This window comes from Sceloporus occidentalis, unplaced genomic scaffold (genome assembly GCF_023333645.1).
Source record: "Sceloporus occidentalis isolate IW3139 unplaced genomic scaffold, rSceOcc1.0.p SCAF_410, whole genome shotgun sequence".
Lineage (NCBI taxonomy): Eukaryota > Metazoa > Chordata > Lepidosauria > Squamata > Phrynosomatidae > Sceloporus > Sceloporus occidentalis.
In genome coordinates, this window is record NW_028317390.1 from 120,711 (window position 1) to 263,985 (window position 143,275).

Genomic DNA, 143,275 nt, shown 5'->3' on the forward strand with positions numbered 1-143,275 from the left:
GTCTAGGTGGACTGTGGTTGGTTCCTTGGGAACCGTATGAAATACTTGAACTTCAAACCCTAAGTGCAATTTATTTTTTAACCTGTGTATGTTAAAGCCAGAAACCTATATTTAAATGCTACTGTTTATGTTTGTGCGTCTTCAAAGCAAAAGTTATTTTTTTACATGATATATTATATAAGGGCATTTTATCGCATATTTTATTGAAATGTGATATCTGTAAATGATTTTTTTTATTTTACATTCCGTTCTTATGAGAGAATTATGTATCATTTCATAATATTATTCGGATGGGTAACATTGTGATATAATAATAAAAAAACCCACAATTCTTATTCACACAAAGAGTGTTCTGTGATCTCCCTTTACGTTTTGGCGTTTATATGTTTCTGGATGAGCGTGTGTGTGTGTGTGCGCGCATGTGGTGTATATGCGCGGAAGCTTCGGGTTTTGTAACAAACATGAAACAATCTCAGAACCTGATTCCATTTATTTGTACAGAGCTCTGGGGGCAAGTTATTAATTCCCCCGGACAGCTGCATTTATGTGTAACACACGTGACAGTGAACAGTGTAAAAAGAAACAAAACATTTTTACGATACGCTCTGGAATTTAAAGGCAGCCAGAGGCCGGCTTTGGAAAATGTACCGTTGTGGTTCTTATCCAAAAATAGTTTGGAAAATTCCAGCAGAAATTTGGTGAAAAGAAAGAAGAAAAGGCCAAGGGTTCCACCTACAGTCTTTATTCTCAAAATGGTATCAAAAAAGGTTCCCCAAATATTGTGCAAGCAGCCGGTGTATTTATTACTGATTCTACGGTCCGGCTCCTTATTATTATTATTATTATTATTATTAATGGGCCAAGTCAGACCCTGTGCAGAAAATACCCCAGAAGCCTCACATGTTCCCTGCGCTGGATACAGTAACGGTTACACTGGGATGCTATTGCCATCTAGTGGTGACTAATAATATTGTCCGTGGGGTAAACAAATAGCCAAATTCACCCATGAGAAATATTAACCGTGAAATCATTAATCCCACCGCAGCTCATCAACAAGTCACTGTTTGGTAAACTAAGTTTGGGGTTCAGGTTGGCGGGAGGATTAAAGAAGTAAATATCCCATAAAGTACATGTAGCTCTGCTTTGGGGGAAAACTGAATCAAACCCTGTTACCCCGTTTCTCCTGCTGTAAAGAGTCAAACCTTAATCAGTCGTTGGTCTCATCTTAGATTCAGGAGCCGTATGTCTATCCCATGCATGTTTAATACCCTACTGTATTACCCTCTAACACCTCTGCTGGGAGGCAGTTCCCCTTATCTATCACCCTCTATATATTCAGGATCCATATGTCTATCCTATGTATGTTTAAATTCCCTTACTGGATTAGCCCCTACCACTTTCAGTAGGAAGCCACGGGAGCTTACAATGAACAAAGTGTCTTAAAGCCTGCAGGACAAGAACCTAGAGCAGCTGATCGGGGGTTTCTCTATGTTGGATGGGAAGGCATTTGGAACCAATAAAGAACTTGCCCAGCTTAACAATAATTGCCCCCAGTTTAAAATGAGTGGCTTTTACTCAGCTTGGTGCTCAACCTTCTCACGGCCCAGTCAGTCTGTCACTATTGCCACCGAATGCCACGGCCAGCAGCCACAACTTAACAGAAGTTACTTTGATCTGAAGCACACATTACACGTTTAGGAGTTACACGTTAGGAGAGTCCGGGCCAGAGATCCCGGTGGAGAGCCGGACGCGACCGTCTGCCTACCCGATGAGTCCAATGCAGGGCAGTAACTTCCCCCATTAGGGCAGCTTGTGGCCCCGGCGTGAGGTCAGGGCATATTGTTCATGTCTTTGGACACGCGTGGCTTCCATTCCTATGACCTGCAGTCATCCACACGCTGAAAAATATCCGCAGCTTCATGACTTCACCCAGCGAGCTGCGGCGTCCTGCCAAATGCAAGCGAGTGGACAAAGCAGCGAATAACAGGGGATATTTCCGACCCACGCAGGACTCAGGAGGCTCTCAGTCATAATCAAGACCGCTTTTGGCAACTCAGAGACACTATCCAAATATTTTCCCTCAATGTAACGAATACATCAGCTTTATGTTTAGCAACATCCCAATTAGAGGCTATTTCGTCAACGCTGGGCCATTTATATCAATCTCGGTGCATTGTGCTGATAGCTGAAACGTGGCCCCGGGACCGCGGCTCAAATAAACATCTCAAAAATGCTTTAATCTGTTTTAAAAATCGGCCTGCTGCTTCAGTGCGGTTCCAAGCGGTCTGTGCCGGTTCCATCAGATACTTTAACAATGCAAGACCTATAGGGTACGGGGTAACAACCCCTACGGGACAAGTACTCAACAAGTTAAACGATAAATAGCTATATCAAGTATCACGCACAAGGCGTCAGCCAATGAGATCCCATTATCACGCACCGCAGCCAATGAGAACGCAGAATCCGATGGCGCAATGTGTGCGAAGGCCAATACCAGCCCGGGATCGAGTTGGACCAAGTAACACTTTTTAGTAGAGCTGCCATTATTATTATTATTACTATTATTAATTATTATTATTAATTATTTCGAGAAGTTAACCCCTTGCTGGAGCACCCATTTGGAGCATTCATCAAACTATGACCTGGGTCTGTGGGGTAATCTGGGGGGATGAGGGGTCACAATCCCCCCGATTATTCCGGAGAGACTGCAGTCTGTATAACAGGACGAGCGGAAACCTCTGTAGATGCAGTTTGACTTTAATCGCATGGAATTTCCCATTTGCCCCGCACCAAACTCCTGGGCATTTTTTCCGGGTATATTCGGTATCTATGTTTATTACCCAGAAGATTCTGTGGGTTTGTTTTATATGTTTATGAATTCTAGTTCTGTTGGACCCTTTGAATGTAGGGACTCTAAGAAGCGCTGCAGGAATGATTGGTTTTATATAAATAAAAGATAATAATAATAATAATAATAATAATGATCATCATGTTATCTATTCCACCCAGGCTTTACCCCTTGCATGGGACTGATAATTCCTCCCCAGAAATATTTTCTGCGGATGCTCTTGTATGTTCTCCCATAGCCTATAGTGCAGGGCTCTGTATGTATTGCGCATGCTTTCCTAAAGGAATCTTTTCATTTGACTTATTTCTGCATTTGCTGCGCTTCACTGCCCCCTAGTGTCTCCGAGCCGTACTGCTGTGGATATTTTATTATTATTATTTGTTATTTTATATAGCACCATCATATTCCTTAGCGCTGTACATTATGTCATAAACATTAACTATTCTCATCGTAAAGGTTCAAGTATTCCAGTGTCTTTCTTATGATGTGAGTGCCTCCAAAACAACAAAGAAAAAAATGGGATTAATAATCTTGTGAATTATGATTTGATCCAGTGGTAGCAGTGCGAGCAAACACAGGAAGGGAATTCGGGACTTCTTGCCTTATTTAGATAAACCCAATATGGCAAAAGTTAATAAACAACCTGTGTGTGATGTCACCGGTTTAAAAGCACTCTTGTTTGAGGAGGTCGCTCAGTGGTAGAGCGTGCGCTTCATGTGTGTGAGGCCCCGGGTTCAGTCCCCAGCGAAGTTTTAGTCCTAAAATGATCTACAAAAAACAATAAGAGTTACAGTTTAAATGCAGAAAAAAGCCAAGTGTCACTGAAGCCTCGGTGCCATGGGCTCCGGGAGTGAGTATTGAGTGCCAGCCTCCTTCCTCCGCTGTGGTCCCTGGTACGGAGTGCCACGTTTCCCCAAGTACAAGAGACTCTAAAGACTGTGGAGTTTGGACAGATTAGGTGTTTCTGCATTTTGGGAGGGGGTTTATGAGTGTTTTACTCTCCATCGGGTCAGGATTTACAGGACAGAGACCTCTATGGCCAGTATGGGTACCTGGATCTGATCTCCAGCAGGTTTCAGCCAGAAGTCAGGGAACAGCCGTGTTTCCCATCCTCCCCACAGACTACTATAGCGATCCGCTACTGGGCTGAGTGCAAATACTGAGCTGTGTGCAAAGGAGGACCTGATGGAGAACTTTGTGTGGTTTGTTGTGTCTATTGTATGTAAATTACCCCTTGTACTGTTTTCATCTCAAGATGAGTGCTGTCCGATGCTTGGGGTGGGCTGTCCGATGCTTGGGGTGGGCTGTCCGATGCTTGGGGTGGGCTGTCTGATGCTTGGGGTGGGCTGTTTGATGCTTGGGGTGGGCTGCTGTGATCCTTTATTGTCCTTTTCAGGACAATAGCCACACTATGTACCTCGGAAATATAAAGTGATTTCCGAGCCTCTACAAGACCCTATGGTAGGGGATGTAGCTCAGTGGTAGAGCGCATGCTTTGCATGTATGAGGCCCCGGGTTCAATCCCCGGCATCTCCACTTAATTGTTTTTTGTTTTCTGGTGTTTTGTACAAAAATACAAAAACAATGTTTCATAAAAATGTGTAAGAAAATGGGGGCAAATACTCAATACAGAATAATGTCAAATCAAATATTTGGTGATCAAAATCAATGTATGTCAAGCGTATCATTTGTATTAAACATTAATGTCATACAGCAACTAAACATTATTTTACTTTTTCTTTTAAATTCATCTAACTGAATTTCAAAGCAAGTGTGAAAAGGCTGTTTATGGGAACTATATGGAGTGATTTCAGAGCCTTTTACAAAGTCTATAGGAGGGGATGTAGCTCAGTGGTAGAGCGCATGCTTTGCATGTATGAGGGCCCCGGGTTCAATCCCCGATCCCCGGCATCTCCAGTTTTTTTGTTTTCAGGTGTTTTGTACAAAAATGAAAAAAAAACCCACCTGAACTGAACAATTACTGAACTGGAAATAAAATACACAACAAAGAAGTAATCAAACAACAAAAGCCAAACCCATTTGCAGAATATTTGGTGGAAACAGGAAGAAAAAGATGGAGCTGACCCCTCATCTATGTCCTTGTAATAAATTTCTCCTCCACCTTTAATATAAGTGAAGGAAAAAAATAACCAAGCGTCCTACAGAAATATATTGAGTGAATTAAAGCATTTATTTGGCATGTAAAATACAAAAATATAATCACAGAAAAAATGCTAAACCCAACATAACGAGCCCATTCAGCCCTATCCCACAAGTGGCAAGAATAAAAAACTTGTTATTTAACTAGATATTTTTTATTCAGTTTAAACTGTAATGCCTATAGTTTATATATAATTGATTTTTTTTTTGGAAAGATGAAACAAAATTATGGGAGGTGAAATTTTTTTTACATTTTTCATAAAAAACCGATCTTACGTGGGCCGCACCTCGAGCCCTGCTACTTACCTGTGGGAGGGTCTTCTGTACTGCATAGAGGAAGCGGAACCTAGCAGAGTTCACGTGACATCACATGACTCTGCTCCAGTCCTGCTTCCTCTGTGCTGAAGTCTGTGAGCGGCATCGAGGAGCTGCAGTGCAGGTAGGGGGTGGGGAGGGTGTTGGAATGAGTATGCGTGATTGAGGGAATTAATCTGTGAATAAATGAGTATATGAATGAATGAGTGTGTGTGTGATAGCATGGATGTGTAAGTGCTGGAACCTAGGCATGATGGGACTGTGATTGCTGTTAGCAATCACACTCCTATCATGCCAAGTCAGCCAGTACATGCTGAAGCCTAGCTAGCTGCCCCCCTTGTGTATTGATGCTGCCAGCAGTATGGGGTCTGCACATCACTTACAGCCACCCTGTACCAGCATGTACTGGCTGACTTGGCATGATAGGAGTGTGATTTCTAACAGCAATCACAGTCCCATCATGCCTAGGTTCCAGCATTTACTGGTTGGATGTGTAAGTGCTGGAACCTAGGCATGATGGGACTTTGATTGCTGTTAGCAATCACACTCCTATCATGCCAAGTCAGCCAGTACATGCTGAAACCTGGCTAGCTGCCCCCCTTGTGCATTGATGCTGCCAGCAGTATGGGGTCTGCACATCACTTACAGCCACCCTGTACCAGCATGTACTGGCTGACCTGGCATGGTAGGAGTGTGATTGCTAACAGCAATCACAGCAAGCACAGTCCCATCATGCCTAGGTACCAGCATTTACTGGTTGCCTGGGTATGATAGGAGTGTGATTGCTGTGTGGGTAGTGTGGACGCCAGGGCTGGCTCTGGGGTGTGCAACCTGTGATCTATGCCTGTAATTTAGGGGGTTTTAAATATACCTTTAAATGACGTGTTTTTATGTGAATTCCAATTGATCTTTACCTGCAAAGCTGGGTTTTTGCGTTATTCTGTAGATCCATAGCTATATATTTCCATACATTATTTATGTATACCTGCAAATACAGGGTTTGTATGTCTTATTCAGTTGATTAATACCTGCAATGCTGTTTCCATGTATTTTTTTGATCTATACCTGCAGTGCTACATTTCATATACTATTGTATACCTGCAAATACAGGATTTGTATGTCTGATTCTGTTTATTTGATAAATACCTTCAGTGCTGAGATCACAAGTGAATTTCAGTTGATCTATACATGCAAAGCTTGGTTTGTGTGTTAATATGTTGATCTATACCTGCTATCGGCAACTGGGGCTAATATTAATATATATGGGCAGCAGGGGCATCAATACACAAGGGGCAAAAACACTAAGGGGGGTATGAACGACAATGCAGTGTGAAAAATCCATCCTGATGTAGACGTCTGTGACGTAGATTGTGTCCTGCTGTTTGTGTGTTTTTGGTTATCAGTGTAGCAGAGCCTGTACTCGGGTGTGTGTGTATAGGTGTGGCAGAGCCTGTCCTGGTGTGTGTGTTCGGTTGTCAGTGTGGCAGAGCCTGTCCTAGGGTGTGTGTTTGGGTGTCAGTGTGTCAGAGCCTGTCCTGGTGTGTGTGTTTGGTTGTCGGTGTGGCAGAGCCTGTCCTGGGGTCTGTGTTTGGGTGTCGGTGTGACAGAGCCTGTGTTGGTGTGTGTGTCTGGGTGTTGGTGTGACAGAGCCTGTGTTGGTGTGTGTGTGTTTGGCCATCTGTTTCCTGGCACTTAACTTACAGTAGGAATTATTTAATTTATATTTATCCAGAGATAAAATGCCGTCCTGAAGTTGTAGTGACTTCAGGGGACAAAACATTCAAGGCCCAGAAATCATTTAGTGGAAAAGTTATTTATTGTGTTATAATATTTATTTCAAGGATTAGTCGCACTCAATTGTGGCTTCAGGCTTCCCATGTTGAATGATCAAGTATTATTTTAGCCCAATAACAAAAGTATAATTCCATAGCACATTACTTTTGGAAATTATGAATGCCCCCCAGTTTGACTGTGGTATCTTGTGTGCCCCCCCATATATTGTTTCTAGAGTCGCCACTGCCTCTACCTCCGTCCCGGTGCCGCCATTTCATGCTGAGCGCTCTAATATGACGTTATATCTCAGCAGTGAAGCAGTGGGCACCAGCGAGCGGCTTTTAAACACCGGCTTGGCGCCCCCTGTTCTCCCCCGCATAAAAAAAAAAAAAAAGACAGCGTTTAAAAGCCGCTCGCTGGTGCCCGCTGCTTCACTGCTGAGCGCCGAAATATGACGTCATATTACGGCGCTCAGCAGTGAAGCAGCAGGCACCGCAGCAGTGCAGGAAGACAGAAGACTCCCGTCGCTGGACCTCAAGGTGAGAGAACTACAAAAGGGGAGAGGAAGAGGGTAGTAGGGAAAGGGGAGGGAAAGGGGTTAGAAAGTGACAAGGGAGGGAGAGGGGGTAGTAAAGAGTGTGAATTAATGTGTGGAAGTTTGGACAGGGGCGCAATTTCAGTGCTTGCCATAGGCACTATTTTCAATAGATACGCTTATGATAAAGGGGCCCCCTGGACCAATAGGGAAGGGGGTCATGACTGCTGGTATGTTTGCCCATAATGGGCTTGGGGAGGCGCATCCCGTGGGCGGCTTAAGGCACCTACGGGGCTAGGACTCTTGGTTCATGGGGTAATTGTCTGCCTGTTGGGTTTAGTGCTTAACAGCTGGCAGGTCGTTTTAAGGTTTGGTTGTGTGTTTTTTCCGCTGGCCTGGGGAATGTATACAAATGTTAATAAAGCTGTGGCCAAAAGCCCTTTCCCCACTAATGGTGTCTGTGTCTTTATTTGGGGGGATATGTTGGGGTTAAGCTTGGTGTTGGGTTCTTGACCTCGGGCTATGGGCTTAAGCAGTCATGACTTTTAAAGCAAAAGTGTGTTGTTTCTAGAGAAATATATATATAAGGCAAGAATTGATAAACAACCTGGATGTGATGTCATCCGTACATAGTTTCATATCGTGGGGATGTAGCTCAGTGGTAGAGCGCACGCTTCGCATGTGTGAGGCCCTGGTTTCAATCCCCGGCTTCTCCAATATGTTTTTGGTCCTGAAAAAAAAAATCATTGGAATTACAGTTTAAATGCAGAAAAAAAGGCAAGATATTGCCTGAAATGAGATATTAGCAGTGAATGTAAATTGAGATATTAGCAGTGAATGTAAATTTAAAACCTTAAGCCTTTATAAGGGATGATTTATTTAATTTTCTTGCAACATTTTAAACATTTTAAACTTTTTCTTTTAAATTCATCTAACTGAATTTTAAAGCGTGTGAAAAGGCTGTTTATGGGAACTATATGGAGTGATTTCAGAGCCTTTGACAAAGTCTATAGGAGGGGATGTAGCTCAGTTGTAGAGCGCATGCTTTGCATGTATGAGGCCCCGGGTTCAATCCCCGGCATCTCCAGTTTTTTTGTTTTCAGGTGTTTTGTACAAAAATGAAAAAACCCCCCACCTGAACTGAACAATTACTGAACTGGAAATAAAATACACAACAAAGAAGTAATCAAACAACAAAAGCCAAACCCATTTGCAGAATATTTGGTGGAAACAGGAAGAAAAAGATGGAGCTGACCCCTCATCTATGTCCTTGTAATAAATTTCTCCTCCACCTTTAATATAAGTGAAGGAAAAAAATAACCAAGCGTCCTACAGAAATATATTGAGTGAATGAAAGCATTTATTTGGCATGTAAAATACAAAAATATAATCACAGAAAAAATGCTAAACCCAACATAACGAGCCCATTCAGCCCTATCCCACAAGTGGCAAGAATAAAAAACTTGTTATTTAACTAGATAATATTTTTTATTCAGTTTAAACTGTAATGCCTATAGTTTATATATAATTGATTTTTTTTTTGGAAAGATGAAACAAAACGTGTAAGAAAATGGGGGCAAATATTCAATACAGAATAATGTAAAATCAAATATTTGAGGATCAAAATCAATGTATGTTAAGCGTATCATTTATATTGATTAAATAATGAATGAATTTACGAGCTCATCGCATGGAGATTCCCGTATGTAAAATTCCTTAAAAAGCCTCATTATTAAAAGTGAACAAATCTAGGAAAATGTCCCATAAATTCTATTTCAACAAAATTTCCAGCTTTAAATTAAATTCAATTTAAGACCGTTACGACTATTTACTACTTTTTAAGTTAATATAATCTTCTTAAGATAACGGGGTTTGGATAGTGTAAAGTAAACATTTTTTTCATAAAAATATATTGTGTGATTTATGATAATATGAGATAATGAGATATCAGCAGTGAATGTAACTTTATACGTAATATAAATACATTTATATAAATTATATATATATATATAATATGTAATAATCTAAAAAATATATATAGCATATATCTAATATAATAATATCTGTAGTATGTATAATAATATCTAATAATCTAATATATATAATATAATCTAAATAATAATATCTAATAATCTAATATATATATTTTATATAATAATATCTAATAATCTAATATATATCTAATATAATAATATATGTAGTATATATATAATAATATCTAATGATCTAATATATATCTAATATAATAATATCTAATAACCTAATATATATCTAATATAATAATATCTATAATAATATCTAATAACCTAATATATATCTAATATAATAATATCTATAATAATATCTAATAACTTAATATATATAATATAATAATTTCTATAATAATATCTAATAATCTAATATATCTAATATAATATCTATAATAATATCTAATAATCTAATATATATATATATCTAATATAATAATATCTATAATAATATCTAATAATCTAATATATATCTAATATAATAATATCTAATAATCTAATATATATATCTAATATAATAATATGTATAATAATATCTAATAACCCAACATATATAATGAGTACAACAAGAAAAGGGGAAACCTGCTCATTGCCCCCCCTCGAGCTAAAAACCCACCGGCTCTTAAACTATTTCCATACAGAATTTTGATTGGCGGTTGGTCTTTGAGCCATAAATGGTAACAGTTTCAGTTGGGATAATAAACAGTCGGTGACCGGATGCAGATCGGAGCTCCGAGTTATTCTTTGGTAAAACACTAATTTGAGTGACTACACAAGATTAACACAGGGGGTATTAGCGTTTAACCCGTGTTTGATCTGTCACCACAGCCGCTGTTCATCCACGTCTCGCAAACAAGACACCTCTGGCGAGCGGCGGCGACGACCGTATGTGTAAGTTGAGTAACGCGTTTAGTGCTCGGGTTACACAATACTAACCGGGGTACAAATATACGCCGTGCGAGCGGCCGCAGGGGGTGCCGCAATCATATCTACCCCCGTGTCAGGGACGCGGCCTTCCTTCCTGTGGACGGATACAAAGTTATAAATTCCCAATAAGAAACATTATTTCCTCCAGAATCTCCGCAGACACGCCCCCCCACGATACCCCCCCATATTCAACGACTTATGGATCATTCCAATAAATTAACATTTAAATCAAATGAAAGAGGAGCAGCTCCGGAGGCAGCGGGAATTCGGGAATATCTGATATAAAGGAGCCCCGACGCATTTTACATGAGTAAAGAAGTTCGGCGGAATGGACCAAACTATTTAGTACCCGGGGGGGGGGCATGTACTAAAAACTGCGAAAACACAAACTGACCGTCCCCGGCGTCCCCCGTGTTCTTTACGGCTTTTTCTTGTGTAATCCGTCTCATTCCTTTAAAGGTATTTAGCTTTATGGATCGTTAAAGCGTTCGGTGGCAGCCTGTGGCAGAGCCAGCATCACATGATCACTTCTGGCAGATCTGTCCCTTCTCGTTTCCCCCACACAGACTGCCTGAACCAATCCGCTACAACCAGCAACTTAACAAAGGGGGAGTGATAACGTGCTGGGGAGGAATAATCATGCAGGTCCTGGATTAACCCGACGGCTCCCACAAGATACACATCATGTTTCCGATTCCGAACCAGAGAGAGAAGAACTTTAATACAATCTGTTGTTTTGCTCCCTGGGGTAAAAATATCCAGTTTAAGCATTTCTACCCCTCTTAGCACTTTGGAATATTCCTTCCTGTCTGGGGCCCCAAGGGGCCCCTCCTGGGGTTTCGAGAATTAACCTCTTACTCCCTGCACTGGGGGCAAATGTTTATCACATGAAAATATTGTCTACGCCCCGATGAATTATTTTGCAGACAATGCGCGGAATGAATAACAAAGTAACATCGCAAACACCTGTCATGATGTAAGACTGATGACGTCATCGCATTGTATGTTTTATGACATGAAGCCGCAATGTTGTGTAAACAAAGTGAAATCCGCACTCCGGTGACTCAGACGCCGCGAGACGCGTCGGGATGTTTGCGACTTTTATGTAACACACTGCGTTGGTCAGAGAACATGCGCCCGTCAGCACGCAGGTCTCCGTCTACTCCTGACTGAGTCTACGGCTTGGGGGGGGGGGGGGGAGAGACAGAGGGCACGGGGGGGAGGAGAGAGAGAGAGAGACGGCGGGAGAAGAGACAGAGGGGACAGGGGCAGAAGAGAGAGAGACGAGGGGAGAAGAGATAGAGAGACGGGGGGAGAAGAGAGAGAGAGAGACGGGGGGAGAAGAGAGAGAGAGATGGCGGGAGAAGAGACAGAGGGGACAGGGGCAGAAGAGAGAGAGAGAGATGAGGGGAGAAGAGAGAGAGGGGTCTGGATAGACATTTAAATACATAAAGGGGTTTAATAAAGAGAGAAATGTTTCAGATAAATCCAGTGACGGGGACTCGCCGGAGTGAGCCGGTGGGATGTGGTGGTCTCACCCGGAACGCTTTGGTCAGGGTTGGTGGCTATTATTGTTAATAAAACTCTTTAATTTCACCTTTTGATCTTTACATTAACCCATTAAACCCCAGCTTTCCATACATCCTCTCCGAGCAGACGGAACGTTCCGGAAGCCTGTTGCTCATATCTGTGGATTCCTAAGCCCCGGGAGCGGCGCGTAACGCATGAATATATTACAGGCAGGAGGCGCCCTGTAATTACTGAGCAATAACGTGATTTCCATAGACGCGTCACAAGTTACATGAGAGTCCCGTGTAAAGGGAATTAACCCTTCCATATATTGAGAGCTGTTGAAACCCGGCGGCAGGTTGGCCCACATTCGGCCCCCGCCTAGTCACCCGTTTCTCCTGCTGTAAAGACTCAAACCTTAATCAGTCGTTGGTCTCGTCTTAGATTCAGGAGCCGTATGTCTATCCCATGCATGTTTAATACCCTCACTGTATTACCCTCTACCACTTCTGCTGGAAGACTGTTCCACTTATCTACCACACTCTCAGTAAAATAAAACTTTCTCCCATTCCATCTCGGCCTCTGCATTCAGCATGTGTTTTCATGTAAAGAGACCGCTGTGCGGATACATGTGCTGGGCTGTGGTCACCGAAGGGTAAAGCAACAGTTGAAAGTTTAAAAAAGGAAGAAAGTGACAGAAAAGAGGAACCGGAGGTTCGAGGAAAGGATGGAAGACGTTTATTATCTTCCACGGAATCTGATGACGCTCTATAAATATTACTGCCCCTTTTTACAAAACGCTAGTAGATTATTGGGGCTCTCTGGGGATTCTGACAGTGACCCCCCCAAAAAACCCCCCCAACTATCCCTCTAAAGGGCCAGTCCCAAGTCAGGAGGCAGCTCCCGGGTGGCTAGGCCGATGGCTATGAGTATGGCTGACTGACGAAGCGGCAGAGCCAGGAGAAGGTTTATTACCCCGGCCCCTGGGTCTAGATCACCCTCACAGGGGCATCTCCTGGGGCAGAAGAGCCCATGGCTTGGAGTGGAGTCCACCTTACTGGCCACGGACAGCAGGCTTCCCTCTGGAGCCGGGGAGACAATCAGCCCAGATTCGCTGAAACTTCCCAAACACAACAAAAGCATCGATTCCCTAAAAAGACATCTTTAATAAAGAGATTTCTTTGAATGAAAGCGTGAGAGTCCGGCCCCCGGGCCGCGAGCGGGGATCTTACGGGGTGCAGGGGCTATAAATGCCCTCGTTGTTTGTGTGGAAGGGGCTGTTATCGAGGTCTCCTCTGCTATCTCTCGCTCACAGACGCTCCGCCAAACGACCGAATGACTGCAGCGCAGGAAACCCTCCCAGCCGCCAGACTCCTCCACCCTGCCGCATTACGGCCCATTAGGCCCTTAAAAGCTTTCTGTCTCTCCGGCATCCATTAGTTCATCGCGAAGCTCCAACAAAGTGCAATCGATGAGCAATAAACACCCACGTGGACTCGGTGCAGCCCGGCACAAACTCGCTCAACTGCGCACGCTTATGGTTTCATGGCATGGGGGGCAGCTCCTGGGGGCACAACTGCCTCCCGTAGGGGCCACTGGCAAGCAGTACGGATGCATTGGGGGCACTTTGGTGGTCAGGGTACTAAAGCGCTTGTGGGGTTTGTGTCTAACGTGGAAATGCATGGATTAAATGCTCATCGATATGATGTCATAGGCTTGTTTGATAGACATGTTGGCCCGTATCCATTAACGTGACACGTATGACCTCCGTGGCTCGCGTCCTGAATGCGTGTTTTGCTGGCGGAAACGAGGAACTGTTTGTCTTCAGAAACCTTTCGTGTCGCGCAAGATTCTCGCTTCCTGCCCCGGTTTCAACAACAAATGAGAAGAAGCGTTAACCTTGGAGAGCGTCGGGCGTCCTGCTGGGGAAGCGCTGCTTTCTGGGCTGCCTCTTGACACTGAGCCAAAGGCGGCGTGCGGTGCTCAGCGAGGCTGGCAGGTACTCCATACCATTGCGTGTTTGTGTTTCTGCAGAGAGCTTGAAATCCGAGCCTCGCAAGAAGTTTCCTGCACAACTCGGAGATCGCGGACTGCAGCCGCTCACCGAATCCGCAAGCCGGGGCAAGTCCACGAGCCACCCCTGCGAGGTGCAAAGAGGGATCGTCTGCGAGGTGACCCCAGGCTGCTCCAGCAAGGACCCCAGGAACAAGGTAACAAATAAAGAGTCTCCTGACCGCGTCGTGGGTTAATGCTGCAAACATAAAGCTGCGTATTGTTACAAAGTATCCGCGTTATAAAATTCTTAACCCATGAAGTGCCGGGGATGTAAGTCGCAGTAAAGTTCATATGTTTAGGAACATACAGCTAAGTGCAGGTATGTTTCTTTAGGTTCTTCCCTTAGGGTTATTTCACATCCAGATTCCGGGCGTTTTGATTCTATACCCCTGACCCCCTTTAGTCCAGATTACGTCGACACTCTTTTGACCCCCATCAAGGTCACCCACAGGACAGCGCATTAAGAGATCCAGAAGCTCTTATATCCCGAAAATCAGACAGAGATTGTAAACAGTCCTCACCTTATATATGATGTGGGGCTGGTTATTGCCCCCTCTTGGGGCAGTAGAGAGAGAGTGCGCTGAGGCTGCAGGTAGGCAGAGCTCTGATTCACATTGTAACAATCCTGACAATGTGCAGAGCTGCCGTGACATGTGAGCTGAAGGTGACACGTATGTTAAACACGCTTCCTCGCTGACATGAGAGGTAACTTATTAAACACCGATCCAGGAGAGTGACTTCTGTAATAAGAGCTAAAAATACTCCCCTTCCTGGGATGCAAGAGATGGCAATCGCTCATCCGCCTCAGACCTCCCCTTCGTGTGTCTTGGCTGCCGGTATTCAAGTTTCACAGCATGACTCTTCCCCTGAACGCATCGAGCGGAGAGCACAGACTCCACTGAGAGCAGATACAGGAGGGAGGTCGCAGCATCTCCTCCAGCCTCGTACCTTCATCAAACCCTCTCCAGCCTCCATCGAACCCTCTCCAGCCTCCATCGAACCCTCTCCAGCCTCCATCGAACCCTCTCCAGCCTCCATCGAACCCTCTCCAGCCTCCATCGAACCCTCTCCAGCCTCCAGCAAACCATCTCCAGCCTCCATCAAACCCTCTCCAGCCTCCATCAAACCCTCTCCAGCCTCCAGCAAACCCTCTCCAGCCTCCATCAAACCATCTAAAGCCTCCATCAAACCCTCTCCAGCCTCCATCAAACCCTCTCCAGCCTCCATCAAACCATCTCCAGCCTCCATCAAACCCTCTCCAGCCTCCATCAAACCATCTCCAGCCTCCATCAAACCATCTCCAGCCTCCATCAAACCCTCTCCAGCCTCCATCAAACCCTCTCCAGCCTCCATCAAACCATCTCCAGCCTCCATCAAACCATCTCCAGCCTCATCCAGAACACTAAGCTCTCCTCGGAAGTCATGGCTCTCCCTGGCTCAGCCGGTAAGACCGTGGCAGAAAATCCCAAGAAATGTGAAACTTCTCACAGTCCAATAACACTCACCTTACGTAACAATAAAATGTGATTTCACCCAACGGCCCCCAACGCCACCATCAGCTCAATGAGTCCCTTGCTGAGGTGTTTTAGATCCAATCATACTAATCACGTTTTACGGATATTGTTTTGACGACGAGGGGTTAATAAGTGCTGTAACATTTGGTTGGATATTTAATGTTTATTTTTCCGTTATTTTGTTTCATTAATAATAACTTTTACATTTTGTTCTTTGTTTGGCTTCGGTAGTTTTATTAATGAATAATATTGCTACATCTTGATTTTCTGGTAACTTTGTATCATGTGACCGATGATGTATCTATACGTTAATGCAATTATTATTATTATTATTATTATTATTATTATTATTCGGTGTTAATTAGGCTGAGTTGTTCCTCATTTGTTTCCGGTATCCGGTGTTTCGAAGGCCCCGATGCTTCTTGCGAAGTTGTGACTGCGGTATTTATACGCAACGGCCAGGTTAACCCTTTTGGTGCCTGACTAATGTGCGCCTTGTCGGAATGTTGCTGCGCCCCCCTCCCCCCGGGTTATATATATTTCTGTTTGTTAACATTGTCTACAGACATGGCTCTCGGCATGTCACGTGTCGGTGACGTGTCGTTGGGCGAGTGCCAGGCGTGTCATCACCGGCAGATTTGTTTTGAGCGCAAGATATAAAAGTTATTTCTGCTGCGTCATTTCCAGCTTGGGGAAGAAGGGATCTCGGGGCGTCTCAGACCTTATGGATTCGGACAAATTGTCCGGTTTGGGGCGATATCTTGGGAATTCATCATCCGGCCTCTCAGTTACATCCAGGAAGGCTTTCTCAGCATAAGTGAAGAGTTTTAACCCTGCGATGACGCCATGTTTATGGAAGTAACGAGTATTACAAATGGCTCATTAGAGAATTCACTTCTGTATGCACGGAGCGAGTGAGATTTTTGTTACAATTGAAATATTTTTAGTGGCACGTGACAGGTTTAGTGGCCCCCGGGGTTCTGTATACTGGGAGGGCCGTGCTAGACAGCTATGATGTATCATGTATCTTGTCTGTTTATTTTCCTGATCATTATTAGAACCGTTTGGCTCAGTTTAGAATTCTAATCCCACAGACTCATACCAGTAAAGTCATTGCCACTAATTAGCGCTTGTAAAGGTTCTGTAATTTGTCTCTAATTACCGGAGATGCACATAATGGAGATTAACTAAGATTAGATAACACGCAGTTCTAGGCTCACATTTTAGTAAAAAACCTTCACCGGGTTCTAGGCTCACAGATTGGTACATAACCTTCAAACAATTCTAGGCTCACAGATTGGTATGTCAGCTTCATGCAGTTCTAGGCTCACACCTCAGTACATAAGCTTCATACAGTTCTAGGCTCACAGATTGGTATGTCAGCTTCATGCAGTTCTAGGCTCACACCTCAGTACATAAGCTTCATACAGTTCTAGGCTCATAGATTGGTAAGTAAGCTTCACGCAGTTCTAGGCTCACACAGTTCTAGGCTCACACCTTCACCGGGTTCTAGGCTCACGCATTGGTAACATAACCTTCACCGGGTTCTAGGCTCACGCATTGGTACATAACCTTCACCGGGTTCTAGGCTCACACATTAGTACATAGGTGTCGCAAGATTCTACGCTCACCAAGGTGAGGTTCCTCTCATAGACAGGACTCTTCACATGGAGTAAAATCACGGAGAAAACAAACACGTTGGGTGAGTTCTAAGTGAAGAAAGGAATAGTTAGAACCAACACAGCAGTCAGAAAAGTTTTTTATCAGGCGGGAAAGCGTGAGACTCAGGGCCTCCGATGCGATAAGATGTCTCATTAGATAATACTCTATGTGATAAATACTCTGTATGATAAATATTCTATGTGATAAATATTCCGTATGATAAATATGAGCCGTTACCTCGCACTGCATGTATCTGGGTGTTATTTTTCCTGCAATGTGTGTGTTTTGCCCAAACTGACCCCCTGTTTCTGCCCCTGTCCAGGAGAGATGCCGCGCCACTTCCCCCGTCTCAACATCTCTGAGGTGGATGAGCAGGTCCGACTCCTGGCAGAGAAGGTTTTTGCTAAAGTTCTCCGGGAAGAAGACAGTAAAGATGCCTTCTCACTCTTCACCGTCCCGAAGATTGTCCTATTGGGCAGAAGGAAGCCAAAGAACGGGAGCTCGAGAAGGACCTGGGGCTGGGGGAGCAGAAATCGGCAGAGACCGTGAAAAGGTTTGTGTGGGAAGCGGATGCCGTATGACGGGGATTTGTGTGATGGGAGTTGAGTTACTTTAATAATCTTTATTTGTTGTTTCTAAGGCCCGGAAATTAAATCATCAGAATCTAAACGAAAATGCATTTTCCTGGCAGAGAAAAATTAGTAGCTCTGCACAGACGCCAATTCTCAACATAAAACATAAATATTTATCATTTTAGAGGATGGGTCTGCTGTATTCCAGAACTCTAGCACAACACCACCTCTACTGAAAGGTTATTCACACACTCCACAGCAAAGTTTAGACAGGGGGCCAGATTTATAGGGTCTCTGAAGGAATATTGTTGGGGCCAAACTATAAAGGTCCTGAGTTATGTAGATTCTCTAAGCTTTAGACGTGCAGGGGCCACATCTGATCCCGTGTATCTATAAACTACTGGGGTCAGTATGGTGGAGCTGGGGTCAGTACGGTAGAGACTGGGTCAGTACGGTGGAGCTGGGGTCAGTATGGTGGAGCTGGTGTCAGTATGGTGGAGCTGGTGTCAGTATGGTGGAGCTGGTGTCAGTATGGTGGAGCTGGTGTCATTATGGTGGAGCTGGTGTCAGTATGGTGGAGCTGGTGTCAGTATGGTGGAGCTGGTGTCAGTATGGTGGAGCTGGTGTCAGTATGTTGGAGCTGGGGTCAGTATGGTGGAGCTGGGGTCAGTATGTTGGAGCTGGGGCCAGTATGGTGGAGCTGGGGTCAGTATGTTGGAGCTGGGGTCAGTATGGTGGAGCTGGGGTCAGTATGGTGGAGCTGGGGTCAGTATGGTGGAGCTGGTGTCATTATGATGGAGCTGGGGTCAGTATGTTGGAGCTGGTGTCAGTATGGTGGAGCTGGGGTCAGTATGTTGGAGCTGGGGTCAGTATGGTGGAGCTGGGGTCAGTATGTTGGAGCTGGGGCCAGTATGGTGGAGCTGGGGTCAGTATGGTGGAGCTGGGGTCAGTATGGTGGAGCTGGGGTCAGTATGGTGGAGCTGGGGTCAGTATGGTGGAGCTGGTGTCAGTATGGTGGAGCTGGGGCCAGTATGGTGGAGCTGGGGTCAGTATGTTGGAGCTGGGGTCAGTATGTTGGAGCTGGGGCCAGTATGGTGGAGCTGGGGTCAGTATGTTGGAGCTGGTGTCAGTATGGTGGAGCTGGGGTCAGTATGTTGGAGCTGGGGCCAGTATGGTGGAGCTGGGGTCAGTATGGTGGAGCTGGGGTCGGTATGGTGGAGCTGGGGTCGGTATGGTGGAGCTGGTGTCGGTATGGTGGAGCTGGTATCGGTATGGTGGAGCTGGGGTCGGTATGGTGGAGCTGGGGCCAGTATGTTGGAGCTGGGGCCAGTATGGTGGAGCTGGGGTCAGTATGTTGGAGCTGGTGTCAGTATGGTGGAGCTGGGGTCAGTATGGTGGAGCTGGGGTCGGTATGGTGGAGCTGGGGTCGGTATGGTGGAGCTGGTGTCAGTATGGTGGAGCTGGTGTCAGTATGGTGGAGCTGGGGTCAGTATGGTGGAGCTGGGGCCAGTATGGTGGAGCTGGAGTCAGTATGGTGGAGCTGGGGTCAGTATGGTGGAGCTGGGGCCAGTATGGTGGAGCTGGAGTCAGTATGGTGGAGCTGGGGTCAGTATGGTGGAGCTGGGGTCAGTACGGTGGAGCTGGGGCCAGTATGATGGAGACAGTGGCCCTATTCTCTGAGCTTTATCGGGACAGTCCAGGTACTAAAGATTGTCTGCGTAGTCGGATTATCTGCTCCCAGGATTCTTGGCCATATCCTCACAAGTGGGTTGGGTCTCCGCATTTAGGGGCCACATTTTTTGGGTACCTCCCAGAGTCATATTAGTGCTAGGAGCAGACATGAGATAAAGATAGCATCGTTAATCTCATTTAATAAGATTATTTCAGCCTTTGCAGCATGATTTCTCTCTGCCCTCGGCAGAAGATACGTTAGAGGCAGGCGGACATGTTAGGCCTGTACTCTCTGTGCAATGTGTCCTGCAGCAGACAGAAACGCGTCGGGGAGAGGTACCTGATTTTACCTTTACATTTTCTGGGGCTCGTCCCCGAAATCTCTCATAGTTTTATTGCCCCGAATACCCCGCGATCTGTTACCAGTCGCTTGCATTCCTTGTATCCGGTATCGTTACCCTTAATATTAATGCCATAATGCACATAATTCTAAATCATAGAATAATAAAATAATTATAACAACGTTAAAACATGTTATAAAACATAATAAAACCGCAATATTCACTGCGCGGGATTTTAACACAATATCCAATAACGTCAAAAGAGAAAAACTCCAAAGAAAATTTGAAATGAATATTTTTCTGGGAAAACAATCGAAATTCATTAAGTTTCTCGCTCGTCGGGTTAAAGTAATAATTACGTTGTTTTCGTTGCAGTAAGTGAAGTAAGATTTTGATTGGCAATGTGTCAATGAACGGGTTAATCCTTACCTCCTGTTATTTCTTTGTTTTTGAAGCTCGGAAAGGTATTTATTGGCCTTTTACGGTAGAGAAATAAATCAATAAAATAATAAATGTAATAATTCATTGACTAAGAACAGAGAAGCCCCGAAGCCGCGGAGTCCTGAAAAATCCGGTTTGCGGGCAGGAATCGCTATTTTTGGCTCCGCGCGCTTTATTCCTCAAAAAATGCTGGGGATTCCTAAGAAACATTATTAAGAAAAGACTCTTTTTAGAATGTAGAACGTCCGTTTCCGTCTGTAATTTAAAGGGGGTTTGCGATATTTAGAAACATAGAATCTGACGGCGGATGAGAACCCTTCGGCCCGTCTAGTCGGCCATTTTTCCTGATGTAAGGAGTTTAAACCCCTATCAGTCTTTGGTCAGATAGTGAGGAAAGCTTTATGTCTATTCCATTCCCTCACTGTATTACCCTCCACCACTGCTGCTGGGAGACTGTTCCATTTATCTACTACCCTCTGAGTAAAGTAGATCTAGATCCCGCTGTATACCCAGCACCCTGCTTGTTTGTTGAGATGCTTTACTGCATTGTCTGCTTACCTCATGAGAAATAATTACCCCCGAGCCCCTCTCTTCCATTGTCACGGACAGAACAGCCCCCGACGCCATCTTCTGCATCGGGATCTTTACACCCAAATGCATTATCTGACATTTATTAACATGAAACTGCAGCTGCTGCGCTCTCCCCATTCCTCTAATTTAGATGTTCCGGAACATCTTCCCTGTTCCAGGCGTTTGTATCATCCTCACCCCTGACCATTAATACCTTCTGCGGGTCCCAATAGTGATCCCTGAGGGGCCCCACTAGTCGTTCCTCTGAATATACCCCATTTACCCCAACCTTCTGCCCCCTGTCACTCAACCATCGCCTCATCCATTCAACTCATTATCACCCAAACCCAAATGTATTTCTGAGTCTTCTATGGGGGACAGCGTCGAATGCCGCACTGAAATCTAGATAATATCTACTGCCCCCTCCCGCTGGGGCAATTATCTTCATAAATTAAGTCAGATTATATGCCACGACTTCAGATGTTGGGGTGCCGGACATCACCCTTTGAAACCGAGTGTCCTCTCAACGAACATTTTATATAAACTGAATGAATTCTCCTAATATGTAATTCTTTCTGTATTTTGGATCGTTAGAAAGAAAAGTTTCAAGATGATCCGATCCCAGTCGCTGTCGTTACAACTCCCACCCCAGGACTGGAAGCCGGCGTCTGCCACCCCGGTTCAGTCACCTTTATCTCCTGTCCAGCCAGCCGTCCCCATACTTCGGGGCCCAGGGGCAGCCGTGCAGGTGCCATACGATGTTCCCGAGTTCCAGAGAGTGTCGATTAGCGGAGATTACTGCGCTGGGGTAAGCGTGTCTTCCGCGTCTCCGTACGGAAGGTTCTCAATGCCAGGTCAGGGTTTCAGGCTCCGTCTTTTAATGGTGAGTTGGGCCAACATGTGATCATTTTTGGTTATCACATCAGCCAAACGTGGCCCAACACGCCAGCTGGACTTCTTGGGCATGCGGTGAGTTCACCGATAGATCGATGGCTTCCCAAGAGACGGAATGATTGGGAACCTCCCCTGTGGCGCGGTACCCAATGTTCTGCTGCAGAGACAACTCTAGAACCCAAGATGGACTCATCTAGAGGCAGCTTAGAGCCCTGAGGAGCTTATCGCGTAAACCTCCAGTTTATCGTCCCTCTTCTTGCAGGTTACAGTTGATGATTACGAACAAGCTGCCAACGGCCTGGCCAAAGCTCTACTGATCCGAGAGAAGTATTCGCGCTTGGCCTATCACCGCTTCCCCAGAACGACGGCCCAGTACCTGTGCTCCATGAACGACGAGAGCTGGAGGATGGAGGACGAAGTCTATCCAGGTAGAGCGTCTTGTACACGCGTGTGATGGCGCGTGATGGTGATTGCGTGTCATGGAGCACTCTGTCCCAAACGGGCCGCCGGGAGATGCTAAACGAGTTGGTAATGTCCTGGAAGTCGCTGCCGTTCTCTACTGAGTAAATAAGATGGATGAGAGCCGCGCGGCCAGATATGGGGCAGTCGTCCATCTTACCTCTCTCTGTCTTACAGAATTCAATCCTCCTCCCGGAGACAAAGATCCCTACAACCTTGAAGGAGTCCCTCCAAACCTTCACTACGTCGTCAGGATGCAGGGGGGGATCCCGTACATTTATGACAATAAAGAGATGGCCGAGAGCAACGAGCCGCGCAGTTTACCGTACCCCGACCTAGAGACCTACACCCTGGACCTCAGCCACATCCTGGCGCTCATCGCTGACGGCCCGACGTAGGTTGAAAGGAGGTTTTGATTGGGTGGCCGGTGACCGGCGATATTATAATATAGAAAAAGGTGTGCGTTGGGCCTGCTGATTTGTACCGTTAGCTGGCGGACAGGTCGTCGGAGGGGGGGGGCAGGTCTTTTCCACACAATAAAGGAGCGCCCTCAGCCACATTAATCTTATTCACTTTTAATAAAATTCCCAGCGGTGAAGGCCATGTGATTAACGCTGTGACGGGAGCGTTACTTTAAACCCTAACATTCTTTGCAGGCTTCTCCGCGCGGCCGGGTTGCTTCTAAAGTCCTATTAAAATCAGGTTAGTCCGGTTTCGTTCACATAATATTTGATCAGCTGGGCTGGTAAGCTGTATTTATTATACAACACGCAAAAGTACAGAGCCAAACCTTTGTGACTGCTGCTGACTCACGGCGCTCCTTACAATAGAAAAAAGAAACGCGTCGGCTTCCGAAAGGAATCAGGAGCTGCGCCCCCTGCAGGGGTGAGAGGAGCTGCAGCTCTACTCCTGACGTTACCCGCAAAACCTTTATATACCCCGAGAACCGAGTGCCTTATTGTAAAATATCGAACAGGAACACGTCACAGCTACGTTGAAATGGACAGAAAGACAGGATAGCTTTAAATATGAAATGCGGTGTAATCTCTGATTGGACGTTTTTTGCACGCTTTGTAGCTTTGCTGCCGTGATTGGCTGTAGCATCGGTATTAAGATGTCGGTATTCACATTCAGCCAATAAAAGTGCAGAGGCGGCTTCACGGCTGCAAGCATTTTGTGAGTCGGTCTAACCTCCTTCATGCCCAATGTCCTCTGGATTCGTCCCGATACATTTTTAGACACAATTGTATTATTTGATTGTTTAGTAAATGATACATTGTATCCGCAGGAAGACCTACTGCCACCGACGGCTTAACTTCCTGGAATCCAAGTTTAATCTCCACGAGATGCTGAACGAAATGTCTGAGCTGAAGGAACTGAAGAGCGTCCCGCACCGGGACTTCTACAACGTGCGCAAGGTGCGTCCGGGACGGGGTCATTACAGCACAAAGAGGCACATTTTGGGAGCTCGTTTCCCGTCACGGTCTCCCGACTCGTGCCTCGGACGCAGTAAGGCAAGCCACAGCTGCGCCTGGCGCGGGGTAACGTGCGCTCTCTCCGTAGGTGGACACTCACATTCACGCGGCGGCCTGCATGAACCAGAAGCACTTGCTGCGATTCATTAAGCACACGTACCGCACGGAGCACGACAGGGTGGTGCTGGAGAAGGACGGACAGAAGATGACCCTGAAGGAGCTGTTTGAGAGTCTTCGCATGGACCCGCACGACCTGACCGTGGACTCTCTGGATGTTCACGCCGTGAGTGCCGCAGTCTCTTCTTACACCCCGTAAACACAGTGCATTTTGTTGGTTTCCATGGTGATTACTCCACTTTTGGAATTTTGGGACAGAAAATGTATTTTTGATTTACTTGTAACATTTTTTTTTATTGCAGGGAAGGCAAACTTTTCATCGATTTGATAAATTTAATGCCAAATACAACCCAGTAGGAGCCAGCGAGCTCCGGGATCTGTACTTGAAGACAGAAAACTACCTGGAAGGGGAATATTTCGCTCGTATAATCAAGGTACAGAAAACACGAGGACTCTATATGTGTCTATAAACATCTATAGGTCCCGCGGTGTCCCCCGTAGGCGCGGACTCTATAAAGAAGCTGGGTTCTCCCCCCATAAATGTTGTTTTCGGCTCCTCTTGGTAAATGGTTCTGTTTTCTCTCGCGTTATAGGAGGTGGCGAGGGAACTGGAAGACAGTAAATACCAGTACACCGAGCCGCGGCTCTCCATCTACGGCCGGTCCGCCAGCGAGTGGAACGTGTTGGCCAAATGGTTCATCAAACACAAGGTGTATTCGCCCAACATGCGCTGGATGATCCAGGTCCCGCGGATCTTGTAAGTTTGTCCGGATCCTGAGGAAACTCACGATTATTATAGCCCCCCCCCCCAATAATGGCCAGTAGGTTATTACATAGCTATGGGCTATGATACTTAGCCCATAGCCCCCTTTGGCAGCCCTGAGCCCCTGATCCGTCAGACACCGGGAGGCAGGAGGCAAAACTAAAAAAGCTTCCAAAAAGTTTGTATCGCACTAAAAATCCCCAAGCAGGGGGTAAAACGACGTAACTGCCACGACTTCCGCTGGCTGGGGTTTCTTGGATCAGAAAGCAAGATTTTTTTGTTCTTGCAGAAATATTATTGTTATATTTTGTTCTTGCAGACTTTTTCATTTTAATTACAGATGAGGTTTAATTGAACAGTAAATAGCGATTGGTGGTGAATTTCAGCTCTTCCATCCATAAAAGTGAATGCTTTATTCACAGGGGGTCCGACAGTTTGGCCCCCGACGCGTTTTCTCTTTATTAGTGAAATTTTTAATCTTATCATTTTCGTGAAATACTTTAAGATTCCTCTGTAATTACATGAAAAATGTACCTTGATTTTATTTTTTCAGCGACATCTTCAGATCGAAGAAGATCCTTCCGGATTTTGGCAAAATGTTAGAAAATATTTTCCTCCCGTTATTTGAGGCGACCATTAACCCTTCAGATCACAAGGAACTTTACCTTTTCCTGAACTATGTAAGTGGTCCCGCTGATCTACACCGCCAGCGCTCTGCGGACCGCCCCATGCGCTGCCCGCCAATCTGACCATAAACATTCACGTTCTCTTATTCTAGGTGACCGGTTTCGACAGCGTCGACGATGAGTCCAAACACAACGACCACATGTTTTCCACCAAGAGCCCCACGCCCGACGAGTGGACGCAGGAGCAGAACCCGCCGTACAGCTACTATCTGTATTACATGTACGCCAACATCATGCTTCTCAACAATTTACGCAGGTGAGTGAGACTATTGGGGTCCGGGGGGCCAAACGTTCGTCTCTTACACCCCTTCCCCCAAGTAATGTAATGCGGACCGGTACTTGGCACTGAAGCCACACATGGATGGCCATTGATGCGGCTACGGCAGGGGTGGCTGACAGGCGGTCCTCCAGACGCTTCTGGACTACAATGCCCATAATGCTCCACGTGTTGGCCCGTCCTGCCTGCCCGCTGCCGGCACGCCGCTCACGTGTCCGTGTTGTTTCAGGGAGAGGGGTATGAGCACCTTCCTGTTCAGACCTCACTGCGGAGAAGCCGGATCCATCACCCACCTCGTATCCGCCTTCATCACCGCCGACAACATTTCCCACGGATTAAACCTGAAAAAGGTACGGATTTTATTATTAAACATTCCGAACCAACAAAAGCTCGGCCGTCTGATCCGTTTCACCAGCTGGGAACGCTCCAAACCGGAGCCCGAGATAAAAGCACTTGGCTCCTTCTGCTAGGGGAATAAAACGCGAATGCCCAGGGGACCTTATTTCACGGTTACACCGAAAGATGGCGAGCGAACAGAGCAGCCGGCAGCGGAAGACGCAGCCTTTTATAAACTGGTGCAATATGCCTGAAACGGTTCATTTAGTAATATTTTAAATAATCGATAAATAATAATAGTCCCTGGAAAGGGAAAAGTATTTCTGTGCATTTCCCCAAATGGCCAGCAGGTGTCAGGCTGGAGCGGCGTGCGAAGCAGCGGTCCGACCCACCGGGTAGTTATTACCGTGCCTGTTTTCCCTTCAGAGTCCGGTTCTCCAGTACCTGTACTACCTCGCCCAGATTCCCATCGCCATGTCTCCGCTCAGCAACAACAGTCTGTTCCTGGAATACTCCAAGAACCCCCTGCGGGAATTTCTGCACAAGGGGCTTGTAGTCTCCCTCTCGACGGACGACCCCATGCAGTTCCACTACACCAAGGTAACCCACGCGGCCTCCCTGATCGGGGTCCGGCGTCTGCGTGTCCCACCAACAGAGCAGCCCATTCTCAATAGAAGAGTGACCCTTATAAAATTAGTTAAAAAAAATGTCCCCCAAACCGGCGATTGTTACGTAATAACCCCCCCCCCCCCCGTGTCCGGTACGTATTGCAGGAGGCGCTGATGGAGGAATACGCCATCGCAGCCCAGGTGTGGAAGCTCAGTACCTGCGACCTGTGTGAACTTGCGCGAAACAGCGTCCTGCAGAGTGGGCTGTCGGCCAAGGTCAGTGAACCGCGGGGCCCAAAATGCCTCCGTAAAGCCACAAGCGCCATTTTATAAAACGCAGGGTTTTGCTCTTTTTTTTGCGTCTCTGATTTGATTTTTCTTGCAGGAAAAGAAACATTTCCTGGGTGAGAATTATATCAAGGAAGGACCCGAGGGGAACGACATCAGCCGGACGAACGTAGCCCAGATCCGAATGGCTTACAGATACGAAACCTTATGTAACGAGCTGAGCTTCCTGGCCGACGCCATGAATTCGGAGCACATCGACGACGCGCATGCACAATGACGAGCCGTATCAGCCACATCTAACCCCCTGCCGGTTACGCTCCGCCGTCTCTCACGATGTGTCTGACGCACTCTCGGTCACCGCACCTGTATATCCGCATAATATTTATTCTGTTTCAGTGCTACATGCGCAGCCGCCAGCCCAGACTGTGAATCGGATTCTGATTTCGTGATCGGGGTTCCCGCTTCTCCAAACGAGACAGAGAAGGCGGAAGAGAATCGCGAACGCTGCGGCTTTTATTAGAACAATCGATTGTATGCTTTGTGCTATTATGTGGCCCCAACCGCAGCTTAAACACAACGGTGACGGATAATGAATACGCACCCGGGGGCCACGAGAAGAGACGCCCATTTAGGAAACATTCTCTCCCGATCCATACATTTATCTGCACATCGACTCGTATAATAAACACGTCACATTCTTACTGCCGGCCGGCATCAAATGACGATTATTTAAAACGCAGGTCACCCGGGGGTTCATTTAACTGTAAAATATCATGGGCCATGCAGCCTGTATATCATATATCCAGCGACCGGGGCGAGACCCCCGACCGCGAGCAACCGGGGCGAGACCCCCGACCGCGAGCAACCGGGGCGAGACCCCCGACCGCGAGCAACCGGGGCGAGACCCCCGACCGCGAGCAACCGGGGCGAGACACCCGACCGCGAGCAACCGGGGCGAGACACCCGACCGCGAGCAACCGGGGCGAGACCCCTGACCGCGAGCAACCGGGGCGAGACCCCTGACCGCGAGCAACCGGGGCGAGACACCCGACTGCGAGCAACCGGGGCGAGACACCCGACTGCGAGCAACCGGGGCGAGACCCCCGACCGCGAGCAACCCCCAGGCCTCTGCGACCGGGAACGCGATTTCGTGGGGCCGAGATCCGGTAACGAAGCGGCCAGCGGCGCATAAAACGCGGATAAAACGGATTTAAGGCTCAGCCTGAGACCAAAAATAACTTTAAAGGGAACAAAATCAAACATCGCGGTTCCACCAACCCCGCGCTCAGCACCCCAACCCACGGCTGCCACAACAGAGTCCCGCAGGAGTCCGATTTATTCTAAAAATATTACCGTCCTGGAGTTTTGTTTTTTTTTAAATAAAATTCTCTCAGGCGCTGTGTTTTTTAGGCGTGTTTTATGTTTATTTCACTTTATGTCATTGAAAAAGAAAAAAAAGGTTGAAAGGGAACATTGGGACTCGTTTGCCGTCGGCGCCCGCACTTCTCTGTACTCGTTAATCAGACTTAATAAACCAAATGCGACACACGAGGCTAATTTTTTTTTTCTAGGGAACCGCTGCGGTATTGCGCATGTATAATGGAAACGTGCAAATTAACGGGACAGAGATAAAAACTGCAAAGTTTGTTTCAAAGTGTTTTTTTTTTTTTATTGTCAGACGAATAAAAACGAAATGTTTTTGCAAACCTATTATATTGAGAATAAACGTCTGAAACTGCCACACAAGGTCAGCGAACATCCCGAAAAATAAAGTCGGCGTCATTAACCCGTTCCTGCCCGTCCGCAGAGCGCTTTATCTATAGAAAATAATTCTATTTCAATTTAAGTGCATTTTTAGAATATAAAATGTATCGTTTTAAATCCGCAGATTTATAAATACGATTATTATTATAATTAGGACATAACCAGCAAAGCGATGACCTGTTTTAGCTGGTTGGATGCGCATGTTTTATACGCTTAAGTGGAAGAACAGACTTCGCCTTTCTGGGTGGGGCATACATTAAACCACACCCACAATGGGGATCCTAACCTTACGGAAAAATCAGCCCCTGGGGCATTAAAGTCTTCGACGGAAACGCTTTCTACCCACCTTGTCGCCTGCCAATCATTTTCAATCTAGAGCTCTAGCCTGCTTAGCAACATGCATGTGACACGCGTGTGCCACCAGTGGTGTATCTGGAATGTAAAATATGATATGTAAATTAAATATGCCTCCCCCTCCGCTTCCACATTCTGCCTCTCGGGCGAAGCGGATTACAGCGAAGACTGAAAGCCTAGAGTTAGTAACCGGTGCAGGACTCCAGGTCAGTTCCAAATAAAAGTCGAGATGCAGGAGATTCGCGTGAACAGCGAGTGGTTTATACCGCAGGACCCTTTATCTGCTGGAAGCTTTTAGCACAACACTACATATTGCTTCTAGCGAGGTGGGAATGTTAGCAGGAGACCCGCGTGCGCAGGGGCCGCCGCTCTTCGCACATTACGGGGAAGCCATAAAAAAATAACAGACCCGAGCTATATGTGATGGGAGTTGTTGTAGCCCATCGTAAAGAGCCAAAAAAAGAAATTGGGACTGTAGATCTGCTTTAAAGGGATAAGGTCTGTTTTTTTAATGCTAATTACATTATATCAGATAAAACCTCCTTCAGTGGTAATTTTTCTTATTGCTCTCACGTGGTGCACATGCTGGCTCAAGACATGCGCTGTACGTCCCCCTCTAGCTCTCCGGCTAGTAAGGAAGTGAAAGGGTGCAATCCGGCTAACTAAGCGGACAAGCAAAGCCGATTAGAGCTTCCACCGCCGAACGTCCTAACGATACTGCACTTAGACAACCATTTACTGAAAGGCTCAAGGAGAACCCAAAAAGTGCAAAAGAACCAAATCAAAACAGAAGCAAAAAAAAAAAATAATAACTATTAACCCAAACGCGCGGGGAAGGCTTCCGGCTACAGAGCCTCCGGAGGATTAAATAATGCACCATTTCTCAAGGATCTGCAGAAAAATAATGTAAATCATTATTAACCACGCGTTACCAGTGTCTAGAACTATCGTCTAAAGCTATCATAACTACTCGTTTTTACACTAAAAGTCAAACGACGTTTTAGAAATAAATACAGAGAGAGGAAAGAAACGAACGATTATTAGAACACGACCCGTGTTACTGGGGGGGGGGGTTACTTCGGGGGGGGGGGGGGGGGGGAGTCCGTGGAAACCCCGGCGGTCAGAACGTGTCGAGCGGCTGCCCTGCCTCGTCAGCCAGGTTCAGGATGTAGCTGGCCACGTCCGCGTCCGTCGGGGCCTCCGAAACGACCCACGAATCGTTCATTCCTGTGACTTGCAGGCGGCAGATAGGGCAGCTACGGTGCCGGTCGCTCCTGGGGGGTAAAAATGCAACATCAATGCGATGTTAAGTTATTGCCGCGGACCGCGTTGGGGCCAAGCCGTTACCGTGTGGGCTGCAAGGCATGTAATGAGCTGCCCTTCTGCTTAAAGACAGACAGACAGACCGGCAGCCAGTCCTTACACGTGAATAGGGTGCGGTCTCCTAAACGGCAATGCATGCGAGAATAACGAGCGGAGAAAATGTGCCGCGGGGCCAGTAAGTGTACGATGTTGAGCCAAGTCCCACCTCGAGCATCTATGCTACACTCTGTCTGAAGTCAAGTGCGACGTAACCACCCCTGATCCAGGATATTTAATAGCCAGCTGATCACGAAGGGTTAAACTATTACGGTTTGTATTTCTCTGCATGAAATACGAATATCCGCACAAACCTAAAAATACGATTTGTTTTTAGAGGCGAACGTTACATTATTTTCCCGGTAGCGGCTCGTGACAAACCTCTTCCTATCCCCGCAGCCGCTGCGTTTCGCTGATAACGGTCTGCCAGCGTGATAAATTCCTCCGCTCCCTTACTGACCCTGCTGGTAAAGGCAGCCTCTGGGGGCCGTGACGGTATCTCTGCAGCAGACCTGATGGGATTGTGTCGGAAAAGAGACGGCCCGATCGGGTTCAAAGGTCAGCAAAGGCTTTCCTTTTGTTTTGTGCGGTTGCTACTTTCCCAAAAGGGGACTTTTTTTAAATTATTAATCCGTGCCTTTGATATGAAGGTGGAACAGAAACCGCGCATTATAAAAACAGGGTGCGGAGGCAGCGAGTGGCAACGCGTCGGCAACGCAGCAGACAGGGTCCCGCGACGCATCAAAACGCAACAGAACCATCACTTACAGCGAAAATATCGGGGTGGAAGAAGTGAATCCCCCGCCGATCCATGCGTTTGCTAGGAATTCATACAGATTTTGTCTTTTTAATGCATTTACAGAGAATGTAGATACGAGTAACCAGTCACCAGATGGTTAATCCCGGCCGCTCACCATTTGTCGATACACTTCTGGCAGAAGCTGTGGGCGCAGGGAAGTATGAGATCGGCTCGTCCGTCCATGCAGATACAGCATTCCTCCTCGTCCGTCAGCTGCTTCACCCTGAAACACAGAACGCGACGCGTTTAACCATCCCGACCGAGGAGCATTTACTGCGACGGACCCTGCGCGGAAACTCAGCCCTAAAGACAACATTGTTACAAATTCTTAAAATTAGAACTCGTGGAATTTCTGGACTTTAGTGAAATAACGGAGGCTCTTCATGGACAAATTAAATAAAAAAACAAAAAATTGCGCCGTCATACGACGCGCCGCAGCGGAGCGGTAACCATCGCGACGCCACGGAGCGGTAACTAACGTGCTGCCTGATCACACACTCTGCGCCTTCCCAGTGAAAAGTTTCCACAACCACTCGAGAATCGAAGCCTTCTGCTGGGTTATCTGTCAGCTCTTTCCGTTACGGCCGCCTTAGGACATAAACATCTTGGCTGTGCCGGTGGACGGTATGTTCGGTGGCTGCAGGTGCGGGAGAGCACATGCCAGAGGAAGACAGCGTTTATAAAGAACAATACATAATAATACGTCAAACGGTGTTCCAAATAAACGGATTTCACTTCCCGTTTGGCGATCTGTCCCTGAATGGCGAGTTCTGCCAGATTCTCTATCATCACAGAAGCCTCCTTCCTGACTCTCCTGTCAGCCACAGAAAGTCCAACATAAACAGCGAACAAAACGTACCGCATTTAACAGAGAAAAGGGCAGAAAACAGAGACGAGTCAGCCCCCGGCCCCCATCCAGAGGACCGCCGACACTCAATCCCACCGACAGTGTTTACAGATAACGAGCCGACGTACTTCCCCATCAGGATGCTGGCCTGGCAGGAGGACACCGACGACGCGCTCTCCGCGTTCTCCCCGGAGACGCTGCCCTCCTGGGCAAATACCCCGGCCGCGTGGCTCGTGATGTCTTTATAGAGCTGCACAAACTGGTACAAATTCATGATTCTGGACACTTCCACGACGCCCCTCGTTTTATTAATCTACGGGGGGACAATAATAAAAAAAACACAATAAAAAACACAAACTCAACAAATGTGGTTCATCGTCTTCCCGAGATGGTGCCAACAAACCCAACGGATACGCAAACCGCGTGCAAACACTGGGCCGGTGCTCGGCCCCGGCGGCCGCGTCCAATCTGAGTGATCCCTCACCTTCCCAATTTATTTTAACCCCTCCATCCTACCCCCTCTACCCTTCCTATATGGTTCATAAATAAAATTTACTTCTTCAAGAATCTACACAGAGCAATCCTGGAGCAACTAGCAGCGTTATTCTAATGGTTGCTATGGTAACCGCTCCACTTTTCATCATAACACTCTTTCTCTCATAATTTTACACACACACACACATATATATATATATATATATATATATAGTAGAATAAATCAGTTCAACAAATCACTCGTATATTTATAACATAGTATATTATATTATATATAGTATATTTATATATAATATTTAAAGGGCCAGCCCATAGCTTTCCTTATCACCGATTGATCTGCTCTCCTATAGATCACCCCCCCCCGCTCGCTCTGCCTGCCCCGCGTGAAGGTAAAGGTGGTGTTTACTCAGCGATCGCGCTGCGAGACGGGGCGGCTCTCCTCCGCATCACCCACCTTTGTACACAAAACACGTACGGCGACTTTCCACAGAGCCGAGGCGTCGGATCCGGGCTGCACTTCAAACAGGAGATGTTTGTCCTGTCCCGACGCCAGCTTGGCCGTCCTGAAAGAAAAAACGGGCTTTAAACCGCGCCAAAAACAGGAAGATCTGCGCACAGAACGTCACACGGAGACAGGCACACGGCGAGTTACCACACATCTCACGGAGAACGTCAGCTCCCGGGGCGAGAAGTAACCGCACCAAAAACAGAAGATCTGCGCACAGAGACAGGCACACGGCGAGTTACCACGCGTCTCACGGAGAACGTCAGCTCCCGGGGCGAGAAGTAACCGCACCAAAAACAGAAGATCTGCGCACAGAGACAGGCACACGGCGAGTTACCACGCGTCTCACGGAGAATGTCAGCTCCCGGGGCGAGAAGTAACCGCTTTGTAGTATTTTTAACGAGGTTGGGAGCTGCAATCACCTCCGCCGGGGCGCATTTCCCCAGATAATATATTTAGGGGCGAGATCTAAAAACACGAACCTACAGGGTCCAGTAAAAAGATGGCCACCAAGTTGCCAGGAAACGCTATGGCAGAGGTCGGATCAGCTCGTAAACCCATTTTATGACATCACATATATGATGCGTATAGAATAAAACACACGCAGTAACATCACGCATATTAAACGTCCCCCGGTGGCAGCTTCCATCTGGACAACTTGTCAAAGGCAGGGGTATTAGTCAGATCTGCCCCTGACTTAATCTCTGCTGGGGTTAAAAAAGCTTTGCGGGGTTCTAGAGCCCCGAGCGCGTTCTCTGCGATGCCGAGCGATATCCCCGTCTCCCCTCCTTACACATCGTTGAGCTCGGCGACTCTCCCCAGGAATTCCTCGTACGTCAGGAAGCCGCTGTCGCGCACCAGAGCCGCGTGCTTCGCCACCTTCTCCGGCAGCTTGTTTATAACACTCTGGGTCTGGCTGGAGAGTTGCTGTCCCATAGTTCAACCGCGGATGGGGGGGGTAGTCGGACGAATTAAGTCTCGTTTAGGTGCAGAAGCCCTAAAAGAGCGACAAGAAGAGTTCAAAGGTTAAGAGACGCAACACGGCCACAAGAATGATGTCATAACTACAACTCCCATGACCTCCTGAATATAAAGACTATGAAGAGAGCGGCCTTTGGAGTTATTCTGACACCTCGGGTCCACGGTGTGAGCAGCCCCCACCCTTACAGCATTCAGTACGTCTACTGAGGACCAAAGTCCGGCCCGCGTTCCGGACTGATAAGACCCCACAGATAAATTGCCCAAGTAAATTTGCATTTAATTTTAATGGTTCAAAGAACGTCAGGCAAAATGGTCACTTCATCAAATCTGGCACTCTTCGAAAAAAGTTTGGACATGCCTGATCTAGAGTGTCAGCTCTTAGGGTCAGAGCTCTCGTCATACCTCTCCGGTGTTTAAACACATAACGTCATGGATTATTTGTGTTATGCTGGCGGAGGGGGGGCAGCGCGATTTGAGTTTGGCGGGGGGGTTGGCGCAGATTATTTGCGTTTGGCGGGGGGGTTGGCGCAGATTATTTGCGTTTGGCGGGGGGTTGGCGCAGATTATTTGCGTTTGGCGGGGGGTTGGCGCAGATTATTTGTGTTTGGCGGGGGGGTTGGCGCAGATTATTTGCGTTTGGCGGGGGGGTTGGCGCAGGTTATTTGCTCTTGCCGGGGGGTTGGCGCAGATTATTTGCGTTTGGCGGGGGGGGGGGTTGGCGCAGATTGTTTGTGTTTTGCGGGGGGTTGGCACAGATTTTTTGCATTTGGCGGGGGGTTTGGAGCAGATTGGCGTAGGGGTTGGCGCAGATTTTTTGTGTTTGGTGGGGGGCTGTGTGGATTATTTGTGTTTGGTGGGGGGCTGTGTGGATTATTTGTGTTTGGCGGGGGTGTCACAGATCATGTTAGTTCTTTATAAATAAATGTTAGGAATAAATATAAAATTAACATATTCTTGTAATCCTGTGACATAACGCCAATGACAGGTACACATACAATACCATTAACATGTTCTGTGACATGCTCTGCATACATGTATATTCGCCGACACCCAGGCCATGCTCCCAACTGTTCTGCACCCCTGGGCCTCAGGCCTCGGACTCTCCGTACCCAGCAGCCCAGCCCCTTACCGTCAGTGTCCGGCATGGTGCGCGGAACGAACCCCACAGACACCAACGACTGGCACATCCTCCGTGACATCATCACAAGCCGCGGCGCAAGCCTTCGACTCAGTCATCCGGGCACACAGAGCGCTATGTTCTAGAGACATAAACCTTGCGCTTTACAGGAGACATATTGTTGAAGACAATCGCCTTGACCTCAGCGAGGTATGGATTTCGGAAAACTGGCCGACGACCTGTGGTTGTAGCCTCCGCAATGGAGATACCAGCAAGAGCAGGACACTGCGTGCTCTGTGGTGCCAGGAATGAGGGTGCCGGCGCCATCTTTGTTTCGGGAAGTTGCATTTTTACCTGCCCAGGTGAGGCAGTGGATGGTTTTACAATCAGTGATTCATGGCGGCAGCTAAACACTTGGGGCTATAAGGTGCATCGTTCATAATTCATGTCATCGCCTATCATGATTTTTTAATATCTCCCAAGCGTCCGTGTTTAGTTTGGCCAGTGTTTCCATACCTGCTAAGTGTCCCTATGTAGTTTTGCCAGTCCCTTTTGGGCTGTGCATATATTTCCTACACGATGCTCCTCTTCCCTCCCCCGATGCGCCTCTTTTCTAGGAGGTCAGAGTGTTTGCTGGGTATGAGGGTCTCGCAGGGTTCTACAGCCCTAAAAGCCCCGATAATGTGTATAGAAACAGCAGAAAACGTCTTTATAAAATCTGCCCCACCCACACCTCTAACCACACCCCTAAAACAAAAGTGCCACTTGGGGCATTATTTCGTTTGTCAGTCATGTGCAAAGCTGGCACCCAAGGGTGTCTTCGATGGTAAAGACTGACACAGGCCCAATAATAACCCCCAAAAATAAATGCTGGCAACCCATGCATCTTAATTGGCGTAGCCGGCGCTCCCCTTGGCAGGAAGTACGCTACTATCAGTGGGCAGTCCTGCTAATATCAGTGGGCGGTCCTGCTAATATCAGTGGGCGGTCCTGCTAATATCAGTGGGCGGTCCTGCTAATATCAGTGGGCGGTCCTGCTAATATCACGCCGCTGTTTAAGTCGATTATCGGGGAACGTCAGATTACTGAACGAGGCATATAGGGTTAAACCATGAAAATCAGACTACACGCGTGTGCATGTATCCATGTACTTCGACCTCCCAACACGTCCAGTGACCAAAGAGGGGCAAACAGTGATTAATGTCTGGCTGCTCCGTCTTCCTGCGCGAGGATTTCCTGCACTCCGTGCTCCGTACCCACGAAAAGGTCACCGAACATCTGTATTCCCGGGCACTTACACAAATCACCGCGTGTTATATGGGGGTCCTCAGACAGCCGGGGGGTCCGGGGGCAACTTCTCAAATACCTCCCAAATACCTCCTCTGCTTCAAGGTCTGGCCGGGAGAGATTTAAACAAACTATTTTCTGATTTTTAATATTAAATGAATATTTTACTTTGTAAACCGCTAATAGCCCATTACACCGGAACTGGATCCGTCAGATGGCCGCGTAGCGCTGAGCCCCCCTTGCGGTTCGTGCTGGGGGTCATAAAATGGTATTAAATAACATCGCTCGCCCTTCGGTTATTGTTCTGTTTGAGAGGTGACCCCACAGGGACTAAAAGCGCAGGCCGGGTCGGTTTAGGGGAAGTTTGCACATTTTGGGGCAGAATTCCCACCGGCGAGCAGGACCCCAATCCGGACCCCGAGCAGGATGTGTAATAATCTCCCCCCATGGAAAATGGTCTCAGGGAGCCGACTCAATGCGGCGTCTGGGACGCCTTTAATGTAAAGAAGAACCGTCTTCCACGCCCCGCGTTACGAGTGTCTGGGGCAACATGAACAGATACGCAGTCTGTCCGAAACTGTACATAGAAACACAGAGCCTGCTGGCAAATCGGCCCTCGATGGCCCGTCTAGATGCCCTTTTCTCCTGCTGTAAAGACTCAGACCTTAATCAGTCGTTGGTCTCGTCTTAGATTCAGGAGCCGTATGTCTACCCCATGCGTGTTTAATACCCTCACTGTATTACCCTCTACCACTTCTGCTGGGAGGCTGTTCCATTTATCTAGATTCAGGAGCCGTATGTCTATACCATGCATGTTTAATACCCTCACTGTATTACCCTCTACCACTTCTGCTGGGAGGCTGTTCCACTTATCTACTACCCTCTCAGTAAAGCAAAACTTCCTTTCATTCCAGCCTCTGACTCTCTAGTGTTAGATTCCAGTCTCTTGTTGTAACTTTTCTCCTCCTTTGAAATAAATGTTTATTTAAATGTCTCTCTCCTACTTTTGTATCAAAAACATGTTTGGAAAAATGTCATAAAAAGCAAAAGGTAAAATCGCTGAATCTGAGGTTATTTCATCAGCGTTATTATTACATTTATAGGAGATCTCATAGATTGTAAGCTCCTGTGAGCCGGGCCCTACTTGTTTCTATAAAGCAAATTGTTTATTATATATATAATATATATATAGAGTATACTACCCATTGTACAGCGCTGTGGAATATGATGGCGCTATATAAAACAATAAATCCCATTTACGTTCCCCATTCCTGATTTGTGTTTTTAGAGCCCGTAAACTATCTTAATATTGTTTCGTTTTTGTTAAAAAAATGTTTTTATTATGAATGAATACATTTTTATATTAGTTAGAATTTTTGAAATAATGATAGCTTTGCGTTAAATTACTGAGTAGCCGATCAGTGTGGAGGGGACCCCAACTTTTTCACCCCCATTCGAGGCGTCAGTGGGGTATGTTCACAGGATAGGGTCCCTTTAACAGATAGTTCTGGGGTCTCCTGCAGCGTGCCCCCATATCAAAATGCTGGTAATTGGGGGGGCGACTGCTGCAAGCTCTCCCTCTTCCCGAAATAGTCCTGATGACAGGGGCAGGAGACGGGGTGGGAACACACAGCCCCCCATGCGCTGCGAGCTTCCCTCCGTTCCCTGATGTTTATTTACTATTTCCTCCCCTGATGGGGTCTGATTGAGTCCGGCTTCCGGCTCCTGATTTTAATATTGGGGTCGGATCCCGTAAATCCTCATCTTAATGCAGACTTTAAATTTAAAATCCTGAACCCCCGATGCAGGCAGATTATTATTATTATTATTATTATTATTATTTGTATGATTATTATTGTTATTAATATTTATTATTATTATAATTATGTTATTATTGTCATTATTATTAGTTAGGATTATTATTTATGATTGTTATTTATTATTATGTTCTTATTTGTTATTATTAGTTAGTATTATTATTGTTATTATTATTAGTTAATAGTTATATACAAATTTTATATATGAACCCATTCATTTTATTAGTGCGATTTTACCATTTCTATAAATTCCACAATCTCCCCGTCGTTGCCTTTTAGTTACATGTTGCAAACCGCCCCGTATTCATCAATATCTTAAGTTAAAATGAAATTACTGTCATTTAATTAATAATAAGGGGGATTTACTTAGTAAATCAGCTGAGGTTTTAAGGAAAATTCCGTATAAAAGGACAGGAAACAGTCGATCTAAAGTAAATCACATAGAAACCCAGAACCTGCCGGCAGATCGGCCCCCAACGCCCCCATTTCTCCTGCTGTAACGACTCAAACCTTAATCAGTCGTTGGTCTCGTCTTAGATTCAGGAGCCGTATGTCTATCCCATGTATGTTTAATACCATCTACCACTTCTGCTGGGAGGCTGTTCCACTCATCTACCACCCTCTCAGTCTTAGATTCAGGAGCCATATGTCTGTCCCATGCATGTTTAAATTCCCCCTCACTATGTTACCCTCTACCACCTCTGCTGGGAGGCTGCTCCACTCGTCTACCACCCTCTCAGTCTTAGATTCAGGAGCCATAGTCACGCTAACACTGGCCGCATTAAATAAGTAACAATAAACCTCCGGCTTTATCCGTAAGACACAAAGCGCGATGTGATACATGATAACATCAGATACAGTCATCGGCACGTAGCAGTATTTTTTATTATACAACCGTTTCTCTTTTTTTTTTTTGTTCTTTTATTGAGTTTTTTTTTAACATTTTCTGCCTGGTTACATCATACAGAAATCTCATTTATATATTATATGTGACGGACGATCCCGAGAGCGCCGGCTCCGCGGGGTTCGTCTGCTCTTATGGACGTCCTTTGATAAAAGTCTGGGAACGATGTCTCTCGAAGTCTTCATTACTGGTGGGATAGTTTGCCTTTCGCAGGACAGCGCCCCCCTGGATGGGAGAGGTATTACACCTACAAAGATTCATGCAATATGGGTTTTTTCACAGAAATTCCTACACTATTTCACCAGTGGTTAGCATTTCCCCCCCCGTTTTTTTTTTGTGTAACCGGAAGAATTATCCTCCCAACTTCAGTTTAACCAAAGTTTATTTTTATTATAAAAAATTGGGGGAAAATATAACTATTGCAATATAGAATAATACCTTTTTATTGGACCGACAAATCAAAAGCTCATTGCTCATTAATAAAAATACTTATTATTATTATTACTACATTTTTAACCGATTTCGATTTGGATCACGTGGATTTTTTGAGTTCTCGCGTGATTTAAGGATCCACCCCCGTCTGGAGTGAGTTTGTTACATTAAAGCCGTAGCCGTGGCGATATTGTAATAGGCGTTAAGACAATAATATACATTTTTATTGACAGTCTCTGTGGAGCTCGTTGTGTCTCTCGGGTGCCAGAAATTCCACAGGATTTTTCCTGGAATTCCTAGGATTTAAGGACGAACCTCATTGATAGGGTTTTTTAGCCCAGTTTTTATAGAATTGTAAAAGTTCCTGACATTCTTCTTGTGTTGTAACCAAATATGTTTTGTCATAAGCAATAAAAAGCCGGAGCCTCCAATACGATGGAGGACGAGGCAGGTTTCTGGAGGATGGAGCAGTTTGGTCGCTGACCAGCGCTTCAGTTCCACTGTTTGCCGGCACGGCCGCTTCCATCGCTCTCGTGGATGAGGGTCCTCGCCAAGTCCGTTTTATGGCTCCGTCTCCCGCCGGAGGGAAGCGCTCACTACACCTCAGCCTCCATACAGGTTCTCGTGGTCGTGGTGGCCGCTTGGACCTCCTCTGCTCCTTTCCCGTTCGGGGTTTGCCCGTCTGCTTTTGGGTTCTCGCTGTTTCCGTTCTCTTTGAACACTTTGGTTTCTACGGCTTCTTTCTCTTCCTCTTTCTTTTTGTCGAACAGCAAATGGGTTTTGTACCTGGAGTGCGAAACGTGGACATGTTATGGGAAAGAGATCGGTCTGATATATATATCTAGAAAATTAAAGCTAGAGGATCAGAGGCTGGAATGAAAGGAAGTTTTGCTTAACTGAGAGGGTAGTAGATAAGTGGAACAGCCTCCCAGCAGAAGTGGTAGAGGGTAATACAGTGAGGGTATTAAACATGCATGGGATAGACATACAGCTAGTATATAAAGGGAAGAAAGTACTCACTTCTTGAAGTAGCAGACGCCAAGTACAACCGACAAGAAGAAGAACAGCAATGCCAGTGTCAGGAGGGCGGCGGGTAAGCCTGCGTCGGGGATAAAATAATTGTTACTTTAAACAGTTACTTCATACGCGGCCGTTATCGCCCCGGACCCAGAAGGTTCTCCCCACGCGTGGTTCCCGGGATCGGAGGAGTTTGGGTGATTTAATCGCTTGCTTCACCGGCACCACGGACAGTGAGGCAGGGAAGCAGGCAGGCGTTAGAGTGCGTGTGATGACCGGAGTGCCCCCTTTAATCTTCCCATAAGACACGCGTGTCAGACCACCGGCCTCGATGGCTGTAGGCTGTTCTGTATTTTCTGAATATTTTATGATTTTTTTAATTTTATTTTATGAATATTACCCTTTTTGTTTCTGGGGTCTGTTCTCATCTTACACCCCTCCAGGTTGGAGAAGTTAAAAAGAGTGAAGAAATCATTCTTTTTTTTCTTTTACCTCCAAAGGCATTGTTTCCATTTTTGCCCAATCCTTGGCTTTCCGGTGTGGGGGGCGTTGGCGTTGGACGGGTGGTCACGATCTCTAATGATTTGGTAAATGCCGTCACGGCGTCACTCTTTCTCGTTGTGGTTCGCAGAGGGGGTAACAATGTCGGATTGGTTTGGGATTCTGTCCTCGCCGTCTCGTTAGATGAGCCCCGTCTGGCCGTGGCGGACTGCGGCTCTGTTGTGGGGACTGCCGTGGTGGGAAACTCTGGTTTACAAGAATTAATCCATTTATCTGGAATAGATTGAGTGGCAAGAAAAATCCGTCATGTGACTGACACAGAGCTCCCCGGCGATATTGGTGAAAACATCACAATTGAATGATTTGTGTGCGTTTTGCCTCCTGACTCTTTTGACTCACCTGATGCATTGAAGCAGTAGGCATGGAAACTGATTGACAGCTCCGCACTCCACGTAACGACGCCGGTTTTGTTCTTGCCGCATTTCTCGTTATGCTGAATCCGTGAGATGACACCGGTTTGGTCCTTTACCCATCCATAACTGCAGGCAACATGTCACGGTCAGGGCTACTTGTGCACCCAAAAGCTCAGGTTATTGGGGCGATATACAAACATGTCAACAGTCTATATGGTGCTATACCAATGGGTCAATAGTATATGGGGTGCTATACCAACGGGTCAACAGTCTATATGGTGCTATACCAATGGGTCAACAGTCTATGGGGTGCTATACCAACGGGTCAACAGTCTATGGGGTGCTATACCAATGGGTCAACAGTCTATGGGGTGCTATACCAATGGGTCGGCAGTCTATGGGGTGCTATACCAATGGGTCAACAGTCTATGGGGTGCTATACCAATGGGTCGGCAGTCTATGGGGTGCTATACCAATGGGTCAACAGTCTATGGGGTGCTATACCAATGGGTCGGCAGTCTAAGGGGTGCTACATCAACGGGTCACTGGTCGTTGGGGAGCTATTATCATTGGGTAGACCAATAGATGTTCATACCCTCAGATGGGGCAAGAAGCCAATGGTTTAGGAGGAGATGGAGAGTAATATGTATATACAGCGTACAATATACAGATATTATTGACTGTCTCTCTGTATTCTCGTGGTGTAGACGGAGAAATAACCGATGCGGTTACCTGCACGTCTCGAATCCGTAGCTGTGAGCCTTCTCCACCTCAGCCTTGCTGGCCAGTTGTAAGCCGAGCTGCTGACACACGATCTCCGCCGTCGTGTAATTAAATCTGTATTTATGATCCTTCGCCTCGGCCACAACCACCCCGGCGATCCGGCACTTTAACGGCGCCAGGTCTGTAACAGAGAAAGTGTCAACGCCATGCGACATCCAGAGCCCGTTTACCGCTGGTTGCATTGGAAGGTCCAGCTGGCAGACATGTTTGTGGCTGTCCAGCTATGGCCCTCAACCACTGCTTGATTTTAAAAAAAAATTCTAAAGTGCCAAAAAAGCATGCAGATTTATTAACAATAAAAGCGAATGTTCAGGTTAAATGTTTAACCATAAAGAGGGCCACTAAATCTGCACAGGTCGGCACGTTCAAAATAATTTTATTAAATTACCTAAATTAGAGTTTTATGAGAAGCTCTTCTATTCTACACCTGGCTCCTGGACCCCATTTTCCTTACTTGATCACCTCTCCCTCTGGGCATTTGCCCTACCTGGTTACCTCTGGAACTCGGACATTTGCCCTACCTGGTTACCTCTGGAACTTGGGCATTTGCCCTGCTTGTTCACCAGGATCTCTGAATAATTTACAAAGAAACTGGAATACAAACCGTTTATATCAAAAGCTGATCTTTGTGCCAAAGAAATCCCGAGGAAAGTGGATAAAAGCAAAGAGATAAATCCAGCCCGAGAAGTCATCTTGGTGGGATGTGGACTCCAAGGTCCTGACCGCCGGACGCCTATGAAGACCCAGGGACCTGCGGGCTCCGCATTCATACCCCGGCTCTGCTGAGTTCAGCAATGAAATCCTGAAATCAGAGTCTCGATTGATAAACTGCCCTCGGCTCCTGGCTATTGGGAAACAATGGGTGGAAACCTGTGACGTCCTACAGCCCCTGATCCAGAAGAGGTCCTTTGGTGGAGGGCAGTCTGGAAAATTGAACTAATGCTGATCCAAGCAACGAGCCGTCAAACTGAGGAAGTAAGATAACGGAGTTTAGGAGTCCGAGTTACAAACAGCTGGCAAACAGTCAAGATCTTCTTCACAGAGCTGACACAGAGTAACCATCAGGTCCCGGGTTTCTACCCCACGGGGCGTCACCAGACGCTGGACACCAGCGAGTACTTCTGTGTGCAGTTATCGGAACAATAACTATTTCTTGGTTCACATCAGGGGAGGGCAGAAAAAAATTGCCCTGGGGAGGGGGTCAACCATGTGGTCCACTAATAAACCAGCAGAACACATGTGGCAGACAATGTACAAAAAGGACCCAACAGTGGTGTAAATGTAGCTTAAAGTCTCCTTTACTCTAGAGACGCTTGTGGCTGTAGGTGGAGGTGCAGATTAGAGCAGCTAAGGGGGTAATTGTCCCCTCTGTCAGCCCTGACCTGGTTTACATGTTAATAATGATTTGTGAGAAGGATATACATGCGCAAAGTCTAATTGCCCCAGGGGCTAAGAGTAGACACTCCGCTGTACAGGTAATCACGTGTCTTTGTTCCCTATTTGATGGCTGCTTGTGTAACTGAGGGGGGCATTTACAAGAATACTGGTTTTTTTTTTACCCCGTTTAATTTATAATTAAAAATAGTGATGGGAGGGGGATTTCAGTTTATGGGGAGCAGCAGAGAAAGGTCCCGCCCACGAGGAGCTCAGATGTGACAGGCGGAGCTTTAGGTGATCCCGGAAGAGGTGGCCAGGGACTCCTTTGCTTCTCACACACTTTAGAACATGACGCGGCAGGAACTTCACAAGTTAAACACAGAAAAACACGCAACAGACATGAAATAAGTTCTCGTTTATTTTCAAACTCAAGTATGTGGTATTTTACAGTACGATGCAGGCACCTGAAGTGCAAAACGAAACAATTTCTAGAAAACTTAAATAATCTACACAGAAAGTAGTGACTTTTCATTCCCATGTCTCAAAATACTCAGTGCTGTGCAAGACCAAACAACCTGTGCCAGATAACAGAAACGGGCAATAAATACGCCGGCGATGCCACCAGAGCAGTAACCGTCAGAAACCGGAGCAGCACCCGTCCGATGGACAATTATACGTGTCATACCTGCCAAATGTCTCAGGTTTCCAGGGAAATCCCTAATCCTGCCATCATCCCCTGTCTGCCGCCGCAGCGCGAGATAACCGCACACTTCAGGAACAGGTCTTTCCGATTATTAGGACAGGAGACGAGAGTAATTACCGAGTAATTAGCGTGCCGGGGAAATGGGTTTCTGTAATTAACCCCCCCGAGCCGGAAGAATGAATGAGGCGTATAAAACATTTGCATAGAGACTATGAGTTGGGAAATGTTTAATAATAAATCGGGGTGCGTTTGCCTGATCACGCCTTGAATTGCAGGTTGTTTTTTTGTTGAGTGCCCAGACCCGGAGGGGTCAGACCTGGGGTCCCTCTTTTACAGGGCTGGATGGGGGGATCGAATGTTCTGCCGCCATTGTTCCTGCGACCTGTTAACCCATTCATGGTGACTCTAAAAAAGATTATTTCGGTATTTTGCCCCCAAAGCTCACACCCAAGCAGGTTGTGAATGGAGGCGATAAATCCTGAGTATTTTGGGGGACAGCGTAAAAGCAGGTACAGGATCTATTTCTCACAACGTGATTCATGCGTTCCATTGGGATCATCAAACACCCCCAGCGGGGTACTTCCAGGATCTCTTCAGGCCAGCTCAAGTTGACCAATCAGAGTCTGGTTGTCAGACTTGTACCTGAGCTAATGATGGGGACGCAGAAAGCTGCAGCGTCTGGAGATACTAGAACCAGAGCTGAGGGCATCTGACCCGAGGGACCCAAGAAGCCAAAGCCCCTGGGCAGTTATCTGACGTACAAACCCCCCCCCCCCCCCCGTACGGTTTATTGTGGGACCCGATGCTCATTAGAAGCCCGACTTTCATGTTTCTGCCCGTTGGCTGCCCTCCGCCAGGTGCGCGCCCCACACTTTGCGCTGGGAGCTCCAGCCGGCCCGTCCGGACGCAGATAGTTTGGGTATTCATCTATTCACCAAGGAATCTCCGATACGAATAAAAAGCCAGACTTCTGACAATTCAGTGGCAAGGAAATCCAAAATATCCGGAATGTATTTCTTCAGGTGACGCTCCAAGCCCCAGGAGCGACTCCTTATTCTTCTTATCGGAATTCAAATGATATCAAATTGCTTTCTTCCGGTAAATTTTTGCTGCGTTTACATTAAAAAAGTTTCTGTTCAAATACTGATAAAACACAAAGAATGGATAACCGCTGACAGACGTTTGCCGTCCACCAAGAACACGCGCGGTGTCCCGCTCCCCGGGCCCGTTGCCCCGCTCCCCCGGCCCGTTGTCCCGCTCCCCCGGCCCGTTGTCCCGCTCCCCCGCTCCCCGGCCCGTTGCCCCGCTCCCCCGCCCGTTGCCCCGCTCCCCGGCCCGTTGCCCCGCAAGTGTCCGCACGGCCCGCCGGTAACGTTCTATTCTCTTCCTACGGTCTGCGCTGCTTTTGTTGGAGCCCCGATGTCCACCACGAGTATTTTTGGGATGCTGAACAGGTGGCTTTGCTGTCGGCTCCATCAGGGATTTCTGAACAAGATGTGAGCGAGTTGTAGACGCTCAGCATCACGGCCAACAGGATGACCCCGGCGGCCACCAGCGAGAAGACGTTCCAATGGTTCAGTAACTTGGGGTACAGCATGTGCACGTAATCAATGCACTCGTCAATTTTACTGGAAAAACAGAGAAAAGAGACATCACAATTACATCCCGCGGCTTCCCTAACGCAATAACGTCTTCTAAACGCCACAAAGCGTCCGCGAAGCGCTTTCTACACCGGCAACGGCTGCAAGAGAAGCGTAACATCCCCCGACTCTCACCGCTCACCTCGTTCTTAACTCGGTTAACCCTTCCTCTTCCTCCTCTTCATATCCCGCAGGACCATCGTTGGGTTTCTCCTCATCTTCCTCTTTGAATTCTTGTATTACTTGGATTTTCTTTAACCCTTCCTGATACCTGGAGGGACGAGACGAATACGATAAGAACATCGGCTGTTAGGCAGCCGGGTAAATTGTTTTGTTTGGGGAATTTTTAGGTGTTTTGGCTCAAAGTATTGTTGGGATCTGGTGTTTTGGGTGGGTTTTTGCCCCTGTGATGGTTCCCCCTTTTGCGTTATCCTGTGTCGGCCGTGGTAATAAAATATTCTGGTGTGGGATAATAATGATGTTGATACAGAGAGAAGATCCGTACCCTTTATTATATGCGTCCTCTTCTATCTTGGCTTTTATCTCGGGGTTAATCTCATCCTGGGCGCCGGGGGGCATCGATCCGGCCGCCATCTCACATTCCGAGTCCACGTTTGGTTTTCCGCTGTTTGAACGTAAAACGAAAGCGGTTGGGATATTAATACTGATAAAGTCTGTACATCCTTAGGAAAGTGAATGTCCTATAAAGTAACGCGGCAGAAATTATTATCTGTGGAAAATAATCTATTCTAACGAACGTGAAACTAAAAATGATGCTTTCAACCCCAAAATGTCTATTTATCCGAACAGCGAGGGCGGCGTCCGGGGATCAGCGAGGAACGAGGGCCGGAATATCGGGATTTAATCAGATAAAGGATTACACACACACAGACACACACAGACACACACACACAAACCTGAGGGTGGTTATTTTTTAACGTTTTTTTTTAAGCACTAAAAGACAGTTTTTGGGCTGTAATTTCATGGTTTCCATGATAGGCGTCCAAATAAAATAGGGTGTGGATCCTCGCCTGCGCTTCTCACTGATTTAAAGGGCACGCGGCAGGCGGAAACCTGGGTGTGAAAGTGACCATGCGCAGCTCAGAACTAAAAGGGCTTTTATCCTGTTTGGATTTGCTTGATAAACACAAAAATATCGAATATCGTCGCGAACAATTCAAGGAAAGTGCGTGAACGTCTCTTCAAGGTCACACTTAAGGCTTCTTTAAATAAAGGGCGTAGAGAGCACTTGCCTTGCGCATGTTGCTGGCACGGCGGGTAACATTTACAATCCATGAACAGATTCTGGGCAAACGGTGAATGAAAATCCCCCCCCCCGCCAATCACCCAAAGGTATTTTCCCAAGATTTACAGCATCTGCCGTTTCTCGCCCCCCCCTTCATGTTCCATTCATTGTGTGATGTCAGCGAGTTTGTTTCTTGAGAGCAGAAACGATTTCCTGGGAAGATAATGGAATCTCTGGGAGTCGGAGTCACGTCTGGGAGGTCCGTTTATTTCCAGAACGGAAAGATCGGGGACTTGGGTGGGTTCTCTATTTTAAACGCTCGTCTTATCTCCGCCGCGCAAAAGGGAGTCTTTCACATCGCAAAAGATAACCAATCAGACAGCGCTGATTTGGGCAAAACTAAAAATAACTAAAAAAACATTCATTTTATAGATTTATATAATAATATCCTTGGTATAGAAAATACAATAAAAACTAATATCCGGCTAGAAATATTGTGAATAAAATGTGGTTTAAGTCCGTTATACATTTTATATATTTTATTTATATACTGTATATGAAGATCAGCGGTTCCCGTCACAATGTAACAACATTCCCCCCCCAGCTGCCGTTATATTAATAACGATACTTACTTCTCTAAAAGCGGCGATAATCCCAGTGAGTTCTGTAAACCGCTTCTAGCAGCCGGCGAATCGGCCTGAACACAGAGAGACACGGGATTAAGTCGGGGGTCCTTAAAGATACGTTTTTGGGGTCTAGAAACCCACAGAAGAGATAGGAAGGTCGCTTATACAAAGCGGAAGGAGACTACTCACTAAGGACGGCAGGGCAGGGATGGGGGACGAGGTGGGAGACTGGCCGGGAATGTTTAATAAATTAAATTTCGGAACAACGGCCACGCTGACTCGCCGGCGCGGCATGTTCTGCAAGAGAAGGAACGTCAATTTTTAAGACATAAAATCATTTTTTGGCACATTTATTATTATTATAATTATTATTATTAATATTAATAAAATGTACTTATTTTTTATAGGGGGGTATTTGTTAAAGTATAAGAAAGTTGAGTCAAAGGGCAAAAGTTGGCAAAACATAAATATTAATGTCATAAAGCCCCACCCCCTTACACAGGCTGCCATAACCAATTAACAATTTAACAACAGGGGAGAGATAACTTCATGGGGAGGAATAATAATGCAGATCCTAGGAACAGGAAGTGTTAATCGTTTTAATCATCACATCATCAATCATTATGTCGATTTATTTAGTGTATAGAGCAGCGACATGATGGATTTGGGAAAAGTGACGCCGATACCTTTACCGTTAACCCTATACGGGATGTATTAAAGTAACAGTACGGTGCGCGGATACGCCGGTAAATGCTCTGATACCTTGCCGATGGTTAGAGACATGGAGCGTGAGGACCTCGGTACGCCATCATCTACAATAAAGTCACATTCGACAAATTGAGAATTAAAAACACTAATTAATATATAATATCGGTGAGAAAAAAACCCAATATACTCATGGAGCACAAAACACTAAAGCCTCTCCCCGTTTTACTGCCAGACGTTCTGTGAATAAATCAGAATCCCCTTCCACGAATACTTTAACCTTTGCACCGCGACCTGGGTCCACGAAGGCGGCTGTTTCATAAAAAATATGGAGAATTGCCCAGTTTTTTCTTATTTTTGTCACTTTTTGCCTCATTTCTTGGTCATTTCAATAAACACAGCCCACAAGACATTACGCTTTAATAATGGAGGGACAGAATCTACCGGATCCACCGTAATTCCGGCTGGAATTCTGATTGGCCAGCTTCTTATACTCCATCAGCTCTGCGTGGTCCTTCTCGTACGTCCTCTTCAGGTTCTCCACGTACTGCATCATCACTTCTGTGGCCCTCGACATTCGTTTCTCCTGGGGGGGTGGAATAAAATTGTGTTGTAATATTCAGCAGCAGGCGGGTGGCACTGGGGCAGATTCCCCCGGCACGCAGCGCGTTCTCACCTGCCGAACGGCGCCCACCATTTCTGCCCGGCTCGAGAGTCTGGTGGTTAAGCGATGAAGGACAGCGATGTCCTCTAGGAGCTTCTGGAAAGTCTCTCGGTGTTCGCTGCTCTGCCATATGGAGGCCGAAGACTGCGGAAACACAAAGAGGCGTCAGGCCTTCAGAAGAGGGACCAGTAGCTCTCATGACCCTCAGCCGCCAAAAACATTATCAGAATGGCTTCCGCTCACTCTTACCATCACCGCAGCCTTAAAATTCTCCAGCTCCTTCTCGTTATTTTCCTCGGTGAGATTTCTCTCTCTCTCGGCTTGACTCAGCCGAGCTTCCAGGGTATAACTGTCATTCCGAAACGCCAGCGCCAGCTGAACAAACACGTTCTGCGGAAGAGACGGCGTACGGAATATTATAGCTGGTGTGACACGCCGGTAGTCATGTCAAAGATGGAGAAGACACTGATTTGTTGGAGACTTTATTGCTACTGCAGCAGAAAACACTCCTGTGATGTTTTTTTTATATATATATATTACTCACCTCTACTTCTTTCTCGGTCAGCGGCGGAGCGCTAGAATGAAGGAGAAGTCATTACTGTCTTCGGTAGAAAACTGTAACTCCATTTATAACTAAAGTCGTCAAACCACAATTATTTTCCCCGAAAAGAATATTTATCACAAATTTTGCCCAATTATAGGTGATTTCTGCAAGATTGGATTAAATTTGAGACCCTAAAACCAAATGTTGTTGAATAAACAGAGGCTACGAATAACTATGATGGGGTCTTCTATGTGTCAAGAGTCTTGGAGCCCTGGGCTATTCCCAACAGTGAGATCGAGTGGCCCCTCGGCACTAAGGAGCCCATCACATGCTAGAAAGCTATGATCCCGTGGGAAATCAGTACAAATCTGGGATCTGGAGACTATAAACAAGTCCACGGCCACCGGACTGAAGTCTATACTTATATTTTGTGAAAGGAACCGTTGGAAGCCATTCTCCGGAAGGTTCAATATAAGGTCTGTCTGTCTGGAGGCATCACACCATACCTGTTGGGAAGACACTTGTGGACCCGCAGTTTGCGTAATAAGATGTCCGGGATATTTGGCATCACGTCCGAGTCTCCCTTTCCCTCGTCTTCATCCGCAGATTGGGCAGGAGAAGAACCTGCAACACACGGTAATGGCGGGTTCCATATGGGTGCGGAGAGGACCTTCTCCTACCATAAGCTGACCGGACCTCCCATGACGAGGCCAACCGGCCCTAGATCTTCTCTAATCAGCTATATATATATAAGCTAATTAAAAATATCGCTATTAAATATTAAACTGGAATCAAATTAAACAAAATTAGCAACATTTGAGATTCCACCAACAACGGCTACCCTAACCTACAATGTACAGTGTTTGGGGAACCCTTTAATGGGTTAATGAGTAGCTATTTCACATGTGGAAATGTCACTTCCCACCCCATCCCCCCCTCGGCTCCTGACTTCAACTCTGTAGGGGACATAAAGTTTTGCCCAAAAAAATGTATGTAATTTGTAAAAACTGCTTACAAATCAAAAGATAAAATCAATTTCCTTCCTCTCTGAGAAGATGAGTTTGTGCAACGAGCCCTTTTATATAATCCCCCCCCCATTAACCGGCTTATTAATGGCGGCGAAGACCCTCGCTCAACATTATACCATAAATCCTCGGTAACAATGCTTTATTCATTACTTTTTATTTCCTGCGTTAACTTTATTTAGAATTATTCACGTCACTTATCATAATCCGTCCCGCCGTCTCATTGCTTGGAATGTAACTCATTGTATCGTCTTCCAGAACAGCAATAGATGAATTCTCCCTATTTTTTGGGGGGGGATTTCTACCCAAAAAGGGTCATTTAAAATTATTAACGTTTGGATCGGGTAGTCAATAGACGACCCTCATCGGGGATAAATGCATTGGGCAGGAAAAGGGACTGCCGGGGTATTAGCAAAAATGGCAGAGGGGCAAAAGCTCAATTAGAGTGCAATAAAACAACATAAATTGGTAACAGAAGTATCCAGTACTGGATTCCTAATATCCCGTTATATATTTATTATTATTATTATTTATTATTATTATTAAATAATTAGTTTTACTGCAAGTTTTAAATCCAATATAAAATTGCGCCTGTAAAACGATTGTATTATCAGAATATATTCTATATAATTATTGTATATTCGAATTATTATAAAATGCCTCTGAATAAAGGAATGAAGCACCTGACGCGTCCATGGATCTGCTCCGCGCGGCTCGGGATCTGGGAGTAATGAAGTCCCTGCCGCGTTTTAATCTTTCCGTTTGTGACAATAAATTTAGACGGACCGCAGCAGGATGTGAATAAGACGCTCTGCCGCTCGGTGCTGTTTTATCAGTGGCAGGCAGGCCATGCTTTTACTGATAGAGCCACACAGCTCGGAGGGGGGGATAATAAGACGCTCATTAATAACGAGAGAGCGGGGGATCTAGCAATATTGCGAAATGCATGTTTTGGGGGTATTTTTGTTTCGGCAGGCGGAGCAGGGTCAGAGGAGCTGTGATGGAACCGTAAGAGCGTCCCTCCATATCTTTCAGCTCGGCTCCTCTCCCAGCCTTCCCTTAAGGCGCAGGTTGTGATGTCATCTCCCGGCACCCTGAGTCTCGCATGGAGAGGTGAGAGAGGATCTCCATACTGCCCTCTGCTGGCCACCACTCACTGCACCTCCCGTCTCCTGTCGCTCCATCGGGACACATGTGGGAACGTCGTGTTGGGGAATCTTTGACGTCTCCTGCACGTGGCAGCCTAATCTATGCACTAACGTGGGAGAGGCCCACATACTTTAGTGAATACGCTCCATACATGGCATTACGGGAGGAAGACACTTCCCGTTTATCTCATTTTTTCACCTTACTTAGAAGATAACGCATAAACAATCCGCCCTTCCCTACTACTGCGTGACGCAAGGCGCCCCGCTCTCTGCCCTTTTGTTGGTGGAAACCCCGGGGGTCTCGGACTGCACCTCTTTCCTGTTCGGCGGCCTCGCTCAGATCGGGGAGTTTCTGCCCGGTGAGGTTATGACTCCGCATCAACTTGTGTTCCTGGGGCAGAAAACACGGTCACGGTTACCGGGCTGGAACGCACGCAGGCAAAAGGAATACAACCGAATTATAATATTATCCCCAAAACCGACACAAACAGAAACGCCAGCCCGTTCTGGGCTCCTTTCAATAGTTTTCTTTCAAACAGGAAGTTACACCGGCCGCTCCCAGGGTTTCTGACACATGCATTTATTTGACATCATCACGTGGCTTTATTTCACGCACAAAACAAAAACACGCAGGATTTGGGAAAAGTAACAGTCCCCCCCTCCTCTAAAAACTGACACTTTCTGGCAAACATTTCACAGCGGAAGTTTAGCGATATTCTATATTCTGTTATATTAACAGAAAGCCGAGATTTGGGGCGGAATATCATCACTAGAGCCCCGGAATGAGAACATTTCTGTGAGATATGTTACTGCTCGGGAGTTATTATTTATTGTTTTATATAGCGCCACCATATTCCGCAGCGCTGCACAATGGGGTTCCTATATAACACTATAACTTGTATAGTGTGTGGCGGTCCCGTACCGCACGCGGGGCGATATTTTCACACCCGTCAGCGGAGAGATTTATGTGCCTTTGGACGCCGTTGTTGAGTAATGGCACCAGGGTGTTGCTATCAATTCAGGAAGGAAAACCTCTGGGAAAAAATGTTGCGGCGGAGAGATTCCCGAGCAGCCCTCTATCTGACACGCCAATTAATCAGCGTGTTCCTGTTTACAGGTCACGCGTGATACTCGGACGCCCAGGGCTCAGTAAATCGCGTGTCCGTCCCGCGGGCTCCGTAACTCACAAATAGCGTATTTGGGTTTAACTGAAACAGACTGAGGAAATAGTAAGAAAGTAACGGATTAGGGAAACACTAGAAATTCATTAAAATAATCAGGAAATTCCTTTTGTTTTTTCCAAAGCATAGAAGTTTAGGTGTCATAGAAACGCGGGAGTCTTTCTGGGGTAAATTAGATGCGGATTGGTTACAGGGAGATTTGGCGCCACCTTGTGGGGGCAGCAGGCGGGACGCTCCACACAGTCAGTGCAGAATCGGGGTTCTTGGCGGGGTCGGGGTAAATGTTTAAAGCGTTACCTCAGTCAGTACAGAATCGGGGTTCTTGGTGGGGTAAATGTTTGAAGGGGTCGGGGTAAATGTTTAAAGCGTTACCTCAGTCAGTACAGAATGGGGGTTTTTGGCGGGGTAAATGTTTGAAGGGGTCGGGGTAAATGTTTAAAGCGTTACCTCAGTCAGTACAGAATGGGGGTTCTTGGCGGGGTAAATGTTTGAAGGGGTCGGGGTAAATGTTTAAAGCGTTACCTCAGTCAGTACAGAATCGCGGTTCTTGGCGGGGTAAATGTTTGAAGGGGTCGGGGTAAATGTTTAAAGCGTTACCTCAGTCAGTACAGAATGGGGGTTCTTGGCGGGGTAAATGTTTGAAGGGGTCGGGGTAAATGTTTAAAGCGTTACCTCAGTCAGTACAGAATGGGGGTTCTTGGCGGGGTAAATGTTTGAAGGGGTCGGGGTAAATGTTTAAAGCGTTACCTCAGTCAGTAGAGAATCGGGGTTCTTGGCGGGGTAAATGTTTGAAGGGGTCGGGGTAAATGTTTAAAGCGTTACCTCTCTCAGCTTGGTGAGCTTCTGCAGGCGAACCGGCTGGATGTGGAAGTCCTTCAGGTCTGCAAACTTCGCCGTTTTACCGCTGCATTTGTCTTGTGAATTGAGAAGGTCCTTTTCTGGCGAATCTAAACCTGCTTTGTCTTTGTTCCCGGGGCCCAAACTGTCCCAGGACAGGGCTCTCAATAAAGGGGGTCGGTTCCCGGGCGCTTGGGGCAGAACTCTGGAGGCAGGCGAGTCCTGCTGGGATCCCAAAGTCGGGGTCTGCGCTGCGCCCCCCTGGACCAAGTCACTTTCCCGCTGTTTCTTCAGAAGCGATTTCCCAATTTCATTGTCGGGACTCGTACTGAGAGATGTTTGGCCTTTTTCCGCCCCTCCGGCTTTGTACGCGCCGGCCATGTTCTTTAAGGGGTCAAAGTTCTCCTTATGCTCAGAAAGCGTCTCTTTGGAGGTTACAAAGACTGGGGAGCGAGGGGTCAGTCTTCCCTGAGATATCTTCCTCTGATCATTCTGCTTTCTGTCCGCCAGTCCCTTTGTGATGTTCTACGAACAGAAAGAGGGATATCATATTGTGCCACGGCAGGGTTAGGGTTAACACCTCTGACGGCGCACAAATACCGTTACTCCAAAACTTACAAATGTAATATTAAAAATGTACATCTTTTTTAATATCGGCACAAAAAAATCTGATTTCCCCTTATTCTGCCCTTGAGCCGATAGGACGGACAGCCAACCGGGAATAATGTAATTAAAACAAAGTGTTGGTTTAACGCAAAGCGTCCCCGACGCAGCTTTATTAGAATCACGAGGCTGTTAGTTTCGTAACTTTCCGATTCTTGTTGTATATTAAGGGAATTTCAGACATTTACCTGCAATATGGCTGCCGCCCCGAGGAGTGCAGGGGGATACGGGTCAGAACCTGTGATAAAAAGTATCATTTTCAGGACATTGATTTTTGGTAGCTGTATCGTAGCGCTGGAGTCAGCGGTATCACTCGTGAAGTAGGAAGGATGAGGATTACCTGGCGGCGGCGGGAAGGAGAATGAGTTACTCGGTGATGGCACCGGGGAAAGCTTGGGGCTCAGCGCCGGAGACACCCCTGATAGGGAGACAAGGAGAAGACGTGAGATCTCAGGAGGTCGGGACGCAGAAGATGTGAGGACACACGGGTGGATATGATGGCTCCATCCCCTCTTCTCCTCTCGAAACCCCCCCACATGCCCTGCTGGCACATGCGCTGGTGGGTATATGACACATGCAACGCACCTCAACTAACCAGATTCCCGTTGCAGGTCCTAGCATGCTAACATGTGCAAAACAAGCAAGGGCTTGCGACTTTAGATTTTGCGAGTTACGGGTGAGGATATGAGACACTAAATCTTGCAAGTTACAGGTGAGGGTGTGCAATGGCATAAGCAGTATTTATTATTTTGTGTGAGTGCTACCTATTGGGTATATAAACAGTGGGGGGGTACGGGGGCACCTGAGGATATATAAACAGTGGGGGAAGGTACGGTGGCACCTGCGGATATATAAACAGTGGGGGGAGGTATGGGGGCACCAGGGGATATATAAACAGTGGGGGGAGGTACGGGGGCACCTGGGGATATATAAACAGTGGGGGAAGGTACGGTGGCACCTGGGGATATATAAACAATGGGGGGAGAACCGGGGGCACCAGGGGATATATAAACAGTGGGGGAGGTATGGGGGCACCTGGGGATATATAAACAATGGGGGGGAGGTATGGGGGCACCAGGGGATATATAAACAGTGGTGGGGGGTACCTGTCGGGGAGTCTGTGAGGCTGCATCTGGATCTTCTACCTCTCCGGGTCAGAAAACGCTCACTCACTTTCTTTGCTTCTTCCAATAGTTCGAGGTTCTTCTGTTTGTCCTCCTCGGAGATCCTGACGTCAGGTAAGTTGTCGTTTACGAGGTCAATCACCTGCCCGTTAGTGGCTGCAGGAGAAACGACACCAAATGGACGTCAGAACCATGAATAATACCGCTGGTTGGGTCCGTGGGCTGAGGTGTAGGGTGTCCCTGGTTCCTACGTTACAGCGCATGTCAAATGCACATCCATGGTGTCTACAGCGTTTGGCAGGGCTGACCCATGAAGACCACCTGGGCCACCTGGTTTCTGCAATGGACCCTCACAAGCCTTCAAAAACTTTGGCTGTAAATCTCTGACTTTATTAACGCGGAACCCCCTTGATACTATTTGCTAGAACAGTTCCTCGGAAACGCAGCAAACCAAGAATGGCCTTAAACCCCTGAAGAAGACATGGGTTGGACAGCGCTAATCTTCTTGCCGGCCGACGCGCGTCCCGCGTTTCCCTACCCAGCTGCGGAGTCCTCTTTAGAATCTCCGGCTCACAGTTTTTATTGGGTATTAAAGCGCTGGATATTTCTCCCTTTAAACGCGGCGCTGTTTTGGAGAGCGGGAAGGATTTGGGTAATCGCGGTTAAGTGGCGTCCATCCTCACACGGAGGGTTTCATGCTGTACAGACGTTCTCGGAATGCGTCGGATGTCCTGGCAACGCGTGCGGATTTTCAGTGAGTTCCTGGGATCCGGGGTAAAACTATCCCACTCCCCCCAGCTCGGTGCCACCTGCGAGGCTCGGGGGGTTGGAAACTTGGTGTTCTGAGAAATTTTTGGTTTGTACGAAATATTCCAGAGTTAAATAAAACTTTTAGGAAACATCAATAAAACATAAAAAAAAAGTGTTATAAAAATAAACATTTTCTTTATAATGTAACCATATTATTTTATTATTATTATTATTATTATATGCATTAACGACATCTTACCGACAGATATCAAGGAGCCGGCCGAAGAGAGAGAGGAGCGTGAGTGACGATGGACTCTCAGAGAGGGGCTGTGCGGCCTGGACGGGAGGGTGAAAAACATTTCGTTAATTATTTGGATATTTGACCCTTTTTGGGCATCTGGTCACATGTCCCCCCCCCCCAGTTTTCCAAACTGATCCCAAGGGTTTTTCAATTGCCCTTGTAGCTGAATGAAGTCGAAACGCCTTTGCTTTGCACGGCTCCGCGGGGGAGTGGCTGAGAGCGCAGGGTTATTACATCATAGACTAGCAGTTACCACGAATGTCAGCTCCGACAGGGGAGCAGCGGAAGCCAACGGACTGCTCGTTCCGTGTTTCATATAAAACTGAGATTTCTCCCCATTTTGTATGTTTTCATTGATACTAATGACAGTAACAAAAATCATCAGTGAGATTGCCCCAGGGGGTTAATCGGGGGCACCCCACAGTTCTCTATCACCATCTATTCTGCCCCACAGGAGGCATCCTCTGTAAGCGCCCCCAGGTACACGGGAGGGCAGTTGCTTCGGTATTAAAATTTGATATTTTTTGCATCATCTGCACCCATTTCAGAGAGAATTTTCCATTTTACCCCTCGTGCACTAAAACCCCCGACTTGTGCCGGGAAGCGAGGCGGGAGAAGTAGGTTTTTATGTCCCTGTTGCAGTATATAGAGGTTGGCTTATAAGCTGAGGTTCCTGTCTCTCCCCCCAAATGATTGCCGAGCCCCCCGTTCTCCCTGCCAGAGAAGCCGTTGCCGCTCTTACCGTCTCTTGTCAAGGCAGTTTTTCTCGGGGGGTGTTATTGAGGGACTGCTGACGTTCCGGGAGGATGATGGCAGGTGTCACGCACGTCCTCCCCGCTGCAGCCGGATCCTAAAATACATGATAAGTGATTGCGCAGCCCCGGAGTGACTGTACATTTCTCTGCATTATTAACGGGGTGGATTAATGATTGGATGGCGCGGGGGAAGCTGCAGCGGATCCCTGCTCCCTGCATCTCGTAATAGATCCGCTCTGGATATTTGGTTCATGCAGACGCCGTATGGCTGATGTATGGGGGATCCATAGTCAATGAGCAAGCAAGAGAGGAGCGGGGAGGAAAAAAAAAACATTAACCCTTTGGATGTTGGAAAAGCGAGTGCCGCAGAGCAACGCATTGCATTCCCTCAGTGACTTAAAGGGTTAACCATATTCAAGAGAAGCCATGCTTAACATACATGTTATTTATGAACACGCCTGGCTATATGACCTTGGCGTGTGGGAGATTTGGGTTCAGAGAAAGATACTAAATGTGGAACATTTACCCCACGTATTAACCATTTAAGGGGGACACTGCACTTAGAGGGTTAAAATATTTAACCCCTTGTCAGGTTTCATATTAAGCACGGACTATCTGTTGATAGAACCACGTTTTACTTTATAAAGGGATTTGCAGCCCGGGGCAGCGGCTGGCTCAGCAATGTGGGAGTTGTGGTTCACAGAAGCCCAAGAAATAAGAATGTTAACCAAACGAGGGTAGCATTTGGGCAAAAGTGAGTGATACAAAGCAGCGCAGATGGTAAGCTCATGGGTCTAAGGAGTGGGGGAACAGGACATTTACTGTCGTGATAGGGTTATTAAATCATATTAGATATTACTTCTCGTTAAAGCTGTCTGGTGCTCCGTGGGTTAATATATTTTCAGAGGACCCAAGCTAACCAAATGTGATAGCCGGCGTTACGGGCCGAGCTTGCCAAGTCCCGGGGGGCCGGCCTGGCATAGGGCATAAAGTGACATTTCCTATCCCATGCGTGCCTAAATTCCCTCACTGTATTAGCCTCTACCACCTCTGCTGGGAGACTATTCCACGTATCTACCACCCTCTCAGTAAAGGAACAGTCTGAATGGTGTCAGTGCTGTATTGTGCACCTTAGAAGAAGCACCAGCTTTCACATATCAGGAGCTGTCAGCTCCACGCACAAATCTCATAACCTCAACCCAAAGTGCACTGTTTACATGTTAATTCAGGAAAGGGATTATTAGTTCCTCTGCGATGGGATACGTGACGGCCCCGTCCCCCCCGGGGGTCTCTTCCTATCATCTGAAGGGAGCGGATGTCGTGTGACCTGCTACGGAGATAATGTACAGTTCCACTGGGGAATCGAGCCAAAACAGGAATTCTTTTATCTGGTTACAAAAAAAATATTGCGAAAAATAAATTTTTTTCTTTTTGTTTTTACCGATTACGTAAAAACTCCATCCGTACGCGGTAAAAAAAATTACGCTGGACCCCGAAAAGCAGCAAAAAACACTGGGCTCTTTCAACCCCTATTATTATTATTACTACTATCATTATTATTATTATTATTAATATTATTAGCATTATTATTAGCATTATTATCATCATTATTATTAGCATTATTATTATCATTATTAACATTATCATTACTATCATTATTAATATTATTAGTATTATTATTATCATCATTATTATTATTATCATTATTATTATTATCATTATTATTATTATATAGAATCCTGAAGATTCCTTTAAATGCAATTCATTAAAGTATCTACAACACATCTACCATCTTTCAAAATGTTTCATAGCTGACGGTTTTAAGAATGTATTTTTATGTATTTATTAATAATATGTGAATTTTATGCCCAAAAAGTTACTGGAAGAAAACATTTCAGTTCTTTGATGATAATGATTAGTGGACAAAACCCACAAAATACCCAATGTTTTTCTGCTGAAAATAATTTTAAAAAGCAACAATTCTCCAACTTTTGAAATGTTACATTTTGTAACGGTTATTTCTGTTTGTGACATAAAAAGACGTCACAGCGCATTTATTTTATTTATTTATTCTGTAAAATGTGCCAAAATGTAAAAGTTTCCTTGTTCCCCTCATTTAAAGGCTTTTAACCCCTTGAGGACAATGAAAACAATGCAAGTCTTTGAAAGGGTAAATGCTTGAGGAATTTGGGTCTTAGTCTGTGGAAACGGGCTGTGGGGGGGGGGGCGATTTAATTTTATTTAGCTACAAAAACCTCCATTCTCCTAGATTTTCCAAGCGATACGGATGTGAAATCTGAGCTGCGTGTAAAGAGCCCTCCAAATAAATTCTCAGAATCCATAAGACCTTCTGAGCCCCGTAAAACCGATTTCAGGTTATCAGGGAAAATATTTAACGTGACTTTCACTTATCTGCCATAAAGCGAGCACACAGTGTAGTACAGGGGCTGAGCTGCTGCGCACACGTCACATGATCACTGAAAATGGCCACAACCCGGACAGCAAATACATTCAGATTTGCAGAGACTTTTCGTTAAATCTGCGCTACCCGGCTCTATACAAAACAGAATTATATAATGAAATAAAAGGGGGGGTTACTGGGACCTCCTCGGAATAAATCCCCATGGAATAAGTTATTTCCCCAAACAAATCCCCAAAGTTACGGCAGGGAGGAGCGGATACTCACCCTCAGCGTGTGCCGAGCCTCGGCTGAGTCCTCCTGGTCTGCGGGTAGGGTGGGCATCGTGCGAGGAGGCAGGCGTGAGGCGGAGGAGTCCCTGGCTGACCGCGCACCCTCAGGTTAACCCCAAGCGAGGGCAATTTAAAGATTTTCATCTGCTACTCACTGCCAAGAGATACAAGAGCTCGGGATCACTACCTTCCAAGGACGGGACCGCGAGACAATAACAGCGTGAGACACGGTGGTCTCTCTCCGGCATTTTTAATATGCGGAGCTACTAAAATTGGAAACAGTTATTTAATCAGAAATGGGATTCACATTTTACAGTAAAAACCCCGTCCTGGGACGTTTCATGATAATATTAACGTTTTCCGTCATTTTGGTTCTGTGATGATTTTGATCGTTTATAACAGTAATAAGCAGTAATAATAAGCAGTAATTACCCCCACACAGCGACGCTCTAATCCGTGCGGAACGTGAATTCTGAATATATTTACTCTTTTAGAGTTCAGGCTCCAGATCAAGAGACCATTTTGGCAAAATTTGTGTAAAAAGGTGTAATAGCTACTTGTAAAAAAATACATTCACTGAATACTTTTTGTGCTGCCTTCCTCCACACAAAGAACTAAGTGTCTCAGATGTGTTTATTGCTGTGCCGCGACCGCGCGTGCGGAGCCATTTTGTTTTTCTAAGACACGCCTCCCCCCAGACATCCTCAAACTTTTCAGCCCCCAACCTTTTGGTGATATTTCAGGCTGGATTGGATCTAAATATTTTTTCTCTCAGGTACCAGGAGATAAATAGAAAAGGGATTTCTTATCGTCACAATTATTAGGCGCCAGACGGCATCATGGGATCTGTCGAGGGATCTATTTATATGGGATCCAAAAACCCAGTTAAACCTCCAGTCCGAGAATGAATTGCATGAAGAATTAGCAGAAAACAAACCCCCCAAATTCCTGAGACTAATTTTTTTTTCCCATCAAAATTCCGAGACTCAAACCTTAATCAGACTCTACCATTTCTGCTGGGAGGCTGTTCCACTTATCTGCCACCCCATTTAGTAATTTCATGATTTCAGGTTTCTGGCCAATGGTTTGGGGGATTCAATTAATAATTTATATTTACGTCCCGGGCTATAAACGCCGCCCCCCCCCCATCAGGGCAGCCGTCAGATGCCGGCCGCCGTTCCCACGCCTGCTCATGGACCGCGCGGATTTAGTAGGATAATAACTGATCCCTTGTGGCCCCCGCGGTCTGTAGGCAGCTAGTGATGGGGAGGATAAAAGGCCCTCAGTTCGGCTCTGCGGACGGCCTCCAGGAAATGAGCTTCTGCCATAAATGGGAAAACTATTTCCATAGGTTTTTGTTAACAGCTGTTCCTCTGTAACGAGGTCACAAAAAAACCCAAATCCAGCCCAATAAGCGCTTTATTTGACTTGCAAATCATGGAATCTGCTAATTCATCTTCCCTGCTGGAGCCGCCGACCGCCCGCTGGCGAGGAGGAATAAGACGGAGGGTGTGCGAAGAGCCGGCGACCTCCCGCTGCCGAGGAGGAATAAGACGGAGGGTGTGTGAAGAGCCGGTGACCTCCCGCTGCCGAGGAGGAATAAGACGGAGGGTGTGTGAAGAGCCGGCGACCTCCCGCTGCCGAGGAGGAATAAGACGGAGGGTGTGTGAAGAGCCGGTGACCTCCCGCTGCCGAGGAGGAATAAGACGGAGGGTGTGTGAAGAGCCGGCGACCTCCCGCTGCCGAGGAGGAATAAGACGGAGGGTGTGTGAAGAGCCGGCGACCGCCCGCTGCCGAGGAGGAATAAGACGGAGGGTGTGTGAAGAGCCGGCGACCGCCCGCTGCCGAGGAGGAATAAGACGGAGGGTGTGTGACGAGCCGGCGACCGCCCGCTGCCGAGGAGGAATAAGACGGAGGGTGTGTGACGAGCCGGCGACTGCCCGCTGCCGAGGAGGAATAAAATGGGGGGTGTGTGAATAAGATGGGGATTTACCCAACCGAACCGGGGCCAAATAGCGCAATAAACAGAGCCGCTGGGGGCAAGAGCGGCCACTGTCCATTCCACTGTCCGGGGGCGAAGGGCTGACCTGGGGTAGGTCGCTGGCCTCCCAGACTGCCTATAATATCCGAGTGCCCAGGGTGCCACATCGCTGCCGGGTGGCATTTATAAAATAACAGGCTGGCAACTAACCAGAGGAAACGGATTTATTCCACCCCAGAGTACCAACCCAGTAATGTCAGCCCAAACTGTATGCGAAACGTTCCTGCGCCCCGGCCGCTCCAAAAACTGAAAATATTACTTTTTAATAAAACTCCTTTATTGCACAAGAAATCGGAGGGCAAAAAAAGTACAAAGTGCCAACTAAATTCAAAATTACGGCCGGAGGACTCAACCCCAATGAGACGGAAATAACGAAAAGTGACGACTAACCAAAAACGCTTGACAGAAAATGATACATTTCCAAAAAAGGTGATTCTGCCGGGAAGCCGGTATTTTTGTTTCACGCATCGTTAGAAATCCTCAGGTTTCACATTTGCCTTTAATTTCCCCCAAACACTCTAATTCATATATATTTTACTAATTCTCCAAAATTCCATAAAAAATCCTACAGAGTTATTGATTACATGGATTGCGGCGGACGCTCTGTTACCGGCGGCAGTGGGTCGGTCCCCCGGTGCCGGTAATGCACAGAGTGTCGTCTCCAAGTGAAGTACGTTGCCAGGGGTCCTTCTAACGGGTTCTCCTTCCACGCTCTGGGCCGTTAACGGAAACGGTTTTATTAAGTTTCTCCGTTTTGCTTGGGGCCCTTGGGGTTTCTGGGGTCATAAACGCCGTTTTAAACAGACCCCAGGGAGAGGTTGTGCAGATTCACTCACATTACTCCCAGCCACGGAACGAGATCCGTATCCACTAATCATTATCCCTCTGATGTCATAAAAATAATAGAACTAAATGACCAAATGTATTATTTATTGTTTTCTATATCGCCGTCATATTCGTAGCGCTGTACAATGGGCAGACAGGACATAACAAGTAGTATGATATATAAGAATTCGACAGGTTTGTGGGGGGGCCCTGCGCACCGGAGCTGACAATCTCTAACTTAGACTCCCCCGGCGTTTCTGTTTGGAGACGGAAAACCCTGCAAGAAAATACAATTTGTAATACAGGGCAGATTGGCGCTGGGGGGGGTCTGGCTGTCTGCCGGGGCCGGGGTTTACTTCGCCCCGGGGCCCTCAGCTCTCGCCCTGCCACTGTCTTATTAAATAAAGGTTTGTTCTGTCTAGACACATTGTTACTGCATTAAGGCCGTTCTGAGCTGGGTGCACCATGTTGGAGCCATATAAATCACGTTACACGTACATACTACACACGTGTACCGGCTTATTATGTTTATAGGACCACCCACTTGGATGGCCTGGGAGAGAGACCCCTGTATTCAGTCTCCTGGAAATGACAACCAACAGCTCGCCGAAATGACCATGAGATTGCTATTGAACATTATAACTGCAGCGAGACGGCTCACCAACCGGATAACTGCAGCGAGACGGCTCACCAACCGGGTAACCGCAGCGAGACGGCTCACCAACCGGATAACTTCAGCGAGACGGCTCACCAACCGGGTAACCGCAGCGAGACGACTCACCAACCGGGTAACCGCAGCGAGACGACTCACCAACCGGGTAACCGCAGCGAGACGACTCACCAACCGGGTAACCGCAGCGAGACGGCTCACCAACCGGATAACCGCAGCGAGACGACTCACCAACTGGGTAACCGCAGCGAGACGGCTCACCAACCGGGTAACCGCAGCGAGACGGCTCGCCAACCGGATAACTGCAGCGAGACGGCTCACCAACCGGGTAACCGCAGCGAGACGGCTCACCAACCGGGTAACCCCAGCGAGACGACTCACCAACCGGGTAACCGCAGTAGAATAGTTTACCTCGTAAATGATACCCGCGCGAGACGGCTCACCAACCGGGTAACCCCAGCGAGACGACTCACCAACCGGGTAACCGCAGTAGAATAGTTTACCTCGTAAATGATACCCGCACCTGCTCTCTAGACATTAAAATCCCCTTTTTTATTAATTCTGCGGTTCAGCCCTGGGTGCGTTCTGCGCTCCATCTTCACCATCGCCAATAACTCAGCTTTATCTCCTGAACCATCAGAACGGACAGAAATAGAACTTCTGGGCTAAATATAACAATCAGTGCAGAACGCTGGCTTAAAATAGCGAATTCTATATCCTGTAACAGCGTTAATCCAGCAGCGCGACAAATATCTGTATCCTGGAAACCTCCTAAAACACAAGTTTCTACAAAAGTCCCAAAAAAAGGAATGCGCAAACACTCCGTACACGACTACAAGATAAAAAAAATAGCACTTTTTTTTTGGCAGAATACGTGGGGGACGCGATTTCCAGCTGCACACTCCACTTCCTGTCTCACAGAAGCAGACGCCTGCTCACCCGGCTCTCAGTAGGCCGTGCACAAGATATAAATTGGGATAAAAAAAACAGGACCGTTATATCTTAGGTGTCAAGGTGTATAAATCAGCTTCCGCCAAAGAGGAGGAGTAGCTAAACGGGGAGGAATAACCATGCGGATCCCGAAAACAGGAAGTCAAGATGGCTGCTCCCGTGAGATACACATAACATAGGTGCTCTATTTCAACCTGTAAATACAATGACATTTGTTTCTTTCCTGAATGTATTACAAAATACAAAATGACAAAATACACTAAAGTGAAACAGCTCCGAGCGCTGGGTCATAGATGAAAAAACAACAAATATTATTTCCTTGCCCTAAGGAAGGCCGTTTGTGGCTGAAACTTTGGCATAAGTTAATTTTTTCTTTTGAACAGCCGGCTGCTTCTTCGCACAGGAATTAAATTATATAAAAAAAGAATAATAATAATTAATAATAATATTTTTTGTAATAACTAAGATAGTTTAACTCTGGGGAAAATAAAAAGTTACCTTCTGGGTTTATTTGAGTTCACAAACAGAAACAACTGTTAACAAAAATGTTAACAAAGAATATCAAACATGGTTTAATATAATCAAATAATAATTATAAATAATAAATAATAATAATTTTCTAATGATGTATAAGATTATTTATTATTTTTTCTTGTTTTTTATAGCGCCATCTTACTCCACAGCGCTGTACAATGTGTTATTATTATTTATATATCGCCGTCATACTCCACAGCGCTGTACAATGTGTTATTATTATTATTTATATATCACCATCATACTCCGCAGCGCTGTACAATGTGTGTTATTATTATTTATATATCGCCGTCATACTCCGCAGCGCTGTACTATGTGTGTTATTATTTATATATCGCCGTCATACTCCGCAGTGCTGTACACTGTGTGTTATTATTATTATTTATATATCGCCGTCATACTCCGCAGCGCTGTACAATGTGTGTTATTATTATTTATATATCGCCGTCATACTCCGCAGCGCTGTACTATGTGTGTTATTATTTATATATCGCCGTCATACTCCGCAGTGCTGTACACTGTGTGTTATTATTATTATTTATATATCGCCGTCATACTCCGCAGTGCTGTACAATGTGTGTTATTATTATTTATATATCGCCGTCATACTCCGCAGCACTGTACAATGTGTTATTATTATTATTTATATATCACCGTCATACTCCGCAGTGCTGTACAATGTGTTATTATTATTATTTATATATCGCCGTCATACTCCGCAGCGCTGTACAATGTGTGTTATTATTTATATATCGCCGTCATACTCCGCAGTGCTGTACAATGTGTGTTATTATTATTTATATATCGCCGTCATACTCCGCAGCACTGTACAATGTGTTATTATTATTATTTATATATCACCGTCATACTCCGCAGTGCTGTACAATGTGTTATTATTATTATTTATATATCGCCGTCATACTCCGCAGCGCTGTCCAGTGGACGAGGGGTAATGGAAATGTTTCTTCTTGAGAACCCTAGCAGATTGGCTGCGGTGTCTGCGGATGCTGTAAGGACCTGCGCATGTATCCGCGGTCGGACTGCCGGCTCTTCTGTCCATCTTTGGATGAAATTTTTAGCGTAATTGACAGATGTTTAAACATCTTTCTAATTTTAGATACAACGACCAGGACATTTTTTTTTTTTTTTGCTCTCATTTACCAATTTAGACTCTATTTGTTTAATTTCCTTGGCAACGAGGATCAGCAGAACCTCCTGCATTCTTTAACTGTTTTTGGTGAATGTGGATTTTTGTGGCACATCTGTCCAGGCTAATTAATTCAATAATGGATGAAATGATACATATAAAGTGGACAAGGGAAAAAAAATAATTTTTTTTACGTAATTCCCCCAAAAAAGGAATCAGACGGACTCTATAATGCACTATAATACTATAAATACATTTGGAGCTGTGAGTGGGAATGGTGTTGAGCCGTTTTGTTCCGTTTTATTATATTTATGTTATTTTTTATCTTTCTATTATATAATAATTTTTGCTCTCGTCCTATTGGCTGATCATGTGACCCGCGGCCCTTTCCTCTGCTAAACTTCTGGGAAATACAGCCAAAAACACTGGAAAAAATCTCTGAATAAATATAGATTCTCAGTTCATAAAACTGCAACGTATTTTGTTGTTTTCGTACAAATTTGTGGATTTTAGATCTTAGACCTTAAGCTGCCGGCCCCATCCGGCCCGTCTGGTCGGCAGTCGCTGGGGTTCTCCTCCTAAGTCTTCTACACTTCAGTTCAGATCTTACGTTCTGCTGTAAGCGACACTTTAATGTATCGCTGGATACGGATACATTGTGAAGAGTTTCCTGCGGACTCATTCGTGTCTATGTGTCGGTGTGTGTGTATGTCGGTGTGTCTCTGTGTCTGTGTGTCTGTGTCTCGGTGTGTCTCTGTGTCTGTGTCTCTGTGTGTCTCGGTGTCGGTTTGTCTCTGTGTGTCTGTGTGTCGGTGTGTGTCTCTGTGTATGTCGGTGTCTGTGTGTTTGTGTGTCAGTGTTTGTGTGTATGTCGGTGTGTGTATGTCGGTGTGTCTGCGTCTCGGTGTGTCTCTGTGTGTCTCGGTGTGTCTGTGTCTCTGTGTGTGTGTCTGTGTCTCGGTGTGTGTCTCGGTGTGTCTCTGTGTATGTCGGTGTCTGTGTGTCGGTGTCGGTGTGTTTGTGTGTCAGTGTTTGTGTGTCTTTGTGTCGGTGTGTCAGAGCTGTGCCCAGCCGCCTAAGGGATGGGGGTAATTAGGGAAGGTGGCACGGAACATTGGTCCTAATGACCTTCTTCTGGATGGAGGCCAGCGCTCCGATCACTTAAAAGTCCGGCATTTATTTCCTTCCCCAGAGTTTGTGCTGCAAAAGCCTCTGTTTATCACCAAAAAGGAATTTCCGGTATCTCCAGCTAACAGTGTTTAAAAAGTGAGCTTTACTGAATTTAACAGAAGTTTACATTTTCTGTATCCAGATCGTCCAGACACGGGGGGGGGGGGGGGGGATTAATGGACTCTATCACACAGGGACTAATGCATCTTCCCAAAATGTGATGTTTGGATCAATTCCAGAAGGAGAAAAAAAAAGGGGTCCTTTTCCTTAAACTGTATAAATTCAGATCCGGTCACCGTCAGAATTCAAGTTTGTTTATAGATCACGAGAACTAAATTTAATATTACAGAAAAACGAGCGCGAGACAGGAAATGTGACAAATCTTCCCAAACAATGACCAAAAAAAACAGATTCCAATGTGTCAGATTTTGGGAAGAAACGCGTCGCCATTTTCTCTTCATTGCCGCATTCTGTTATAGAATGTCTGTAATACTTTAAATATTCTATGATGGAAGGACAGACGCCATCCCAATCAGTGACTCCGACATTAATGTCCCCGCTCTGGCTCCGATACATTGATCGGGTCCTAAGGGCCCTTGGCCGTTTAATGTAGGAGGCTTGGATCAAAGGGGGGAGATGAGGGTTTAGGGGGGAAAAGAAGAAAAGGGTGAAGACACTGGGCCAAAACCGAAATAACAAAAAAAAACAATTAGAGCATAAAAGAGTAATTAAAAAACAAAAGCAGATCAAGAAAACAAGAGAAGCGGACGAGCAAAACGGTGAAACAGAAACTTTTCTGTAAAAATGCCGTTTATCGAAGGGGGGATTCCCACAAAACCCCCCAATCAGCTCAACCATCAGTCAAAGTCTGAAACGGGGTCCAGACACACTTTGCCCCCTCATAGAAACCTCATTACGAAAAACCTCGTGACACGCGGGCGGCACGGAACCTACGGCGGGGGTCACCGCGAAGGCTGCGTTATTATTACGCCCCCCCGCACACTATTATTACATCATAAAGAAATAGCAGATATCGTTCGGCAATAAAGAGAATAAACCCGTTTGGGTAAAATGGCAGCATCTGACACCCCCTCCGGCTCCGCGTCCGGCTCCGTACAAAGTGCACGCGTATGTAACAGGAATACGTGTCAGAACGCCCGCGGGTTATCACTCAATAAGGGTTAATATCGCACGCCAAGCGCTCCTGGCGAATCTGTAGCCCAGCGTAGGGTTAAAATGTCATTCTTTTGGGTTTCTGTGGTAACGAGATCCCATATAACTCCTTATTTACCATCAGGTTTTGCCCCGAGTCTATTGGTTTCTACCCCAGTCTCAAGATCTTGGGGTGAATGAATGGATTTCCAGGGTTTTTACCCCAGTGTCCAGGGGTCAGGGTCCCTGGGTAAATTGGCAGTTTAATCCCAATTTAATCCGAGACTGGGGTAAAAACCAGGAGACTGGGGTAAAAACACCAATCGGGACACTCAGATATCATTAAATCAGAGGAGAATATGAAGGCTCCAGACTGTGTGACCCCAGAATCTGCCCCTTCACCCCGAGACTGCGGTACAAACCAGGATAATCTGCCTCTTTACCCCGAGACAGTCTCGGATTAAATTGGCAGATTATCCTGGTTTTTACCCCAGTCTCGGGGTGAAGGGGCAGATTATCCTGGTTTGTACCCCAGTCTCGGGGTGAAGGGGCAGATTCTGGGGTCACACAGTCTGGAGCCTTCATATTCTCCTCTGATTTAATGATATCCGAGCGTCCCGATTGGTGTTTTTCTCCCTGCTATATCACAGCTGGAATCCCTGCTTGAATGCAGGTGACTTCCTGCTATATCACAGCTGGAATCCCTGCTTGAATGCAGGTGACTCAATTCAGAATATCTTTACCTCCCGACAGGACCGTTATTAGAGCCATTTGGCTGCCGCCATCGGGGTAAGTGGCTACAATAGTATCTCTGTGCTGGGCTATTAAAAGGTTAATGTTTGCGGCGTCTCTCGGAAAGTTCCCGGTTACCCTCCTCTCGCCGCGTTAAAAGCGTCACTTACCCCGCTGGCCCCGGCGCATGCCGTCTGAGGCTGGATGGCGAGAAGGTCCCGTCCGCGCCGGGCTTCTATCAGATGCGTTTATCATTCTGGAACTTTCTCCGGACGCCGCTTCGCTGCATCTTCAACGAGAGATTAAAGGGAAAAAAATCCACTCCTGGCTGGCGGCTGGAAATGCAGTTTATTCTTAGTTATGCAGATTACCAACCAAAAAGTCAGATATTGAGTTTTTTCTCCCCGTCGGGCCTCCCCTTCACTCCGTGGAGCTTTTACCATTTAAGGTCAACGTTACATTTCTCAGAACAAACGGAGCGGAGGCTTCAGTGACACGGAGCCCACCGAGCCACTCGCTTTCTGCTCATAACATAAATAAAGCGCTCTCTCCCGACGGCTCCGCGACTTCCCGTCAGCCTTCAGAAGTAAATACAGGACGGGGGCCATGCGAGTCTGCTGTCTATTACCCCCGCTACACCACGAGACAACCACGGGGGAGTCCCACCAAAATCATATAACCCCGGCGCTGTATACAGTAATATAACCCCGGCGCTGTATACAGTAATATAACCCCCCAGCGCTGTATACAGTAATATAACCCCCAGCGCTGTATACAGTAATATAACCCCCAGCACTGTATACAGTAATATAACCCCCCAGCGCTGTATACAGTAATATAACCCCCAGCGCTGTATACAGTAATATAACCCCCAGCACTGTATACAGTAATATAACCCCGGCGCTGTATACAGTAATATAACCCCCAGCGCTGTATACAGTAATATAACCCCCAGCACTGTATACAGTAATATAACCCCGGCGCTGTATACAGTAATATAACCCCCAGCGCTGTATACAGTAATATAACCCCCAGCGCTGTATACAGTAATATAACCCCCAGCACTGTATACAGTAATATAACCCCCAGCGCTGTATACAGTAATATAACCCCCCAGCGCTGTATACAGTAATATAACCCCCAGCGCTGTATACAGTAATATAACCCCCCAGTGCTGTATACAGTAATATAACCCCCAGCGCTGTATACAGTAATATAACCCCCAGCGCTGTATACAGTAATATAACCCCCCAGCGCTGTATACAGTAATATAACCCCCAGCGCTGTATACAGTAATATAACCCCCCAGTGCTGTATACAGTAATATAACCCCCAGCGCTGTATACAGTAATATAACCCCCCAGTGCTGTATACAGTAATATAACCCCCAGCGCTGTATACAGTAATATAACCCCCAGCGCTGTATACAGTAATATAACCCCCAGCGCTGTATACAGTAATATAACCCCCAGCGCTGTATACAGTAATATAACCCCCCAGTGCTGTATACAGTAATAACCCCCACCGGTCGGTGTTGAAAATAACCTGGTTTGATCTAATTTTGCTCCAATAAACCCCTTGTTTAATAAATAAATCTGGTGAGATTCTCTATTTAATGGTAACAAAGTATTAACTTTTGGCAAAGATACAAAGCTGGCGTGCGGAGATTTCCAAAAAGCGCTTATTTTCCATTTTTCTGAGTATTCTCCGCTATGACCCGGTGGCAGGAGCGGAACGGATAAATAGATGAAATTATACTTTTCTGCATATAAACAAATAAAAGCAGAACAGATGGCGGCATTGAAGGTCACCGCCCACTTTTAGGCAAATATTAGCATATCACCCACACATTGGTTAGCTATTATTCCACAAAGGGTTAATCTAAGAACACTGGCATTAACGTTATTCTGCATTGTACCTTATGATCCATTCGTGCCGGTGCTTACCGGCCGGAAGCAGAAGGAAGTCCAGGCTGTGCCGGTGTTTGCTGCTTTATCCCAACATTTTCACTCAAACAGGATAAACTTCTTATTTATTAGAGAAATAATTAAAATAAAAAACTGCAGCCAACCGCAGCGATGATTCGTTTCACGGACTCGGGTTCTCAGGCCGTTCCCTGTCTGCTATCCTTAATTTAAAAAGGTATTAAATACCTCCCGCCAGGGGGTGGAGCTTAGGAGGGAGCGTGTCACTCAAACTGGCAGCGCTACTGCACATGTGCACTATTCTGCACATGTGCAGTATGCAATCAGCATCCGAATCCCTACCTCTGTCCCGCTGGGTAACGTGGGCCCGGTCCACGCCTGTTAACGACATGGAGGCGATGGGGAGACTCCGATAAATGGGGCTCATGCATCAATAAAACAATAAAAAAGGTGTCTTATCACCATAGCAACAAATGGGATTTCCCTAACGATTGCACTATTTTAAACTGTTCACCTGAATGGACTGGGTATTGCACGGTGCAGGGCAGGGTAAACAGACATTATTATTATTTATTTTCTATATAGATGTTTATATAGCGCCATTATATTCCGTAGCGCTGATGAGGAATCCACAGATCGGAGACAAAAAGCTGATTTATTATAATTATTATTCTCTATTTTATGATCCAACATTCCTTGTTAATTAATTTAAAGAAAAGGTCAATTCAATTTATCCTCATTAAATCTGAGGTCAGATCCCCGCAGTGCTGCCTCGTAGCCAAATGATTTGTCGTTTCGTGGTTTCCTCCGGTCCTTTTTCCTCCCCGCGTACTCTCAGCACAGTGTATTTATGGAGTCCATGCGGAAAGAACGGGCCGGGACGTGAGAATGTTTTTACTGGAAAGCTCCCATCTGCCCCATGCTTGGGGCTCGGGGGTGGGGGGGTTCTCATCTATTCATTATATCCTATTAGTATCCGAGTGCCGCAAAGAGCCGCTTATCTTCCCAAAACGATAAAATCTGCGGCTCGGGAGGGAGCCGAGAAATGACCGGCCCAGCGTTCCCTCTAAGGCGACCAACGCAGCATGAAAGGGGTTAAAAAAACAACCCTATGGGGTAAAAGAGCAGCGCGATGCTGCATGGAGCCCCCTGGGCAGGGTGGGTTTATTTTGTGTTCATGATTTTGTGTTCATTGCTCTGGGAGTCAAAGGGTTAATAAAAGAAGCATCCGCCAAACTGCACGATTCCAGTGTTTGCAGGGAAAACCTCTTTTTGATGCGTTTTTGATCTCCGTATTTTTGGCCGCTTCGTTACTTCCACTTGGCGCGGAGCGGAACGCAAAGAAAATATTTCCCCGAGATCCCGGGTTAGGAACGCAAAAAAAGAGTGATTTGCAGATAAAAAGCCGGCGGCCGGACCGGGCCATGGGGGCCGACGCTTTCTAATATATAGTGCATTAGAATATCATATTGGAAGATGTTACCATGGATACGGTTACTCTCCCTATGGGGCTGAAATTCTGGGGAAATCTTTAGAATTTTAGGAATTTATATAAAATCCGCACAGAGGGCCGGGCAGTCTAAATTATTACGGAGTACGCGGGGAGACGGGGGCCGCATTCACACGGCTTTACTTTTCTTCCATTCAAAATCATGGGCAGTAACATCCTGGGAAATATTAGAAAATTTACCCCTGGGGCATCCGCTGACAGGGGAGGAAAAGGGGGCCCGGGCAAATATTAGTAAAGTTACCCCCGGGGCATCCGCTGACAGGGGAGGAAAAGGGGGCCCGGGCAAATATTAGTAAAGTTACCCCCGGGGCATCCGCTGACAGGGGAGGAAAAGGGGGGCCAGGCAAATATTAGTAAAGTTACCCCAGGGGCATCCGCTGACAGAGGAGGACTAGGGGGGCCGAGCTGGGGGTGCGTTGTTAGACCCGTGTAATAATTGGTAGGTTCCATTATATGTATAACTGACAGGGACTCGGCTCACAAGCTAGCAATCTTATCTCCGTTCTATAACAGGGACACGTGACTCTTTGCCCCCCCGGACGCTATAATGTCCCGGAATGTTTATTTACAGGATGACTGCGCTACTGCTACTGTTTGCAAAACCGCAGCACCGAACAACACCGTTTGAAATGTTTAGCTACGGTTGCCGTTTTTCCGCGATGTAACAATTTGCCGGCTTTATTTTCGTTTAGGGGCCGGCTGCCTGTGCCGAGTATTTATCCTGCGGGATGCATAGAAAGACAAATCCCAAATAAGAGATTCCAGTCGGTGCCGGAAATCCTAAATATTAGCAGCCTGTACAGCCGGTACCCTTTCAGCGCCATTGGCTGCTCACCCTTCTGGAACTGAAGCGGTTAAGACTCTGGATTAGGGAAGGTTAATGTCACCGGGTAATTGGGCCGAGTCTTTCCGGTGCCTCCGCCGTCACATCTATCGTTCTGGGAAGATATCGTGGAATATTTAGGTTACTCAGACGCTCGTCGCGCCCCGGACCCCAAACACTCCACTCGGAAGTCAACAAACTCTGGGGATATCGAAAAACAAATCGCCGAGAACGTTTAAACTGCCAGGACCTGCCTTAACTCAACCGATCCTAAAACAAGACACAAATACGCTCAGCTTTTCACCAGAAACACAAATTCTGCAACAAAACTGCGGGAAACGAGTAGATCTGCAAGACGTGCGTCCCGGGACCTGAGATTTACGTCACTCACTCTAATCCCCGGCGTACGACTCGGAGGCGCTGTGTCCGGTCCCTGGAGATCACGCGCCTCTGGTACTGAAACGGTTAGAGACAAGTACCTTTCAACTCAAAAGGAGTAGTTATGGAACAGCCTCCCAGCAGAGGTGGTAGAGGGTAATAATACAGTGAGGGGATTAAACATGCATGGGATAGACATAAGGCTCCTGAATCTAAGACGAGACCAACGACTGATTAAGGTACTAAGTGAACGGACGACTAAATGGGGCAGACAGGGGCCGACGGGGGCCGATCTTCTGGCAGGTTCTAGGTTTTTTGGCATTTAAGAAAACATAAAAGCAAACAGAAGAGCCTTTATGGACCCTCCTGTACGAGAGAGGCAGAGGAACCGCCAAGTTCTCCCCCCAATTCCCAACTGGAACGGAACCATTGTGCAGGTTCTCGGCACGCGGGGATTAAACGCTCTGCGGTTTGGGGGTCTCTGAAAGCTCGCCCTCCATGCACTCGTAGATTGCGGCCGGGTCGCTGAGAAAAGGTCCTCCGCTCTTAATGGGGTAATAATATTTACACGGACAGACAGAGGGTCCTCTTTTCTGCCCCTGACACTTTGTTCCTACCCCAACAGCTCTGAGAACATTAAAATCACATAAAACACACGCGAGGGGTTAAAATAACAGGAACTTTCCAGCTTGTGATCAGATTCTCATAGCGACGAAGTCCCCGAAATAAAACTCAAGCAGCCAAGTAACAGCAAAGGTCACGGCGACAAATTTAGAATTCTCTTCATTTATGTGACATCTCTTTCAAATCCAGATGTTATCGGCCCAAAAAAACCAAGCCGGCAAGCGGAGGATAAACAGCCGACGCATTTCTACAGATTGGCAGGAAAAACGTTTCATTGTTTTTCTAGGACTCCAGAAAATATCTGCGGCTCGGTGGAAAGACGTTTCACTCGACCTGAGAGGTCATCAGTTTCTCGAGAGCTCGTTTCTTTATACTCACACTTGGTTTTTCTGATCTTGGGGGATATGAGAGCTGGGGATGGTTGCAGCAGCAAAGTGGCCCCTAAGTATGGCCCTCCATAGGGCCCCTCTGGAACCTAGCTCCTATACACTGTGCTAGGGCCTTTTAACTAAGTTAGGACCAATAAAGCTTTAACTCGTCATGTCTGACACTTTAATTCCGGAAATCAGAGCCGGACTGGTGATGAAGAGGTGGCCCTAGCATTTTAATCAAAAGCTAGAGGGAAAGTAGAAGGATTCCACTTTTTTAACCTAAATTACTAAGTTACTAAGCTAGTATGTTACTAAGTTCTGCACCTGATCCATGCTGAAGGTATCTATGGCTCAAGCAGAGCTTGGGAGATGAGAATGTCCATGCTGAAGGTATCTATGGCTCAAGGAGAGCTGGGGAGATGAGAATGTTCATGCTGGAGGTATCTATGGGTCTTGGAGAGCTGGGGAGATGAGAATGTCCATGCTGGAGGTATCTTAGGGTCGAGGAGAGCTGGGGAGATGAGAATGTCCATGCTGGAGGTATCTTAGGGTCGAGGAGAGCTGGGGAGATGAGAATGTCCATGCTGGAGGTATCTTAGTGTCGAGGAGAGCTGGGGCGATGAGAATGTCCATGCTGGAGGTATCTTAGGGTCGAGGAGAGCTGGGGAGATGAGAATGTCCATGCTGGAGGTATCTAAGTGTCGAGGAGAGCTGGGGAGATGAGAATGTCCATGCTGGAGGTATCTAAGTGTTGAGGAGAGCTGGGGAGATGAGAATGTCCATGCTGGAGGTATCTAAGGGTCTTGGAGAGCTGGGGAGATGAGAATGTCCATGCTGGAGGTATCTAAGTGTTGAGGAGAGCTGGGGAGATGAGAATGTCCATGCTGGAGGTATCTAAGTGTCGAGGAGAGCTGGGGAGATAAGAATGTCCATGCTGGAGGTATCTAAGGGTCGAGGAGAGCTGGGGAGATGAGAATGTCCATGCTGGAGGTATCTAAGGGTCGAGGAGAGCTGGGGAGATGAGAATGTCCATGCTGGAGGTATCTAAGGGTCGAGGAGAGCTGGGGAGATGAGAATGTCCATGCTGGGGGTGTCTAAGGGTCGAGGAGAGCTGGGGAGATGAGAATGTCCATGCTGGGGGTATCTAAGGGTCGAGGAGAGCTGGGGAAATGAGAATGTCCATGCTGGAGGTATCTAAGGGTCGAGGAGAGCTGGGGAGAAAAGAATGTCCATGCTGGGGGTATCTAAGGGTCGGGGAGAGCTGGGGAGATGAGAATGTCCATGCTGGGGGTATCTAAGGGTCAGGGAGAGCTGGGGAGATGAGAATGTCCATGCTGGGGGTATCTAAGGGTCAGGGAGAGCTGGGGAGATGAGAATGTCCATGCTGGGGGTATCTAAGTATTTAATATCAAACAGCAGATTTATTATTATTATCTTTTATTTATTTGATTCTCCTCCATATTATTAATTTAGAAGTGCAGAGGAAGACAGAGATTAACGGTTTAAATTGCAAATCTTCTTTCCTTGGACAAAATACAGGAAAAACAAGCATTTTGATTTATTCTAGGAGCAAGTGGATCAACAGAACAATGTTTTCCCAGCTGAGGTCCAAAGACAAATGAAGTTTTGCAAAATCCATGATTTCTGACACGTCACGTGGCTGGAAGTATTTTATTTTTGACGGCAGTTGAAGGATTGGCAGTGATTTTGCTCGGCGCTGGTTCTTCTGGCCCTGAGAACGGCGCATCTTGACTGTAAGAAGACACGTGATTGGTTGGTCAAGGGGGAAATTATATGCAAAATGACGCAGTAACAATGTATCAACAGATGTGTCGCATTCAAAGGTCCTCTGCTGTATCTTGCCCTGGAGGAGCCACCTCATTTGGACGGGTATTTGATTTGCTCCGATGTTTACGCCTGGACCGTCTACCTGTAGCTTTCTGAGATGCTGGTGAAGGAGGAGAAGAAGGACCTTTAATGTATGAAGCATAATATAGACTGGAAAACCTTGTGCGATTGTAAGGCCTACACGTCACGTCATACAGGAGCTCCAGCTCCAAACTCACCCAACCTCAAGAGATATCTATACACTCTTCCCGTCAGAGTACCCTGCTTAAAATCTGCCCCGCTATCGGGGTAAGTGACCTGATTCTCGGGGTCACAAAGTCTAGAGCCAACTTCTTTGTATTCTCTTCTCAGTTAGAGAAATCAGAGCATCCTGATTGGTGCTTTTTTCCCTGCTATATCACAGCTGTAATCCCTGCTTGAATACAGGTGACTTCACTCAGAATACCTCCTGACAAGTCATGGTTTAGATAAATACTGTCATTAAAGCTAAAGTCCTGGAATAGGATCTGTCGGATGGGTTAATATTTGGCGAGTTTTGGAGGTTTCCCGTTATGCTCTATGTAATTACCAGCGTTTTGGGTTCTGTTCTGTATCAGGGATATCCTGCTTTCTTCTACCAACGTTCGTGCAAAAGGATCTTGTTCTGTTTCTTGACAGTGAAAGGTCGGTTCTCAGATCATTTCTTCCCATGATTTATGACCCCGGGCGGCAGGAGAGACAGGAATGCAGGGAAGCTCCGCGCCTCGGACAAAATGTAAGCAAAGGATTTGTACATCTGTGTCCTGCAGCTTTCGTTTGTCTCCCGAGAGCAGAGAGAACGTTATTCAGTTCATTGGCCCCCAAAAAACCCCCAAGCTTAAGTTATTACCCCGGACTCTGCCAGCACAGCAGGTCACACTGTGCAAAAAATGGGAAATTAGAAGAAAAAGCACCGACAGCACCCCTTATGAACCAAAACCTCCGAACAACGGACCGGTATCCTGACCAACGCCGACAATCTGAGCCAAAGGGGACCTGGGCGTAATTAAATGAGGTTTCATCACGAAGGTCCGGGTTACGTAGGCACGTTGTGGTTGGAACGTCGGCAGAGTAAAGGGGTCCGGAGCAGCCTAGAACCCCGTTACATTATCAGGTTCTCTGTCCCATTCACTTCTGTTTACTCGTTCTTATTTCTATGAATTTTAAAGTAATTCAGAGATCTGAACGTAACGCATTCTCTGACGCTCTATAAACAGCCCACCGGCGCGTTATTACTCAACGTATCCGTATTTTCCGTGGAAAGTAAAGAGACATCAAGAGCGTGGATCTGCATAAACGCAACACATGGACACATTATCAGTGCTGTAGAACCCCGTGATACCCTCATACGGGAGGAAAGAGGGACTGGTCAACCAAACAGGGACTCATGGGGTGTATGTAAATTTGGGTAATACTTCATTCTCCCTGAAACCTTTATTATCCTGAAAGTCTCTGTTTTGTTTCTCGACGTCTCACGGCTTAAACTGCCCCCTAGAGTTGGACTCACAGAATTTTGGCAAATTGAGTCAAGTTGACTTTCTAGGTAAACTGAATTGTGATAGATTGCAAGCTTTGCAGACCACGGGGTCGTTTCTTGCAGCATTCTTGACACAGAACAGGTGGAATGATTTAGAATTTGTGGTCTGGCAGCCATCGCTGACCATTTGGTGATGATATGCCACGTATCCTATCGCTTCACTGCAACATTAAAATCCCCCTGTAGGGAATGAGCGGACCCCGAGGATCTTGAAACATTAACCCTTCAATAGCCCATTGTGAAGGTTCTATGTAGTGACTCGCCAAATGGCTGTAATACATCTTGGAAACCTTGACTTTGTCATTATGTAAAGATACACTTAATTGAGTCACCTGCATTCAAGCAGAGATATCAATCACAACCTACTGGGGGCAGCTCTCGACTGCGTGACCCCAAGAATCTGCCCCTTCACCCTGAGAGTTCCCAGTTATGCCTGACGGTAAATAATCAGTAACAGTCATGGCAAAAGTCACTCCCTATTAAATGTTCAAAATCACGGGGGTAAAAGGTCAGTAAAGTTCAGAATGATTACTGTATTACTGTTATTATAAGGGTTATTAGTGATACATATTAACCGATTATTATTATTTAGAGTTAATAGTGATACACAGTATTCATGGTTATTATAAGGGTTATTAGTGATACATATTAACCGATTATTATTATTTATAGTTAATAGTGATACACAGTATTCATGGTTATTATAAGGGTTATTAGTGATACATATTAACCGATTATTATTATTTAGAGTTAATAGTGATACACAGTATTCATGGTTATTATAAGGGTTATTAGTGATACATATTAACCGATTATTATTATTTATAGTTAATAGTGATACACAGTATTCATGGTTATTATAAGGGTTATTAGTGATACATATTAACCGATTATTATTATTTAGAGTTAATAGTGATACACAGTATTCATGGTTATTATAAGGGTTATTAGTGATACATATTAACCGATTATTATTATTTATAGTTAATAGTGATACACAGTATTCATGGTTATTATAAGGGTTATTAGTGATACATATTAACCGATTATTATTATTTAGAGTTAATAGTGATACACAGTATTCATGGTTATTATAAGGGTTATTAGTGATACATATTAACCGATTATTATTATTTATAGTTAATAGCGATACACAGTATTCATGGGTATTATAAGGGTTATTAGTGATACATAATAACTGCTTTTTATTATAATTATTATAGAAGTTATTAGTGATACATACTGTAGTATCTACCATTTCTGTTAGTAATTAGTGATCGCTAATATGTTTATTGTATTATTCTTCTGCTTCTTCTTGTTATTCTTATTATTATTACAGAGGTGTAACAGGCAGACTCTGATTAATGACCAGACTTTAATTAAAAAAAACCTTCCAAATCTCCCTGTCTAGGTGCAAGATGCCCCAGGGTTAAAGTAACCAAAAAAATGGCCGCGCACCTCCTATCCGGCGACACTCTTTTCCCGGGAGGATGTGGCTATAGACTGAGGACGTGACATCACTTCCGGTGTCTGGATTGTCCGCTCTGTGTCGCCGTCCGCAGCTGGGGGACGCTCGGAGCAAGCAGGATGTCGCGCGGCAGCATTGAGATCCCTCTCCGGGACACGGACGAGGTGAGAGGGGGCAGAAGCCCTGGGAGGGGGTATTAACCTTACTGCCCCATCTGTGTAACTCCTTCAGTGCTGGAAGCAGGTATCCTCGCTCTTCTAGCATAGAAAGAGTTACTCCCTCCCCAGTCCTGCACCCCACTGTGACCTCTGACCTCATCTCCCGAATTACCTGCACTAGCTCCTCACTTATTGGCGGCTCCTCTGTGCCCCTCCAGCAGTTCTTGTGAAATAACTTTGGACCTGAGTTCCCAATAATTCCCTAACTTACCTCAGTTCCCCCAAAACTGTTCCTGACCCCTTCAGAGAAGGCCCCAAATACCTGACCTTTCCGCCTAACAGGACTCAAGTCCGCACCAGCTGACCTCTGACCCTAATAAGTCTATAGGTGATGGCATTCGCCGTCTTGTCCAACCTCTAAGTGTTTAGGGCTCTATCCCGTCAAGAAGCTGTTTTCTGGGGGTCCGGCCGCTGTTACATTACGCCTGTCGTTATAGATGACGTGGGCCGGCCCGAAACAGCTGAGGGCCACTTAAGGATTTGTTGCAAAAAGTGTGGAAAATAAGGTTACTTTTGGTTAATGAGCAGTACAGGTAACGGGGAGGGGAATAACGGCCGTATAAACGGAAGAGTTACCGTTCCCGAGGTCTCCATGCTCCGCAGAACATTCCCACCAGGACACTTCACGTGTCTGCGGTCTGGAGGAGGGCGATTCTCTGCGAGTATCCCTTATTTTCATGACATCATCAGTGAAAGCGGATAAATGACAGCATTAAGCAGCAGTGGTAATTTGTATGGTGGTGTGCCAGTGTGTGGATGATAGGCAGGTGAACCGATGCCACGTTATCTCCTGGCACTCAGAGGGTGGCGTTTACCGGCAGCGACGTTACCCGTGTGTGATGCTGTACCCGTGTTCAGACGGTAATAACGGTTTCTGCCGCTGCTCTTCGCAGGTCATCGAGCTCGACTTCGATCAGTTACCGGAGGGAGATGAAGTGATCAGCATCCTCAAGCAGGAGCACACGCAGCTGCACATATGGATCGCTTTAGCGGTGAGTTCGCTGAGTGTCCCCCCCCCCCCCAAAACACTGAGCCTCCCGCCCCGCTTCACTATGGGGGCAACTTGCTGTAGGTCACTAGATTTTAGAGCTTTTTGCGTGAAAATCCTTGATTACATTTACTTGTCTGGCATTTGTAATTTTTTAATATTTTTATTGTTCTGGTTGAAATGTTTGTTAGTAAACGGCCGGGGGGGACGTGTCAGAGATTCTTCACGCGTGTGCGTGATGGAATAGCCGAAGGGTCCGGACCTCTGCAGGGGGTGGTCCGGGGGGTTTATTAGCAGTTACTGGACAGAACCATCGTGGGAATTATCCAGGGATCGTTTTTTTTTCTGTGAAGTTCACACGCCGTATAACCCCCCTTGTTTCTCCTTCTAGTTGGAATACTACAAGCAGGGGAAGACGGAGGATTTCGTCAAGCTGCTGGAAGCGGCTCGCATCGATGGAAACTTAGATTATCGGGACCACGAAAAAGACCAGATGACCTGTCTGGACACGCTGGCCGCCTATTATGTGCAGCAGGCCCGCAAGGAAAAGAACAAGGACAACAAGAAAGAGCTGATCACGCAGGCCACGCTGCTGTACACGATGGCCGATAAAATCATCATGTATGACCAGGTAACCTGCGCTTTATGGAACCGGATTATACGAAAATAAAGCGAGATTCATACACAGGCTGCACGCAGTTATTACTAATTACCACCAGCGGGGCGAAACGGCTTTATTCAACGCTAATAAGCGTAAAATGTCCGGCTTTGTCCCAAAATCTCTTCTAATAAAGTACCTTTTTACTCCCAAACCAGAACCACTTGCTGGGGAGAGCCTGCTTCTGTCTGCTGGAAGGAGACAAGATGGACCAGGCCGACGCTCAGTTCCATTTCGTGCTCAACCAGTCGCCAAATAACATTCCAGCTCTGCTCGGTAAGAAACGCGGCCGTGGGCCCTACCGGTACCGGGGAGAGGATGACAAAAGGATGGGCGGCAGGCGGTCAGGGAAGCGAACCTAGTTGCCGGTCTGTAATCTTTGAGGGGATTCTGTGACTTCACCGGGGCGACTCCTGGCATCGGCCGCTTCCAGCGCTTTCCTTCTTGTGGCTGGACTCTGAAATGAAGCCAGCGGCATTCTGTCGGGGACATTATGGCATCTGCCCTGCGGTGGGGGAAGGGTTTAGTCTCACAATATAATATTTTATGGGGTTCATTTTAATGGATTATTGTCTTGTTGGATGTTTCCTCAATGTAGTTTTTTATTTATTTATTTTTTTCTCCTTTTAGGCAAAGCCTGTATTTCCTTTAACAAGAAGGACTACAGAGGGGCTCTGGCCTACTACAAAAAAGCCCTGCGGACCAACCCAGGCTGCCCGGGTGAGCCTTTCCGCTCGTGCCGGAAATATTCACCGAGCATAATGACCCCGGGCGCTTCCCGTATTATTTCACTCTAGATTCACTCTGAGGTTGCTCAGTGTATCGAATAGAAAACTATTTGGACTAACATTAAAAAATAGGTCCTTTAATGGCACAATTCTTTGTTAGTACATTGTAATAATGTCCACAGGCAGCTCAGTGGCTGGCTGAGGGTTCTAGGATTTACTGTAACGCCTTTTGAGGTGTTATGGAGAGCAGGCAGGTCTGGTTGACTCGAACGTGGATTACCTCCTTACTGTTCTGCTTTTGACCGTCTTGCTGTTTATCTTGCAGCGGGGGTCAGGTTAGGTATGGGTCACTGTTTTGTGAAGCTGAACAAGCTGGATAAAGCCCGCCTAGCGTTTGGACGAGCCCTGGACCTGAATCCCACGTGTGTTGGTGCCTTGGTCGGTTTGGCCGTCCTGGAGCTTAACAACAAAGAGGTCGGGTCTATTATGATTATTCTTTACACGTCTCTTGTTTTCTGCCGCTGGGCATGTAAATGATTGAAAGACGTTGTGATTCTTCCCCACAGGCCGACTCGATTAAAAATGGTGTCCAGTTACTGTCCAAAGCCTACACGATAGACCCAAGCAACCCCATGGTCCTGAACCATTTGGCTAATCACTTCTTCTTCAAGAAGGTGAGATAAATGAAGGTCCTCCATCACTGTCCACGTGTTAATTTCAGAAGTTGTCCCGTTTACCTGTTCTGCATGTCGGTTTTGCCTGACATTACATTTGATGAATTATTTCCGGTACCGTGAGATGAAGTGTGCATTCGTCTGTATCCGTTGCTTTTTACAGGTTGTGCTCAACTGACGGCACTGCTCTTTCTCTGCCGATGCGTTTGACGGAACAGTCAATTATTTTTGGATATAAATTGAACGATATGAGGACTTTTGCATGATTTTCTCTGTCAGCACTTAATTATCAATGTAACCAAATATTCATACTTTGGTAATTACGTTTTACAGTCCAGTTAAACGAAGCACAGGAAAGCTTTAGCTCGTGTTCCTGGCATCTTTGGATGAGCCGCGTAGTCGCTGACGCTTTGTGTGCTGATGGGGTATGTGTGTCTTTCGCAGGATTACAGCAAAGTGCAGCACCTTGCCCTCCACGCGTTTCACAATACCGAGGTGGAAGCCATGCAGGCGGAAAGCTGCTACCAGCTGGCCCGCTCCTTCCACGTGCAGGTAAGAGAGGACTGGCGGGTTTTCACTGACAGGTAGGGAGTAGTACCTGCGGTTTGGGCTCCGCAGTGCCGGCTGTCAGCGGTCGGTCTCTGGCCCCATAAAATAATTCCATAAAATACCGTATTTGCTCGATTATAAGACGACCCTGATTATAAGACGACCCCCCAAAATCTGAATATTAACGTAGGAAAAAAAGAAAAAGCCTGAATATAAGACGACCCCAAAGGAAAAAAGTTTTACCAGTAAATGTTAATTCATGTAAACTATTTTTTTTAATAAAAGCTATGATTGAGAAAAATATTTTTTTTGTTTTTATTTCTTGTATTTTCCAACCTGTCCCCCAGTTACGCACATCTGCCCCCAGGCTTGCCACACCAATATGGCACTGTGGCCCATGATATGCCTTTTAACCCTCTATATGCCACTGTGCCCCATGGTATGCCTTTTGACCCCCTATGTGCCACTCTGCCTCCAGAAATGCCTTATACCCCTATATCCCATTCTGGCATTTAGGGGGTTAAAATGCATATTATGGGGCAGAGTGGCATATAGGGAGGTATAAGGCATTTCAGGAGGCAGAGTGGCATTAAGGGAGTTAAAAGGCATTGTATAGAGCACTCTGCCTCCAGAAATGCCTTATACCCCTATATGCCACTCTGGCATTTAGGGGGTTAAAAGGCATATTATGGGGCAGAGTGGCATATAGGGAGGTATAAGGCATTTCAGGAGGCAGAGTGCTCTATTAAATGCCCCCTTAACGCCACTCCAGAAATGCCCTATGCCCCCATTTAACACACACACACACCCTATACCCCCATTTAACTAACACACACACACACACACTCTCTCCCCCCTCTCTCCCCTCAGCCCTCTCTTACCGGTGCTTCCAGCCGGGTCAGCGGGTTGACGTCGCCTTCCGCTGCAGCCGGAAGGAGGTGGAGTTGGCAGCGGGGGTTTTTCTGCGTCCGTCGCGGATACCTTCCCCGGCTGTCAGAGATCAGAGTTCCCTGCACCGGTGTGGCACTGATCTCTGACAGTCGGGGAAGGTCTACGCGACGGACGCAGACAACCCCCGCTGCTAGCCACACCTCCTTCCGGCTGCAGCGGACATTGTCTACGCGGATCGCGTAGACGTCAACCCGCTGCCCCGGCAATACAGCAGGAAGCACCGGTAAGTGTGTATGATGGGGGGGGGGGGGGGGTGAGACAGGAGGATCCAGGTCCCCTGCAGCGGTGCGGGGGATCTGGATCTTAGTCTCCTAATCAGACTCTATTTGAGGTCTGATTAGAAGACGACCCCGATTAGAAGACGAGGGGTATTTTTCAGAGCATTTGCTCTGAAAAAAACCTCGTCTTATAATCGAGCAAATACGGTAGATTAATGACAGCAGTTTTCTTTATGCACATTGTGCCCGCGAGTTGTGGTCTGGAGGTCACTGTCTTTCTTCTTGTTTTCCAGGAGGACTATGACCAGGCCTTTCAGTATTACTACCAGGCTACGCAGTTCGCTGCCGCCTCGTTTGTCCTCCCGTTCTTTGGTTTGGGCCAAATGTACATTTACCGAGGTGACAAGGAGAATGCTGCTCAGTGCTTTGAGAAGGTGCTAAAGGCTTATCCCAACAACTACGAGACCATGAAGATCCTGGGATCTCTGTACGCGGCATCGGACGACCAGGAAAAACGGGACATTGCAAAGGTTGGTGTCGGCTAACGCGACGTTCCTGAGATCTATTGAAATGGCCACAGAGAGCTTGCACGTGTCTGGCTTCCGAATTGCCTTGGCTTCTATCCCACAATTCCTTTGATGGCCTGGCATTTGATTGGTCCCGGTAGGACCAGAAACGGTGAAAATCCACGTGTACTCCTTTTTTATTAAGACGTCTAATTTTTGTAGAGCCACTTGAAGAAGGTGACGGAGCAGTACCCGGATGACGTGGAGGCCTGGATAGAATTGGCCCAGATCCTAGAACAGACAGATATTCAGGTAGGGCCTGACTCTGGATGCTGGAATCGGTTCACTTGGATGGTGGTGCTTGGCGTTATGGGTTCTGGCCAAGCTCGCTGGGTTGGCGCAGAGTTTCTTTAATTTTGACCTTTGGTGCCATCTCGGAAGCACTACGTCTTCTCCCAGCACCGTGTTTTAATCGTTGTGCTTTGTGTCAACACCGACTGATGCTGCCAACCAGAGTTGTAGACAAACTATCCTGTTTTATGTTGTGGGTTCTGTCCGAGCTCACTTTGTCTTGTGTTTCCAGAATGCCTTGTCCGCTTACGGCACGGCCACCCGCATCCTGCAGGAGAAGGTCCAGGCTGACGTCCCTCCGGAGATCCTTAATAATGTGGGCGCTCTTCATTTTCGGCTGGGAAACTTGGGAGAGGCGAAGGTAACGATCTGTGTGTTTATGATGTCAATGATTGTCCTGTTTGTGCTTTGCTGCTTATTATCTGGCCGTATCCCACACTGACTCTTACTTACAGACTTTCCATTCTGTCCTGGTTATTCTAGAAATACTTTGTGGCATCTCTGGATCGTGCCAAGGCTGAGGCGGAGCACGACGAGCATTATTACAATGCCATCTCAGTCACCACTACCTATAACCTGGCGCGGCTGTACGAGTCCCTGTGTGAATTCCACGAGTCCGAGAAGCTCTATAAGAATATTCTGAGGGAGCATCCAAATTACGTGGATTGTAAGTGTCCTGGGGGACTTTTTCCGATGTTCTGGGCTCTTAACCTGATGAGTGTATTTTTCTGTTAGATGGACCAAGCCTGGCCTTTTTTTACATCTTTTTGTGATGTTTTCGCCTCCTGCTATATCATGCAACCTATTGTCTAGTGTTTTTTAAATTATTTTAGGCTATTTACGTCTTGGTGCCATGGCTAGAGATAAAGGAAACTTCTACGAGGCCTCCGACTGGTTTAAAGAAGCTCTTCAGATCAATCAGGTAGGAAGACATTTCTATTCACTGTCTCTGATGTGGCGTAAGGAGCTGCCCTCAGAAATATAGCTTTAAGGCTAACGCTATATTTCAGGAGCGCAGTGAGATCCGGTTTGGGTAACAATGTTTGAAAGGCTTGGGATGTTCTTGGTCTTAGACAAATCTCACATGCCATGAACTGAGTGACGGTAGCCATTCCTCCGTGCCGAATGACTGCATGGATGTTTATTACTCTGCTGTCGTGTTGCAGGATCACCCGGATGCCTGGTCTTTGATTGGGAACCTGCATTTGGCGAAACAGGAATGGGGTCCGGGGCAGAAGAAGTTTGAGCGAATTTTAAAGCAGCCTTCAACTCAGAACGACACGTATTCCATGCTGGCCCTGGGCAACGTGTGGCTGCAGACGCTGCACCAGCCCACACGCGATCGGGAGAAGGTGCGTGTTCTGTGGGGTTTATCTTATTATTTACAAGATCTGCGAGAGATTAGATTTGGGCCACAGATAGTTACCGCCAGGCTGATCAGCCGCTGTTTATTTCCAACAGGAAAAACGTCATCAGGACCGAGCGCTGGCCATTTATAAACAGGTCCTGAGGAACGATCCCAAGAATCTGTACGCGGCAAACGGCATCGGTAAGTACGCGGCAAACTGCGTCGGTAAGTGTGCCGGTCGGCAGCGCGTAATCCGGGGCTGCAAATGAAACAATTGGGACTTCCCTGCTTGCTGCCTCATCTGGCCGAAGCGGATGACCGGTGATCCCTCTCATTCCGGGGCTCTGTGTACGTAGCAAGAAGGCTGACTTTCTTTGTTTCATCCAAGGGGCTGTTTTGGCTCATAAGGGGTACGTGAGAGAGGCGCGTGACGTGTTTGCCCAGGTCAGAGAAGCGACTGCCGATATCAGCGATGTTTGGCTGAATCTTGCGCACATCTATGTGGAGCAGAAACAATACATCAGCGCCGTTCAGATGGTAAGAATTATACACTGATCATGCCAGACATTAAAGAGGGGGCACATAAAACGGGGTCTGATCCTCGCTTTCCTCTCATTAGTATGAAAACTGTCTACGGAAGTTCTACAAACACCAGAACACCGAGGTCCTCCTGTACCTGGCCCGGGCGCTCTTCAAATGCGGGAAGCTGCAGGAGTGCAAGCAGATTCTGCTCAAGGTAATCGCCGACCCAAGCTTTACTCAGATCTGTTCTTCGGTCGGTATCCTTGCGCGCGTGGTGACCATGCGCGTGCAACCGCTCGTTCATTGTATAAAACAGTGTTTTGATGCGATTCCAGGCACGTCACGTGGCTCCCAATGATTCCGTCCTGATGTTTAATGTGGCTTTAGTCCTTCAGCGACTGGCAACGTCCGTGTTGAAGGATGAGAAGAGTAACCTGAAGGAGGTACTGAATGCGGTGAAGGAGCTGGAGTTGGCTCATAGGTAAGGTGACCCGTTAACGTAAGGAAACGGATCCTAGCTCACCTGCCCTGGTGGGGGTGTTATACGAAGCCTTCCTGATCAGATTGTTCCCATCTGTAGAGAAGACCTCTGAGGTCTCGTCGGGGAAATACTAATGGTCTATACATCAAACATTCTCCTTTCGTTTTAGATACTTCAATTACTTGAGCAAAGTCGGAGATAAGATGAGATTTGATTTGGCCCTGGCAGCCACGGAAGCCAGGTGAGGTCCTTCTGCCATTTTGGTCAAGCAGCTTATTTCAATTCCTTAATGAGGTTTTAAGTTTTTCTTGTAATGTTTTCCGCGTTTCAGGCAATGCTCCGATCTCCTGAGTCAGGCTCAGTACCATGTAGCCCGCGCTCGCAAACAGGACGAGGAGGAGAAGGAACTCCGCGCCAAGCAGGAGCAAGAGAAAGAACTTCTGCGCCAGAAGCTGCTGAAAGAGCAGGTTAGTTCACCAGCGGAGGCTCTTATTACCCCGCAGCCTGTCTGACCCTTTGCGTTTTGGGAAGCGGGGCTCATGATATACGTTCGGTGGAGACGACTTTTTCCCATGTGTTGATAGGGCGCGTCCCGCATTCTCTCCCGAGCCGTAGATTTTCATCTGATCCTCGTATCCCGGCTGCTGTCGTCAGGTTTGTCTCATCCCTCCGTGAACTCGGTTACGTGTAGAGAGGTGAAAATCCCGCATGGCAGCCGGCGGCGACTGTAGCCTCAGAACACGGGCTGTACTCGCGCTCGTTAAAAGTCTAACCCGTTCGCCGTTTTTGTGTTTTCCTTCAGGAAGAGAAGCGTCTCAGGGAAATCGAGGAGCAGAAGAAGCTGTTGGAGCAGAGAGCTCAGTTCGTGGAGAAAACCAAAAATATCCTGACGTTTTCCGGGGAGATGGATACCCCCAAAGAGAAGAAGCGCGGAGGGGGCGGCGGACGGGTTCGTGTTTATTATAACCTTTATTACACAGCAAGCTTACAGGCCGTGTGTGTGTGTGTGTGTGTGTGTATATATACATACATACATATTCGTGTTGACTGCCCCGTTTTAAATTGTACAGCGCTGCGGAATTTGTTGGCGCTTTGTAAATGATAATATGAGAGGTGTGCGCGGGTTTATACGATGAATCTTTTCTGTGCTGGAGCGGTATATTTAAACCGCTGCAAATCTGTGTGTTGCTGTCCCCCGGCGCGGTGTAACCTGCATGGAGTATAAAGCTATAGCCTCTCACGGTAAATGCCAACGATCTCGGACTTTGTTAAAACCTCTGGCTGGACTTTCCGCCTGGTCTCAGATCAGACTGCAGAAACGTGCGCTTTACTCTGTAATCGGCGTTTCACGTTTTTTGCCTTCCAGTTCCGATTTTTGTAGATATTCTAGATTGTGAAATTTTTAATCTGTGAGGTGTAGTCCGGTCAGGCTGATATCCAGCAGTTACGGACCTGAACACATCGAGTCTTATCTGTGGCCAAAACGCGCCAACTGAGACGATTTTTACTTTTTGTTCCAGAAATCGAAAAAAACTGGTGAATTTGACGAGTTTGTTAATGATAACTCCGACGAGGAACTGCTTCCCAGAAAGAAAAAGAAAAAGCGAGCCAACAGCAGCGATCACGAGGGAGGAGAGGAAAGAGAGGGAGACAAGAAGAAGAGGAAGCGGAAGCGCAGGTAACATGCGCAGGACGTAGTGCTGTGTCTGATGTCATAAGCAGGGGGTCTCTGTCTTCCTGGTCCGGTCCGGGTGGGGGACCCATTTAAATGGCTTATTGGATGTATACGTCCTGGCACAGAATATGCGCAGGACGCGTAAAACGATGCTAAACTCTGGGGGTGAGGAAACCTCTCTAAATGTCTACGTCTGTCCCCTTAGACCCCAGACAGGCGAGGGATCTGATGATGATGATGAGCAAGTGCCGCAAGCCAAGAAACGCCAGCCTAAAAAGAAACAAATGGTATGTGTGGGGGTTCATCGGGATCGTACGAAAGAAAACATATTGAATTAACTTTGAGAGAAGGCGGCTGAACTATATATCGTTTGTTACGATATAATTAGAGCAGCCGCAGCCTCGTTCGTAGAATCTTCCAGCATCCTTTAGTTCTGAACCTGTGTGTCTTGCATTAAAATGGGAGGCTTAGACTTGGCGATTCTCTCTAAAAGTCACAACCAATATTCTGTGCTCCCTTTTAGCCCATCAAACAGGACCGTACCCCACCGTCCATGCGAGGGAAGATCAAATCTAAGGCCATCATATCCTCCAGCGATGACTCCTCTGATGAAGACAAACTCAAGATTGCAGATGAAGGGTAAGGACGTTCGGTATCGATTTGGTTCAAGGTTTTTGTTTGGACTTTGTGTGGACCTGATAAACGTCCCAGAGCTGCCGTCTGAGAGCTTTGTGCAGTCACGAGACCTTTGTGCTACGAAAGCACCGACTCGGTCTCAACCTCTTCGAGTCCAGGAGGAAGCGATTTATACCTAAAGCTCCGCCGCTAGAACCCACACGTCATAAAAACATCACGGAGGGTTTAGTAGCGGGTCAAAAGAAAACCGAGGTTCTGGTTTCTCTGCCTACATGGTTTTAAATTTACATTTTCTTGTCTTTGTTGCTTAGTAACCATTTATTTTACTTCTAACAATAGTGCAAATACTTAGTACTTGATACTGTTTTTTTCCATGCTGTCCTACAAGTAATTAGACTGTCGAAACTTGAAGAGGGGGGTCGTAGACAAGTCATTAGTTTCTATGTACTTATTTCTATTTTTTTGTCTCTAGGAACGCCAGGAACAGCAACAGCGACTCGGATGACGGCCCAAGGAGACCGAAGAAGAAAATCATGTCTGACAGCGATTCCGACAATGCAAACAAATCCGGCAGCGAGGCCGGGAGCCACGGCCGGTCCCAACAGTCTGACGACTCCGATGATAACAACTGGGCGAGGAAGAGAAAGCGGTCCGACTCGGGATCGGATGCCGGCTCCGTGCAGTCTCGGAGAAGCCGTTCCGGGGGGTCAGACAATGAATCCCCCGCTGCTTCCGACAGAGGATCGGATAACGAAGGTTCGGGCAGAGCCTCCAGAAACGAATCCGAACGAGAAATGTCTAATAACGACCGTGGGTCTGATGACAGCGACTAACCGTGAAAACGCTTGCTGTGCTTTTGTACTTATTGTAAATATTTTTCACCGTCATCTAAAAAACAGAATGTTTTCTAAGAACGGAAGCTGTGATCGGACACAAGTTCTGCTAACGATGTAAGGAATATCATCTCCGAACCTTGCTGAAGCAGAAAGTGGACTTTAAATGTAACAAAGCTGCCGAAATAACTTTACAAGCGACTGATATTTCATGGAAATAATGCTCTGTGCAGTTTGAGTGAAGATAAACTTGTTTTTGTTCAGTTTTGGAATTTGCGGGTGGAATTGGCACCGTTCTTTTTTTCTTTCTACGTGAACGTACTTCATGTGAAATCATGCTGTTTTTTTTCCCGCTTTTCTTTTTAAATACGAAGTCAATTGGAATTTCTAAAATAAAGCCCGTTATTTCCCCAACTCGATATCTTCAGTTTATTCACCATTTATATTGGAAATGTAACTAGCAGGCGCTGGCAGTCGGTACGTTACAGCGAAAGGCGGTGGTTTATGAAATTGCCGGCGATCTCTGCTGTCGTCACCGGTAGGTTGATCATGGATCGAGTCCTGGCTTTTGGCGGAGAGGCGCAGAATTCCTGTAATTTTTATACTGAAATGTTAAAGTAGCAGTTCTTTAACTTCTTTCTTTGGATAACCAGAGATGTTTTTGTTTTACTTGTATTTTATTTTTAAAGTTGTACGTTGTAGCGTTTAGAGAACACTTTAAAGATCTTTGTTTTCAATAAACGGATTTGTTGCTATGTTGTAGCCCTGCTGTTTTTTGCTTCACACCGGGTTTTAAAGTCCTGTTAGATCAGATTACTGCTGCGGGGAGGCCAATCCACGCTTGTCGTTCATTTCCTTGATACGTTGTCATCGGCTCTAGGATTTTACAATCTGTAGCGTTTCTTTATACCTGCGCCTCCAGGCATTGCTGAATTAATTGTAGTTAACCCCGCTCTCCCTTTTCAGAGATCAGTAAGTGCAGCCATTGCATAGTTTGAGTTTCCCATTAAATTTCTTTACCAAAAATGTACTAAATGCCATGGCAACCAAGAGACTAGTAAAATCAGCAGGACCATTCCATTGGTTGCCACAGTGATATTTTCAGGTGATGAACCAGAAGCTCCAGATTTAGCTTTTAACCCCATGAGTAACAATTCACTTTTGCATCTGTTTTATATAGAGCAATCAAATTCCGTAGCGCTGTACACTAGGTAGACAGGACATAATGTAACAAATTGACTGACAGGCGAGGAGGGTCCTGCTCAAACAAGCTTACAATCTCAGCCATATATTATATATATATATTTGGCTAAGTGTTAATCTAGTGAATGGGGTTTCGCGCCTTGGCGGGTTTTAATCGGGCACCAGAATCCTCACCTTCCCCATCTTTAAACAGCTCAGAACAAACCCCAACAACCTTTGTGTGACCATCAGCTGCCCCCTCAAAGTCTGTGCTCGGGGGGGGGGGGGGGTATTAAATCCAAAACACTTACATACCCCATATACCTCTAGGAACAAAACAAACGATGCTCTCTAGCGGCCAAGGAAGGTTTTCATGCACAGACCTCATCTCTTCAAGTGCATTATAGGTTAAATTACCACCCATTCCAGAATGAAGCATAATTCTGAACACTCATCACCATCCTACAAGCGAAAAGGTGTTTAAGAGCCAACTAGGGTCTAATCTTACAGCTCAGAATCTGAAGGTTTCAGTTACGGTAATGTTGGGGTATTTGTGTGTGTGTAATATATATATATATATGAGAGAGAGAGAGAAAATTTAATATATTTATTAGATACACACACACAATCTGCTGGGCCAACACAAGCCCCACAAAACAGTAAAATGTACCCGAATGGGAGCAGAAATGTTACAAATGCAGCTTTCCGAAGATAGATTGATGCATTATACAAATATTAAAAATTACTTTGTACTAAAGGACAAGGGGGGGGGGGGGGGGTCAGGGGTTGTAGATCTTCATCTCGCCTCCAGAAATGTAGGGACCGCAAAAAAAAAAAAAAAAAAAAAAAAAAAAGTGGGGTGACCCACTTTTACCCATGCAACCCATGCCATCTTGGAGAATCCCACCCTAACGCAAGGTCAAAACATATCCGCATTATGGCCCCGCAGCAGCCAAACAGGGCGAGTTAAGGAGAGAGTCACACAGATCAAGTATCACAATGTTTATTGATAGATACAAGTATATAAAATCAGGGCATGAACAGGACTTGATAAATTAAGTAGACTTAATTTCAATACTATAATAAGGACCGATTCAGTTTGTCACCAGTTTAAGTTTCACACCCACAATACCATCGCTGAGGGCATCTATCAATCTCTCAAACGGATCTGGGGTTTTTTTGTTTGTTTTTGTGTGCAAGGAAACTCGCGTTTCTTTAGAGACTTTACACTTGCCCAGGCTCAGAGATATTAAAATCTAGCACAAAAAGCCCATTACTAGAGGTAGAAATACAGGCAATATACTATTACAGCAACAACCATTGATTACAGTTAATCTCTGTAACATCCAAAATGTATAATCAAATATTGCAACAACTCAAGTAATACACTGAGCAAGGCGAGAGTCTACAGTATTCAGAGTTGCCATTCAGGTCTTCCCCTAACAGCCTAAAGGTAGCCGGCAGCACAGAACGTCCGCTCCATACACCACTTCGGTTTGTGAACGTATGATGTAGTTATTGCATGCTGCTAATACACTGTCCTAAACATTAAAGATGCTAAAATATCGATGGCAGACTATGATTAAGACGTTACACTAAAATCCGTACGCAGGAGTCCTGAGGACTCGCCTCTGTGTGCAGATTGCGAAAAGGTTACGGCGGAATGGATTTTTCGCAGTGGTCGGGTCAAATGCAGGTACATTGTAGCAACAGTATGTTCGACAACTTAAGGCTTCAGCTGCTCGCTCATTAATCGGCTTCCTCCTCGGACTCTTCCTCCTCTGCCGTCTCCAGCCAGGTCAGCCACTGGTTCACCTGAAAGAGTCATGGCCGTTAAAAAGGGGTCGATTCTCTAAGAGGACAGATTTATTTCTCTAACAAGTTCAGCAAAAGACTAAGGTCTGTCATTCCCCTGGAATTAGCGATAGTTGGTATACGGACGACCTTTTAGTGCCGGCTTTTGTAGCGTCACATAATTTATAAACTTGTCACCAGTTTTGGCTTGTAAATCACTTTAGAGGAAGATGTTTAATACACACCTGGAACAAAGCTTTCCCCTTCCCTGGAAACTCTTGAGTTATATCTTCCTTCCAAGCCAAGAAGGCCTCCTCTTCAATGATCTCCATGTCGTAGAAGTGGACAAAGAAGCGCAGTAACATGCCTGTGTCAGAGAGATCGCGCATGGCATCAGTAACACAGACGACAGAAAATGCAATAACTTAAACGAGGCAAAAAATTCTGAGTTGGACAGCGGGACGCCGCACTCACCTTTAGGAAAGTTTTTACTATAGCAATGGACCTGTAGTGCATATAGGGCGCTGACTTGCAGGTCGACGTGGTCGTGAAGGAACTTCTGCATTACCGGCTTAAAGGACAGCAGGAGCTGCTTCTCCTGTTCCAGCTGCTCCTTCGTTGGGGAGGCTGAAAGTTCAGGGTCGTCGGATGGAAAAACCTCATGAGAAATATACTGTAAAAAGCTGAAAACAGAAGATAAAGGGTCAGCAAGGATGGACTTAAGCAGAAAACGCCAATCACACAAACCTCACCAAACCAGCGGGTCTTACCTGGTCATCAAAATATTCACAAATCCTTTATCTACATGAAGTTTAGGAGAGATGTTATCCTTAATCCACTTATAGATGGATTGCGGAGACGGGTCCAATTGTATTTGTTTCAGCAACTCCTTCTCCAGCTTCATAAGCGGGAACAAGAAACTTAAACCTTTCCCTTCCAGAATCTCCAGCATCCGGTCTTTGTTCTGATCAATCTCTACAAAGAAAGACGAAGAGCCTCAGCATTCTGCTTCTAACACCAACTCCCAACACCCCCAGATCCTAGCGGAATGTTCTGCGACGCCCGACGGTTTTGTGGTCATTTTGACGACTGCGGGCAGGGCGCTGCCTCCACCAATACATGCGGCTCACCTGGTAGCATCTTCTGCATGTTGACTTTGCTTTGCTGGAAGATCTCCGTCAGCCACTCACGATCTTTCAGCTTTGCCAGTTGCTGGAGGCAGAGCAGGAACAGCGGGAAGTGGGTTCCATTCTCCATGGGCTGAGCCAGTTCAGAAATGCTCACCAGGTCAGCGATTATGGCCCGGGCTGCAAACTGTGCCAAGTAGGATTTCACCAGAGGGATATCAGCCTCTAACTTGGGGCATTGATCCAGCACATTCAAGAAAGCCTGGAACAAGAGACCAACAGTTATAAGAATGCCATTAAGCCAGACGATTTCCACATCAGGTGACATTCATGGTAGCCCATTACCTGCATGAAGTTGTCACTAGTGGCCACCCCCTCCTGACGCAGAATGCCGATCAGGGTACTGGCCCGCTCCTTGTCTTCATCTGACCGGTCCAGTGACTGCAGAACTATCCGGCTGATCATCTCAGGTATATAGTGTTTTGGAGCTCTCATGTCTTTCACACTGTTTATGGCATCGGCTGCGTTTCCATTGTTCAAGTAGTCCGTCACAAACGCTTCCTGAAATAAAGACAGCGACACGCTTTATAGATATGCGCCCCGCTTTGGATTTTATTCCAGTTCAGTGCTTCTGAGATGCACAACACGTGGAGTTACTCACAGTAAGTTTAAGTAGTTCTTCTTTAGAGGGTGGGGGCTTCTTAACAATTTTCGCAGGCTTCTCTTGAATTGGTGGTGGATTTGTTTTTAGGCCAAGCTGAGGGGTCTGATGAGAGAAGGGGGGGGGGGGGGGGGTGTAAGTTCCCATATAACACAGGGTTCATTTACAAAAGGCATTTTAATGGAGAGTGCCCTCACCTGCCCCATGGGTGGTGTTTGAGTGCGAGGTGGGATCATGGTCATCTGAGGCTGTAGCTTTGGCACTTGATTTTTATTCATCAGGAAAGACTGAGCAGGTCTCAGGCTGATCTGTGTGAGGAGATAAAACAAAAAACACTTTAGACCCCAAAATAGTAGGCAGTGGAGGCTTGTCTTTTAACCAGCCATGGGAGCCCTCAGATCTCATAATCTTGCTCAAAGGACACTGGCCAACCCAATAGACAGAATTAGGAAGAGAACAAGGGGGGGGGGGGGGGGGGGAGAAAAGAGGAGAAAAAGAAAGAGGGAAGAGGAGAGGAAAGAGAAAGGGTCTCCAGCATTTGTCCTCGTAATAACGCGTCTTTTCATAATCACTGGGCATGGAAGACGGTGAGACCGCCAAAAGCGACGACGTACCTCATCTGCGTTAAGCTGGCCTTTTTTAATAAACCGGGGTGGCATATCCTTAGACTGCCCTTGCTGCGATAAAAGCCCTTGGCTCTGGTTAAATTGGCTTTGCCCCTGAATAAAATGAGTTGTATTACACAGTCAGTCATTTGAAATCTGAAAATCCAGCTACATTAGAATCATAATTTCATATCCATTCCACCCAAAATGCTGCAAGATAGAAAGTCTTGGTCTTCATCTTAGGACAGACTTAAGGATCCACGGGATCGGCATAAATTGCTTTGACTAGATTAGTAGCCTCAGCCACACAAGGTCATGAGAGCCCAAGTTTGAGGCTCAGTTATTTACAGCTCTGAAATAGACGGCATACTGAAGCAGCCTTACCTGGCTTTTCATGAATGGTTTGCCTCCAATGTCAAACTGAGACTGGGCTGGAGGGATGATGTGCCCACCGTGGCCATTGAAGAGCTGACTGGAACGATGCCGCCCCATGGTGGGGGAAAATCTGTCCTGTATGACCCCTGGACCAGTACCGATACCACTACCTAAAGACAGACAAGGCAAGCATGACGTATAGAACAACATAAATGCGACAGAACGCTAGTAACACAGCGAGACACCCACCAGGCATTTGACGGAACATATCAGCAAGCCCTCCTAGCGGGTCCCTTTCCATCTTCATTCTTGGGGGCATGAACGGTCCCTCCAAAAAGAAGTCAGTTCTCATCCCTTGAGCCATCGGAGCAGGAATAAAGACTCCCAGATCCTGGAGGAGGAAAGGAAGCAGCGAGGGGTTAATCTTTATGTCCACTCAGTGGCACCGCAAGCTTCATCACACAGGCCGCGTCCAGCTGGTACCCACTTTTACTGCATCTTGGCGAATTTGATTGATAGTCTTTGGTCCATTGTCATTAAAAGCTTTGCGAGGAGCCCAGTTGTTTTCTCGCAACTCCACAGTATCCTTAAGGAGAAGAGGAAAAAAAATTATATATAAACTGAGTTGGCGCAGCAGAGAGAAGCGGCGAGACCCAGGATGGCGGCTCCAGACACTTACTTGCAGCAGGAAACGAATCCTTGCTGGCAAATCCTTGCTAGACTTCAAGGCGCACATACGGGCAAAGTACTGATCCATTAAGGACTAGAGGGAGAGAGTAACAGGCGGTACGTTAAACCCACAAAGGGCCAGAAACACCCAGCAGTGATAAGTTAAGTATATATTCACAACCAGACGCCGGCACGCCGATTATACACCACCGAGACCAGTGGGAGTACACACCTTGGCTTTTTCATGGTCTAACCTCGGCCCTACAGTCCTCATTATCTGACAGAGACACTCCAAATCCTCTCCCATGTCTTTAAGTTGGACTCTCTTCTTCTTTTCCAGAAGCTAGAAGAGAATGACAAGCATGTAAACATCTCATAGTCCTTTAACGCCAGTTACATCGCATCACCGATTGGGTAATTACACGGCATAAGACCGGCGGCTCTGGAATCCGCACGCAGCGGGATCTGGCACTCTCCCTCTAGGAAGTTCCCATACTTACTGTTTTGATGCACTTATGAAGGATAGATTCATGAATAAGATCAAGCTTGCCAAGTTCCCCAATAAATTTGATGTTTCCCAGCATTTTGATCTTGGCGATAGCTCTCTGTTCCTCCTCCTCAGGAAGGAGGGGACTGTCCCGCTTGTCGTATACTGCAAACAGCAAGGGGTGACACGGATTAGGGCCGATCAGCCAATACCGCCAGTAGTCTCGTGGTTTTCTGGCAGCGTCCACTTACCATCAACATTTCTGGATCTATTCTCAAATTCATCTTGAAGTTTTGATATTAGGAGGCGTCTAAACGTCTGGGGGGGGGGGGGGGGGGGGAAAGACAACAAGTTAGAGGGGACCAGTGATTTACCGAGAGGAGTAAGACAGACAGTGTACGCTGACGGCACAACACGGAGACTTACTGTGCTTTGCTTCTGCCCTGGTTGACCCTCTGTTGCTGGGCCATCAAAGTTTGGTGCATCTTCTGCTAATCGCAGACATAGCTGAGCATAGAGAGAGCTGTACTTCGGCTCTTCAAGGGCTTTGTCTACAATCTGCGGCAGACAGGAGCAGAGTTTAATGAACACGTATCGGACGATCCGCTGCAGTGCGCCAGGGATAGGACAGAGCCCACGAGTCGCAGCCGAAGAAGCCAAACACTTACCAGCAGTATGATTCCTTTAAGGATGAGTTTGGAATCTACACCCACGTTGAGGAGCTCAAGGCATAGCTTGTCAAACTTCTCAGGAGCGAGCTTGTTTAAGATGCTAGAAACAGATTAGAGGAAAACAACGGTCAACGAGGACAAAGAATAGTCGAGTATAAAGTTTTCTATGGAATTTAAAAGAAAAAAGGTGCAAGGAATGAGTTTCTTATAGATATTGTTGTAATATCACCCAAGCTGGCACATCTATCATGGGACCCTGCATGCGATGCCCACCACGACTGACCATTGGATACAGTCTGTATTCAGCACTGAAGCTTAGCGAGGGGTCCAGGACTTTTCTTTAGCCGTCAGGACGCTGGCCCCTGGAGCGTGCGCTCTAATTATGCACTTTTGAGGGGGGTTTCGGCCCTCCGTCTCGTGCAGCACTTACCCTCTTACTTTCCTAAAGATTGCATCGTGCCGTTCTTTCTCACTTGCGGAGGTGTGCGCAGTGTTTGCAGAGTTATTTGAGGAGTTAACATCTCGTCTAGTGCTTCGTGAAGGAGTCCATCTTTGAACGCCAGGCCCCGGGGTTTTCCCCAGGTACTCGCTGCAGAAACAAACAAGCGGCTTTAGGACACCAACAAGTTTACCAAGCGGGACGGGAAGGATTTTAAACAAAAAGAAAAACCTGGTCCATTACAAAGCTCTACTTAAGGTCACTCCATACTAATAACATGTAACAGAGCTGGAGTAGCTTTTATTTCAGTGTTAAAGATAGCAAAAGGCCATCACGATAGACTTTTGCATTGAAGCGATACTACGTTATCTATTCGGTAGTCCGTCTAGATTACCACTTCTTGATAAAGCACAAAAAAAAAACAACAAAAAAAAAAAACATTGTGCAAATTTTATTCAATGTCAAAAATAGCAGAAAAGCACAGATTTGAGGGATCTATCAAACTCCAAACTCTTTCCACCATAAAGAATACACACCAGCGATTCCGCGAGGCTGGGTTACTGTGCGTTACAGGCGCACAACCCGCGGAGTCCGCTCCCCCTAATGCACGCTGCATGCAACTGCACAACGCGCAGATGTATTTAGAAAATACAACAGGGCGTATGCAACTGGGGAGTGGGGGGGGGGGGATAAGGGTCTCTCGGTCGATCTTCTGCGGGCGGGTAAATCCACCCGGTCAAAATCCTGGCAATACACTGCAGATCACAGCTTTCAACCTGCCAACGAGCAAATGTGGGACAAAGAGCCAACATGAGGGACAGAAGCAGAGGAGGAAAACGTTACGAGTATTTGGGGCAATAACAGGGACCCCTATTTTTCACAAGACTTCTGCACTTTGCAGGCTAGCAGGACATTGGTGGCAAATTACACATCAGTACAGCGTTACCGGAGGCACGCAGCGGATGCCGGTTACTAGACTTAAGCATCCAGGCGATATTTACGGCAGAAGTAGCCTCTAGGTAGATAAAGCATGCGATTTATTACACTCGGCAGTGACGGGGAGTCAGCAGCCAGGCATTTATACATCAAACAAACACAGATTACAAGACATAAACCAAGCAGACACCGGCACGTTAAACTGGAAGACCAGCCACGAAGAACCGGGCTGCACCTGGGGTAATGTCGGTATGTGTGTGTGTGTGGGGGCTGTTTAAATGGCACATTATCAGAGGGTTTTAGAGAGCTATCCTTTCCTGCTCGCATTGTTTGAGGCACGTGGTTGCCAGATTAAGGCGAGGGGGAGCCGTCCCGTTGCTTTTGTAGCAGTAAGTGCCCCTAGGCAGCGTGGTAAACACAGCTGGACAGTTTAGGGCACAGACAGCCACATGTGAACTGGGTCAGCGACTAAACCCACGTATGTAGAATACAAGACGTGTACCTGTTGCTGACAGTCTTGGGATAGTGCTGAGAGGCACCTCTACCTCCTCCGCCTGACGAAGCACTGCAAGAAACAGCACAGTTAGACGCGGGCTCAGCCAGCCGTCCCTGCCACCCGTCTGTATACAGCACCGGGCGAGGGGGCAAATCATACTGCCTACTCTCCCGTAATCTAATGACTCTGGCATCATCGCCACCGGTTACAGACACCCTGAGGGCATCAGGAGTGTTTAGGGCCCGTTACTTTATCAGATCAGTGCAGGCCTACCTGCTACTCACGGCGGAACAAGAGAAGTTACTTTTATAATAAGAGTAGCGGTCAGAGGCTGAAGAAACGACCCAGAGGGGCTCAGTGACCTCTTTAATCCATGTATAGTACGGGGGGGTTCTTTGCCTCTGACCGCATTTTTGGGACGCAAGTAACATAACATAAACAGGACGTTACCTGAAACGAGAAGCACCCCCTTCTGCAATCGCACTCTCCACTTTGGCGGCTTGACAACCAAGAATATTCAAAAAAAGAATAAAAACACAGTGGACAGGGTGGGGGGTGGGGGAGGGACACGCTGAAAGAGAAAGAAAAAGGGTAAATTAGTACCAGAGAAACACCAGCACAAAATACAACAAAAGCCCATGATGGACCATGGCGTCAGCCACATAGATTGTAAACTCACTGGGGCAGGACTCGGGGGCAGGACTCGGGGTCAGGATCCGCCTGCATATACCTACAGCCAGCCCATACGCATCATAACAGATTATGGGGTGAGAAGAAAAAAAATGGTTTCCATGGTAACCATCACATTTAGCACAGAACTATACCATTGATAACAGTGGCCCCAGAATAAACACACATTCTATAAACGCGTATATAAACGGAACCCGTCAGCTCAGAATAAAGACATCGAATTATAAAACATCAACAAAAATAAGTTATTTTATTCAAAAGGACTCAATCAGCAATAAGTGTGAACAGCTGACAGGACGAGGGGATTGGAGCCAACAACGAGGACGGGCGTAGGGACCGGAGGCTTCGGGTACCTCCAGAAAGGCTGCGATAACCGGGGAGGAGGCCCGGGCCGCAGAGGCCTCTCGCAGCTGGGAAAAGCCTTTGTTCTGCAGGATCACAGAGGCCTTCCAGCCGGCAGGGAGGATCCAAAATGGCCACCCCGCAACCAGGAACTGCATTATTTAACGAGCCAATGCAGAAATGATGCGGGATCTATAAATCCAGGGATCCCTTTCACCGATAGCCAACGGGCTCCCTGCTTAAGACAAAGAGTAACCACCCCGCAGGGGCACTGCCAGCAGATGCCCCCAGATCTCACCCCAGGCACCGGAGGGTTAAAGAAAAGGTGTTCAAATTAAATTACTACAAAGTAAGAAGACTTTACACCCAACACATGTTTTGGGGTGGGGGGTAAATTAAGAAAGCACCTCAGCAGGAGTTACCACTTAAAAAGCATCAGAACAAGTGAATCTGCCACAGGCTGGCTGAGGGTAACACTGCTGGCTTTGGGGCATCAGGGCATCTTATTAAACAAGGAACAATAGAAGAGGGGGCAGCAAAGGGGTGAAGAAAGGCTCTGAGATTTAAACCACTTAGGAACCCTGCCCCAGGCCTAGTGATGGGGCAAGAGGATAACAGCCCTATGGCAGGGGGCTTCCCGGCCAATCAATCGTTACCCCAGAAGGAAGGGCTTCTAATACAAACACTTACTACCCCTGCGTGGGCTTTAGAGATAAACAGGGTGGGGTAATATAGCAGATGGGGAAAAAAGGTTAAGCTTAGTGAAGGGGCTTCTGTAAAACATCCCCTCTTGTATTATCATCCCCACCCAGGTCTGTTGCCCCCTAGGACCCCATACTGCGCACGGGGGGCATTAATCCACCCGTAAGATAGGGTAATAAACAGAGGAGGAGAAATACCCAACTACCCCTCCGAGCCCAGCACTTCCATTCAATGAGCCAGGAGACATTAATGGGTCCTCAGTTGCCCCATTCCCCGGCAGCCCCCCTCCATTAGTCGCCATTTTCTCGAGCTGAGGCGGCCATTTTGTGTAAGCGCCGGGCGGTCAGCGGCGAAGCTTTCCCGGACTCCTCACCTGTGCTAGCGGCCCAGCAGGGTCCTGTGGGTCTGTGTCGTTCTGGGGGTGTCTGGCTGTGAATCGGCGGGTAGGCCTGGGATATACAGGGGCTGCGGCCTCTAGCCTCCTACTCACTCACTCGACAACTGCCTCTAGCGCCCCGCACACAAACTTTATCACCGAGCGCAGCCAACCCTGCCGTGCGCCACAATGGCCAATCACCAACCGCCGCCGTCTGATGGACGCGCCTGACTGTGCTACTCAACCAATGGAAGCTGGGAGGCGTGTCTCACCGAGCAAGTTTGGTTTGTAGAGCAGCAGAGCCGCAGTGCAGCAGCTCTATTCACGAAACCAGCAAGCGTAAAGTCTGAGCGTAAGCTGCGGTGTGCAGAAAGTGGATGCGGAGAGTACGTAGCAGGGAATGTGGCGAGCTTCCCGAGTACTGAGCTGAGGGTTCTTTCTTCATGGCTCTGGCTGGCCCGGTTAATGGTTGTGATGGAGCCCCTGTAGCACCCAGAGGGGAACAGTGTGAGGTGGGCTACTGTTGTGGTGTTGTGTACCCCCAGTACGTAACCCCCCCCATTTCCGGTCTCCTTTGTTTTTACCTCACACCGCCGGGTTATTGTGTAACACAAAGGATGCTCGCTGAGGGAGATACCCTAACTGGGCCTGCACCAGAGAATGCCTTACACCCTCCACACAGGGGTAAAATCTGAGGCAATGTGGACTGTAGTAAGAGAAATGTGAGGTTCCATCTAGTGATACAGGGTATTTCTAATACACAGAGCCTAGGGCCATTACAGGGGCCACGGAGCCATGAAACCTGTCTAACCCTGTTTGTAAACCGGGCCGGCACCCAGGCCACCCGGTAATGCCGTGCTTCTATTCAATATCATTGAACCCCCCAAACAAAATATTCGGTATTTATGGACCACCAAATATATATACCGACAATATACAAGCCCCCCCCCCCAAAAAAAAGTAATTTTACTGAGCACATCGTGTGGGCCAATGAGTCCAACAGGGCGATGCAAGCCAAAAAAAATTTGGGGTTCGGGAAGGCATATAGAAAGTCTGTGTTTATATTAATAACCTTTACCGGTGAACCCACCAAAGGAAAAGGGACGCTTCTACTTCGCTAACCGATCCGGTGCTCACCATTGGCTGGAAAACATACGCGTTCATCTCCAGATGTGATCGGTGGCGGGTCCGGTAAGTGGGTTTAGGGACAGTCCTGTGTAAACTAGGCCTCGGAGTAAACCAATGACAGTCCCTCCGGCAATAACCAGCAGCCTCACCTCAGCAGGGGATTTCTGAGGGGTTTTTGCCCCCTGGGTCCTGCCCCACTGGCCAAAACATATCCGCCATGTTCTGTTGTTTCTGTTGATGGCTTCCGCTGTAATGTTTTATAATCAGGTGAAGAAGCTGGACATGGAGGATACATAAATATAAAATTAAAAAAATGTATGCGCTGGTGGTGGGAGCCACGGATTCAGGGTAGAGGTCCTCTCTAACCTGAAGGAGACCCAGAACCTGCTGGCAGATCGGCCCCCTTCTAGTCGCCCGTTTCTCCTGCTGTAAAGACTCAAACCTTAATCAGTCGTTGGTCTCATCTTAGATTCAGGAGCCGTATGTCTATCCCATGCATGTTTAATACCCTCACTGTATTGCCCTCTACCACCTCTGCTGGGAGGCTGTTTCACTTATCAATCCCATGAGTGTTTAAAACCACCCTGGGTAACTAATAATCTTCTATCTGATTCATGAGTAATAACTTTCCAGGAGCTCCATTGACAGGACTGCATAGAGGCTGCTCCGAGTGCGTTCCTAAGTTTTTGGGGACTCGTCTTGCGAGACGCAACCAGGTCCACCTTATGAGAAACCCCATCCGTAGAACCAGCGAACGGTACGGACGAGACAACCTTTTCCCCGGGCCGTAAGATGTATGGACGGTGGAAACGTAGTTTTCATTGCATATAAACGTAAGGTGAGCCAGACGAGGAGAGGAGGGATTGTTTGAGGTCAGTAAACACGCCTGGGTCAGGAAATGGGTAACGAAATTTCATTAAGAAGTTGTTTAAATTCCACACGTGGGTGAGAAAACGGGGGGGGGGCTGAATTTGTGCCTGCGGAGTGCATCTGTAGTAAACTACATTCCGTGTTTAAAATGTTCCGACATAAAAGCTATTCGTACGAGAAGTTCAGGAGCTTCTCAAGTTCAAGAGCATTTTCCAACAGTGTGGAGAAGATGCAGGAATGTCCCTTAGTGAATAACGTGATATCACGGCTGGTGTGGAAGCTTCGTGGAGACGCCGGCCCTGCTGAACAATTACATGTAAGATGGAGATTTAAACCTGAAGAGAAGCCCCTCGATGATCACAGCTTTATTGACTACGAAAAATATGATTTACTTCCGTTAAAAGGATTGTGATGGTCGCCCACTGTGGCTCCCAGAATAATCATTCCCGATGTTACCCAACGTTCCGTCAGTACTAATGTTCTATGGAAAGGGAATGCGTGCAGAATGGGTTAATTTATACCGGTGGAAGGAAACATGGCGGGATTTCATGGATTTCAAGCAATATAAATATTCTAGCTGACCGAGACATCTGTGACGGAAGACGACAGAGTGTTACCGAGCGTCTCTCCTGAATCATGGAAAGCTGGGGGCCGAGACCAAAAAATAAGAGAGAGACCTCGCAGCACACCAGGAAAACCATCATTTTATCTGAATAATCCCAGCAGTGCGCCCGGATCTTTAGAGAATGGAACCGATTAAATGCAGGGTAATCCTCTCCCTCGTTTTTCCCCCATATATTTTAATGTCCTTCACGGCATGAGAACCCCAAATACATCTCCCAAACTGTGGAGTCTCAAAGCTGAAAGCACGGAAGTCGGTCAAACAGATTCATTAAAAGTGTATAGAAATCTTAACTTGGACCAATATGGCCACTTTGTAGCTAAAATGTAGCGGGCAGCGAGCGGGTTCCTGCTCTGTGTCCTGAGCCCAGTAACCCGGCTAGTGTTAGATTCTGGCCTCTTATTGTAACTTTTCTCCTCCTTTGGAATAAACTTCCCTCCTGTGCTTTTTAAAATCCCTTAATGTATTTAAATGGCTCTCTCCCCTGTCTCTCTCTGCTATCCCTTCACTCCTCCGTCTGCTCTCTCCCATCACCTCTCCCATCCCCTCTCTTCTCTCCCCCGTCTCTCTCTCCCATTCCCTCTCTTCTCTCCCCCGTCTCTCCCTCCCATCCCCTCTCTTCTCTCCCCGTCTTTCTCTCCCATCCCCTCTATTTTCTCCCCCGCCTTTCTCTCCCATCCCTTCTCTTCTCTCCCCTCTCTCTCCCATCCCCTCTCTTCCCTCTCCCATCCCTTCTCTTCTCTCCCATCCCCTCTCTTCTCTCCCATCCCCTCTTTTCTCTCCCCTCTCTCTCCCATCCCTTCTCTTTTCTCTCCCATCCCTTCTCTTCTCTCCCATCCCCTCTCTTCTCTCCCATCCCCTCTCTTCCCTCTCCCATCCCCTCTCTTCTCTCCCCTCTCTCTCCCATCCCCTCTCTTTTCTCTCCCATCCCCTCTCTTCTCTCCCATCCCCTCTTTTCTCTCCCCCTTTCCTGATCATTCTGTGTCCTATTAACCCTGCTAGTTTTACATTTCAGTGAAAACCCTAACAATTCATAATTCCCATTAAGGGAGTTTTTAGGGAAATCCGTCAGATTATTATATATTATGAATATTTTTACAGTTGATAGATCGTGTCGTTATTCTGATCTGTGAAAAATGAAAGAAATGCGGTGAGCTCAGCAGATCGGGGGCTTTTAATTTCCCAATAATTTCTCCCCGGTAAATATCGATAGTAACCCTGTTAGAAAAATGTTTATGTTATCGTAAATATTATTGCTGTCAAAGACAAAAGAAAGCAGGGAATGTCTAGTCTAGGATATATGGACGAGTTCACGCCGACATGTCTACTCTATGTTCTATATATATATGTGCAAAGGGTCAAGTCAAGGCCATTCTTAATTATGCAGCTTAAAGAGGTGTAACCTGCTTGAAAAGTAACCAATCATAATAATGCATGCTATTAGAAGTAGATAAGATGCTATATAAACCATGTAATTCAAACATGTAATCAGACAACGCTTCGACTTTTGTGTGTTGTGTGCCTTGTCTCGATTATGCGCATGATCTAATTAAAGGAAACTCTTTCTGAGGAGAATTCGACCATTATTTCAACCAACATTTTGGTGCCCCGTGTGAGGAGGTCCTGACCGGAGACAGGGACGACGGTCCTGAGGAACTGAACCTCAAGAATCTGCATCTGAGGTAATATAAGTCCTCCAGCTAAGATTGCTGTTAACCAGAGGCACTTTGCGACATCGTCCCTGAAACCGGCAGCATCCTCCCGAAGATTTATTACGGTCTTCTCTTCAGAAATGTGAGTAAGAAAAATATTTCTGGGAAATATTATAAGAGGTCAAAGTCTGTCAGGGACTACTGAAATAAATAACTGCGTATGCATTCGATAATAAGGAATAGTACTTGGAGTACTGAGGCTGATCAGAAGAAATGTGCACAGGTAGTTAGTCATTATTTTTGTGATAGCGAATTGTTGTTTGTAATTGTGACAATACTGTTGATGTTGGTTGCGGCTTGTATTATTGTGAAAGAGTATCACAAGACCTTAAAGAGAAGAGCTCTTATGGTCCAGGGACAGCTATACCAACCCATGTCACAAATCTTGTCTGAATGAATCTGTGTGAATGACTGTTCAGGAGTCCTTTACGGCGAACGAACAGTTAATAAGGTTGTTGTTAATACGCCCCCCGGCATTTGTGAGAAGCCCTCTGTGATCAAGTGCTGGGATTGCAAGTGAACAACTTCGCTGCGAGAGTGATTTTCCTGCCTTTACTGTCTAGGAAAGGTATCTTATAAATACCAAGAGCTCTTTGTTTAACCCTGTCTAGACGTGGTATCTTATAAATACCAAGAACTCTCTGTTTAACCCTGTCCAGACGTGGTATCTTATAAATACCAAAAGATTTTCCTTGTTTTCTGCTTTGCGGTGAGATTGTATCATGGGGAAATCCCACAGTAAGGGAAAGAAACAAAAGGATGAGAGTGTTTTCTTGTGGATAAAGAAAAAACCACTGAAAGAAGACAAACAGTTTATGTATAAACTTAATCAAGAAAATGTTTAGGCATAAATTCACATTGTTCAGGTATAGTGCACTTAAAAATAGAGGGTGAATCCCTCAGGTTTCGGATGGTTGGACCATCCTGGTAGAATCTAGACTCGGAGTGGTTGGACCACTCGGTGAATGTGTGGATTTAGAAGAAACTACGTAGTGACTAAATTATAACATTCCAAATTCTATACCATGTTTCCAGCTGGTTCCAGAATCTGTTAAATGTATGTCTTGTCTGTTATCTGTGATCGATCATAAATTATATGTAGAGTCGACATTAGAAAAGCCTTTTGTATCTTTTTATTCTAATGCTTTTATGCTTTTTCCAGAATTAATTTAAATAAGGGTTAATAATTTAAAAGCTAAAATTTATAATTAGCACATATTTTGTTTTTAAGGTAATAAGATATCCTGTATACCTGTCTGTGGTTTTTATGATATATATTCTTGTTTTATTTTTTGTTCAAATTAATATGCTTAAAGTAACATTATAAGTAACGCACCTCCTTATGGAGTAATCAAGGTCAGATATATCCGTTAACCATGTGGGTACATAGAACATGAACAGAGGAGGATATTAAAAAAGCTACTGAGCATGTTAAAAATCCAAAAGAGGATCCCCAACGGTTTGAGACTGATATCCGAGGGCTCTGTACAAGTTACCGATTAAATGGTGAAGAAATAGAAAGAGCGTGTCGAAGGGTTTTGGGATCAGATTGGAGTTCAGTAGAACGAAGTTGGAATGGGTACGATAATGTGGGGCAACCACTCCCATGGGGTCATGTTGATCTAATTAACCGTTTAAACACTTTCATAACTGCTTGTACGACCAGATGGGCTCGTAGAACAAATTGGATGGAGATAAATAGATGTACACAGAAGGATGGGGAGGATGTGGATCAATATTTTTATCGGCTGAAAAAGGTCTTTGATATCTATAGTGGTTTAACCCCACCTCCCGATCCAGATCCAAATTCTGCTTATGAGCAGCAATTAAAAATGTGTTTGTGTCTGGGACGCGTAAAGAGATAAATGCGAATGTCAGTTAACATATGGTTAACCTCTGTACTGCGACGTTGAATGATGTGTTGGAATATGTTAAGCATTCTGAAAAGTGGCACAAAGAATGGGAGAAAAAGAAAGTGAGAGTAATGTTAGCAGGAGAGGTGTATGAAGGAATGTTGTATGAAGGAATGTTGACAGGGAATAACAAAAGAGTGAGAGAGAGATTTCGAGGTCGTACCGAGGTAGAAGAGGTAGAGGTGATAGATGGTCACAAGGATGTTATAATTGTGGAAAGGAAGGTCATTGGGCAAAAGAGTGTCCCGAGCCAGACAAGAGAAAGCAGAATTCCCCAGAACAATGACTAATACAGGAAAAAGAGACATTGGATCTCAGTAATGTTCATGATGTGTTGTTATTGTCAAACTTGCCTGAAATTGATTTAATTGTAAATAACAAACGTGTAACATTTTTGGTTGATTCAGGGGCTTCGCGAACCCTATTGAATCATCCCACCTGCACGGGCATACAGAAAGGGACTGGTAAAATTCACATAAAGGGAGTAAATGGGAGGACACATACCGAAAGCTTATCTGTCCCCCTTCAAATACAACATCCAGAGTCTGGAAAAATAATTACCGCCAGTGTAATATTATCTGAGGTATGTCCCGTAAATCTTCTAGGAAGAGATCTGATTAGAGAGTTGGGAGTGCACATTGCACCCGTGGGAGACAAGTTTGATGTTACAGTGGGGGGAAGAAGAAATAACTATCAAGGACGGCATGATCATTACTACTATGCTTTAAACATAGATTTTACTGAAAATAAGGGAAATATAATACAGGCTTTAGAACTTGTACATAAAACATTCGAGATCTGTGATCATTTACAAGTTCAGCATTCAAATGATTTTCATTGTACAATGTATGTTAAGAAAACAGCAGGAGGAGACGAGTATTATGAATCTAAAAAGATGAACAAAGTACTGTAATACAGACAGAATACTTTTACTGGACAAAGGACAGGGGGCATTATCTGGTATATTAACACACCGAATAACCACACTTTTTGTCTCTGAATAACCACACATTTGTCTCTGTGTAAACAGCAAACTGATCAGTAGAAGTCTGTGGGAGATATGGTGTTGCGATGTGAGATTAATCACTCGTGGAAAAGAGATATTCAATGCAATACTGAAGTAAGAGAGGTAAATTATCTAATCATTTATTAGCCCAGGCGGCTGAGTTAACGGCTCTCATAGAGGCATGCAAATGGGCAGTAGACAAACGGGTAAATATCTATACCGACAGTCAATATGTATTTTCTACTATACATGTGTTTGCACAACAATGGAAAAAAAAAAGGTATGATTACCTCCACAGGGAAACCAATAAATCATAAAGCCTTGATTGAAGAACTATTAACAGTTATAAATCTACCAAAGGAAGTAGCTGTAATAAAGTGTGCAGCCCATACCAACAGCAAGGATCCTGTAGCATTAGGCAATAACTGTGCAGATATTGAAGCAAAAAGAATTGCTCAAGAGATGTTTGCCATAATCACTAACGAGATACAAATTAATCACCAGGTTCTGTATGATATGCAGCAGGCTGCCCCTATGTCTGAAAAACGATATTGGTGGTCTAAAAAAGCGACTCTATGTAACAAAATGTTTCACATTAACAACAAACCAATATTGCCGAAATCATTATTTCGCTTTGCAGCCTTATTGAGTCATGGGCTGAGCCATGTCTCAACAGGAGGGATGGTAATAGATAGATAGATAAGGTGTTCCAAAATTACTCTAAAAAAAAAAAAAATTTTGTGTGCTAATTGTCTTCATGATAAAAGAAATCATTCCTAGATTTGGAACACCAGAAAGAATATACAGTCATTTTGTCAATCAACTAATCTCCAGATTTGCACAAGTATTTGGTATACAATTAAAGAATCATTGTGCCTATCATCCTCAGTCAGCAGGGTTGGTAGAAAGAAACAATGGAACAATAAATAATAAATTAAAAAAGACCATGGCAGAAACCGGGAATTGGGTTTCTTGCCTACCTATGGTAAAATTGAGTATGCGTATTACACCCAACAAGCAGGGTCTCACCCCATTTGAAGTAATGTACGGGAGACCCTATAGTTTGCCGCAGATAAAGGTAAAAGAGGCAAGTAATGAAAAAGAATTAACCCTAGCAGAATATATGGCAAAAATGTTGAACACCAGATCAATACAAACTGTTAATTCTCTTCCAGAAGCACAAGAGCCAATTCCTGAGAAATTGAGTGTTGGAGATTGGGTACTAATAAGGATAATCAAATGAAAGAATTGGTCATCACCGAGGTGGGAAGGATCGTACCAAGTACTACTAACCACCCCCACGGCATGTAAGATAGCTGAGAGGAGTTGTTGGATACATCAGTCGCACTGTAAGAAGGTAACACCACTTGCTGGTAGTCACTCATTAAGTCTGGGTACAAAGGGGGGTCCAGACGATAGGTTGGACTCGTCTCAAGCCAGTGAAGAAATCCATTCCCCGAACCCTGAGTTGACGGCCAGGTAGGATGAAGGGGTGGTGCCTGCTTATAGTTTATTGGGTAGTGACTGATGCTTTTACAATAATTCCTTATTCTAATGCTAATGCTAAGTGGGATCAAATGGGAAGATACCAAAGCACAAAATCTGACTTTTTCATTAGCAGGAGATAGTTCCATTGTCATTGATCTGTGTAAACTGATCCATTGTGAAAATATTGGGCAAGCAAGAAAATACGCTAAGGCCGATGTATATGTATGCTGGATGCCCGAAAAGCCCCCTGGAAAACGAAGTATAACATCATGTCTTGGTTGGGATTATGCTATGTGGACAACAGCTAGTCGAGATTGGGGATATGATACCCGGGGCAAGAGCGAGTAAAATCAAAACGAGATTATCTGTAAAAAGATTACAATCTGAATGTACCACCTATGATAATTGTAATAAATTACTATTTACTTTAAAAGAACCTATGAAGACGGATGAAAGACTATATACCATAGGCGCGTAGGTTTCTGATAATAAAGCTGTTAGATAAGACTTATACCCCACCTGGAAACGGAACTTGTCATATATTGGACTTGTTTCCCAAGGTTAAGAGACCTGAATTACCTCTAACAGTGCAAATATATGGGGGAAATTACACCTGTATGAAACTTCAGGGTAATAGCAGCTATTTTGATTATAAAGATTTGTCTAAATTCACTGTGTGTCGAGACTTTTTCCACAGGACTGAGACAGCCAACCCAGATGAGAGCAGATATTTGGTGGTTGTGCGGAGACCAAAGCCCTTGAAGGACTAACATCCTTATCAAATGAACTTGCCGAGAATGCAGGAATACATAATGTGTTCACCTCTTGGTTAGAAGGATGGTTCGGGCGATGGTCGGGAATGATAATGTCCGGAATAATTACTATCACTATAGTATCCGCAGTATTGATATTCGGAGGATGCTGTTTTATTCCATGTTGACGAGGACTTTTGAATAAGACAATTGATAAAGCTGTAAATCAGACTATGTACTCCCTGATCGACAAAGAAGAATGTGATCAATTATTAAAAGTATCTGAGACTCTACATATTAATGACGTTATTGACATGAAAGATGAATTATCAGTGCTAATGACGGATACTGAAGATGAAGAGTCTGATATTGAATAATATTTTGATAAACAGGAGGGAAATGTTAGAAAAATGTTTATGTTATCGTAAATATTATTGCTGTCAAAGACAAAAGAAAGCAGGGAATGTCTAGTCTAGGATATATGGACGAGTTCACGTGTCTACTCTATGTTCTATATATATATGTGCAAAGGGTCAAGTCAAGGCCATTCTTAATTATGCAGCTTAAAGAGGTGTAACCTGCTTGAAAAGTAACCAATCATAATAATGCATGCTATTAGAAGTAGATAAGATGCTATATAAACCATGTAATTCAAACATGTAATCAGACAACGCTTCGACTTTTGTGTGTTGTGTGCCTTGTCTCGATTATGCGCATGATCTAATTAAAGGAAACTCTTTCTGAGGAGAATTCGACCATTATTTCAACCAACAAACCCCCTCCCCCGGGTTTCTGCAGGTAAAGGTTTGCGGCTCGGAGAGTCAGCTTTCTGTTTCTAATTCTCAGACCTTTTCAAATGGGAATAAGAAGGGCTGGGAATGAACAATGCAGAGCGCAGGAGCCTCACTGTGTGCGGCGAAAGGCTTTTACAGGCGACACAATGAATTGTGCGACGCTTCCAGTGAATGCCCGCAGGTGTCTCGCACGAGGGAGGATCGCCCGCTTTCTTTTATCTCTGCCGGAACATATGGCGTTACCACCTGTAGAATACAGTTTGCCTATTTAACCGCTTATTTCATGACCTTTACGATGAATGTGTTTTAAAAAATGTGTTTTCCAAGCATGTCCAGCAATTTCAGTTTTTCTCGTAAAGGTTGTTTTGTGGGAAGATTGCATTAGCCTCAGCCACCTCTCCTGGGAGGCTGTTCCACTTATCTACCACCCTCTCATTAGAGTAAAACTGCCTTCTATTCCATCTCAGCCTCTGACCCTCTAGTATTAGATTCCGGCCTGTTGTTTTATTTTAACTTTCTCCTCCTTTGAAATAATCTTCCCTCCTGTACTTTATTAAATTCCTTTATGTTTTTAAACGTCTCTCTCCCATCCCCTGTCTCCCTTCTCTCCTACAAGCCGGACATATTGAGATCCCTCGCTCTTTCCTCACCAATTTTATCCTGGAAAAACGTTCCCCATGTTAGTCGCCTCCTCTGAACTCTCCAGAATGTGAATAGTGATATGTTTATAAATATAACTTTTGAATTCATTTATTCTTTGTGCGTCTTTTGCAGGATTTTTCTCCTTTGCTGCGACGTTGGCCTTGGCATGGTGGGTGCAGCTATACACGTCCAAGAGAGCTGGGAGCTGGAGAGCCCCCCCCTGAAGTCGACATGCAACCTTTCATGAGAATTTACCTTCAACAAAGTCAAGAGTTGGGTCCCTGTGAGAAGGTGAGTGAGAAAAAAGCGAGATCAGGTTACTCGGATATCGTTAAATCAGAGTACGACAGGAAAGAGTCCGCTGCAGACTGTGTGACCCTGAAAATCTACCTATCACCCTGACACGGGGGTAAAAACCCGGAGGATCTGTTCATTCACCCCAAGACCCTGAGACTGGGATAGAAACCTTGAGACTATGGCCTAGTCACGCAGAGACCCTGAGACTGGGGTAAAAACCCAGAAGATCTGCCCATTTACCTCGAGACCCTGAGATTGGGGCTCCAGATGCTGATAAAACAACCTGTCTAAGACCTATAACTCCATGTAATGCACATAGGAAAGATTTGCAGCGACCCGTCGGTCTCCCCCACACCTCTAACCCCCCAGCGGCCGCTCTCCTGTCTGCTGTAACCCAGACTGTATGTCATGGGGTTCAGGGTACCCCAATAGCTGCCGGACGTAACGCAACGTGAAGCGAAATGTATCCACAACTCAGGAACACAGACTGATTTACTGCGGGTTTTACTAATCCAACGGAGCTAAAACTGAAATCCCCGGAATAACGTATTTAACGGGATTTGGGCCGATGTGGAATTAGAGGTTTGGGTTTAGTAGATCTTTACCTTTTTGAAATATGTTTTTTGTAAAGGAAATGCACTGAAATCTTTATTGGCAGCTGATACCCCCTGGCTGCAACACGCAGAGACGGCACGGGGCCCGTAGAACCACTGGCAGGAGATGCCGTCAGCACAGAAGGGCCTACGAGCCCCTCTGCGTCCCACTAGGCACCGGGGCAGCAGGAAGGGACCCGGATGGCGCGTCTAGACGCTCGCAGAAAGCTCTCCTGCTTTTGACGTCTGTGTTGCCAAGACACGAGCTGCAAGGAGGGAGAAACGGCGTCCGCCTGAAAGAATTTCTGAAAAGGCAGAAAATGAGCGTTTTGCTAAAGCATGCATGGCAATGTGTGGGCAGGCGGGGGGCTCTGCGGCACTCAGGGGGTTACAGCATCGCCCTGGTCGTAATTTAAGGTTTCCACCACGTTTGTCTTGTTATTGCTGATAACCGTTAGCAGCCGAGGAATGCGCGTTCCCGGTTATATTCCACGTCGTCGCTTTGTCACCCAGCCGGGGGCTGCCGCTGGGTATCTCTGAGACATCAGACTCCACATTCAACTGACACGACAAATAAATTCTATCCGGTGGCAACGATATTTTAAGGCAACGAGGGCAGGAAATTCATGACTAAACCCCCCTTTTTAATTTAAAAAGTCACATTGTCATCACATTTCCTTTGTAAATTACATTTTTAGCTAGGATTGGGAAGAAAAATACATCGCTGAAGGTGTCTGCAGTTTAACCCTTTAATGACCTTCCAGACGATGGAACCCAGACTGATGCACAGAGCAAGAAAATGAACCCACTGGGATCCCCATGGGTAAAAAATCCCACTCTCACAGATAGTGAGGGTCTGCCCATACTATGGGGGTCTTGGGGGTGTTAAAAAACTCAGTGTCTAACACAGTGATCTGGTAAAATCCAAATGTTTATATATATATATATATATATATATATATTCTCCCCACTCTCTCTCCTCTCTCTCCTGTATATATACATACAAGTTATTTGCTTACACAGAACAAAAAGATTCCCAGTTACTTTATCTTATTCCATTTGCACTGAATGAAAAAAATCTATCTCAAGGCTATATATATATATAATGTATATAACCATATAACAAGTGTGGCATAAATGCTTCCTGTTTACAGATGATACTTTTTATTTGTTGAACAGGTGACTGCTGAGGTTTCTGGGCTGGTTGGGATTTCGTACATATATCCAGATCCTGGATTATTTTTGCTACAGCCACACTTCATCCACCAAAATAACCATTTACTTGTGTGTGTGAAATGAACTGATCTGGCAGCAATTTCTGGGAAAAGAAGGAAAAAAAAGCATGTCTGTGTTAAAAAGCAAGAAGACTCGGTATAGGTAAGGGCGCCTGACAATAACATGGCCGTTTATTTAAGGGGAGTATATGCCGGGGCTGTATGACTCGGCAAATAATAATTATCAGCCTCTTTAATAACTGGGCAGTGTTGATGATGGTGGGGCGTTTAAAAACGGATCCGTGTAAAGGAATGGAATAAAAACACAGCGCTGCAGCGGCGGAGGGGCCCCGGAACATGCACATTGTGTCCATTTGGTTCTTTTTAACCCCTTAATGACAAAGCCCGTAAATGTACGGGCTCAATATGCATTGTTTTCAATGGGTTTAGGGACCGCCCACTGTCCTTAAGGGGTTAATTACAGATCCAATTTTAAGCAAAAATAAATGCTAACCGATTCTGTGCTTCAGACGTGGACTGCAGGTCTGTCTGTGTTTATGGAGCTAATATATACGGCCCTATAGTTTTATCTCAGGCCAAAAACCTCCGGCCAGCGCTGGTCCTGGGACTACCCCCATTTCAGAATTTAAAACCAATATGGAGACATAAAACCCGCCGGTAGATCAGCCTCTACTTGTCTAGTCTATAAAGACTCAAACCTTAATCAGACGTTGCTCTCGTCTTAGATTTAGGAGCCGTATGCCCATCCCATACATGTTTAATACCCTCACTGTGGTACCCTCTACCACTTCTCCTGGGACGCTGTTCCACTTATCTACCACACTGTAAGTACAATAAAAAAAATGAAATGCAGCTTTATTCAGGCAGTAGCCCCACAGGGCCACTACTCAACACGGACAGAGCAGCTAACGGTACAGACAGATGCTTTTATTTGCGGGATGCTAATATTCTCCAGATGGAAATGTAATAATCAGAATTCCCTGAAGTATGAGTTTTACGCAGCATGGCAGCAGCCTATCCTGTACATCGGTTACCGCAAAGCTTTGCGTTGCTGACACGGAGCCGGATGGCGGCATGGCACGAGGCATCACAGGATTGTAACGTGATTTGAAGCTCTGTTTTATGTCTCGTCCAATAAACTTGGCGTTTATCTCGTTGTGTTGACATCAGATGAGGTGTAAGAACAGCTTATTCCTCTCAGACCAAAACATTCGCTGTTTGATGTTTTCCAGACTCCTGTCCCACAAAACGGAGCCGGACGTCAGCAGGTGAATAAGCGACACGCGGACAGACCTTCCGCCTGGATACGGATCCTTCCGGTGGCCGCAGGGCCCGTTTTCACGTTAATATTCTGCTTTTTCCTGCCCCCCCTTTAAATGATGACTCCTAATGGAAGGACACAGGTATGAACACAGATAAACAAATGTTTACACAGATCTGGAATATTAAAACATGTTCCATCACAAGATGCGGATTCCGGAGCAGCCCTTGGGGCCGGTGATTGGGCCCCTGGCCCCATACCCCTCTAACATTACATTATTATCAAGGGAGGAGTTTCATCTTCTTTGCCCTGAATCCCTGAATATCACGTGGACACATGACATCGTCACAGCATGCGCAGTCAGCCGTGCTCCCTGACTCACCGCTGTGTGCGTGTGCACCGCTAACACGCCAGGCCACTGTCGTGGACTGGAAACATGCTGCAGCACAGAAACATGACATGTTATCGCCGACCCCGATGGGAAGTGAATCTTTAACGCCGCAGCGATGTGGGACCCATCGTTAACGCAAAATTATTTTTTCTCTTGTCCATCTCGTCTATTCTCCGCTTTTTAATGTGTGCTGCGAGTGATTGAGGAGTAACAGAAAAGTGCATTTTCTATGCATAATTTATGCCGCTGAAAGTGAAAATGTCATGATTTTGCCTTTTTTTACCTTATTCCGGCTGCCAGGTTGTCTCATTTTACAGTTTAATGATGCTGATACCTCTGTGTTTGGATTTAAAGAAGTCACTCCGCGTGTTTTCTGTGTACGTAGCTGATCTCTCTCACAGCCAGATAACACTAACACGGTCTTATCTTACTGCCCATAGAATACAACGCAGGAGACTGGCACTGGCACTGGCACAAGATGTATAAAGTCACAGAGGGCAATCAGTTACTGGGTTATACATCCAGCATACTGCAGGGGGCAGCACTTTGTCTGTGCTAATAATATATATTGCATCGCAAACTGTGTAGTTTTAACAAAATTAAGAGAAACTCATGCTACTGGGATGACCTAGTTTAATTTATATTGTGGGGCATTTGTTATGCATCATGTGGAGCAGAAATAGTTTTCGAAGTCCAGTCACCGGGGTATAAATGCTCTTGGTTTTTCTTTTCTCACACAGAAACATTTCCAAGTTTTCGGAAAGGCAAAAATAAACAGAAATGATTGATACGAAAAATGGATAAAGCCGCATTAGAAGGTATGACATGAAGGACTCCAGAAATCATTGCTTTATTAAGTTTTGCTGCAAACTATTAAAACGGAGGGCTCTGAACACTCAGGTGTGTTTTCTGGGGGTAAGTGTATCGGGGTACAGCAAGAAAAAACGTTTCCATTTTCACAATTTCCAGAGGGAAGTCCGATAGATAACAGGAGGTGCATTTCCACATTTCAGCCACACGGTGTCCTCGTAGCACAAAGTACACGTAACTCCGGCTTTAACAATCCTGATTTCATTTTTAGAACAATATGGCTTATTTGGTTACGTTACACCCCCCGCCCCTCTCTGCCGTGTTTCATTAAACTATGGTTAATAAAAGATCACCTTTGGAATGGCTGTCCTGCACCTAGGGGCCCGTAATGGTGGAGAGGTCCCTTTAAATTCCATGTCCCTTTAGTAACACACTTTTGTTTGAGGCGGTTAAACTAACATTTATCTGCGCATCATATTAAATATGCAGTCAGCGGTTCTCTAGGGAGAAAATTTCAACACTGTCCCGTCCCTAGACTAAAGTCAATGATATGCCCTGTATAATGTATAGTTCATCAGTGAAATGCCCTGTATAATGTATAGTTAACTCAGTGAGAGACCCTGTATAATGTATAGGTAAGTCACTAAGCCAGCTCCTGTGACATGTATAGTTAAATTAGTAAGATGCCCTGTATAATATATAGTTAAATCAGAGAGCCGACCCTGTATAATGTATAGTTACATTTTTTAGATGCCCTGTAAAATATATAGTTCCATCAAGGAGATGTCCTGTATAATTTATATTATATCAGTGAGAGAGACCTGTATAATGTATAGTTAAATCACTGAGCTGGCTCCTGTATAATGTATAGGTAATACAGTACTGTATAATGTATAGTTAAATCACTGAGCTGGCTCCTGTATAATGTATAGGTAATACAGTACTGTATAATGTATAGTTAAATCACTGAGCTGGCTCCTGTATAATGTATAGGTAGTACGGTCCTGTATAATGTATAGCTAATGAGATTTTATGTTCATCACCCACCCGGGAGCTTCATTCTCTCAGTCTCTGACGTTTGGGGTTATGTTCTGGTTCAGATAAGAATTTCTGTGGTTCTGGGGTGTTTGAAGATAATTGTTAAAGGATCTGACGCGTTCCGCAATGATTCACCTCGACATTCCGTTATCTGAAGGCTTTTGGGTAAAAGTTGCATTAATTGGGTGATGAAGGAGACTTAAATGTGTGTTAAGAAATGCTTTGTTCCGGGTCGGGACTTCCAGTGAAAGTCAGCAAAGTGGCGCCGTATGCAGCGGTTTTATGGATCAGTCTGACGCTCGCCGTATAAAGCGCTATACCTGTCCTATAAAGGGGTATTTCGCTGCATCGCTGCCCTCATCATGATGTACAAACTATAAAGATTTCTCCGTTCATCGCACCCACATAGCTAATTACTCTGAAGATGAACAAAAAGCGGCAAACATCAGATAAATGTATTTGTGAGCCGGAGACGGAGGGAATAGCGGCGTTCTCCACGAATGCTAATCAGCGTCTCCGCGCCGCAGACTCCGAAAGAAATAATTAGCAGCCGGATATAAAAACCGATCGTTCCAGGGCGAGAACTGGAATTTATCATAGGAACTTGATTACGCCGGAAAAAACTTTTGTTTTGGTAAAATGCTAATTACCCGTGTCCAGTAGTTACATTATTTAAAACGGCGTGACTGAGGGGGTTAAATCGAGAGATTTTTTTGACAATTAACCAGGATTTGCACTTCCAGCTCCTCCCTGTTTGAAGAAACGAATTTCCTGTAATCTCTCGAGTTTTCTCTTTTTGATGTGATTTAGTGAGATGAGGCTTCGGATCATTAGACGTGTTTACTTATTTGCTGGGGAAAGTATTGTTTTTGTCTCAATATGTAACGCAGCGGGACTCATATTTAGTGTCATTATCCACCATGTTTTAACGGGGGAACGACAGTCACTTCACACGGATTTATTGCCGTTGGTTATTAATCCGTTCTGCTGATGAGGAAATGGATGGTACGGAGATTTGTATTTTGTTGGCAACGGTCCTGGAGGCTCATAGAGAGGATTTGGGGTCTGTTTGGACCCCATGTGCCAAAGGGGGTATTCCTAAATTGGCGGCATGGAGGACTCCATATGGGAGCTCATAATAAGTCAGTGCATCCGATGGTAAATGAGGAATCTGAATAACAGATTTAAGGGGGCGCAGGCGGTAACGGGAGAGGCAGCGAGGGGTAAGAGTGAGGAAAGCTACACTGTATATAATTAGGGAGTAACACCCTGTGTAAATATGTCAACGCAGATTTCGGGTGGCGTTCAGTCCTTAATAACAGGGGACGGAGAGGATACAGTAAGCATTTACTAACAGGGGGCACCCAATGGCCACTAATATCCCAATGGCACGTAAGGTTGGGGGGGGAGACTCAAAGAAACTGCCCATATAGCATAAGAACGGGGTAAAAACCAGGGGTGAGCAAATGGTTAATAGATCCTGGATGCAGAACTTCTGTGGCAACTTTACATAACAAACACACATACACACTAACACACACACACTCACTGTTACACCATGTGCTAACACACACTCATTCTAATACCAGACACTAAAACACTCACTCCCCTCTATCACCTCGCGCTCAACTGATTTTCAGAGGCAGCCTGTGCACACGCGGAGTGCGAGCTGTCACATTAATATGTAATGTCACATTACATGACCTCACTGAGCCCCTCCTGCAATGCACATTAATACCCCCCCCCGGAAATACCCCAAGACTCTGCCCATTCATCCAGAGACCCTGGAGAGATTGGAGTAAAAACCCAGAGAATCTGCCCATTCACCCAGCACTCTGAGATTGGGGTAAAAACCCAGAGAATCTGCCCATTCACCCAACACTCTGAGATTGGGGTAAAAACCCAGAGAATCTGCCCATTCACCCAACACTCTGAGATTGGGGTAAAAACCCAGAGAATCTGCCCATTCACCCAACACTCTGAGATTGGGGTAAAAACCCAGAGAATCTGCCCATTCACCCAACACTCTGAGATTGGGGTAAAAACCCAGAGAATCTGCCCATTCACCCAACACTCTGATATTGGGGTAAAAACCCAGAGAATCTGCCCATTCACCCAACACTCTGAGATTGGGGTAAAAACCCAGAGAATCTGCCCATTCACCCAGCACTCTGAGATTGGGGTAAAAACCCAGAGAATCTGCCCATTCACCCAACACTCTGAGACTGGGGTAAAAACCCAGAGAATCTGCCCATTCACCCAACACTCTGATATTGGGGTAAAAACCCAGAGAATCTGCCCATTCACCCAACACTCTGATATTGGGGTAAAAACCCAGAGAATCTGCCCATTCACCCAACACTCTGAGACTGGGGTAAAAACCCAGAGAATCTGCCCATTCACCCAACACTCTGATATTGGGGTAAAAACCCAGAGAATCTGCCCATTCACCCAACACTCTGATATTGGGGTAAAAACCCAGAGAATCTGCCCATTCACCCAACACTCTGATATTGGGGTAAAAACCCAGAGAATCTGCCCATTCACCCAACACTCTGAGACTGGGGTAAAAACCCAGAGAATCTGCCCATTCACCCAACACTCTGATATTGGGGTAAAAACCCAGAGAATCTGCCCATTCACCCAACACTCTGATATTGGGGTAAAAACCCAGAGAATCTGCCCATTCACCCAACACTCTGATATTGGGGTAAAAACCCAGAGAATCTGCCCATTCACCCAACACTCTGAGACTGGGGTAAAAACCCAGAGAATCTGCCCATTCACCCAACACTCTGAGATTGGGGTAAAAACCCAGAGAATCTGCCCATTCACCCAACACTCTGATATTGGGGTAAAAACCCAGAGAATCTGCCCATTCACCCAACACTCTGAGATTGGGGTAAAAACCCAGAGAATCTGCCCATTCACCCAGCACTCTGAGATTGGGGTAAAAACCCAGAGAATCTGCCCATTCACCCAACACTCTGAGACTGGGGTAAAAACCCAGAGAATCTGCCCATTCACCCAACACTCTGATATTGGGGTAAAAACCCAGAGAATCTGCCCATTCACCCAACACTCTGATATTGGGGTAAAAACCCAGAGAATCTGCCCATTCACCCAACACTCTGAGACTGGGGTAAAAACCCAGAGAATCTGCCCATTCACCCAACACTCTGATATTGGGGTAAAAACCCAGAGAATCTGCCCATTCACCCAACACTCTGATATTGGGGTAAAAACCCAGAGAATCTGCCCATTCACCCAACACTCTGATATTGGGGTAAAAACCCAGAGAATCTGCCCATTCACCCAACACTCTGAGACTGGGGTAAAAACCCAGAGAATCTGCCCATTCACCCAACACTCTGATATTGGGGTAAAAACCCAGAGAATCTGCCCATTCACCCGACAGCCTGAGTTTCACGGCAAACCTTTCATTCAGGGAAAACATGATTAATAATAATAATAATAAAGTCTTGGGAAGCAGATTTATGGAATATTGTGATTTTAATCTTCATAAAACACTCCATTTGTAATCCGGGGAGAGTAAATTTTGCCGCGTTTCGTATCAATCTCAAACCGCCATGATTTCATTGTTATTGTCGCGGATGAAAATAAACGAAGTTTAAAAGAATGGTTGTAACCAAAATGACACAATTTCCGCACGCACAATCTAATATTATAGGTACAGCAGCATAGAGCGGCGCGATGATTTCCACAGCACAACCTAGAAATAAAATCCTTAAAACCACATAAACGGGCAGTAAACGGTTGCGCATGCAGAGCCCCCATTACCAAATCCTCAGAACGACCCGTCAGAGTAACGGCCGCGGTTTGGGTAACGCCAGGATTCTCCGAGTAATAAATACCCGTTTAGGAATGTGTGATTTTATTCTTTCGTGGCAGGGAATCGTCCGCGCTCCGCAGATCGAACAAACGGATTTACAGGAATCGGCTGAACTTTTACCCAAACGCGTTGAGATTTTTATATATATATTTATTACAATTATTATTATTAGTACAATTATTAGTCTGTATAGTGATCGCGGCCTGACGTTGTTCCACGGGTTTCTGCCGTCCAGCGAGATCGGTGGCAGGAAAGTGCGCTCATTGAAAGCAAGGCGGACACCACAAAGGTTTAAAGCGGTGATTCTGAACCTTCCTAATGCCGCGACCCTTTAATACAGTTCCTCATGTTGTGGTGACCCCAGCCATAAAATGATGTAATTACATATTGTGAAATATGTGTTTTCCGATGGTCTTAGGCGACCCCCCCCCCAAAGGGGTCGCGACTCACAGGTTGAGAGCCGCTGGTTTAAAGGGACGCCGCGGCTATCGTATGCATGAGACGGTCCCTTTAATGTGAGAATTTCCTGATGCATTGACTCTAAGGAATGGGTTTTTTGAGGGGGATGAATGAATAAATCCCCCCCCCCCCGATTACCAGTGAATGTCCGTGAATGTTGGATAAATGGCGGTTCCTCTGTTCATCTCACCGATAATCCTAATATCAGAAGATTCCTCTGGAGATAGACTTCATGGATAAATGAGATCAAACCCGTAACCGCGGCCAGATGTAGCAGGAGAGCGAGGAGACTGTGACTGTAATTTGCCGACACGAGATACATACGTGTAATGTGCTTCAAGACCAACGGGCACGCGGTATCCGCTAACAAAAGAGATAACAAGATAATCCCGTTCTATACAGCAAATGCTGCGTTATGACGGATTTAGCCGGCGGTGTCCTGCACTCAGAGCACTCGAGTGCTTCTCGGATCGATAAATAGATACAGGAGCCGGGAAACAAATTGTTCGGAATTAGAACTTCTTCCCGCTATTAATAGAAAACATGGAGGGGCCGAGAATGCCCCGAAGCCGGGATTAACGTGTAATCGGTGCCGAGCGGTGTAACCCGATAGAGGAGGCTTAATGTGATGCCTCGCACTTTGGGAGGCGAGTCCGAGGCTCGGATCCAGTACTGATCCTTTAAAAGATCGCTCGCCTCCAGGTGGGTTCTTCTGTATATTCCAGACAGGCTGTGATCGATTATTTCCCCTAATAGTGCATCGGATAAAGAGGGCAGTCGAGCGATGGGGTTTATGGGGTGAAATCTCTTCCGAAATGAATGGACAGGACACCTGCGCGCCCTCTTCACCTCACCTGTCTCTGGGGGTAAGCTGGTCCCATCAACTTCATAGATAGATAGTAAAAATTCAATTAACCCCCCGTTTGAAAAGACCCACCATCTTAATCATCCGAAGTGTATATGGCGCCTATGAACCCCAACCCTAACCCTCTAACCTGCCTATCCTACCCCTGCCCTATACACCATCTACCCTACCCTAACCCTGATCCATATACCACCTACCCTAAACCTGATCCATATACTACCTACCCTAACCCTGATCCATATACTACCTACCCTAACCCTGATCCATATACTACCTACCCTAACCCTGATCCATATACTACCTACCCTAAACCTGATCCATATACTACCTACCCTAACCCTGATCCATATACTACCTACCCTAACCCTGATCCATATACTACCTACCCTAACCCTGATCCATATACTACCTACCCTAACCCTGATCCATATACTACCTACCCTAACCCTGATCCATATACTACCTACCCTAACCCTGATCCATATACTACCTACCCTAAACCTGATCCATATACTACCTACCCTAACCCTGATCCATATACTACCTACCCTAACCCTGATCCATATACTACCTACCCTAACCCTGATCCATATACCACCTACCCTAAACCTGATCCATATACTACCTACCCTAACCCTGATCCATATACTACCTACCCTAACCCTGATCCATATACTACCTACCCTAAACCTGATCCATATACTACCTACCCTAACCCTGATCCATATACTACCTACCCTAACCCTGATCCATATACTACCTACCCTAAACCTGATCCATATACTACCTACCCTATACCTGCCCCATACACCACCTACCCCTATCCTATCCCTGATCCATATACTACCTACCCTACCCTAACCCTGATCCATATACTACCTCCCCTACCCCTGACCTATTCACCACCAACCCTACCCTAACCCTGATCCATATACCACCTACCCTAACCCTGATCCATATACTACCTACCCTATACCTGCCCCATACACCACCTACCCCTATCCTATCCCTGATCCATATACTACCTACCCTACCCTAACTCTGATCCATACACCACCTCTACCCTGCCCCATTCACCACCTACCCCACCCTGCCCCATACAAATATTAACCTGCTTTTTTATGGGTGAATGTTAGGTCTACAAAGTTTGTGTCTGAACCCTTTCTTGACTACCGCGAAACCATGGGAACGCTAACGTTTATCTCTGAAGAACTTTTGGGCCATCTCCTTGCTTTAAAATAACGTCATCATTTTTATATTTTTGCTGGGGTGGTATCTGGTGCCCTGAGTCTTGTAATTCATGTTATATTAATACGACTGCAAATAACCACAGGAGAGTCGTTGCTGTAATATTCTAAAAACAGATCGCAAACCTCTGATTAATTCCCTCATCATCACGACGTTAAACTCCCAGATCAGAAATGGTATTTTAATGCGTGACGTTATTTTCAGAATAATATAATCAGCACGGAAATAGCTCTTCCGGGTTTTTTTTTTGTAGCGTTGCAGGCAGTTCCCCGTTCCCCCAGTAGATGTCGCTAGTGTTGAGCGTTACTTTTGTCCCCCCCGGTGGACGGAGCCCCGGGACAGACGGTGATATTTAAACTGAATCCATTTGGGTGATTATTATCTTTTATTTATATAGTGCCAGCAATTTACGTCCTTTCAATACATATATTCAAGGGGTCTGACGAGACTGGAATATTCAGACTGAGACGAACCCGTACATTAATAAATAATAATAATAAAAAGAGGGCTCGGCTCGCAAGCTTACAATCTAGAGAGAATGGGTTAAGAAACATAAGGTATGGAGAAGGGGAGCAGAAGTGGGGGGTATTAGTGGCAGCTAAGTTCTAGCTACAGAGATGGTATGCTATGGGGGGGTAAAAGCTGGAGGTTCAGGGGAAGTGAGTAACACGGGTAGGGGGTATATATATATATATGGGTCTGTAAAGGATGGTGTCACCGTGAAACGCGTCAGATGCCGAGGGGTCTCCAGTCCTGTGTCCTTCCTATTTAGGTTTGTATTTATAACACCGTATTCACCATCGTCAGAGCGGTATAACTCCCGCATTAACGTGAGATCCCATCGCCTGCGACAGGTTTTATGCTCGCTGCGGTTGGGGTCCGTAGGCGACTCAGAGATTGGAGTAAAAACCCCCGGGGCAAACCCTTCAGCGACTGTCCCAAAGCCTAGCATGTTGGAACGTGGACTGGATTGGAAATTTCTGTGGGATCTGCACCGTTTCCCAAATGCGTTTTCACGTTTGGTTATTTTCATGTTTTTCAGAAGTGACGGTTCGGGTTTTTCAGTATTAAGATTCTAATCGGGTGCCGCGTTCCGAACTCCGAGAGAATCGAATAGCAGAGGATCACGAGACGCAGGTCACAAGGTCACTCGAGATAAAGAAACGTTGTCTACATATTATTCACAAACCATAGAGAGATATATGGAACGGCGGGGAAAGCACGAGAGCTTCCATTTAATCGCTTTCCACCCCATGGTACCCGACTCTAATGCCCAACGTTAATAACATTTATCACCCCCAAAAGTTGTGTAAAGTAACCCAAAGAGAGGGTAAATAAGTGGCGTCTGCGCCGGGATCTGCTTGTAAACCGAGTCACAGTGTTTGTCGTCGTGCTTGGAACGAGCGCTCCCGCCATGCGGCTCCGGGGAATATGTTTCCCTCCTATAAATAATGTATCAAACGCGCCATCTTTGGAACATTTTTCACGAGTCCAGCTCTTGGCGACGGCCTCACTTGAAAACCTTTCTTCTCTGCGGCTTGTATCACAAAGAAAGGGTAATTACAGCGTCGGCCGATGCTATCCGTCCCGGGCTTTTCACTCGCAACGTATTCCTTTCACATTTATTATCTGATACAGAAAGCGGTGCGGATCTATTGTCACCGGCCCGGGGCGCGCCGTGCTCTCAGAACAAGCGCTTTGTTGTGGCGAGGAACGTCCCGTATTCACAGACGGCTTTCAGATGAAACTGTGATAACACGCTGCTCGGCGCTCGTGTTCGGCACAAACATCCAATTTTCTCCGTTCTATCAGCGACTTGCTACAACAGTTTTATCTCTTCCGCTGTCGGCCCCGCTGGGCCTGTTATGGAAAAGCCAGCGTGCGGGGCTTCGGAACAGAGCTTCATTTCCTCGGTCTTAATTACCACACTCGCCAGAATTAACTAACGGGCTTTGGAGTCCTGAATCAGAAGTAAAACACGCGTTATATGTGATAGGATTTCACAGTCATTTTCTAACCCCCCTCCCTGGAAATTAAAGGTAACCGGGTCTGACGCGCCCGCTGCAATGCCGGGGGGGGGGGTCATATGTATCGAAAAGCACTCCTCATCCGACATCTGATTGCTTCTCTACAACATCAGCGCATGGCCCGGATCCCCCAATTACCCCAAACCCCCCATGCCCCCCCCGCCAACTCTGAGTGCAGTTCTAAATGGTTAATTTTTCATTGTATGGAGACTGGATACTCCGTATAGGGACAGGGAGAAGGAACTGATTGCTCTCAAACACAAAGGTCCCTCTAGGGTAGGGGCGTCCAACCTGCGGCCCTCCAGCTGCTGCAGGACTACATCTCCCATAATGCTCTTTCAGCTAAGGGGCTGGCTGAGGAGTATGGGAGATGTAGTCCTGGAACAGCTGGAGGGCCGCAGGTTGGACACCCTTGCTCTAGGGTTTTGGGTCCAGATACGGGAAAGTAGCGTGCGATTAACATTCCGGGCAGAGCAGGCCCATTTTTCTATCATTTAGTCATTTAAATAATGTGTCAGAAATGACCCCGCCGAAGGCTGGCATCTGGACGCTGGCGGCATACGATACGACAGAATGAGACATACAGCGGAACTAAGTGCCATGCGTTGGACCTGCCGGGTCGGGTGGAATGGAAGCGTAATTGGCTTGAATTATAGCCTGGCAGCTGAAGGGTTAATGAAGTTATCTGGAGCGTCAGAAAATTGTATTCCTCGTTATCATCGAATTATAGCAACGAGCCATCTGCTTGTAGATATTTTTTCCGCAGCTTTTGATTGCTACGGTCCCAGAGTGATGTTCCTTTATATGACAATTTTTCACACTTCAGCGGCAATTTGTATATATTTTTTTTCCTCCCCAGAAATAGATATAACAGTTTTTCGTTGCGCTTTCATGGTCCTGCCGTGTAGGAAAACTCTAATGTTACAAATCCAGACATATCATTATGGCTGATGGATGGGCCGTGTGTTAAAGCCGGGGGCCCCTGGGGTCCCCTGCAGGTAGCTGGGATTACCGGCGCAGTAAAGTGTCCCTAAACAATTTAACGGTGGCTGGATCCAGTTTCTGTTCCCGGCTATGTGTTCCTGTCCGTGTGTCACGCTGATTGAACACGCGTGATACATATGTGGTGCTGTTTAATAAGTCAGGGTTATAAATCTAATAAAGACAGATCACGGCTAAGCTTAGGGGCGAAGGAATAGATTTTCCTTTAATAGCAAATGGTCCGGTTACTGTCACAAACGGGCAGAAGGGGGCGATAACGAGCGACGGGCGGGAGACGTGTAACTCGCGTGTCTGATAAACACGCAAAGCGTCCTTTGGGTTATAAAAGGCTGTTTGGTAAATATGAATGATGGGAGGTGAATGTTGTCGAATTTTTTGTAAAACCTGCGTTATACTAAACCGCACCGAGCTCCAGAACTCACGCCCAACCATGCTTACTGGGTCAGGTTTCTGGGCCACTACCAGCAGCTGGTGCCGCGCATGCACACGTAGCATAGGTCAATCCTATTAAAAGCTGAATCTTAGCCCGGAATCCCTCCTGCTTTGCTTTGATGACCCCCATACTTTTATCCATGGCACTTGGACCTTTATCACACTACTTGTGTCTCGCACGGCAAACGCCGGCCGATGAGCCCGTGGCACGTTTGACAGGGTGGATTTCTGCGCCCGCGTCTCGGCCGCTCCGTTATTGGTATTCACGGCTGGTAGTCTGTGGGATGACGATTTAATCTATAGCTCTAATTACTTTCTTTCCAGACCAGAGTTTGGGGAAGTCGGGTCGCTCTCTGCACTCCTTCACCTTATTGATTTTGGCAAAATGTCCGAATCGGTACTTTCTCGGTGGAAATGGCAGCCCCGGCATCGCAGAGAGACGGGCCGGCCTCGGAGAGTTTGGGGAATGTCGGGGAAACGACGGAGTCCGCTATAAATCATCTCTGACGATATATTACGAAATGTCTTAAGATTCTTCAATTTACAAAGCTTTCGGATACGGCGCAAAATGAAGATTTTACAGGGACTGCGGTGTGTGGCTTTCAGGATCTCCTCGCACGTATCGGGGAGATCCTTGTTTCACACATGAAAACCTGTTCTGATGGGAGGGGGAAGGGAAGACCCCGTAACATTTGGGGGGGATTGAGGGGTAAAAACATTAAACACAGTTTGGGTGTCACATCCAGAGCTGTCTGATACTGAGCTGTACTGGGGAGGAATCAGCACCACGGACAGGGCACCGGCTTTCTCTTATAGCGATCCGGTGATCCTTACTGTGAATTTATATTCCGGGAAGAAGAAGTAGAATAATGATAAATAATTAAACACACCTAATGAAAAAGCCATGGTTACGGATTAAATGACTAAAACCCTCTGAAAATACTCGTGTCTATAATATGTAAAAATGTAAACAGTCCAAAATATCTTTAAACTTCATAAAGGAATAAACATTTTGCGTAGACCGCCGCTCCTCGCATCGTCCTATACAGGGGACTGAGGCATTCGGGGCCGTACGGGGCCAACCAGCCAGTCTATCGATGGTTCTAGAGCCTGCTGAGAAACCTCTATAGTCTGGATTATTTGAGTAAATATTATAAATGTTACTAATTAATTAACTCCGGTCATGCTGGAAAATAGGAACATTCCATCTCCGGCCGCGTCCATCTCCGGCCGCGTCCATCTCCGGCTCCAGCCGCGTCCATCTCCATCTCCGGCCGCGTCCATCTCCGGCCGCGTCCATCTCCATCTCCGGCCGCGTCCATCTCCGGCCGCGTCCATCTCCGGCTCCAGCCGCGTCCATCTCCATCTCCGGCCGCGTCCATCTCCATCTCCGGCCGCGTCCATCTCCGGCTCCGGCCGCGTCCATCTCCATCTCCGGCCGCGTCCATCTCCGGCTCCGGCCGCGTCCATCTCCATCTCCAGCCGCGTCCATCTCCGGCTCTGGCCGCGTCCATCTCCATCTCCGGCCGCGTCCATCTCCGGCTCCGGCCGCGTCCATCTCCATCTCCAGCCGCGTCCATCTCCATCTCCGGCCGCGTCCATCTCCGGCCGCGTCCATCTCCATCTCCGGCCGCGTCCATCTCCGGCTCCGGCCGCGTCCATCTCCATCTCCGGCCGCGTCCATCTCCGGCCGCGTCCATCTCCGGCCGCGTCCATCTCCGGCTCCAGCCGCGTCCATCTCCATCTCCGGCCGCGTCCATCTCCATCTCCGGCCGCGTCCATCTCCGGCTCCGGCCGCGTCCATCTCCATCTCCGGCCGCGTCCATCTCCGGCTCCGGCTGCGTCCATCTCCATCTCCAGCCGCGTCCATCTCCGGCTCCGGCCGCGTCCATCTCCATCTCCGGCCGCGTCCATCTCCGGCTCCGGCCGCGTCCATCTCCATCTCCAGCCGCGTCCATCTCCATCTCCGGCCGCGTCCATCTCCGGCCGCGTCCATCTCCATCTCCGGCCGCGTCCATCTCCATCTCCGGCCGCGTCCATCTCCATCTCCGGCCGCGTCCATCTCCATCTCCGGCCGCGTCCATCTCCGGCTCCAGCCGCGTCCATCTCCGGCCGCGTCCATCTCCGGCCGCGTCCATCTCCATCTCCGGCCGCGTCCATCTCCATCTCCGGCCGCGTCCATCTCCATCTCCAGCCGCGTCCATCTCCGGCCGCGTCCATCTCCATCTCCGGCCGCGTCCATCTCCATCTCCGGCCGCGTCCATCTCCAGCCGCGTCCATCTCCATCTCCAGCCGCGTCCATCTCCGGCCGCGTCCATCTCCATCTCCGGCCGCGTCCATCTCCATCTCCGGCCGCGTCCATCTCCGGCTCCGGCCGCGTCCATCTCCATCTCCGGCCGCGTCCATCTCCGGCCGCGTCCATCTCCATCTCCGGCCGCGTCCATCTCCGGCTCCGGCCGCGTCCATCTCCATCTCCGGCCGCGTCCATCTCCGGCTCCGGCCGCGTCCATCTCCATCTCCGGCCGCGTCCATCTCCATCTCCGGCTGCGTCCATCTCCGGCCGCGTCCATCTCCATCTCCGGCCGCATCCATCTCCATCTCCGGCCGCGTCCATCTCCATCTCCGGCCGCGTCCATCTCCGGCTCCGGCCGCGTCCATCTCCATCTCCGGCCGCGTCCATCTCCGGCCGCGTCCATCTCCATCTCCGGCCGCGTCCATCTCCATCTCCGGCCGCGTCCATCTCCGGCTCCGGCCGCGTCCATCTCCATCTCCGGCCGCGTCCATCTCCATCTCCGGCCGCATCCATCTCCATCTCCGGCCGCGTCCAGCTCCATCTCCGGCCGCGTCCATCTCCGGCTCCGGCCGCGTCCAGCCATATGGTAGTAAAACTTCCTGGTATTTCTTCGTATTTGTTTGTTACATTTGGATCAATGTTTACTCTTCCAATTTCCCCACTGAAATAATAATCTTCAATAAAAATAAGTGTTTACTAACATGGTCTATAATGGTTAAACTGGTAGTTTTTGCTCTTCCATCCAGCAAGTTACAAAACCGTAAAGCTCACATTTTCGAGACATTTGTCCTGTTTCTGAAGGATGATTAACTGCCCGTGTCCTGTCCGCATTGTCTGGAGGAGGAACGCACCCTTCTCTGTGAGTATAGGAAGCATATCTTTTGATCGGTCAGTCCATTTATCTCTGTCTGTGTTCATGATAACAGTTATTCAGGCCCGGGGATTTTAATTAGATGAAGAAAAGCCAGTATTTGAGCTGGAGCCCTTTTAACAGATAAATCATGCAGAGATGTATAATTTGCCTTCTTGTCATCTGCGGCTCGGTTTACAAAGGACAGCGATGCATCAAAGGGCTCTGTACATAGCAGAACGCCATTAAGAGGAAAGGGCCTTCCCCCGCGCATGATGGATGTTGATAGTAAAACCCGTTTGCCTCGTTCAAGGCATATTAATGACTTGTAAGTTTTAAGCTTGTCGAACCATAACTCACGCTAAAAGTTTTGAAAGCATTAAGTATAACAGATGACGGCTTTAATTTAATGAGATAACCAGGTCACCGCGTCTTCTGGCTTCTGTTACAATTCCCTTTAAATAAATGGGATTCCAAAACTTTAAGTGAAGTGCGTGGGTCCAGAGACTTCTCGTATTAGAATCCCACGCGTTACATAGATGCATAGTACATAAGGTTTAAAAGAGACCGAAGTCCTTCCAGTTCAACCCTTCTACCCAACCTTCCTACCCTACGCAAAAAAAACCCAAATTAATCTGCTTTGAATTCTGCCATCAGGGGTAAAATCCCCTTCTTGACTCCCAAAGGCGACCGGATTCCTGTTTGGATCAAAAAGCTGTAAAATATGAATTCTATTTGTAGCTCTGTGTGTCATGGAATCTCCAGACCCCTTTTGATTTCCAGACCTTTATTTCTCTGTCCGTCCTGACAGGTGATAAATAGAGAGCAGGACTCCTTATAACTGCAACGTCTGGTCGAGCATTTCCCGGCCGGCCGCCCAGATCCCGGGCCACAGAAATGAGGATTTAAATCTTCATCTCGTTTGTACGACTATCCCCCAACACACTTTACTTTGGAGGATAATCTATATTTCTTGCGGTTTCACGGGAAGGTCTTGAATCTTAGTTCCTTGGCATTTCTGAGTCCTTCTCTGAGTGTAAGCTCATGTGGTTGCAGGACTGGGGTAATACGGGACGACGCACGCGTTTGGAGACTGTCAGTGTTTCAGAATCTTTGCAAATGAGTCCCTACCCAGTTGGGGTAACCGCTTGCCGCTGAAAAGCCTTCCTTCTGCCATTAAGTAGCCCCTAGTGACTTATTAAATCTTTAAACAAAGCCCGTATGGCTCAGAGCTGAGATGGCGTCTTCCTTTACCCTGCATATAATATTCTGCACCATGTAATATTCACGGATTACGAGCGGACGTTACTCTGATCTTTAGCAAATAAGGGGGTCACATCTGGTACCTGTCGGCCCCTGGAGCTGGAAGGAGATCCCCGGACGGAACCGCCATGGTGATAATTGCTCTAAAATGTCGACAATCATTTCATCTGAATAAATCCCCTGTTATTTGTTTTATTATTGGTTTTATTGCCGGCTGACCTACAAAACAGTCACGCGATTTAAACGCAGCTCCTGCCGTGACTTCAGACGAAGCCCAACTACTTTGGAAGGTCAGGGCCGTTCACTTACGTTTTATATATTCCCCGGCAAAAGATCCAGAAGGGAATTATGAATAATAGAAAATGGAATAATGGAAAATGGGTTTATTAGAAAAAAAAAATCCCCTTGAAGAATATCTGACAAAAAGGACAAAGTTACCCCAGAGACGGTGCTGCAGATTATTACAGGGTTACAGAAAATAAAAAAATGCTTTTGAGTTTAAATGTTATAAAGAAGGAGAAATAAATCTGTAACACAAGGAGGTCTCTTCCACGGCGGGGTCTCGGTGACGTTTTTAAATAAAATGAAATTAGAAAGCATTAGGAAAAGATGAAGGAATGCCAGGCGCAATACGTTGATGCTTAACGACTTCTGTCTTCATTTTCAACCTTAATGATCTTATAACCTTGTAACTAGAATACAAAGGATCTGTTTGTAATGATCGCATTTTATCATTACAGGGACGCAAACCGCAAGGACATCAGCAAGAGTATGGCGCACATCGCTATCGCCACACGGTTACCCTCCCAGGTACCCGGATCTGTGGATCCAGAAGAAGACAGAAGATGAAGAACCGTCTCATCCTAGAGGTAAAAGGTTTCTTGATGCCAAAAGCCATCAGATTGTTTACTGGATAAACATGTAATGCAATGTACTGAACACACGCTGCTCAGACAGGGCAGCATTAATACGAACCTCCCAGGGAGCTGCAGACTATTACCCCTCGTATAGAGCCAGCCGTCAAAACACCAGCTACACCAACAACCGCAAGATCGCCCATAAACCACTCAGAAATCTGTCTCTCCCGAGAACGAAGCCGGGAGCAATGATGGCCCCGGGGTAACCTGCAGTAACAGGGGTCTTAGTGTTAGCGTGGCTTAAACCACTCGGCCCCCTCCTGGGGTAATAGCCGTCTATGTCTTCCTACCGAGTGTGAAATAACAGCGGCTTGGACCCCATGGAACTAAAATGCTAGACACAATAACTGGTAATTTCATTCTATAATACCCAACAAATTAAACGTAACTTCTATAGAAAATGTCAGGAAATACAAGATAACAGGACTGGCTTTACAGACAGAGCCGTAAAAAGAGCCTTAATGGGGGTCAGGATACCGGGGTGCAATCAGTACCAATATATATGACGCCATTCGGGGGTTTAAAAGAAAAAGCCTAGAATTTTACAGATACTTATTGATCCCAATCTCTTATAAATGATATATGTTACTGAATAATAGTTTCATGCTGTATTGCTAGGTGCTTGGGTTAGCCGGCCCCGGCTCGGGACACGGACCGGTAACATGGTAATAGTTCACTAATTCTCTCCGTTTACTCCTAAAAATAATCACCAAACCAACGTTCTTAAATCCAGTTGGCTTCCATTAAGCTGCAGTTTCTTTTTCGCAGTTTCTTCCTGTTTTGTTTCAGTTTTTACTCATTTTACACAAATTCCTCGTGGGGTTCAGTAAATATATAAAGTTCAGAAAGGTTTCTTCCTCTGCCAACTCTTTCTGCTATTTATTTAACGATCGCTCGGTAACTTGTGTTTTTGTGTTACTGGAAGTACCAGCGCGGGGTGGGGGGGTGAAATCAAATGGAAATGGATTTGGGGAGTTTGCCGGGTTTCTGCAGAACTAATCATCCCGGCTGCTGTGAGAGACGTAACTGGTGCTTAAACGGAAATGTACCGAACACCACACAGAAGGGCCGACCGAGAGCCGCATCCGTCAAAAGACTAATAATTAATGCGCTTCGTGGACGAGGATGCGGCTGCCTCCAGCGCGTTCCTCTGTCTGCGTCCCCAGAGCCAAACGAGAAATACGTTCAAACACGAACCTAAATCCAGGCAAATTCCAGCAAACGCAAGGTAAGAGTAACAGAGCGCGGCTTTTTATACGCGAGGATAGAAGGGGAAAGAAATCTCCCACCTGAAACCAAAACACTTCGACAGAGGGGCTGATAAACTAAACGGGGCACTTGGGAGGTATGATGAAAAACAATCGGGGTCGTATAAATGCTCCGTCACTTCTTCATGCTTTAAATGGCCCTCGATGTGCTAGCGATGCTAGCGTGTGATATCGGGGTATTATAACCAAACGCTGGTATTAACCCTTCGAACGCCAACAGCTTGTTTGATAACCGATACTCGGTGAAGGATTATAATTTTTTTACCGTTGGCGGCTCGGATAGAAGCAGACACTTTGGCGCACGGCCTGATTGCAGCCCATATTTCAGTTATTCGGTCGGAGCGAGACCCCACTGGGTTTATTTATACCCTCCCCGTGAATATTCCGCGCTCCTCACGGATTGATTTATCAGGGTAAATCGGTAGCCTCGTATTATTGACTTAGAGAAACGTTAGGAAAGCGGCTGAATAAAGTATATTTTTTTCTCCATGTGCATTGAGAATGACTTTTGTCAGGAATGGTCTCTTTTTTCCCCCCCGGTGACAGTAATGGGTTTTTTCTTCATGAACTGCAGCCGTCTTCTCTGATCGCTGGTCTTTGATCAAAAATACAAAAAAAGAAGAGAAAAATGGAATTGGGTGACAGATCCGCTTTCCATCGAGCGATCCGCGCCGTGCGCTCTCCAAAGAGCTAATGTTTCAAACACATTGACGATGACAGAATCCCTGAGAGACGCCCAAACCGGCCTGAAATCCCTCCTTTTACTCCGTTCCCGAACCAAGACCGGCTCGCCTTCCCAGATCCTCCGCGTCTCGCTGCTTCACGGTGCAGATGGGACCCCAGAGCCGGGCAGTTTGCCCCCCATCACGTGGCGATTAAACCCGGAGTGGATTTACCTTCCCCTCCTGGGCTGAAGGCGCAGTACGAGGATCCGGATTAGCATTCAGAGTGGGATGTCCCGGCTCCCGAAGTTTAAATCTTGGCCCCTCCGTTACATCTGCTCCTTTTCCCGATCGTCGGTGAATTATTTCCTCTCCAGTCTCATTAAAATCTGTTGTTTTTACGGCCGACAATATGTTTTTTTGTTAAGCTGCGTAATTAAATCCGAGCGGCTGCATATTGATGCAGAAAGACGAACGTCACAAGTCTTAGAATCCGATCGTTTGCTCTTCCCGTTATTCCGGTAACTTGGACTGTTAATGAAGGAAAAAGGAATTTAACCCCTTAAAGACAATGGGTTGTAAGCCCGTGCATGTACAGGCTTTGTCGTGAAGGGGTTAACGACATGCTTTCTTAAAACGTACCCTTTGCCGGTTGATTGTTTGGGACCCCGTTGTCCATGTGTTTAACCCCTCGAGAAACTCCCAGAATTCTAGAGACGACAGTAATTAGCCGCTAAATATAAACCCCTCGGCTTCTTCATTAAACCGAAACAACCTCATCCCGGAGGAGAGTCTGAGTGAAATATACGCCGAGTGCGAGTGAAATATACGCCGAGTGCGAGTGAAATATACGCCGAGTGCGAGTGAAATATACGCCGAGTGCGAGTGAAACATACGCCGAGCCGCGTAGCTGAGGTCCAAGTGTTTTGGGGAAGTTTGTGGGAATTCAGGGCTTTTTGATTTTCGGGCTGTGTTTAGGGCCGGGGCGTACAGGTTGTAGCCGCGTTCCCGTTTGAAACGCCCGTGGAGTGACATCGCTCGCCATCCTTGCGTCTCCCGTAAATTTATGACATCGCGGGAAGGATTGATGCGTCTGACTTGGGGATAAATCACTTTTATCGACGCGTTCTCCCCACATCTCACAGAACTTAAGGGGAAATCGTTTGGCTTTTGTGCCCTGAAGATCCGAGCTCATTTAAACTGGAAGCGTTTATTAAGCGGAGTTATGTGTCCGGCTGCGTTCTGCGCATGGATTCATTTCCATCACACGGAAGGGTCGCGGGCGGCAGGGACGCCGGCATCGCATCTGTCTCAGCCTAGAAGGGGTCGTTAAAAATGACTGCGGCGTATTTTAGAACGTCGCCGGTTTATAGCGGCCGGGCTTTTCGAGCCGAACCCGATTAAACGTTGGAAAGATGCCGCGTAAAAAAGGCATCTGCCGGGGCTGCTGCTTCGGCTGCCACCAACCCTGACGTGCGCCTGACGTGCATCTGTTTAACTCTTTGTATCATTAACCCCGTGGCCCCCATCATAAGACATTCAGCACCCTTGAGCCTATGCCTCTTATAAAACGACCCCGGAATCCCGTATTCACCCCCGGCCCGGCCATTTCTACCCCGCGCGGACGCCATCGCCGTTACATAGCAACGTACAGATCCGTCACGCGATTGGACTGCTGGGCGGTTACTTTCAGGGAGAATGCGGCGTTTTAATCGTGTATTCCTGCCGTCACGCTACCCCGCGCTGGGGCAGAACTTTCTGGTCATTAAGAGTTCAGGACCCCATCCCTGCCTCCCGTCTCGGATTTCCGGATGGAGGATTTTAAGCCGTAAATCGGACGTTTTTAGGCCAAACGGTTCCTTTCATTTTTCAGAAAGCTGAGTCAGCTCGATACGTTTATCCGCGAAACGCAGCGGAGAGCGAGATCGTGCCGGGATAACGCGTCTCTGTATGCTCCACGTCAGATAGGATTCATTTTCTTAGATAGCTTTTAAAATACTAATCAATATCACTAAACCCGTTCATGCGCAGCCCATCCGTGACCTGCCTTCAGATTTCACACGTCGCTCTCTCAAATTTAGTCCAAAAGCAGGAAAAAAGGATCTGCTGATTGATATGAAATCTCCTGTTACCCGCGGGGCAGAAGGAGTTAATGTAAGACCTAAAGCTGCTGAGTTTCTGTGCATGCGCGTGGGGCTCGGGATAGACCCCCTTCCTTCAGTGTTCACCGGGCCCGCTCTGGAGGCAAATAAATCACATGCAGGGGGACAGGGGGGGGGTTTCATCTGAACGAACCTCCGCCGATAGTAACGGTGGGGAAAATACCTTTAGGGGATATCCCCCCCCATGAATAAGCAAAGGCAACAACACAGAAAGGTAAAGGGGCCGCTCAGCCATCATATGCATTAAAGGGCCTAACGTGCCTGGAGTGTCCTTTTAATTATCATGTGACACAAATACAGCCACTGATAGGTTGTTGCCATAGAAACGCAAAAAAGCTTTTTAAACGTTTCGGTGTTTTGTGTGATGAAACTGGAGAGCAATGAATGTTTAGTCTGAGTGGGACAGCACCTTGAATTATTATTCTGCTGCCGTTAAAGATTCCGATCACTTTTTGGTATAAAAAGCCGAAGAACGTTTTTCTAGGAAATGGTAACATTTTTACCGGTGATATAAAGCGCGGATCAAAAGCAGGGCAAATTAGTGGGTTAAAACTGATGCTATCACCATAGCGACCAGAGTAATAGTCCAATTAGTAGGAGGATTCCATTGTTGCTATGGCGATAACACCCTTTTCCAACATTGCTCCTGCAGCGTGGTCTGTCCAGTGCACGGTAACCTGGCATTTGGGGCAGATTCTCAGTTGAAATCTTTTTTTTTTCTTTTGCAGAAATTTGTTCCAATAAAAATTTTTTATGTTTTTTTTTTTTTTATCTGAAGCCGTGAAGTTGTGTTTTTATAATGAATGTAAAATTATATTTATTAAGGTCCCGCATTAATGCCCTAGAGCTATGAGATTTGCCCCCCGACTGGTTATTTGAAACACATTCTATAATCATAAGGTCCAAGTCTTCTGGTTTCACCCTCAGGTGGGGTAATTAGATCTGAGCCGCTCACTAATCACAGGGCCACCTGCTTGCGTGTGAGGAGATCCTGAATGATAGTCCGGCGGGGAGACTCCTCTGCTTGGGGCCCCGGATGACCCCATGGAATAGTCTGCAGGTGTATGCTGCGCAGGCACGGCTCCCCCGGGACACCCAGAGAGCGCGCAGGCACGGCTACCACAGGACCAGGAACATCTGTCGCTACAACAAGGTGCGTGTAACCCACAGACCCTCTGATACCTGTGTGCTCTTTATTGGTGCAAATCTTTATGTAATGGTGAATATTCTGTTGTCCGTGGCTGCGATGCTCTGCTGGGTGCGATTTCTCCAATGGTTGGGTTAATGAGGTTGATCCCCCTCACCCCCCGGGGGCCGGCCGTGTGTGCAGTTTGTAGAGCAAGCCCCTCAATCAGACAGACAGACAGACTTTGGAAACACTGCTATTAATTGTTTATTTGTGTAGCGCCAACAGATGCCGCAGAGGGGGCAAAGAGAATACAATCCAAATAGGTTTGACCCCTTGTCGTGGGATTTAGGTCACTGGGGGTAGACCCGGTAAGACTCTGCGCGCGGCCGGGCGAGGGGTCTCTGTGCAGGCGCCCCCCGCCCGTTGATGGATCCCAGCAAACACATAAATATTCCCGTTTGTCGCCCTCTGCGACGGATGATGTTTGTATCCGGCTGTCATCTTCCTGAAATGCGCTTATTTCCGGTTTTTCAACATTCGCTCCAGAATGAAGCCGGGTGAGCGGCGACCTCGTCGCGCAGGGATTTATGTTGTTGTTGGAAGTAAAGATATATGAAGCCGGGCTTAGCGATAATGAAAAACCTTATTGGTGGCGCTCAGCCAGCTGGATTTCAAGCGAATGAATGAGACAGAAAGAAAGGCGCTGCCCTCCCGGTCTTCCTATAGCGCCGGTCGCGATATTATTGGGTTTTTCACACGCATCACCGTTGAGAACGTTACAAGACAAATAAAACATCTTTCCCCGACGGGACGCTTCTGTCTGATTGCCTCGGACGCAATTTGCAATTCTAAGCGCATTTCAAGCAAACTTCGAAGAGAATCGCGGCTGCTCTTCAGGCTCTGAGGAATGGAGGTGATCGGCTGCGCTGGGGAGGACTTAGCAGACCTGGCCCTCTAAGGCTAATGGCTGCCAAATGCCCAGTGTGCCAGATGGCTGGTCCGGCCCTTTGGATAATAGACAATGAGGTGCAAATAGGAACCGCGATACGGTTTGTCTGCACAGAACCTGAAAGTATAACATTATAACAAGGACGTTACGGGTCATATTTATCAGGAGCAATCTACAGAGACATTAGAGGGTTTCCATGGCGATTGCTCCAACAGGAGGAAAGCTGCCGCATAGAACCTCTATTCCCCGGGGCCTCGGCAGACGGCCTATGGTATATTGTTTGGTATATTCACTTTACGCTCGTCGGTAATAAATCGTTATTGGTGTTTCTGCAGAATTCTCCTGGAACGCTGGCTCTCTGAGTGATTTGGATTTCCGATTCCTTGTCCCCTTGCGGGCAAATTTGTTGCTTTTGGAATTCTGCGCAAACGAGAGAAAAAAACATGAAAATGTTCCTTTGACAGAACGTAATTGGCAGGCTGATTGGCAGCGTCCCGGCGGCATTTTATAATGCATGCGCTGCCATATACTCGCTCGGAATTAAATACGCTTGGTACGCAGACGCAGGGGATGCGCCGGGGGTGTAATGGAGCGTTTCCAGGGAATTCATTATGTGCGCACAGACCCCCGATACCCCACTGCTCTGCGCTGAGGTGTTGGGTGGGGGGCAATAGAGAAGGAACCGCCAGATAATGCGGGGTGCAAATGCAGCTGCGGAGTATCCTCTGGCATGGTTCGCGATGGCACATAGAACTACCCATGTGCAGCGCATGTACGGAGGCGGGTGCCGGACGGGAGGCTGTTTTACCCCTGTGACAAGGATCTAACGCTCACTAATCCCAAACGTGTCGCTGCAATAAGAGGAATTTCCACGCGCTCGTTAAATAGGAATCGCGCCAATTAAATGAAGATTTAGGAGCGGTAATTACCTGGCAGGCTGTGTTATGATAATAGATAAGTTGCTTAGTAGCAGAAGCTGCAGCGGGGAGCAGAAGTTCTGTCTCACCTCTGGAGCCCCAGAAAACCTAAACGCCGCCTCATATTCCGTCCTGCCCCCCGGGGAATAGTCTGCAAGTGTCTGCTGTGGAATGATCTGCAGCCCCGAGACACAAATATAATTTATAAACATTACCTGTGACGTCGCGCCGAACATTACTGGAAGTTTTATCAAATCCTTTAATTATTTGGGGAAATACTAGATTTTTTTTTTCTGCTTGAGTTTCTTTATCACTGTGAGTGATTAATGGGTTAATTGCCGATTTATGATCACTTGAGTTGACTTGATTGCGACTCAAGGTTTTACGGTGTGAAACGTTCCATATCTGTCGTCCGTGAGGGTCTCGCATCCCCCCGTCTGAGTTTCTTTCGCTGCGTTGCCAGTCGTCTCCGCGCGTCGGCCGTGGCTTATCTCACAACGCGGCACAGAAGCAGGAATAAAGCCGCAGCGATTTTCTTATTGTCCGTACCCGGAACGGGGAGGAAGTTCCTAAAGCGGTGCCTGCGGGAACACGCGTGACGCGGATCATACACTGCTAACTCACAGATGGGGAGAATGTTCTTCAATGGCTAGAATATTGATGGAAACATCTGGCCTTTGTCCGCGCCGCGGTCATTAGAGGAGAGAATTCGATGAGATGCCGGTCGGCAGACTCGTTTCTCTGGGTTATCTTTATATCCGGTCGCCGTCCGTCTCTTATCTCCAAACGCGTGATCTTCCCCCCAGAACGCCGGTGATAAATGCACAGAATTTCATCCACGATGTTCGTAAAAGTTTGATTCCGATCTCTGGTTTTGGCAACTTCCTCCGAGCCGGGAAACCAGAACGCGATTTTATCAAAGTTACAAAGTTCTAAACTTGTCGGGAGTCTCGCTTTGCAAGAAAAATGTCGTTTCTCCCCGCTTTCCTCGGCTTTCAGTCTTCGCGCAGCGCGCTTTCATCACCGCAAACAGATTCGTCTGTTGACTGACAGCGATAATGCGATCCAGATGGTCCCACGTCTCTGCTGGAGCCCCCGTTAGATCCGCACCTCGTATTCTCCAGAGGGCTCGGCAGCCGTAATAACCTGATGTCTGCAGATAGGGGAGAGGCGGCGAGAGGGAGAGGCGGCGAGGGAGAGACAGCGAGAGAGAGACGGCTGGGTCGATGCAGCGGGAGATACGCAGAATCGCGTTTAATAAGTGGTAGAAAGAACAAGAAATGAAAAATGCTAAACTCTCTGCAAAAAATACCCCTCAACAGCTATTTATTCATCTTATCCATCGGGTTACTGGGTGATTTCAGGGTTTTTCCTCTAATAATAATAGAGGGGAAACATAGTATTAAGGACCCCCTGAGTGACCGATGGGGCATTGCATCCAATTCCAGGTATAGGTGGTAACGCTGCCTGTAGTGCTTGTTCCGGGGGCATTCAGGGTTTTATTGCCGTACAGATCGGTGATAAATATTAACACAACGGCCGGGAAAAAGGTTCATTTAAATAATTTGATATGTCCATTATGTATTTGGGCTGACAGTCTGCAGCTCCTGTTATTACCCCCAGCCCCAGTCGGCCCC

General features: G+C 46.5%; 6 protein-coding genes and 5 non-coding genes across 11 annotated transcripts in view; 7 read left to right on the forward strand and 4 right to left on the reverse strand.

The window, feature by feature from the left end:
• Positions 1-2,033, forward strand: part of LOC149272844 (pro-adrenomedullin-like) — a 3,743-nt gene extending 1,710 nt beyond the window's left edge. The window contains exon 4 of the mRNA XM_089506673.1: positions 1,888-2,033. Within this exon, the coding sequence (XP_089362799.1) occupies positions 1,888-2,033 (146 nt within the window). The remainder of the gene's footprint in view (positions 1-1,887) is intronic.
• A 2,279-nt stretch (positions 2,034-4,312) lies between these two features.
• On the forward strand, positions 4,313-4,384 carry TRNAA-UGC (transfer RNA alanine (anticodon UGC)). Its single transcript has one exon. It is a non-coding gene; the product is annotated as a tRNA-Ala (tRNA).
• Positions 4,385-4,685: 301 nt separating this feature from the next.
• On the forward strand, positions 4,686-4,765 carry TRNAA-UGC (transfer RNA alanine (anticodon UGC)). Its single transcript has one exon. It is a non-coding gene; the product is annotated as a tRNA-Ala (tRNA).
• Positions 4,766-8,275: 3,510 nt separating this feature from the next.
• TRNAA-CGC (transfer RNA alanine (anticodon CGC)) lies at positions 8,276-8,347 on the forward strand. Its single transcript has one exon. It is a non-coding gene; the product is annotated as a tRNA-Ala (tRNA).
• A 299-nt stretch (positions 8,348-8,646) lies between these two features.
• Positions 8,647-8,718, forward strand: TRNAA-UGC (transfer RNA alanine (anticodon UGC)). The gene has a single exon. It is a non-coding gene; the product is annotated as a tRNA-Ala (tRNA).
• Positions 8,719-17,652: 8,934 nt separating this feature from the next.
• Positions 17,653-27,100, forward strand: LOC149272849 (AMP deaminase 3-like). The gene is given in 15 exon segments (XM_089506663.1): positions 17,653-17,776; positions 17,779-17,878; positions 21,515-21,728; positions 22,077-22,242; positions 22,451-22,667; positions 23,562-23,691; positions 23,837-24,031; positions 24,168-24,299; positions 24,459-24,622; positions 25,182-25,308; positions 25,407-25,570; positions 25,821-25,941; positions 26,354-26,527; positions 26,701-26,811; positions 26,921-27,100. Coding segments are annotated over 15 exon segments (2,319 nt in total).
• A 2,961-nt stretch (positions 27,101-30,061) lies between these two features.
• LOC149272850 (RING finger protein 141-like) lies at positions 30,062-33,882 on the reverse strand. Its single transcript, XM_089506664.1, has 5 exons — positions 33,740-33,882; positions 32,896-33,004; positions 32,075-32,259; positions 31,215-31,322; positions 30,062-30,215 (listed from the first exon to the last, which is right to left on the reverse strand). Exons 1-5 carry the CDS (start codon positions 33,880-33,882, stop codon positions 30,062-30,064), a joined length of 699 nt encoding a protein of 232 aa, XP_089362790.1.
• Positions 33,883-40,080: 6,198 nt separating this feature from the next.
• Positions 40,081-60,230, reverse strand: LOC149272851 (inositol 1,4,5-triphosphate receptor associated 1-like). Its single transcript, XM_089506665.1, has 24 exons — positions 60,151-60,230; positions 56,691-56,767; positions 55,664-55,837; positions 54,898-54,975; positions 54,746-54,795; positions 53,880-54,419; positions 52,189-52,267; positions 50,210-50,327; positions 49,704-49,734; positions 49,409-49,549; positions 49,172-49,303; positions 48,940-49,081; positions 48,553-48,602; positions 47,980-48,087; positions 47,797-47,861; positions 46,424-46,543; positions 46,061-46,189; positions 45,670-45,906; positions 42,728-42,789; positions 42,148-42,319; positions 41,402-41,541; positions 40,994-41,275; positions 40,505-40,583; positions 40,081-40,270 (listed from the first exon to the last, which is right to left on the reverse strand). The coding sequence occupies exons 1-24, from the start codon at positions 60,228-60,230 to the stop codon at positions 40,081-40,083; spliced, it is 3,276 nt and encodes a 1,091-aa protein (XP_089362791.1).
• Positions 60,231-80,021: 19,791 nt separating this feature from the next.
• LOC149272852 (RNA polymerase-associated protein CTR9 homolog) lies at positions 80,022-91,238 on the forward strand. Its single transcript, XM_089506666.1, has 25 exons — positions 80,022-80,066; positions 81,014-81,112; positions 81,500-81,739; positions 81,925-82,042; positions 82,397-82,486; positions 82,820-82,968; positions 83,061-83,168; positions 83,613-83,720; positions 85,180-85,416; positions 85,615-85,704; positions 85,976-86,104; positions 86,227-86,410; positions 86,577-86,665; positions 86,910-87,095; positions 87,205-87,292; positions 87,480-87,628; positions 87,711-87,827; positions 87,949-88,094; positions 88,264-88,335; positions 88,426-88,561; positions 88,897-89,043; positions 89,615-89,772; positions 89,975-90,056; positions 90,293-90,408; positions 90,878-91,238. Exons 1-25 carry the CDS (start codon positions 80,022-80,024, stop codon positions 91,236-91,238), a joined length of 3,444 nt encoding a protein of 1,147 aa, XP_089362792.1.
• A 2,931-nt stretch (positions 91,239-94,169) lies between these two features.
• LOC149272853 (eukaryotic translation initiation factor 4 gamma 2-like) lies at positions 94,170-99,864 on the reverse strand. The gene is made up of 20 exons (XM_089506671.1): positions 99,785-99,864; positions 99,240-99,398; positions 98,807-98,909; positions 98,565-98,696; positions 98,390-98,456; positions 98,152-98,303; positions 97,884-97,994; positions 97,662-97,745; positions 97,470-97,568; positions 97,232-97,373; positions 96,992-97,152; positions 96,617-96,721; positions 96,200-96,310; positions 96,003-96,107; positions 95,687-95,902; positions 95,345-95,603; positions 94,985-95,189; positions 94,689-94,897; positions 94,460-94,581; positions 94,170-94,235 (listed from the first exon to the last, which is right to left on the reverse strand). The coding sequence occupies exons 1-20, from the start codon at positions 99,862-99,864 to the stop codon at positions 94,170-94,172; spliced, it is 2,688 nt and encodes an 895-aa protein (XP_089362797.1).
• LOC149272854 (small nucleolar RNA SNORD97) lies at positions 96,391-96,581 on the reverse strand. The gene has a single exon (XR_016279525.1). It is a non-coding gene; the product is annotated as a small nucleolar RNA SNORD97 (small nucleolar RNA).
• Positions 99,865-143,275: the final 43,411 nt, after the last annotated feature.

Excerpts from the sequence above, each read along its gene's own strand:
- LOC149272853 (XM_089506671.1), bottom strand. The coding sequence starts at position 99,864 with ATGCAGCGTGCATTAGGGGGAGCGGACTCCGCGGGTTGTGCGCCTGTA. Across the intron at positions 94,898-94,984 it reads GTGAATATTTTGATGACCAG|CTTTTTACAGTATATTTCTC; the intron begins GTAAGACCCGCT and ends TTCTGTTTTCAG. Across the intron at positions 94,582-94,688 it reads TAGTAAAAACTTTCCTAAAG|GCATGTTACTGCGCTTCTTT; the intron begins GTGAGTGCGGCG and ends TCTCTGACACAG.
- LOC149272852 (XM_089506666.1), top strand. The coding sequence starts at position 80,022 with ATGTCGCGCGGCAGCATTGAGATCCCTCTCCGGGACACGGACGAG. Across the intron at positions 82,969-83,060 it reads TGGAGCTTAACAACAAAGAG|GCCGACTCGATTAAAAATGG; the intron begins GTCGGGTCTATT and ends TCTTCCCCACAG. Across the intron at positions 89,044-89,614 it reads GCGGAGGGGGCGGCGGACGG|AAATCGAAAAAAACTGGTGA; the intron begins GTTCGTGTTTAT and ends TTTTTGTTCCAG.
- LOC149272851 (XM_089506665.1), bottom strand. The coding sequence starts at position 60,230 with ATGCCCACCCTACCCGCAGACCAGGAGGACTCAGCCGAGGCTCGGCAC. Across the intron at positions 54,976-55,663 it reads CCTCACAGACTCCCCGACAG|GGGTGTCTCCGGCGCTGAGC; the intron begins GTACCCCCCACC and ends TCTCCCTATCAG. Across the intron at positions 49,082-49,171 it reads TGGTGGGCGCCGTTCGGCAG|GAGAAACGAATGTCGAGGGC; the intron begins GTGAGAACGCGC and ends CCACCCCCCCAG.
- LOC149272850 (XM_089506664.1), bottom strand. The coding sequence starts at position 33,882 with ATGGGACAGCAACTCTCCAGCCAGACCCAGAGTGTTATAAACAAGCTG. Across the intron at positions 33,005-33,739 it reads GTCGCCGAGCTCAACGATGT|GACGGCCAAGCTGGCGTCGG; the intron begins GTAAGGAGGGGA and ends TTTTTCTTTCAG. Across the intron at positions 31,323-32,074 it reads GCCAGCATCCTGATGGGGAA|GGTGAAGCAGCTGACGGACG; the intron begins GTACGTCGGCTC and ends TCTGTGTTTCAG.